The following is a 134,639-nucleotide window of genomic DNA, read 5'->3' on the forward strand; positions in this document are numbered from 1 at the left end:
AGGGTTATGAAATAAATTATAAGTTAAAAGAATGTAATTATCACATACGAAACTTTTGAAAACGATCACATTTCATTTCAAAAGTCATTAAAACTCATACTTTGAGTTAGAAATGCAAAGCTACTCGAAAATAATTATCAATAATACGGACGTTTCCAGGAACTGCTTCGCTACGAAATGGCACAAATTTCAAAACTATCAATTAACGTTCTCCTGTTTTATGTTCGTGGTGCAGATGGAGCATTTGGAAACCGAGATATTTGTTAAAGATGCCTTTTCATCATGAGACGCCAGTACCTACGCACTTCCGGTCATTTTCCAACCCCATAACCATGTCGGTTGCACCAAAATGTTTCCTCGTCACCCTCTCCTATTACCAGACCTTCTGCTGTAAAAGCAGTACTAAGAAACGATGCTTCCAAGAACACTTGATTCACCTCACTTTCCTTGCGTGACGGACGTAAGCGGTCGCAACAATATTCGTTAGTCCATAGCAGACGCGACCTTGATGGAAGCGGACCAGAAAAAACATTCTTCCATTTCATGACGTTGATTTACTATGAAACCTGATCGAATGATTGATAAGTCCTACGTGTTACATACAATGAACTCCATCTTCCACTTTCCCCTCAGACATTCGCGACATGAGTATGGGCCTGGGCCAGGCGACTTCCAAGACGATGTCATTTCCACAGTCAGTACTATTATAAACAAAGTAGTTGAGATATGTAAAAGGAAAAAAAAAAAAAAAAAAAAAAAAAAACGCGACGCTTTTGTCCTCTTCAAATGCTGAGTTTTCATCCACTTCCTCTTCCGTGGCCAAGTGGCACAATGCAGGCTTTTATGGCGTTGCCACAGTGGAGTTCCCCATCAGTTTTTTTCTATTGGTATATATAATTCTTACACGTTTTTCCTCATCTGTAGGCCTTTCCCCTTCAATGGATGACTCCCGGTGTCAACCCTCTTGTTTACTAAAGTTATTTTAAAATGATGTTGCTTGTGCAAACCAATTTACTGCCGTACCAATATCTATCGCAATCAGGGATACGGCTGCCGTACCAATATCCAGTTTGTTACTTTTCCCTATTGCTCCTCGAAACCACGAGGTCCTAGTGTGACGATACAACACTTTTGCTCGCGAGCATTAGCTGGATGCTGGCCAAAACCGCAAGCAAGCAAGAAATGACTAGTGTGATACCAGCTTCAGTCGTGGCTAGAAGTCATTGTTTACGATTTTTGTGAAGAAAGTGCCCCAGCGTCTGTCTATGGGTACAAGAGGTGTGTGGATTTAACACAAGGAATGGGAAGTTTATTGACACGAGCGACTCCGCAAACATCGAGATGGCGTCAATCTTCTAAATATTTGGAGTTGTAAATAAAAAGTCCGAAAACGTCATGGAGTTAAGCGTGCACTGCGTAGAGCCAGACTTTAATTAACCTCTGTTCAATCTTAAAATACTATGACCTTCATTTCTAACTTTGAAGAAAATACTTACTTTGAAAGGAGAGTAGAGGTCTCTAGCTCCTGCTCTCACCACCAACAACTCGTGACTGAGGTACTAGTACTGGACCCTGGGGGTTAATTACAGTCGTCCGAATAAATATTACTTAAAATTCTGGTAGATCTAGTGTACCTATCCGCGGCGGCCCAGAGTATGGCAGTTGCGGTTTGTCTATGCAGTTTTACCTCCTGAACAAGAATTTAAAGTAATATTTATTCGGACGACACTAATTTACCTTTGAACTCTATCCTACGGTAAAGGGGACCCCCATTGGGAACCGGGGTTTTGGGTGGGACAAGACCCCAACTCTATCCTACAGTAAGGGGGACCCCCAGTGGGAACTGGGGTTTTGGGTGGGGAGTTTTTGCCGTGTTATTGTGGTATTTCCCACATTTATCACTTTTAAAAACACGAAATACAGGCGGAAACAAGAGATAACAAAACTGGTGATAGTGGAGCCGTTCCACATCCATATTCATCTACTATTACTACTACTACTACTACCACGACACTGAATCCTACTACGCATGCACTAATGCTACTGCGCATGCGCTAACTGTAAGGGAGCTTTTGGCCTAAACTCAGACTTCTTAGTGAGGAAAAAAATGGGGGTTTACGGGAGGGATACATGTATTTAGCCAAACACGTTACAGTATGACCCCTACGTTGCTACCGGACTGAGTGAAGGATTGGCTGGTCTGGTAACCATACGTTGAGTTACATAAAAGCATTTACCTAATTTGTTTATTAAACATGTTATGTGAATTCTAGTGTTTATTCCTTTTCCTTTTTCCATAGTATTTATATAATAACTGTTTTGAAATATCCCCACCTAATAATTTCACCATATATAATTTGAAATATTATGTTATAATTGAGGACAGACACCTAAAAATGCCTACGTGTTGATACTAGAACTAGGTTTTAGGACGTTTCGATACCTACCTACCTACCTGTTATGTGAAATTGCACATTGCGTTGCATATTACATACACACACTCTATATGATTTATACACAACTCAATCCCTCCCCTTTCCAGTATTCACAACTGGCTCTTTACGTTACACCATTTATAATGCATTTCTCACCCATACCAATACCTAGATTAAAGTTTGCTATTATTATTATAAAACCTACATTTAAATATAGTTTGCCTTTATTATTATTATAAAACCTACATTTAAAATATTCCATTATACCGTTTTACAGACATTACAATTTACACCTCCCTTCCAGTTTCCTTACTATTATGTAGTTATGTATGGTTACTTTTAACATTTTACAACACTTCCACACCCTTCAAAGGTAGGTTTATATGTCATTTTACCTACTGGGGGGGGGCGAATCCCCTCCGGTTAGGCAACATACCCTACTAGGTTTAGTTTGTTATATGTTGGTTTATCTACTAGTTTTATTTCCTTGAAGGGGGGGTACCCGGTTAGGCTAAGTTGGTTAGTTCTTCAAGGGTGGGTACGGAGGGCTCTGGCCTCCCGGTCAGGCAACATTCCCTACTAGGTTAGGTTGGTTAGGTTACATTCCCTACTAGGTTACCTACTAGGTTAGGTTTGGTTAGGTTGCATTCCTTACTAGGTTAGGTTAGGTTAGGCCTTTAAGGGGGGGTACGGTTAGGTTAGGTTGGTTAGGTTACATTCCTTACTAGGTTAGGTTAGGTCTTCAAGGGGGGTATGGGGGGTGAAGCCCCCAGGTCAGGCAACATCCCTAGGTTAGGTTAGGTTAGGCTGGTTAGGGTACATTCCTTACTAGGCTAGGTTAGACCTTTAAGGGGGGGTACAGGGGGGCAAAGCCCCCCGGTCAGGCAACAACCCTTCTAGGTTAAGTTCCCTACTAAGTTAGGTTAGGTTGGTTAGGTTACATTCCTTACTAGGTTAGGTTAGGCCCTTAAAGGGGGGTACGGGGGGTGAAGCCCCCTGGTCAGGCAACATTCCCTACTAGGTTAAGTTCCCTACTAGGTTAGGTTGGTTAGGTTACATTCCCTACTAGGTTACCTACTATACTCTGTTTTTTTCCATCTGTCCATCAGCCTGTGGTGTTTTTGTATGGTAACACTGCATCCCGGGCTTTAAATAGTTGTGGTATGTGCAAGGTTTAGGTAAATAAAAGGATATCCGGGTGTACATTTGCAACTGAAAAGAGTTTTAATAATTTACTGCATGCGAAGTACTGTCGGCCAAAAACTCTTGGCAGAGTTTCATAATTTTTCGTTCACCTGCCTGACGCACGATTCATGCCTTATTTATCCATTTTTCTTTTCAAAGATGGAAGAAATCATATGTAATGACGTTAAAAACTGTCACTGATATCTTTAGAACATTATGTTATGTTATTGTGTAAAACTATTTTCCATATAGCAAAATTGACGTGAACAAAACGAAGTGACAAAAAAATGTCATATCACAACCATAGATATACATTACCAAATAGATAGGAGACGCCTATCACTAGTAGTATCGCATAAACATAGTCCTTAAATTATCATTTCAATATTAAGTTGAAGGTAGTTGAACTATTCCATGTGTTAAATTTTACAGAAAACATTGGAATCTCACAAAATGCTATCAAATTTAAAAGCAAAAAGAAAAAAAAGATATCCTAACAGTGTGAACCAGGCGACCTCACTCTATTGCTTTTGATGTTATGTGCACGGGAATCTAATGTCAATGGGTCATTTATCGGTCTAAGAAACATCCCTCGATGAGCGAGAGACAATTATTGCATTGCATTCGGTGCAAGTTCCTGTTGGAGAGATATCAAGAAAGCTTAATAAACCGGAGAGAATCATACATAGAAAAATCAAATTGTTTAAAGAACCGCAAAATTTAGAACATGGGCCTAAAGGTAGAACACCTCGAAGCACCACAAGAAAGGAAGACAATACAGTAGTGTAAATGTTGCTGAGCAACATTCATTTGTGAATTTTGAATTCTAGTGCCTCGTCACGACATTGCTGAACCAGGAATCATGACTAGCTCTCTACACTTATGACTGGTGTCTGATGAATATTTTAGATGGAGAGGAAGAGATTTTTAAATCTACACTTGAAATCTTTGATAGGTGTCTAATGAATAAGTCTAATGAATAAGCAAACTTATCTTTGATGGATGAGAGATTCAGTTATGCTTACTCTTTTTGTTTTGTTTTTTATCGGTGGCCAGTGAATACCACGGATAGGGAGGGAAACAGTTTCAATGATGCATGCATTTTTTTTTTCTTCAAAACCCAAAGAATAAATTTTATTGGGAGATACTTTATTAACATCGATCTAATCCTTCACTCACTCCTATACTCCACCTCCGTTCTCTTCTCCATCCCAGGTTACTCGATCCGACGAAGTCGTATCGCGTGAAAGCATCACTAATGATAACGGTTATTTTAAAATTCCCCGCACCGACAACGGAGGGGCGCCTTAAAATGGATGTATAAAATATTTTTCTGTTCAAAGAAAACTTTATCTTTCATTCCCCAAAATATGTGCATACACTCGTGTTACACACTGTAGCCGTCAAAGAGCAACCCTTGATTAAAGCAGTAGGTTTTTCTTGAAGAAAAAAAAAAAAAAAACATGAAATCAACTTAAACGAGAACGTCACCTTTCATATTTCTTATCCTTTCAGCTACTATAATGGCTTATGGTAGTACGTAGGTCTAGGTATACATGTGAAACTAATTTGAATTAATTTCTATTTAGAAGAAATAAATAACCACAGAAAGATCAACCTAAGAAAGCTTTAATGAAAGGTAAGCCTTTTCTTGATGTATTCGTCAAAGAAAGCTTTAATGAAAGTAAGCCTTCTTGATGTATTCGTCAGTTTTGACTCCCACAGCTTTCCAACGTGTCCAAATGAAACACGATGATATGCAAGGAATTCGATAAAAAAAAATAAGACTGAATAATGTCTGAGTTAATTATGTTAAGCAATTATGAAAAGGATAAGAAGAAAGGCGAACATGGCTAATAAAACAAGAATAACAGGAATAATCAAACAAAGCAGATTAATTATATGTATGTATGTGTGTGTATATATATATATATATATATATATATATATATATTATATATATATATATAAAGATAATTGCCACGAAGGAAAAATAAACGAAGGAGTCTGCAAGATCTTTCGACTAAAGTCCTTTACTGAGCAGTAAAGGACTTTTAAGTCGAAAGATCTTGCAGGACTCCTTCGTTTATTTTTGTTTTCCTTCGTGGCAATTATCTTTATTTATGGATTTATCACATTCCTAACTTTCGTGATTCAGTTATAACATACATATATATATATATATATATATATATCTATATATATCTATATCTATAGATATATATCTATATCTATATATATCTATCTATATATATATATATATATATATAGAATATATATATATATATAGTATATATATGTCTATATATATATATATCTATATATCTTATATATCTATCATATATATATATATATATATATCTATATATATATATATCTATATATATATACCTATATATCTAGATATATATACCATATTATATATATCGATAATATATATATATATATGATTATATATGATAGATATATTTTTTATAAATATATATATATATATATATATATCTATATATCTATATCTATATATCTATATCTATATCTATATCTATCTGATATATATATCTATCTATATATCTATCTATCTATATATATCTATCTAGATATATATATATATATATATAATTATAGTATTATATATATTAGATATATATATCTCTTCTATATATATAGTATATATATATATAATATAGATATATATATATATATATATAAATATAAATTATATATGTTTTATATAGGGTTTATGTATCATATATTTATATATTTATATATTCATGTATTTTATATATATTTATATATTCATATGATTATATATATATGAGAGATATAGAGTTTATATATATATAAGATAAAATCTATAAATATATATAAATATATGAATATATAAATATATATAAATATATGAATGATATAAATAAATATATATATATAAATATATAAATATATAAATATATATAAAATGGAATATATAAATATATATATATATATAGTATATGATGTATATATAAATATATATATATATATATATATATATATAGTATAGGTATATATATACAATATACATATAATATATATAGGACATAAACATATATAATATATATATTATATATATATAATATATATAATATATATATATATATATATATAATATATATATATATATATATATATATATATATAATCTATTTTAATATACAGTAGTACCTCGAGATACGAAATTAATCCGTTCGTGAGGCGGCCTTCGTATCATGAAGTTTTCGTATCTTGGACCACATTTTTTACATGTAAAATGGCTAATCCGTTCCAGCCCTCCAAAATCACCCCAGTAAATATATTTCCAGGTCCTAAAACACATGTTCTAGGGTTACGACGCCGATCCGACGGAAGAAATATGGACTACAAAAAGGTAAAATATCGTACATACTTGAGAAATATTCAACTGCAGGTAATGTTCAACCCCATTTTTACTGCATATATTAGGACGTTAGCATATGTCCCTAGCAATAAGCCTAGCCTATGTTAGCGGTTGCTACTGCAGCCTAGTCTATGATTCTGACATCTAAACCTAAGAAGCTAAAAGCTTAGAATATGCCAATAAAATGTATAAATAATCAGTATGTACTCATTTCAAATAATTATTAATTAATCATTAACTATAATACAAAAAAAACTTCCAATCGATTGTTTGCATTCAGCTCTTACCCATCTTACGAGTATCGAACGAACGCCAAGCAATCATTTCTCCTAGCACACAGTAAGCCATAAATTTTCATTAGTATCTCTCTTCAACTAATGAAACTACCAAACAGTATAATAACCATTCATTTATATTCTTTATTCTATCTTTACCTAATGGAGATAGCGAGTTACTGACAGCTATAATGAAACATACGTACACGTAACGTAATAATAAAACAGAAGAAGAATCTAAAAAAATACGTATTGTTGGCAGTCTGATTTATTTATATTTTATGATATCTAATTCACAATTTTTTTATTAAATGTATTGCATGTACTCATTTCAAATAATTATTAAGTAACCAGTAACTATAATAAACAAACAAAAAAAGAGCTTCCAAACTTCTGTTTACATCCAGCACTTACAAGTATCGAACGATCGCCAAGCAATCACTTTGCACAGTAAGCCATAAATTTTCATTATCTCTCTTCAACTACTGAAACTACCAAATAATATAATAACCATTCATTTCTATTCTTTATTCTATCTTTACCTAATGTTTTTTTTATATTAAATGTATTGCATGAATAAGTTTTTCAATTTACAGCATTCTTTTACCAATAGAATACTTAAAGCACTAGGGGTAGATGCTGACCAATAGGAGAGCAGGACCTTATGGGGTGACTAGCATCAGGAACCAATGGAAGAGCGGGAGGATGGTGGCGAGTTTACTCAGTTGGCAGCGCGGGAGTTTTAAAATTGTTCTCGGTGGTCCGGGCGAATCTCGGGACTTTACAGCAACAACCTTTCATATCTTGAAAACTTTACGTATGTAGAGCTGTAAAATTTTTCATATTTTCTTTCATATCTTGAGTTTTTCGTAAGTTGAGCCTTTCGTATGTCGAGGTACCACTGTATATACATACATATATATATATATATATATATAATATATATATATATATATATATATATATATATATATATACGTATTTGTGTGTATATATATATATATATATATATATATATATATATATATATATATACAGGTAGTCGTCTACTTACGACCTATTCAACTTATGACAGACCGACTTTACGACAGCTACGACAATATAATAATATATAATAATATTTAATTTTATATTTGGCTAAAATACGTCGAGCGCGCGTACGATAGTTTTTCCCGCTACCGGCAGCGCGCTCATCTCCGAGAGATGCTCAGCTTTCGGCAGTGTTTCTGTGTGTTTGAGTCCTTGTACGTGTTACTGGTTAGCGTATTTTGTACATGTTTCTTTGCTCCAAACCCCAATCAAAGATGTCTTCAAAAAGAAATTCTTGCTCAGTTTCCAAGCCTGCTAAGAAAGCAAGAAAAGCTATTGATCTAGACATGAAAATGAAAGTGATAAAGCAGTCTGAAGGGGGGAAGAAAGTGAGTGTAATAGCCCGCGATCTTCACCTACCGCATTCTACTGTGTCAACAATTTTAAAAGATAAGGAACGTATTCGTGAAGCAGTAAAGGGTTCAGCACCTATGAGATCAACTGTGATAACAAAACAACGAAGTGGACCCATACACGAAATGGAAAAACTATTAAATGTGTGGATTGAAAGCCAACTCCAAAAACGTGTCCCATTAAGCCTTCACATACTGCAAACGAAAGCTTTAAGTATTTTTAAGACGTTGAAGGAGCGTGCTGGAGCAGATTATACCCAAGAATTTTCAGCAAGTACAGGATGGTTCAAACGATTTAAGAAAAGATTTCAATTGCATAATGTCCGAATCACTGGGGAAGCAGCGAGTGCAGATGAGGAAGGTGCGAAAAAGTTCATTGAAAGTTTGGATGAAGTCATTGTAGAAGAAGTCCTATTTACCAGAACAAATTTTCAATGTTGATGAGAGCGGGTTATTCTGGGAAACGAATGCCGGAACGCTCCTTCATTTACCAAGAGGAAAAAAGCCATGCCTGGATTTAAGGCATCTAAAGATAGGCTGACTTTGTTGCTTGGCGGTAATATCGCCGGGTTTAAGCTGAAGCCACTTTTGATTTATCATTCCGAAAACCCGCGAGCTCTTAAAAATGTGAATAGGCATACGCTACCAGTCTACTATCGTTCCAACAAAAAGGGCATGGATGACTCAAGCACTTTCGAAGACTGGTCATAAACTGCTTTATTCCCCAGGTTCGTGAATATTGTTTCGAAAACACTATTCCATTCAAGGTGTTGTTAGTTACTTTTGGACAACGCACCCGGCCATCCACCTCATCTAGCCGATCTCCATCCCACAAGTGAAAGTGACATTTTTACCACCCAATACAATCCCCTCATCCAACCTATGGACCAAGGAGCTATTGCTGCCTTTAAGGCAAATTATCTAAAAAACCACCTTTTCCCAAGCTATATCTGCTACAGATGATGATCCTGACTTATCTTTACGTGATTTTTGGAAAAAATACAATATTCTTAAATGCATCAAGAATATCTCTGCAGCATGGGAAACTGTGACAAAGAAATGCATGAACGGCATTTGGAAGAATTGCGCTAACGCTATGTGAATACTTTTGATGGGTTTGATAATGAGAATGAACTAATAATGATACGTGAAAAAATTGTGACATTAGCCAAAGGTCTATCGTTAGAATGTGAAATGGAAGAAATCGAGGAATTGCTTGACAAAGAGTCGGAAGAACTAACAACTGAAGATCTGATTGCGCTGGAAGAGGAAAAAGTTGCTGAAGAAGAAAGGAGAGAAGCAGCAGCAGAAAAGGCGGATGAGGGGGAGGAGGAGCCACAAAGAATGTTCACGACTAAAGGCTTAGCAGAAGGTTTATCACAGTTAAATAAACTTCTAGCTCATTTTGAAGGAATGGATCCAAATACTGAAAGATTTTCAAGAATTGAACGCATGTTTCTTGATGCTGTTTGCCCATACCGGGGAAATTTATGAGAGAAGAAAAAACGGACCATTCAAACAAAACTAAGCATGTTTTATGTTTAAACCAACATCTCGGCTCTACCCCTGTCCCCACTACCAGTAGTACTACCACGGATGAGGATGACCCGGATGATCCCCAGCCATCCACCAGCAGACAATAATTTCTTTTTTTTTTTCAAATTTCAAATGTTTCGTAATTTTTATTTTTTCTGTATATTCCTGTTTTTTGTTTCTGTACTGTAAATCATTCATCTCTGCATACTGTAGTTTGCCTGAAATTTTATAAAGTAAAAATAATTACATACTGTTAAAATAAAACTTTGTGGATTACTACGTACGTACATAGACGTGTTGGCAACAGTACAAACGGTCGCTGAGATAACAGCAGACGATGTTTTGTTTTGTTTATTTTGTTTTCAGAAGTAAAATTTTGTTCGAAAATGGTAAGATTCAGTATTTTTGTAATTCATTTTGTATTTCTGTTTTGCAAATAAATAAAATATAATAACAAATTAGGTATTTAATTTCAAACCTATAAATAAATAAAAGTATATAATACGTGTAGCCGATGTCATGCAAATGGCGATAAGAAAATGTAAACAGACCAGACAGATGGTCTGAATGCCTACAATAAAAAATGTTAAAATACAGTAATAAAAGTAAGTATTAATCAAGGAGTTCGAGCATGATAAGATTTCATATGCTAAACGTAATAATAGGTACTATACATGCACATATTTTGGGATGATATAAAATGTATATGTAGGGCTACTAAGTTGTCAATGAAAAATGCAAACGAACAATAACGTATATGTAACACGCATGTGTTTGAATATGGTAAAAAGGATAAAAAGGACGAAGCACAACATGATTCAATTTATTCAATATGCTGAAAGAAAGACAGTATACATTGCATACTTGGATATAATATGATAGATAGTAGGCGGGGTAGGTACAGGAATACATGTACATAGGCTGTGGTTCGTAGGTATAGAATAATGTACATAGGCTTATGGGGTTCGTCGACTTAATGACAAAGATCAATTTACGACAGCTCTGCCAGAACCTAATGCCGTCGTAAGTAGACGACTACTTATGTATATATATATATATATATATATATATATATATATATATATATATATATATATATATATATATCTATATTATATATATATAATATACATGTATATATATATATATAGTATATATATATTATATATTATATATATATATATATACCATATATATATATATATATATATATATATATATATATATATATATTATATATATATATATAATATATATATATATATATATATATATATATGCATATACATTCATATATATACTACACACACACACACACATATATATATATATATATATATATATATTATATATATATATAGAAATTGTGGACAAATCGGTATATATTTCCTTACTTTGCAAAATAATTATCTTTAACACGTTGAATAAGTCTACTCAATTCTAACGTAATATATTTCAAGTATATATAGCACCTTTGAAAGGAAATGTTATCTATTGTTGAGTAAATAATCTGGCACCTGCATATGGCAATATTTTCATAATGAACAATGAATTAAGAAACCACGCCAATTCTTCGTTGGCTGTCTGTATGTCGTTAATATTCGAAATGGGATATTATTATTATTGTTGAATGTAAGCTGAATGTAACTATCTAATGCCCGGGACGCAGTGTTACCATACAGAAACACCACAGGCGGATGGACAGATGGAAAAAAACAGAGTAGTATAGGTTAGGTTTGGTTAGGTTACATTCCTTACTAGGTTAGGTTAGGCCTTTAAGGGGGGGTCCCAGTCAGACAATATTCCCTATTAGGTTAGGTTCCCTACTAGGTTAGGTTAGGTTAGGTTGGTTAGATTACATTCCTTACTAGCTTAGGTTAAGTCTTCAAGGGGGGTATGGGGGGTGAAGCCCCCCCAGTCAGGCAACATCCCTACTAGGTTAAGTTAGGTTGGTTAGGGTACATTCCTTACTAGGCAACAACCCTTCTAGGTTAAGTTCCCTACTAGGTTAGGTTAGGTTAGGTTAGGTTGGTCAGGTTACATTCCTTACTAGGTTAGGTTAGGTCTTCAAGGGGGGGTATGGGGGGGCGAAGCACCCTGGTCAGGCAACATTCCTTACTAGGTTAAGTTCCCTACTAGGTTAGGTTAGGTTAGTTAGGTTATATTCCCTACTAGGTTAGGTTACATTCCTTACTAGGTTAAGTTAGGCCTTTAAAGGGGGGTACGCCCCCGGTCAGGCAACATTCCCAACAAGGTTAAGTTCCCTACTAGGTTAGGTTAGGTTAGGTTGGTTACGTTACATTCTATACTAGGTTGGTTAGGTTACATTCCTTACTAGGTTAGGTTAGGCCTTTAAGGGGGTGTACCGGGGGGGGGGGCAAAGCCCCCAGACAGGCAACATTACCTACTAGGTTAAGTTCCCTACTAGGTTAGGTTAGGTTGATTAGGTTACATTCCCTACTAGGTTAGGTTAGGCCTTTAAGGGGGAGTATGGGGGGGGGGGCAAAGCCCCCAGACAGGCAACATTCCCTACTAGGTTAAGTTCCCTACTAGGTTAGGTTAGGTTGGTTAGGTTACATTCCTTACTAGGTTAGGTTAGGCCTTTAAGGGGGGGTACGGGGAGGGCAAAGCCCCCAGACAGGCAACATTCCCTACTAGGTTAAGTTCCCTACTAGGTTAGGTTAGGTTAGGTTGGTTAGGTTACATTCCCTACTAGGTTAGGTTACATTCCCTACTAGGTTAGGTTACATTCCTTACTAGGTTAGGTTAGGCCTTTAAGGGGGGGTACAGGGGGGCAAAGCCCCCCCCAGTCAGGCAATATTCCCTACTAGGTTAACTTCCCTACTAGGTTAGGTTAGGTTCGTTAGGTTACATTACTTACTAGGTTAGGCAACATCTCCTCTAGGTTAAGTTCCCTACTAGGTTAGGTTAGGTTAGGTTACATTCCTTATTAGGTTAGATTAGGTTAAGTTCCCTACTAGGTTAGGTTACATCCCCTGCTAGGTTAGGTTATGTTAGGTTGGTTTGGTTCTTTAAGGGGGGGTACAGCAGGGCCAACACCCCCAGGTCAGGCAACATCCCCTACAAGTTAAATTAGTTTTGTTATATGGTAACCTATGTTTAATTTGGTATTTAGTATTTATTAAAACAACTTTAGGCCCTATTACACATTTACCACCCAGGACTTAAATCCCACCCACTCCTGGGCCCGTTATATATGTATTTGTATTAATTCATATTTTGAACCCATCCCACAATTTACATTTAGTTCCTTAACTACCCATTTCCTTTGTATTACCCTAAAATTATTAAAATTGCCCACTTATTTGTTAAGTGCTTGTACATTACCTCAGCCCCACCTGCCTCAACCAATAGCATCAAAGCATTTTTACTACTCCACCCACCTCCCCTACCCTGTTTTGGGTACGGTCCGGCCTCCTACCACCACCTAACCGTACAACTCAACACTGTTGAAATCTGCCGCCATGACTTCGACTGGTGCATCAACTTCAACGCTCGCCCCAGGCCCACCTCACCAAGAACTCTTTGCCAACTTTATGTAACAATTGTTACATGAGTTTTACAAAGATTTCTCTGCTATTACTCAGGTAAATTATGAACAACTAATCAGTTTATGCCAGGACCACGGCCTCCTTGGGGGAAAGCAGGTCTTTTGCCCCATGAGTTACAAAGATTTCTCTGCTATTACTCAGGTAATTATGAACGGCTGATATGTTTATGCCAGGACCATGCCTCCTAAGGAAGCAGGTATTTTGCTCCCATTGTGGGGAATGAGTGCCCCGCCCTAGTTTTGCAAAAGAAGTGCTTCAGGTAAATACCTTAGAGTAGTTTGTTGTTCTACATGTAACCGTGATATGACCCGGCCCTAGATTAATGGCAATATTATATTACACCTTATACCAATTTATGACCTACTCCATATTTTCATGTTTTGAGGTTTATAATTGGTATTTTTCCCTCCATGTTTACCTTTAGGTGTGACCGGTCTTATCGACCGCATAGTAAGCAAAGAAACGCTGGTTTCTTACTACTTTTCCTGTTTAAGGGTACTTCTCTGGGTCCCACCTTGATGTTGAGACAGTTCTGTTCTTCGCATACCTGTATGTGAGCGCCCCCCCCCCCCCCATTTTTTTTCTTACAAGGTTGCGAGAAAACAAAGAACTTGTACTCGGACTCAACAATAATGATTAGGCAGCTTCTCCCAGGAAATAAGTATTTTGCTTAACCCTCACCCTTTTCCATTCCTACCCCCTCCTTCTGCCCTCACTCTCTCCCCCCCCCTCCCCCCCCCTCCCTCTCTCTATACACAAACCTGCTTTGTATTATTTATGAAATGTTTACCCTACTACCTCCCCTAACACTGACTTCTATTTCAGGGTCATAGTTAAATTGGTGCTCAACAGAAGAAGCAAATTGGTGGGTCCCGGGCCCGGCACAATTGTTGAAATCGTGAGGCGAAGTTGGGAGAAGAAAATACAACGTAGGGTCGCCTCATCGAAGGGCAGTGGGGTGTTCGGTGGTATCTGCAGGCAGACCGGGAGTTTTTTTTCGTTGTTCCCGTACCGACAGGACGAGTGGGACTCTGCTTCCAGTTATCAAAGAATACATTGTGCCGGGTACCACTATTATTTCTGACTGTTGGAGGGCTTATGACTGCCTGGGAGATGAAGGTTATGTCCACTTGACAGTCAACCACTCGATGAACTTTGTGGACCCAGAAACCTGTGCCCATACTAATACAATCGAGAGGAGGTGGAGGGAACTCTGGCAGTTGACTCCAAGATACGGGAGGAGAATATACAACTTCGTCGGGTACTTGGCTGTTGCTTATTTCAAGCTGCATTTTGAGGAACCTAAGACCCGCCTCCACGCATTCTTAAAGGCAGCTGCTGCTTTCTACCCTCCACCCCTTTAAGGTAAGGTCCAAACATTATTCTTAATTATTATTTGTTAGGAAAGTGAGTGTTAGGCTTTTGCCGAAAGTTACGTCAAGGTCTCTGTTACTATTCAGTGGGGGGCTGCTAAGACAACTCGTACCTTCCACCTTACCCCGCCCACCCCCTGTGCGTTGGCCCCCCCTTAGTGAAAACATGGCTCCGTGGTGGTTGGGGAGTTCAAACATGGCGGCTGTGTTCACATTTCCCTCACCATAACGAATACTTGGTACCGTCATATAGGACCGTTCTTCGGTGACTTAGACTATGGCAATTGACATTTTCTATGTTATTTTAGTTGATTTACAAGGGTTGTAAGGAATACGGTAAAAAACAGCATGGTACAGGGGTGGACCATGTACGATCAATGTGTACAACCCCCAAAAAAGTACATTATAATGCATCCTGACATCGGAGATGGGCATCAGACGCGACTTGTTGTTGGTGAGAAACGGAGCTAAAGACCTCTACTCCGGTGTCAGGACGCGTTATAATGTACTTTTCTTGGGGTTGTACACATTGATCGTACATGGTCCACCCCTGTACCATGCGGTTTTTTACCCTACTTTTTCGTTTGTTTGGAACTAAACTTTAATTTACCTTTTGAGTTTGGTACGCTATTATGTAACTTTCAAAGGTAAATTACTGCTTAGTTACAGCCGCCCGAATTGCTTCTGTAGAAATACCAAAATTCTTGTTCAGTAGCTAAAACTGCATATTAAAAACCGCAACTGCCATAGTCTTGGCCGCCGCGGATGGGTACCCTAGATCTACCTTGATCCGTTAGTCGAGTCAGTTGTTTCCGCTAATTATAGGCCTAGCTAGGCTAGCTACTAGCCTATTCTTTAAAAGCTTGATTCTAAAGTCAATGGCCCCTGTGAGCTAAAGGCTTGGTCCAAATGAATAGGTTTTATCTACTGAATACTAATATACCTAACTGAAATAGCAAAACAATAACAGGTACTATCCTAGGCTATGAGTCTATGGGCCTAAGCCTTAAGCTACCAACCTGAATGACTTTCTAGTCCTGGGAGGTTTTGATGATCTCGCTGTAAATGTTTGTTGATGAGCTCTGTCTTGATATAATACACTCAGTAGCTCATAGGCTAGTCAGTCGCCTTTAAGTGACATAAGCAAACTTCTCGTCTTTTTAGTTCTATTTGATCGAACCCGTGGTGAACATGTACGGATACGCTAAGCATAGGCTAGTCGTTGTTTGCACAAAAATAGACACGAATCCACAGTTTATGCGTCTCTTTCGTTACTCGAAACGTGTAGAAATTTTAATTTGTCTTATCCTACTTCGGCTACGGCTATTGCAACACAACCGTCCATATTTTCAAAGCTCAGAATTATCCCACACCATTAAAGATCCCTTTAAATCTGAAACACTCAATTAACAATTTAACACTTTGCTTACTAAGTAAGACACCTGTCACGGACCGGTATGTCGACTGATGCATTGTGGGTAAAATAAGCGCCTATCGTAAATAATTTATCTCATTATCTTTCTGATCTCTTGGGTAGAATGGCTCCTATATGGTGGGACTTCCTCCTCCTATCAGAAGGGCAGGGGATCATATGGAAAAAAATGACATTCCCTTAATTTTTTAAATTGAAATCTGCCATGTTCCATATGCTAAAATATAAATGTTGAAGGGATATTATGAGTCTTGAAATCCATTAAATTCAATACATGTATATTACAATCGCATTAAATCGTTATTTCTGAGAAACAGGACATCGTAGCTATGTAAAGAAAAACGGCAAGGGGTCCAGCCCCTCGAGCCACTCCCTTGTGCACCCCTCTACTCTTTACAGAAAGAGAATGAGGGAGCGACAGAGAAAGGAGAAAAAAATAGAATGAGAAAGAGAGGAAAAGAGGCTAAGGACAGCAAGGGAGGGGTGGGAACTCCTTTCCTGTCCTGTGCCTCTTCTCCTCCTTTCTCTCTTCGGTGTATGTGTGTGTGTGTGTGAGAGAGAGAAAGAGAGAGAGAGAGAGAGAGAGAGAGGCTAAGTACTGAAAGGGAGATGTAGAACCTCCCCTCCAGCCCTGTGGCTCTTCTTCTCTTCCTATCTCACTTCACAGAGAAGAGAGAGAGAGGCCAAGTACTGGGAGGGAGGGGTGTGACCTCCCTTCCTCCCCTGAGCCTCTTCTCCTCGTCATTTCTCTCTTCACAGAGAGAAATGAAGAGAGTTACAAGCATTAAGCTGTCTCAAAGACTTATTAGTCCATCCGAGGAGAGATCCCGCGCTCACTTATCTCTGGAGCAGGTTTTAATGTTCATTCACGGTGTCCTAATGATTTTGTCTAGCTTTCTTTTAAACTCTTCCACACTACTGCTGTCTACAACTTCTGGTGGCAGTCTATTCCATGTGTCACGTATCTTGTATGTAAAGAAGTTCCCACAATGGGATGTGTTGTATCTCTTCAGTTCTAGTTTCCATCCATTATTTCTTGTCTGGTTTTCGTTCAACATAAATCTTCCATTAGTTGTCCAGGCAATCTTCATGTTTCTAAAGGCCCGTCCACACTAAGAAACATTATTTGCCAACAAAGTTTGCAAAAAGTTTCCAAACAAAGTTTCTTGTCCAGACCTCAGTTGTCGTCAGGATGCCTGTTGGTGCAATACCCTCTGTGTTCTACTTGGCAGTTTTAATGCACTTGGGGAGGGATAAGAGAAAGAAAAAGAGATGGGTGAGGAAGTTTTTAGAAAAAGGAGTGTCACATGCACATGTGTACCTATACATAGAGACATATGTACATCTACATATATAAATATGTACATTTACATATGTAAATATGAATATGTATATACACATGCCGCTGTGTAATTGTATAAGTACACACACACACACACACACACACACACACACATATATATATATATATATATATATATATATATATATATATATGATATAATATATATATATGTCAAAGTGTATATACCTGTATGCATTTAAAATATATGTATTTGTAATTATAAAAAATAAAAAACATACATACATACATATATATATATAATATATATATATATTACATTTATACACGTATAATATACTACATATATACTATGTATATATATAAACATATACATACATTATACATGTTGAAGCATCCATTATATTAACCACAAAATAAAGAGACTGAACAGCCATAACCAGTCATTTCCTTGACAAAACTTTTATTAATAACGGTAATTTATGTTATATAATTATCCTTCATTCTCAAAAGGCCATGCCTTTAGATTTTTTCGTGTATCTATTTTATTATCTAGAGCTCATCAATATGTATTATATCCTCTTACTCGTTTAAGAGCCATACTGCTCTTCACCTATCAGTCCTTCTGCCACCTCTCTTACTGTTTGGTTTACCGAATGATGATACTACATAAACCTCACAGTTGCCATAATCCTTCCATCGGCGGTACACAGTGCAGAAATATGGATCTGCACATAGGCAATGCGCTCGTATGTGCGTTCGCGCGCATGGGAACTCTTTGCGGGAGGTCTTCCAATTATTCAACCGCCTTCCCACCTCCATCAATCACACCTAAAATGCCGGTGTGGTGTGCCTCAAGACAGCAACTTTAAAAGCAGGCTCTATGGTAGGATGTCGGGGTCTTTCGTATAGGTAATATGTATATTAAACATGGGAGGCTGTCGAAACTTTCCTCACAAAGGTTTACCCACGGTCTAGATACAGTTTACCCTTGATTGAGCTGTGGCTGAATCTTTGAACCGTGCACGATTAAGGTACCATATTATTGGTTACGGGAAGTGTACAAGCGTTATGAATACTGACGCTTTTTTTTTTTCACCAAATGAATTGGGTTACTTATTACCTTAGGTTCTAAAAGTTATCGATAAGGTTTGAGTTACTAGCTGGTATTAACAGAAATCTGTCGAGCTCCACCAAACAACTAAGTTGCTATGAAACACTTTATCTCAAAATGTTTCATTAGTATGTAATTGCATTGTGAGACCTTGAGAAAATATTGGCACACTTCAATATGTGTAATAGTAATAAATTTCATTTTGATTTTGTTTGGGTAGTTGTGGTAAAAAGATTAGGGAATTATTTTCTTTTAGTGACAAGGTTTCTAGAACACCTCTCAAGTTCTGATGACTGTCTTTAAGTATGCATGAAGTGAGAACACCGCAGAAAGCCTTCGCTCTGAAGTCTAAATACTGAATAGGAAGATTTTGTCCCATGCGAAGAAGCACAGCACTTTGAGGAAATGAAATAAAGTTTTGTGCTCTAAATCTCCTCTGGCATTCCTTAAAAGGATTGTTGTGCAAAGTTTGCAATGGTATTCGAGTTATTCCGGTGGATATCAAAATACCATGCAACCGAATCATTGTCGTGTATTAGTTCATCGTCGGGTGAATCTGCGATGTCATGGTCTTCCTGTCCTCGTCGGTATGTAAGAAGGGATGCATCACACTCAGAACACAGTCTATTGCAATATTCTATTCGACTCACATCAGTCAGCCGTTTTTCTGTATCAGGACAAGTAGCGACTAACAGTAAGAATATTGCCAGTTCTTTCCCTGGGAGTGGATGTCGCCAAACTCTGTTGACACTCCGGATTTCATTCAGTATTTGTAGTGCGACGTTGCTGCCCCCTGTTGACAGTCTGGCTTCCAAATACTCAGACCCAGAATGGTTTAACTTCCATGATAGATCAACTGTCAGTGTATATATATATATATATATATATATATATATATAGATATATAGATATATATATAGATATATATATACTTAAAATCACAGTAGATGCACGGTTGGACTCCATTACATAAGCGAGTACCACAAAAAAAATGACAAGCAGAAAGTCAGTACCAAGCGCTTTCGTCTTTATTCAGGTATTTGCTGCCAAGGATAATGGATGAAGCGCTTGGTACTGATTTTCTGCCTATCATTTTCCTGTTGTATTCGGTTTTATAATGAAGTCACGTGCATCTACTGTGATTTTTTAAGCATATATATATATATATATATATATATATATATATATATTATATATACGTACATACGGATACACCATATAATATGCACATAAGGATATTACAGTAGATGGAGACTGGGAGGCTGAATATTATCTATATATATATATATATAATAATTATATTAGTTATTAATCTTATATATATAATATATATATATAATATTATTCATCCTCCCATCTCCACCTAAAGGCCTGTCCACACGGTCGACTTTGTTCGACGAACTCTGCTCGATGTGGCGCCAGAAGCGGAGAGACAGCAGATAAGGTTCTGTTTAACTGCTTCTGACTTTAACTGCTTCTGACATCACATTGAACCAAGGTCGCCGGGCAAAGGTCGACCGTGTGGATGGGGCTTAATGTGCTAATATCACCATGTGGATATTCTGTTCTCATCATTGTAAAGTTTTCATGTTTCTGAGTTTTTTTTTTTTATTCTAAGACCCATCGCTCTATACATGCGTGTGAGACATTCTATTAAACAAGCTTTGTACATGTGGTGGTTCGCTGGATGAAACAGTATCATCTGTAGATTTTAGGTCTGTTAAGTTTCTGTCGTTGTTCGACCACTTTTTTTTTTTTGACAAAATCTAGGACACGAGAAGGGCAAGCATCAAGGGTGAAATAACATTCTCTTGTAGCACCTTACTATTCACTGCAAAGGAGTTTTGACAAGACGTCATCGTCATTAATTTTACCCTTGGGGGTAGTGCACCTTGCGCGGTGCACTATAGGCGTTATTTAAGGTTCTTTGCAGAGTGCCTTCGGCCCGTAGCTGCAACCCCTTTCGTTTCTTTTACTGAACCTCCTTTCGTATCCTCTTTCACTTTCCACCCTCTCCTACCAACTGATTCATAGCGCAACCTCGAAAGTTTTCCTCCTGTTAACATTTTTCAAACCTTATACTGTCCATTACCGTTTCAGCAATGAATGACCTCACTGGTCCCAGTGCTTGGCCTTTGGCCTAGATTCTATATTCAATCTTATCCAGTCATTAATTTTGCAACCGTTTCACTCTTGGATAACTTCGGTTACCTTTAACGGAAATGCCACAGTGAATGAAGACGAAATGTTTTTTTCGCAATCAACGATAGTCGTTAGAAGGGGAGTTTTCAAATCCGCACATTGAAGCGCGATATGTTTGAACGCAATAAAGTATTTGATCTGCGGAACTCTTGCCTTTTTATAAAAGCAGCTTGTTCATTTCTGAACGTTTTGTAAATTTCTTTCTCTGCAGTTACCAGTTATAGCACTTTGCTTCCTAATTCCACATTCAGCAAAACATGATGGTTATGACTCGTTGGGTCATTTCATTTTCAGCTCAAATCATCTCTGAAGTTTCTTTACTATTTAATTTCAGTCCAAAAACTGTATTTCATTCGTGAGAACGTTCAGGCCTACGTCAGTTTCTGGTGTGTCACTCGAATTATCCTCCTAATATCTTTTTTTTTTACGAGTCATACAAATGACCCTCCCGGCGTTATATTTCTTCTTCTTCTTCTTCTTCTTCTTTTTTTGACCCATCACTCCAAGTACCAAGGCTTCCTCACTCATTACATCCTTCAGGCCGCTGTTGTTCTCATAAATTTGTGTTCGTATCACTGACAATAATTATCACATTTCTTGCTCTACTGCTCCGTGCTCTTCATTCAGCCATTGTCTTCTAGATCTGGAGTTTAGATCATGCCTACTCCATCTCTACCAATTCCATCTGTCCTTCCCGTATAAAATATGTATATTATCCTTATCCGATATCCCTATGCTTTTTCCAATCCTTTGCTCTTTAGTTGATTCACAAACAGCGAAGATTCATTTTCTACCTATTCTATCTTATAAATTTAATTAAATGTTCCTACGTTCTATATTCCTAATTCCAGACTATACTTAGTATTTATGAACCAGGAAATATTTAGCAACCCCAATATTCCCAAACCTTGGGACTATTTCATAATTAGGCTTATCTATTGTTGTGGCAGAAGGCACCTGGGATTCATTGGTTAAATACATCAAAGGATATTCAGACCCTATTTCACGTATTCTGGAACTCACACACACACACACACACAATATATATATATATATATATATATATATATATATATATATATATATATATATTGTACATATGCACCTATGTCGTTACTCCTAAAACAAGTTCCACAATGATAATAAAGAACGTGAGTTATAAGATGTTTATATATCTCATATTTTATTATAGTAAGCGCTGGTAAAGCTTTCGACTATTTCTGTGACTTTATAACTAAGGTAAAGTATTTAGTATATGTAAATAAATTATTTCAGCACTTTAGTCACCTGCTGAAGGAAAGGAGCCATACATAAAAGTACAGATACAGTCATAACAGTAAGTAAAGTAAAGCAATGTTTATACTCATTATAACAATGTTTCACTTAGCTGTACCTTTGTTTTTCCCCCAAAATTATTGAGGATCTTCTGTTTTATTATATATATATATATATATATATATATATATATATATTATATATATGTGTGTGTGTGTGTGTGTGTGTGTGTATGTATGTTATCTATGTACGTATGTATGCATGTATAAAGGCAAAATCTACGAAGGAAAATGAAACAGTGGAGTAACCGCTGCGAGGCATTTCTACTCTCGTCTGTTTAGTAAAGGAAGAAAATCGAAAGGCCTCGAGCGGTCACTCCACTGTTTCATTTACCTTAATGGGGATGTTGCCTTATTAATATATTCATCACGTTCCACATTTTCGTGATTCAGTTATACATATACCGATACGTATTGTATGTATATATATATATATATATATATATATATATATATATATATATATATAATGTGTGTGTGTGTGTGTGTGTGTACATATACTGTACGCTATACATTTATATAATCCAAAATCATCCTTCAGCATTCCGATACCAAAATAACTACCAATGGTCTTTTATTTCATCTTTCATGATGCGGATACCCACCAAGGCTATTTTAATCTCTGGGCACAACTTTCAGATGATGGAAATAAATTCCCGAGCACTGTGCCGGACGGTCGTGTTGGCGATGATCGCCTTATTCCACCTCGCCGAGCCCTTCAGCAGGAATGACCTGACTCCAGCCTGTGATTCCATGATGCCTGGGCATGGATTCCAACCGCAGAGCAGCCTTCCACCATTCCAGTTGGTCGCTAACCGTGACGCTGACGGCAAATATACAGGCAAGTAAAATGACGATGGAAACGTCTCCTGTTGATTAAACCCTCCCCTCATTTTTTATTTTCTTTATAAGAGTTCTTGATATGGTGAGTTGGAAACACATCTCTCAATTTTCTCTTTACCTGTCCCTAATGCATTTTTTTTTATTTGTGAACTTCTTTTATTAAAAGTGATTGCTGCCTCAGCTGCATTAATTTTATAAAGGTTCTTCTCTATTTTTCTAATTATTGTTTTCTTACTGTTGCTTAAACTGGTGAGCAACGCACCGAAGGTTGACATATCTCAATTATGTAATAGTCAAAGTCGATTGGATTTTTATTGGTAAAAAATTCCCGTGGTGGTAGTAAAAAAGAATAGAAAGGAATAGAATTTAATTTCAATTCTACCCGCAATAAAGTCTACGGGATATACCCAAAAGTTATACTACTACCACTGGAATTTTTTACCAATAAAAATCCAATCGCTTTTGACTATAACATAATTGAGATATGTCAACCTTCGGTGCGTTGCTCACCAGTTTAAGCAACAATGAGAAAGCAATAATTAGAAAAATGGAGAAGAGCAGTTATAAAATTAACGCAGCTGAGGCAGCAATCACTTTTAATAAAACATGTTTAAAAGAGGGTTTACTTCTAGCATATTATTATTATTATTATTATTATTATTATTATTATTATTATTATTATTATTATTATTATTATTATTATTATTATTATTATTAATTCCCTATGTGTATATATTCCTATGGAACAAGCCAAAAGGCCATTCATTATCTTTTCTAGCAAGCACCCACAGGACAGATGCCTTTTGTGGAAAGTCAAGGAAACATTTCGAGAGAAAATATATACCAAAAAAAGATGAAAAAAGAGAATGTCAGTTCAAAATTCCTCGTGTAAAAACAGTATATGAGGAATTCGGAAGAGGGAGGCCAATTGCAACTGAGACTTTCAACCAGTATCATGGCCTCTCCGGAAGGTGGCGAGTTTAGCGTCCATAGCACTGCTAAAGATACTGTTCTGCGGGTTTGCAGTGAAAGGATTGGAAGAAATCATCTATAAGGCAGTGTAACATAGGGGCACTTTGTGAAAGGAGTGCTCGGACGTTGCCCATTTAAATGGACATCATGAATACTAGCCAAACAACAATTTATCTAACACATTCAATCTAATACATCAAAAACATTCTCAAAAAAAGCAAACCGCCATTTAGAGGAATTTTGTCCAGTAGGTACACAAAGATGCCGGAGGCTACGGATGACTGAACATGAAAACAAACGGTCTGACACATGTGACAATATTAATACCCTGCCCTTTCCAGTAACTTTGCTTCCTTAAACATTAGCATGACCATTATCAACCTCTCATCTTCCCTAACAGTGACCTTAAGCACGTTAGACGGCACAAAATTCGAAGGATTCTTCATCCAAGCTCGAAACCAAAACAACGCTCAGGTTGGAGCCTTTCAGGATGTTGGCCCCTCGGCCAGAATCATCGGATGCCCTCCGGGGGTAAGTTTTTTTTTAGATGCATCTGAGAGTAGCTTTTTTGTAGTTTTTTCAGATATTTTCTTTCATCATATTTGCCACGTGATCACTAGGGGATCCAGGGGAGGGACCACCTGCGCACGTGCCCCCCCCCCCCCCATGAAATATGACAACATGATAATATTGAAGGTTTAATTATAACATAAATGAGAGATATAAAAATGGGGGAAAAATCTATTATAGAAATAATAATAAAATAAGAAAAAATAATATTAACGACAGTAATAGATTCGGTATTTCCTAATAGAATAGGCGATTGCTATCCATTTCCTAACTTCTACTTAAATGGGGTGTGTGTGTGTGTGTGCGTGTGGTGTGTGTTATGAAAATTGGTGGCCCCCTTGAAACTTTTCTGGACCCACTAGTGTGCATGGTATGACGTGTTGAGGAAAAGGCAGACTTACAAATATAAAAACCTCCATAAGTAAAGATGTCTTGATACAAATGGCTGGTAATTAAAGAGGGTAATAAATATGAAAAAGGGGAAAAGAATATCATCTGAATAAAGGCCTTGTTTAAAGAAGAAGATCTGCTTTAAAACAATCATAATATCATCTTAAGAAGTAAGTAAGATTTACTGAACCCAGAAACTGAGTGACGCTTTTGCCTTTTCGAACGGAGATTTTACACCGGTGCAGCATCTAGAGAAATATCCTGCAAGCTACAATAAAAGAGATTTGCATTGTCAACCTTCCATCACTAACTGACATCTGCATGCAACGAAGGTAACCTCACAGACACTTTTTGCTCACTCGGGGAGTAAGCCTACAAACTACTTTGTTGTTCTTGTTGGGGGGGTAGGAAAGCCCTAAGGGAAACCCTAAAAAGGTCTGAAAAAGGTGTTTCGCGTTGAGTTAAAGGTACGGGGATTTTAGGATAGGACATCTATGATTTGTTTATTCGAATAAAAGAGTAAGAAATAAATAACGTACATGTTAAAGATCACAGAAAATATTTAAATACAATAAAGTACATTTATTTTAATTTTCGTTGGTGAAACAATGCTCTATTTGACCATAGAATTTAGCACATGCCTCACGTAAGCTGGAGGTCGGATCAATCCTTATTCTTTGAGTATTGTGTAACATTCAGGTTGCATAGGTGTGTTCAGAATCCCATTGGGCATAATTTGTGTGTACACACACACACACACACACACACACACACACATATATATATATATATATATATATATATATATATATATATATATAATATATATACCTTCCTAATATTTTCTAATATTTTTTTTTTCCAGTCCGCTGTCCAACACGACGGAAAAAGGAAGAAGACGCAGGTGTCTGCTCGGTGGGATCCACAGACTTATCACGGACCTGTACAGTTTAGGTAGGTGACAAAATAATCTCGATAAATTGCTCAGAATATTAGAAAAGTGCTATAATGATCATAATAATTGTTCCGGTCATATATATCTCAGTAACACATTAAATCTAAAGAAGTAATCAATTCCAATTCTCCTTTTAGGGCCACTGTGGTAAAGAGCTATAAAACTTTCTGGATAAATTTGAACAATGACCAGGTCGTGCCCTAGACGTCTGTCTCTTGGCTTGAATACCCACCCTACCCTGATGACCGTCTTCAAAGATATGAATCTGATAATTCACTGTTTTGCTTCATTAAAAGATGTCTTATTTGTTTTGCAGCCATTTGAATAATCAATGGTGGATTTAAAAAAAAAAAGGTAGAAATGTTGAAGAAATAATCTTATGTCATTTGCTTAAATATTAAGAAAGTTTTCTGAGAAAGAACAAATAAGTACTTTATAACTGCTGTTTCTGAAAGGCTGCTTATCAGTGCAGCAACAATTATATCTAATTTCTGCTTTAAAATTAAGTCGTCTTCACTTACTCCCATTTACGTAGTAACTTGTAGAATCTGATTACCATAACCATGACAGCCCAGTAACCTGTAAAATGAGTTTCATAAACGGATACCAAATGGCATTGAAAGTCCATCTTTTGAATAGTAACTATATATGCTAACTGAAATCCAGTGATTTCACAAGAGGGGTTGGTATTCTACTCGGCCTAAATTGTATTCCATTGGTCAAAATGAATCTTAAAGATGACGATGGATGCAAGAAATCTCTTTTTCTCAGCAACGTCTGAAGGAAGCTTGTGTGGCGCGGTTACATCCCCTATGCATAGGTACTCCGTTTGCGAAAATCACATTTCCTGTCTTTTCTTTTGCCTCTCAATTTCTATTCTGGCCTTTACTTTGAGCTCATGTAATTTGGAAAGCTGTCAACATTATAATCCCTAATTAAACAGAAAATGGTTTTCCGCATTTTATTACCCTGAAGGGTTAGTAGAGGAAAAGACCCCATATAGACTCCACTTTTCTAGCCCCGCCCCCCGCCCCCCACCCCCCAACGGGGCGTGGCTACCCCCCTCCCCCCTCCTGATTGGCTCATGTACGTACGTGAGGCCTAAAAAGGGGCGGGACAACCCCCAAAACCCCCAAAAGGGGTGTGGCCACCCTGACCCCATATAGACTCACTTGTCGGGGGGGTGTGGCCACCCTGACCCCATATAGACTTCAATTCTGGGGGGCGTGGCCACCCCTGACCCCAAATTGACTCCATTTGTATTATAAGCTCATGTACGTACATGAGCTCATAATTGACTCCATATGTATGATAAGTTCATGTACGTACATGAGCTCATAATGACTCCATTTGTCTTACAAGCTCATGTACGTACATGAGCTCATATTAGGGGGTGTGGCCTCCCCTAACCCAAATCGACTCCACTTTTCTACCCCTGTGACGTCACATAACTATAAGGGAATAAAAACCATCTTTTCAACCCTCCACTATTCTGGGGGGCGTGGCCAACCCCTGACCCCAAATTGACTCCATTTGTAATTATAAGCTCATGTACGTACATGAGCTTCATTAATTGGACTCCATATGTATGATAAGTTCCTGTACGTACATGAGCTTATAATTGACTTCCATTTGTCTTACAAGCTCATGTACGTACATGAGCTCATATTAGGGGGGCGTGGCCTCCCCTAACCCCAAATTGACTCCACTTTTCTACCCTGTGACGTCACATAACTATAAGGGAATAAAAACCCATCCCCCTCTTTTTTCAACCCTCCCACTATTTCTGGGGGGCGTGGCCACCCCTGACCCAAATTGACTCCATTGTCTTACAGCTCAATGTACGTACATGAGCTCATATTAGGGGGGCTGGCCTCCCCACCCCTAAACCCCAAATCGACTCCACTTTTCTACCCCTGTGACGTCACATAACTATAAGGGAATAAAAACCACATTTCAAGCCCTCACCCCAAATTGACTCCACTATTTCTACCCTGTGACGTCACGTAACTCTCTGGGAATAAAACCATTCTTTTAACCCCTGACCCCAAATTGACTCCACCTTGCCTACCCCTGTGACGTCACGTAACTCTCTGGGAATAAAACCATTCTTTCAACCCTGACCCCAAATTGACTCCACCTTTCCTACCCCTGTGACGTCACGTAACTCTCCGGTAATAAAAACCAACATTTCAACCCCTTACCCCAAATTGACTCCACATTCTACCACTGTGACGTCACGTAACTCTCTGGGAATAAAACCATTCTTTCAACCCCGACCCCAAATTGACTCCACCTTTCCTACCCCTGTGACGTCACGTAACTCTCCGGTAATAAAAACCAACATTTCAACCCCTCACCCCAAATTGAATCCACTATTCTACCCCTGTGACGTCACATAACTCTCTGGGAATAAAACCATTATTTTCTTTCCAACCCCTGACCCCAAATTGACTCCACCTTTCCTACCCCACCTGTGACGTCACATAACTCTCAGGAATAAAAACCAACATTTCAACCCCCACCCCAAATTGACTCCACTTTTCTACCCCTGTGATGTCACGTAACTCTACGGAATAAAACTTGACCCCACCCTGACCCCAAATAGGACTCAGTTCACTGTTTTTTGCGACTCATGTCCCCTTTAATTGTTTTCAAAGTAACCGGGAACGTTTACCTCATCCTCCTCCTATAAAATCTCTAAATTTTATATATGCATATTGCGAATATACTCTCTCTCCCTCCCTCCCTCCCTCCCTCCTCCTTCCCTCCCTCCCTCCCTCTCTCTCTCTCAGCCGTTACAATCTATTTTGTTTTATATATATACACACAGCTGCTTAGATATTCAGAGTATCATGATAAAAGGATATTTGGCGACTGACTTCATCCACATGTGATATCTCCCCCACCCAATAACCATATCAGAGTCAATGTTATCTGATGATGAATCACGCACACACACACACATATGAAGAAACGAGACCTTATCGCCATATTTGCCCAGCTGACTTCACGCCAACGTGAAATTTTATTTTTCATAGAATTTGAGTCATAATCTAGGTGGCGAACACAAGGACAAAGGTACACATTTCAATTTTGTTTATTTATTATACAGAGTTTGAAAGAGGTTGAAAAATCAAATTACAGACGGAATTGTTATTTATATTTGTAACCAATCCTAAATACAGAAGAATTAATATTCCATACAAATACATACATTAGAAAAAAAACCTGTACAAAACACGAACGCGATAATAGCGCATTCGCTTTTCAAAAACAATACTTCAACGAAACATACTACGGCTACTATATATTTTCTAACCTGTTCCTTGACATCACAACCCTTAGTATATACCACAAACATCTTCTCCAGCACTTTCCCGACTGTGTATCGAAGACGACGACGTTTCATCTAACCCACAAACTTTTAAATTTAGCTAACAAGTTTTTCGCTAACTTGTGCGAAGAGGTTGATGAAGCCATGGCGAGAGTTCACGTCTTGATGTGACAAATCCTTCAAGTCATCCACGCATGACTCATTTTATCAAAATCAGTATCACGTGACTAAACAGCTCCGATATCATTATTCCTAAAATGTTAATAAGCCACCCACACACCTCCGCCATCTTGTTTTTGTTTCGCATGTCCCGCCCTACCTTCCACCCCTCCTCCTACCTCCTCCTCTTCCCCCTCCTCCTCCCTTTTAATCAGTATCACGTGACTAAACAGCTCCGATATATTATTCCTAAAATGTTAATAAGCCACCCACACACTCGCCATCTTGTTTTCGCATGTCCCGCCCTCACCTTCCCACCCCCTCTCCTCCTCCTCCTCCTCTTCCCCCTCCTCCTCCCTTTTCCCCATATTTCGCCACGTTTCGATTTGCTTTTAATGGCTATATCCTTAACATCCAATCTTTAACCCCCGCCCATTTCAATGAAGTAGCGATAATTTGAAATATTATCAACGTGGGTTTTTTTTATTCCTTGAAATTCTCGAGCTATATCTAAAATATTATAACCTGCGAGCGGATGAGTTAAATCTCCTTCTTCATTCCATTCAACCGTGTTAGAATCTTGTAAGTGCTTAACAAAAGCCGTAACGTATGACTTTGGGTTCTTTAAAAAATATCGGAATAATACCTGTTAAATCGGGATTGCTCTTTTTGCGAGTCATGTCCCCTTTAATTGTTTTCAATGTAATGGGGGCGTTTACCACTCCTCCCCTCCAGTCACTGCACCTACATTTCTATAGGAGGGGGAGGAGGAGGAGGAGGAGGGAGGTCCCGTGAGCGATATAGCGGCATAGGTGGTTTTTGGATATTAAGGAGACGTGTCCACTACTACTAAAACAGCTGCCGTATCCAACTTGCCAGTACCCTCTAGGTTATTAATATCACCATCACAAAACTCTTTTCTATCATTAACCTCTCATAGGTAATGGCAGGGATAACGTAAAACTCCTTCATTTTCAATTAAAAAGACTCCCTACCAAAACTCGCAGCAATAGGCAATAAAACCGATAGAATAGTCCCCCTTTACGACTTTCAGTATATTGCTTCTTAGATATGGACGTTGTTTTCAAGGACACAAGATGAATTTCTCGTCTACAATTTCTTCTTTTAAGGTTTGTTTTAATAACTTCTTATCTTGAGTTAGATTACCACAAAGAAAATTTCTAAAAATTTCCGAGAGAGTAGACACCAAACCACCGTTTAAGATGGGAATAACTTTACTTCTTTCACTGGGGTGATAAACCAGAGATGAATAAAAATAAAGTTTTATTTTACGTATTAAAGGTTGCTTACGGTTCATATCCGTACAATTGAGACTCATCAACCCAGGAATTGAATTGACTCGGATAACCCTTTCCAATGAACGTAATATGAGTTTTATTATCTTTCCTCCAAACCTCCTTCCCAGAATAGTGATATCATACGTTTCTGGTAGATTTGTGCGAATTAATTCTTCACGATAAAATACGCCCTTTATTTCTTCACCGCCTAAATCTTCCAAGAAGTATACGACCGGATTTTGCCTTGTATCCACTTTTCGGATTTTAAAAATTTCCAGAGTATTTTGAATTGTATATCCCCTCCTAAAAATTGCGTTGCGACCGCTCATCGGCAATACGTACACGTCTCCAACATTCAAGAGCGAAATGGCGGGAGGATTAACGAGAACAGCCTTTTATACATGCTCGAGAATTGTGACGTTCAATGTCATCTCTATCCGTTAATGCGTGAACCTCTTGCGGGGTGCGGACCAAACTTCTATGGGGGGGTATGATTATAACTCTGAACAATTGTCGCGCAAGACGTTAATGTATTTTAAGGTATTCTTATGTGTGAGATATCTATATATACGACCCTTAATAGTCCTTATGACTCTTTCAGCTATAGAGGATTTATTTTCTCTCGAATAAACGCTATATAATTTTATATTTTTTACTATCTAGATATTCCCTGACGTGTTTGTTATAATATTCCCTACCCTCATCGCTATTCAAACGTGAAATTGAAATTCCCAAAATTCGGTTAGATTCGATAACCTTCTTCAAAGCGCGACGACATAGTAACACCATCCTCTTTTCAAGGGAAACAATTTGTAGATATCTGAAAAACACGTCAATAAAGACTAGCAAATATTTAAAACCCATTATTATACGAGCTAATTTGGACAATATCAGCTAAATCGGTGCTCGCTATTACTCTCGGTTTGTGATATGATTTTTCTTCTGGGGAATTTTTTTTCGAGTGACTTTATGCAGTGTGTAAGACTTTTGCCCACGTAAGAATTCTTTAACATTTTCACGAGTAATTGGCTATTCAGATTTTTCGCTACTCTGAATAAAGAGTCCACCCCGCTGAAACTACCCACACCCGTGCATCTCCGTACAAAGTTTTTAGCAGTTTATCCGTTCTTTATCCATATTGGTAAGCTATTTGAATTCCGTTTCACCCAGAATATTAGTTCGGAGCTTGTAACAGTTCAGGTGTTGACGGAGCGAAGTCTACTAACAAATAACCGTAGCGGTTACGTGATAGGGCCTTTTTATATATGTCTGAAAAGGCTGAATTTCTTTTTGACGGCCGAATAAACTGCCGACCTAAAGTTTCAATTTGACTAAAATCACGATTTTTCATTAGAATATAATGTGAGCAATTCAAGCTTATTACTTCTACTAAACTTCTGCCGAATGAAACATATTCTGCGTTATGAATATACTGAAATAGATGAATGACGTCCCGCTGTGAAGGCGTTGGTGACAAATTTATTATCACTGGCCTCAAGGAAGCAATCATCGAGTATGAATAATAGACCTTTATTAACCCCCGTCTGCCCCTTTTCAGTGTAATCAAAGGGATTTAAAATTTCTTTGGATACTTTAAATTTGGGACCTATTGAGGGATGCGTTTCGAGGGGGTGTTCAGATACCCCGCAATATAAAATGTATTGGAAATGCGTTTCATAGAGTTCAATGATTTTGTTTTTTGACATAGGACTGACTTGCCACTGTTACTAAACCCGCGATGATTAATACGAGCGGGATTAGCGAACGGGTCTAACAACTGCCCAGGGAAGGGACCTGTCGCGGCCATGATGTTAGCGCGTTTAAGACTATAGTTGCGTACTTACGCGCTCTTTTTATATACAAGCCTTAATAATAATTAGGGTGAATGGAAGTTGACGGCAATAATATTTGTTTAATTTCCATAATGAAATACATACAGGGTTTTTCCTACAATATAAAAATAGAACGTAAAGTAAAAATGCAAAACTATAAAAAAAATAAAAAATTAAAATATATAATTCAAAAATATAAAAAACTAAGTGTGGTATAGATTATATAATAAAAATAACATTATATACAATATAAACATATTAAAATATATGAATATAAGATAAAATATATAGTTAAAAATATACAAACTATGACACCGGTCAAGGTGTGAATACGCCCCGTTTAACTGGAGGAAGAGGGTGACATTTCCCGGCGTTGGAAAGAAGGCCATTTAACGTCGAAGAGAGAGAGGAATTAACATGTATATTTTACTATTCTCTCTTCGACGTTTTGAACATCCTTTCACCCGTGGGAAATGACGTGATGGATGTAGGGTCGGAGGAATAGGAGGAGTAGGAATTCTCGAGGTGCTAGGAGCGGGAATATTTAAAATTGGAGAGATTGCCGCAACTACCGGCGCCACCACTACCCTCTCTAGATCCTCCTCCTCCTCCTCCCCCTCCCCCTCCCCCTCCCCCTCCTCCTCCGCTATACCCTCTTCCACCCCAATGTCTGGATGTCCATACGCCAACGATTTATAAGGTGTCACATAATATCTCTTGTCCTCTAAAGGACAGAGAGATACCTTTCGCTGGCTCGTATGACACATCGTGCCTCCTACTCTTTGCAAATTGTGCACACGAGATAAGTAATCTCATTCTTTCGATTACAGCTCGATACTGGTCATGTGGAATGGTCTTTTGCCGGCATCTTTGTACACCTTTCAAGTGTTACTACGACTAGTTTCCGTCAGATACGAATAAACTTTAGGTTTAACGCCGATAAATTCCCTCATGAGTTCAGCCCCCGTTTCAACCTTCACTAACCCGAGTTCCCCCTTACGTGACTCATCATACAATTCGTGAGTTTTGGGGAAATTACTCAAATCCATGTAGGGTTTGAGCACACCCGATTGAGGTTATCAGTCACCAGGGAAAAGATCAAGCTGTCAGTGTCGGTATAAAGGAGCTGAACTCGGTGTCCATACTGCTTTCGAAGAACGTCGTAATAGAACCCGATACATCATATCCTTCGCCATGTCTAGTATACTGAAACCGATATAAATCGGGGATTCAGCCATAACAGACTCTTTGCAATGGTTTACAATGTACCGTCGTTACCAGTTTTTTCCAAAGACTGTACGTGTGTTTGGACACATTCCTGAGAAGAGAGGCTTCACCGGTGGTGACGACAGTTCGGGTAGAATAATTCAATGAATTTTTAATAGTGACACCGAAAAGACCATTCATTATGATTTTGATGGTGTCCTCTTGTCCGGATCGGTCTCTTTAGCACGCCTTTCGGCATTCTCCAGAATATATTCCCTCAAATAAAAATCCTGTTTGAATTTGTACACTTTCCTTATTACATCAACTTCGAGACCGAGCCTTATCAACGTTTGTAATAACGGAAGACAGATCAAGTGATTACGCATGGGTAAATGCGTACCCGTCAACTTAACATTTTTCTTGGGTAGCTTCACCTTGAACTTATTCATTAGGTTTTTACTATAGGGCGATAGATCCTGTGAGTCACATTCATGTGATGAATGGCGAGAGGGAGATCGTCCGTCTGTAGAGCAACATCCCGTCTAACTGGTTTGGTATCGAGCAGTATAAAATAACCGTATTCACCCTGTGAATCAATGGCGGTAATATCGCTAGCGACAAAACTTTCTAATTCGACAGGGGAAAGTTCAGTTATTTCACAAGGGCATTTTGTATTTACTCATGACTGTGGGATACAAACTGGTGAAGTCAACGTATAATATGTACGATTGAGGATCACCCACCCTAAAACTGGGATTTAACTCTGGATTATTAGCTACGCATCGCCTTCGAACTAGACTACAAAAACCGCCGCGGATGTTTTTACAAATTAATTGATAGAGTTCACCATTCGAAATGAGGGGGAGACAAATTTTAGAGGAATATAGGAAAGCATCGAGTGAGAGAGAGGTAGAAGTCAGGTAACGGGCAGGGTCTAGTCCGAATTGCACCATGGCAGCCTTCCTCCAAGCTAAATAAACGTCCGCTAATAATCCCACATCCATTAACAAAATACAAAACGGGTATAATCTAGAAGATTGGTGCAATTAGCGGCGTTCCAAACCTTGACCACGTGTGCATAGCCCCCGCTGGAAAGGGTTTCTCCCGTAAGTTCCGAATCGAAACACTCTCGAGAAGGGATGCCGGGCTTTCGCAGGATATTGAAGCCCGTCACATAATCATAAGGGTAGTACTGTTTACCCGTACCCAAAACTAAATCGAGACAATCCCGAGAATACTGGGTTAACAACTGACGTGCGATTTCGAGGGAACCTTTCTGTTTGATATGACTCGAGGCGAGACTAGAAAGGGTCCCCCTAATCACGTTGTTGCTATCCACGAATCTCAGATTGCCCGATCTGGCCGAGTAAAATTTACTACCCTCGCGTTTCAGAATTTCAAAATCATGCTGAGCCCCCGCCTCTTTCAAGACCAGGGCGATGTCATATGACAAATTGTGTACGAACACTGTTAAAGTTGGCTCCTTAAATTGCATATTCAAATTACACTGTTGACACAGTGTACACACAAAGTTGTCCCGTGCCACAAATGAGCGTGATGTCGCATTTTCGTGACTCCAGCCTTGAATTCGACGTTACATCCTCCGCAATGAGTGCTCGCTTCAAACTTACGGGCGGATTCAGGACTCATATGTAAAGGATACGCACGCATTTGTTCACGCAATAACGCCCAGTCCCGGTTCATGTTCTGCAAACAATCATCAACGCATTTCTCTCCGTGACTTAGTCTATGGGTACAATATTCCCCCGTTCTACCGTCAACGATCACGTAAGCAGTAAGCGAAAGCTTTCTGTCGAGATACTATTCTCGGATCGTCTTCTCCGGTCTTCGGTTGAATATTATACGCCTCAAAATCCAGGAAAGCCATGTGCGAGATTGGCAGCAGAGCTTTAACTTTAGTAAACTGTTTAAATTGGCCGGGTTCTGGGTATTCGACAGTGGTTCGAGCAGTACAGGCCTGTGTGTGCGCCTCACGGATGGTGGAACTATTAAACAAAGTCAAACAATTGTAACACATACCACCCGCGTGCTCAATCCCCCGCCCCTGCTTGAATCCTGTCCGTGGCGGAACTTCTTCACGAATGCCAACATATCTTTAATCAATGCGACGTGGTCGTCAGTGATTAATAACAACGTGACCAAATGAGGGACTTTGGGGGTTACCACCTTTCCTCGCTAGATGTACCGTCCAATGTTTTTTCCGCTGTTTCCCCATGAATAATTCACTAATTTATACAGATATATGTTGAGGTTATTCCCCTTTTCTAATGTTTTTTGAAAGAGTCATGGGTCAACGGCATATCTGGCGAGTGTTTGATATTAAATTGTCCCCTCCCCATCCTCCTCATTAAGACACGAGGGAGGTTGTTAAACGTGTGGGAGGGTTATCTCGCAGTACAAGTACGCTTCTAACGCTGTAACGACACAGTTGTACCCGACTGAATATTGATAACCTGATCACTACCGCGGACTCCCTTGGGATACACCTGGAAGTTATTAATATTCACTAACTCACGCCGCGTGATATGAAGTTCAACCCTATCTAGCGAGGTCATACACCAACCCGAACCCTCAGTACGGTGAGTCTTTCTTCCAAGTTATTAGCTATAAACTCAATGGCCTCCTCCAGGGAGTCATAGATCGAGTCAATCGTAGTGAGGGTGGGTGGAGTACATACATAGAAAGCACCTTTTTTCATTCATGTCGCCTAGCATCCTCACGCTGGTGATAATAACGCACAAGTATAGCATAGCCGATCGAATACCTCTTTCGAGGAAGTTACTGTGCACTCTTCGCGTAATCGGGTTATGCTACTACTTAACTTCATTGCCACGTCAATGTGTGACCCTACTGCGGCCGCATAATGAATGGTACTCACTACCTTATTACCCTCCGTTCTTTCCCTCGTGAGTGAAGATCCCCTTCTGGTCCTACACCTCCACCAAACGCGCGATGCTTCATTATTATTATTACTCCCATCAAATCTTCATCTAATGGGAAGTCTTCAGCGAAGGGATCTGTAAAGATAATTTTAAATAAGCACCGGAGTGAACGTGATTATAATAATAATAATAATAATAACTGCAAAAACTGCAATAATAGTAATAATAATAATAATAATAATAATAATAATAATAATAATAATAATAATAATAATAATAATAATAATAATAATATTTTACCTGGATCGGAGGGTGGTGAGGATGATTCATCATGGCGGTTAGAGGCTTGGACATTTCTTGAATGACGTGACAATCTGTGTGATAACAAATTCATGAATAAGGTGTGACATAAACATGAACGTGGAGGTTTTATGTACAATATTATAACCCGATGCCCATTGTTAGTCATACAGTCTACATTCAACATGTGTGGCGATCACATCATATACGTGAATAGCAATGCCTGTATAGGTACATTTCCAGAAAATCGGGCGTGTAAATTTATAAGGAGGTTAGCCGTCCCTATATCATTACCGAAAGGAGTGGAATATGAAGTGGGGCTAGTAGAGTCATTCTCCCGAAATTATATTTTACGCCTATTAAACCAGGAGACGTTGATTTTACTATTCAATTTAACGCGATCTATAATGAGTCAGATGGGAAACGCATTACAGTATATTTATAAGTCCATTTCGGGTTTGTTGGGTGGTGATATGAATGTCATGACTAGAGCGTTTAATACGGAAATTATTGAACAATTATCTGAATTTTACGGAGAACATATTCGCGGAGCTATCCGCAGGGACGGTTTATTCTCATGGAACGATGACACGAAGAGAATGAGCATTCCACATATCGATGCAGGAGCAGCCAAAGTTGATATGATTGATTCAATTACGATTAAACTCAGTGCTAAAGCAGCTAATATGTTTGGTTTCAATGAAAAAGTCAGGTATTTAATATACAGTTCGGGTGCGTTGAGACCTCATCACAGTAGAAATATATTCCAGCAGGGCGTTGAATACGTTTACCTGTATTCGGGTATCGTTCAACCTACCATCTTGGGTGATAAAATGGTTAATCTCTTAGACTGCTTCACGTTAGGATGTGCATGTGGTAAAGGTCCGCATAATGCCATTTATAAACCTTTAAATACCATTGACGTATTGGATTACATTACTATCGATGTCTCAGATCAGAACGGTGAAGAAATAATGTTTACTTGAAATGGGGTTCTATCGTGCAGTCGCATATAAGACCTAGATTAAAACGCTATCGAACTTTCTTATAAATACCATACGTGACATATACCCGTCGTAGTAGTTAACGACATGGCTGGTGAACACACTATATATTTGAAGCAGTCTCGGCTGTTAGGACACGTATACCAAAAAATACACCTTCGAAATTGCCAATAGATTACCTACACCTATATTATTACCTAATGGGTGAAATATGAAGTAGGTTTAGCTTCGATCATGCCCTCCCGGGAGTTATTACGCTATATTATCAAAGATTGATTTATTCACTCTCGAATTTATTACAGAGCGTCATAAACGTGATAGGCATACATATTTGTATAGACCGAGAATAGCAATGTTAGCGGGGGATATGAAGAGACTCGTGAGAGCTCTTAATAAGGACGTGTTATGATACTTAAAAGTTTATACGGTGATAATTTTCATAAAATTATTTTAATAGTAACGGTATATTTCATTGGGATGAGATTTAAGAAGAATTACTATACCACGTATCAAGAGAGAGAAATTGAGAACGGGGGACGTTAAAAGTATATACGTCAAATTTAGCGGAAAAAGCCGCGAAATTTTATTCGGTTTTCATATTAATACCGGTTATGAAATATATGGCGGGCGTGAACTGAATGAAACCACCGTTTCCCTTGATTCTCTACCTGATAATTGTGGGTAGATATATATAGTGTATACGGATATAGTTTCAAACCGACGATTTTTGGCGGGAGACTAGTAAATATAAATTGGACTGTTTTACTTTAGCAAGTGGTAGAGGAAAAGGAATACATAATACAGTCTACAATTGTTTGAACACGAACACTCTTGATCAGATTTCTATTCTATCACGGATCAAAATGGTCACCTTTTACATTTCACTAAAGACTCGAGTGTTACTTGCCTGCTCCGTATAAACCTAGAGGAAAATTAGATGAATAGGTGAGGATATATTCGATGTTCACCCTTGGCCTTCCTTATTCGTGATCGTAACACCCTCGAGTCAACTAGAACTTGCGAATCAAGCTCAACTTAAATTGTTTGGGAATAGTATAAACAGTAAAATGAGAGTGTTATTCGCGCCTCCTTCAGAGGCGGAATTTAAAAAACTATTTTTATCAGACCCTTTATTAAGGAGAGGAGCGGGATTTGAGGATATTTCCGTTTTCTATCCCGGCCGCAGAAGGGGAAGCGGTTTTTTTTCGGCCATAAGTGGTATTGCACGGAAAGTGCTTCCTTTTCTATTTAACGCCGCGAAACCTTCAGTTAATGAATTCGGTAGATCTGTGTTATCTGATATGGTAAACAGCGGTTTACCTTTAAAAGAATCCATAAAACGAAATGGTATAAGGGCCCTCAAAACTACCGGACAACGAATTTAAGCGGTACTGGAAGGAGAAGGAGAACGAGACGGAAGAAAACAGTGAAACGTTTAGTTAGACGGTCGAGTGTGGGAGGAAAGAAAAAACGGAGGAAGAGGAAGGGCACACGAGTTAAATCTAGGAGTAAATATAATAGGACGTGTACGATCTTTTGTAACTCATTCATCAATTGACATTCGGCGGGTACGCACTCGTTCTACCCTTCATCTAAAATTATATAAACACAAAAATATGGCTAGCGTAGTTCCTAACATACCGGAACTGGTAATCAAGTTCCTGTTTCATCGTATATTGGCGGGTATATCAGAATTGTTCCCGAATGTTAATAGACGGAGAATTATTGAAACTTCAATTAATTCAAAGGAAAGACTGGATTTTACACCTTGTAATATTTCCATAAATCAAGTTCTATCTGATAAAATATATAGAATTTCGCATTAAATGGGGTGGCAGGTTCTTTCTTAGATTTGTCAAGTATAGCTTTAGAATTATATATCTCAATTGATAGGGGACGGTGCGCATTAGCGGATGATTTTGTTCACGTGGCCGTCGTTAATGGTATTAGTAATACATTATTTAAATCCGCTTCCGTTTTCTTGAATGAAAAGTTGGTGGAATCCTGTCCTGTATTTAACTAATCAATCATATATCAAAAATGTTGAAAATGATAAAAACTCGGCATTACCTACCACCGGTCGGGCGGGATTTTTATACGATGACTATCATGTAACACACGGGGTAACTCGGCAATTTACAGCCGGTACCTTCGGTCAAACCGGCAGGTGGGAGACGAAAGTTATGGGTGACATTAAAACGAGGGGCGTGCATACATATTTTCCACTTCTTTTGGATATAGCGACTATAGACATGTATTTACTGGATTCAGTTGATTTGAGACTTAGGCTCGAATTAGCGAATAATAGCTGGTTTATGGGCGCCCACACAGACGGACATTTAAATGTGTTCAATGTAGAAAAGGCTAAATTATGGATCGATAGAGTTACCCCACATTATAACGCAATGTCGGCTTTAAATGAGGCGATAGCAGTTAATCCTATACAATATATATTTGATAAGACTTTATACAAGACATACGTTATTGGGCAAAATGAAAATTCGATTTTAATTGATCAGCCTTTTAACAGTTGTATACCTGAAAAAATCACATTGGCCATGATTGATATGGAAATATTTTCAGGTAATACGCGACCAATAGTCTATATTTTCAATCTTCGATTTAAATAATATACATATTACCGTTAATGGGAATACGGTATATAATATTCAATGTAGTTTCCCTAATACCATCATGCAATTATATCACGAGACGCAGAAAAAGTATAGGGGTGGCGGTGATAATCTGATCACTTATGATAGTTTTAAAATGGTAGAGCTATTTACTGCTTTAATTAAATTTGTGGTGGAAGATGTTGAAGATTCCATGCCAGTGGAAAATTTCGGCAAAACCTGCGAATATCGATCAGGCTGGGTACGGCTACGCCTAGCCCTTGCATTATTTTACTTTTTGGGGATACCAAGGGTAATTTTAACGGTGGATGCGGATAGGGTTATTCAGTGTGATGTTAGGGGTTAAATGGAACTGGATACAAAAGAAATTGAAATAAGTTTAAAAGGTTCACTCGGTGACCGGGTTAAATATTTAGGTGTGTTCGCTCGGATGAAGTAGGATTATTGACATTGCCAGAAAGTAGAATTAAACCTTTAGTTTTTATATCTAATACATTATCTTCGTCTACTGATATTAATACTGTTGGTCATTGGTATGTTTTTACGTGGAAAAATCACCTAGAAATATAATCTTCTTTTTTGATAGTTACGGTATAAATCCAAAAGTTTATTCGAATGACTTCTCTAAATTTATATATGCGCATCCCGAATATAACCTCTATCGCCTAATAAAACAAATACAACCTGATAAATCGTACAAGTGCGGTCTTTACGTAGTTTTTTTGTTCATTGCGTGAGTCACCGTGGTGTGAAAGCAGTATTATCCTTAATACAAAATGTATTCTCATTCACTCGTTTGGAGGTAATGAATAAATGGTAACGGATATTATTTTAAAATATTTGAAAAAAGTTTAAATGTTCACATTGGAGGTCGGGGGGTCAAACGTGCTATTACGTACAAGGAATGTCTCCGCATCTTGAACAACTAAGGTAAATGCATATTTTTTCTTTGATTTTTATATTACTCCATTTACATTCTATTAAGGATATATTCTATATATGTATCATACACCTTCAATCACATAACTTTTTTTAGTTATTTCAGGATGAGCTGTGAGGATCATTCGCCCATGAACGTCGGTGTTAATCTGCTAAGACGTCTTAGTCGTTTCCTCTTAAACGTTTTTCGGCATATTCAGGTTAAAATAAGGATAAATACACGTGGAAGTTATATTGGGATGCGGCTGAGACGGTCTGACAGCGATTAGTGTATTGAATTTGTAAACTCTTTATTGTGGTCAATAAATCCTTATGAAGAATATATAGGTGTTTTTTTTACTATGCCCATAATGCATTTGAACGGAAAAAAACGGGAAACGGAGAAAAGAGTGCGTGTTTCTATGGAATCAGGAACTATTATTAAATAAATATATAACACATCGGTTTTTACATACCTTCACCGGGTTGCTCGTTTCCTTGTAGTGGGTGGTGGCGAAGTTGATCGGGGGTTGCACTGTTGTGGGCTGCCAGTGGTAGTTGTTGCATCTCCGCTACTTCTTCTTCTTCTTCTCCTGCTTCATGGCATGACCCGTTTTCACCTTCCTAATAAATGAGTTTGGGGCGTCCAACACCATAATAGTAATGGTGTCTGACTTGAGTGGCTACTTCGTCGGCTGACAGTTCACTACTAGAGTTATTTCCCATATCTGAAAGGGAGGAATAATGACTGTTTTATATATTCGCTTCTTTCAACGGGTACATTATTTTATAAGAATATCTATTCCATATACAGATGAATCTTATTGCTGTTTTTAATATTTACTATACTCTATGTTCAAGTAAATGGAAAGTGTTTTATATGCTACTTACTGAATAGTGAACGGGAGGGAAATGACGTTTCGGTCAATAGAAACAATTACTTGTAGGGACGGAGGGTTTGGTGTGTTGCACTTACTCTATACACTTTGGGTAAGGAATAAGCATCAATTTTCCCTTTGCGGGTTCGTATTTATGGTGTTACGTGTTTTTTTTTTTAGGGAAGTAATAAATCAGGTTTGTGACATATGATGTTTCGATGAAGTATTGTATTCCAAAGATGAAGTTCACGCCTTGTAGCGATAGAATTTATCCCCATTGGAGGAAAGATGTGTGGAAGTTTTATATATGAGTCATATGTGTGTGTGTGTGTGTGTGTGTGTGTGTGTGTGTGTGTGTGTGTGTGACGGCCTTTGTTGTGAGGAAATGATAAGGCTTGTTTATTCGTGTCTGCGAGAAACATGTCTGGAGTGATACTGATTTTGATAAATGAGTCATGTGTGGATGACCTTTGGGTGTGAGGGAATGAATAGGACTTGTTGTTTATTCATGTTAGTCTGAATCATTGCTGGGAGAGGCTTGATGCTTCGTCACAACAGGTTTGTAATCAGTGATTGTGATAAAGGGGTCTTGGGAATAGCGGGGCTTTCGTAGTTCATTATCTCTTGAAGGATTGTCACATCAAGACGTGAACTCTCGCCATGGCTTCATCAGCCTCCTCTTGTAAGTTAGTTTTCGGGAACTTGTCCGAAAATAAGTTCAGGAAGAGGAATATGTGTCTAGTAGTGGCCACTAAAACTGTGTGACATGCAGGAATTACGGTGTTGTGGCGGACGTCATTCGAGCTTATCCATATGCCGAATTGGCAGGTTTTCGATATTCTCGCAACTGGGAGCATGCATCAATGCCTTGTCTTCGTGATAGGGGTATTGAAGGGTCCGCCATTGTGAAAAGACCTGAAAATATCACATCTTGGGAATGCGACGAAGAAGTTGATCTACCCACCATAGCTACCTTATTAACACAATACGGTATTGGTGCCCCCATTGAAGATAATGAATACGCGCAAAAAGAGCGTGGCTTATTCCAAAGATGAAGATCACGCCGATCGTTGGGCAGAGATACCAAACAGATGAGGTTCAATCACTTTTTTTCTTTCGGTCAAGAAATTGAAGGAAGAATTATTTAAATCATCGTTATGACTATGCCAAATATGTTATCTTTCCCGCTGGCATCGGTCAGAGCGGACTGGTTAATACGACTTGGTTGAATCAATATTTACCTGTTGTTAGCTACATTCAGTGATGAAATGAGCAAAATTGGTAAAATATGCTGCGTGGCTATAATGAAAAAGAATTTATCCCTGTTGGAGGAGAGGTGTGTGGAAGATTTATATATGAAAAACTTGTTAGCTAAATTTAAAAGCTTTGTTGTGTTAGATGAAACGTCGTCGTCTCGATACACGGTCGGGAAAGTGCTGGAGAAGATGTTTGTGGTATATACTAAGGGGTGTGATGTCAAGGAACAGGTTAGAAAATATATAGTAGCCGTAGTATGTTTCGTTGAAGTATTGTTTTTGAAAAAGCGAATGCGCATATTATCGCGTTCGTGTTTGTACAGTTTTTTTTTCTAATGTATGTATTTGTATGGAATATATTAATTCATTCCCCTGTATTTAGGATTGGTTATAAATATAAAATAACAATTCCGTCTGTAATTTGTTTTAATTTTCAAACCTCTTTCAAAACTCTGTATAATAAATAAACAAAATTGAAATGTGTACCTTTGTCCTTGTGTTCGCCACCTAGATTATGACTCAAATTCTATGAAAATAAAATTTCACGTTGGCGTGAAGTCAGCTGGGCAAATATGGCGATAAGGTCTCGTTTCTTCATATGTGTGTGTGTGTGCGTGATTCATCATCAGATAACATTGACTCTGATATGTTATTGGGGGAGATATCACATGTGGATGAAGTCAGTCGCCAAATATCCTTTTATCATGATACTCTGAATATCTAAGCAGCTGTGTGTATATATATAAAACAAAATGTAACGGCTGAGAGAGAGAGGGAGAGGAGGGAGGGAAGGAGGGAGGGAGGGATGGGAGGGAGGGAGAGAGAGAGTATATTCGCAATATGCATATTATAAATTTAGAGATTTTATAGGATCGGATGAGGTAAACGTCCCGGTTACTTTGAAAACAATTAAAGGGGACATGAGTCGCAAAAAACAGTGAACTGAGTCTATTTGGGGTCAGGGTGGGGTCAAGTTTTATTCCCGTAGAGTTACGTCGACATCACAGGGGTAGAAAAGTGGAGTCAATTTGGGGTGGGGGTTGAAATGTTGGTTTTTTATTCCCAGAGAGTTATGTGACGTCACAGGGGTAGAATAGTGGAGTCAATTTGGGGTGAGGGGTTGAAATGTTGGTTTTTATTACCGGAGAGTTACGTGACGTCACAGGGGGTAGGAAAGGTGGAGTCAATTTGGGGTCGGGGGTTGAAAGAATGGTTTTATTCCCAGAGAGTTACGTGACGTCACAGTGGTAGAATAGTGGAGTCAATTTGGGGTGAGGGTTGAAATGTTGGGTTTTTATTACCGGAGAGTTACGTGACGTCACAGGGGGTAGGAAAGGTGGAGTCAATTTGGGGTGGGGTCAGGGGTTGAAAGAATGGTTTTATTCCCAGAGAGTTACGTGACGTCACAGGGGGTAGGAAAGGTGGAGTCAATTTGGGGTCAGGGGTTGAAAGAATGGTTTTATTCCCAGAGAGTTACGTGACGTCACAGGGTAGAATAGTGGAGTCAATTTGGGGTGAGGGCGTTGAAAATGTTGGTTTTTTATTCCCTTATAGTTATGTGACGTCACAGGGGTAGAAAAGTGGAGTCGATTTGGGGTTAGGGGAGGCCACGCCCCCCTAATATGAGCTCATGTACGTACATGAGCTTGTAAGACAAATGGAGTCAATTTGGGGTCAGGGGTGGCCACGCCCCCCAGAATAGTGGAGGGTTGAAAGGATGGTTTTATTCCCTTATAGTTATGTGACGTCCACAGGGGTTAGAAAAGTGGAGTCAATTTGGGGTTAGGGAGGCCACGCCCCCCTAATATGAGCTCATGTACGTACATGAGCTTGTAAGACAAATGGAGTCAATTATGAGCTCATGTACGTACAGGAACTTATCATACATATGGAGTCAATTATGAGCTCATGTACGTACATGAGCTTATAATACAAATGGAGTCAATTTGGGGTCAGGGGTGGCCACGCCCCCCAGAATAGTGGAGGGTTGAAAAGATGGTTTTATTCCCTTATAGTTATGTGACGTCACAGGGGTAGAAAAGTGGAGTCGATTTGGGGTTAGGGGAGGCCACACCCCCCTAATATGAGCTCATGTACGTACATGAGCTTGTAAGACAAATGGAGTCAATTATGAGATCATGTACCGATACATGAAAACTTATCATACATATGGAAGGTCAATTATGAGCTCATGGTACGGTACATGAGCTTATAATACAAATGGAGTCAATTTGGGGTCAGGGGTGGCCGCCCGCCCCCAGAAGAATGTAGTCTATCTGGGGTCAGGGTGGCCACACCCCCCCAGACAAGTGGAGTCTATATGGGGTCAGGGTGGCCACACCCCTTTTGGGGGTTTTGGGGGTTGTCCCGCCCCTTTTTAGGCCTCACGTACGTACATGAGCCAATCAGGAGGGGGGAGGGGGGTAGCCACGCCCCTTGGGGGGGTGGGGGGCGGGGGGGCGGGGCTAGAAAAGTGGAGTCTATAATTTATGGGGTCTTTTCCTCTACTAGGGTTCTCAATCTTTTTCGTGTTTACCGCTCATGAAATATTTAATCCCTTTTATATTTTCAAAATCCTTTCAGCTCTGGTAGTGTAAGAGACACACCTGTCATTAGTCAGGGAGAAGCCTTTCATCTCTAGAAGTCATCTTAACTTCCCATTCAGTGAGAAGTTTTGTTTATTGTGCCCGTTGATTTTGTGTCCGTCAGTTTTTGACCTTCAATAATTTCGGCCACTTTAAATTGCTTTGATAATAGTGTTTAAAATTGAGAATGCAACAGGACTTCAGTGGGTGACCTTACAATAAAGCTTCTTAAAAGATGAAAATCGAGAGTCTCTGCAAGTGGATGTCGAAATAGATTTGCAGTCACCATATCTGAAGAGTAAGATACAATCAATAAGGTATGGTTTAGTATCAGGAATGTAAATCAGTCTGCTAGGAAAAAAAAAAGTCCTGGGATATTTGGTTAATGGAGGGAGACCTTGCATATCAGATGAGACCTAAGATACAATAAAGAATAGACAAAAGCATAAGGCACATGCAGGCAAATTCAAGAATGGAATGAATAAGGCACAATAGAATATGGTAAGTACTCAAGTTTGAATGGTGAAGTTAAATAAAGCGATTTTTTTGTTTGTTTGTAAAAAGACATTATGCTGACAAAGCTATGTATTCATGGAGTGGCACAGGTGTTCTTCTACCCTAAAGTAAGAAATATTCACGGGTGAAAGGGAAAAGGGAATGATGGGAGGGATGGGGGATGGGGGGTGGGGGATGTCGGGACTTTTTTGTGAGGTCATGAAAAAGAGATATGAAAGGGAAAATCCAACTGATATACAAGAAACTGAAAAAAAAAAAAAACACCTGGGTGTAGCTACATATTTAGTCCGGGGGCTCCACCCAACACCTAACCCCTCCCCTCGGTGAAGGACACTCCATTTTTAATCAAAAGCTCCCTTAGGTATAACACTGCGCATGCATGATAGCATTCCAGGATTGCCAATATACAAAAGCATCAGTTATGAATTTCATTACAGGTTCATTTCAGTCGACCACCGAAAAATAACAGCAAATTCTTGATAAGCAACCAAAATACGATAGAAAAAACTTAATTTCCAAGGTAATAAGCCATACGGAGTTAGTTATACCATAATTCTACCATAATAATAACACTACCTCAGCCCCATACTTGGATAAGCACAGAGATAACTTCATCTCTGATCAGCGTGAATAGGTTTTTTTTATGGTCTACAAGTAAACCTGAAATGGCAAAACATTACGTATGAGACAGCAGGGGCGTCATATCAGATTTTTTGTTGTGGGGGGCGGGGAGGCAAAGACTTCGGCGAGCGAAGCGAGCCTAATCAGCTTTTTTTTTTTTTTTTTTTTTTTTTTTTTGTAATTTGAGTTATTTTATGTGCTTTTTGAAGCCACATGAACAAAATATTTCGGGATAAATTATGTACTCCCACTACTGTTTGTTATCTTGTAAGGACTGAGTAAGACGAGGAGAGTGAGCGAACTAACTTTATTCCGTTGTTGTTTGAAGCTTTATTCCGTTTGTTGTTTGAGATTAAGCTGGCCTTGTGCCAGCACGGGCTCTTGCTCCTAGAGCAGCCCGTAGCGCAGCTTTATTCCGTTGAGACTATACATAAGGCGGTATGCGGACGGAAACGTAGGGTTTCTTCACAGACGAAAATGCATGAATAATATTACATAGAGAGAACGGTTTCCCGATATATATATATATATATATATATATATATATATATTATATATATATATATATATATTAAAAGAAAGGGCATAAAATGCTCTACATTTTAGTTCCTGGAAGAAAAAAAGAGGACATATGGGCATAGAGATTTCTACAACGGAAGGGCAAACATTCGCCCGAATGTCGTCCTTCCAATCTCATCATAACTGGTAGGTAGGATTTTTATGATTGCTCATTTAAAAAGAAACATGCTGTTACTTCTTGGGGCTTGGGGGGTGAGGGGGGACAAGCTGAGGCTTTGGGGCCAGTTGCCCTCCCCTCCAAATGACGTCCCCCGCCCCCGTGTGACAGGCTAATATAGTAAAAATCATTAACTTATGGGCCCAAGCCGAAGGTACAGTTGCCTCAAACTATTCCTTTATCCCCTCCCCTTCTGTTTCATGATAGTGGTCTGGTAACATATCAGTGAAGCCTGTTTGTCTTACAACGACAGACGTGAATGGTCGAACTACTGATGCCAATGCTCATATTTTCTAATCACTACTGTAGACAATATGTTAATGGTATACGAATAATATAGTTCACATCACCACTGAAATGAGTTTTTATTAAATAAATAGAAAAATAGTATAGTAACAGAGTAAAATAAATAGCAATGGTGAAAATCTTATTCAGTCCTTATTAATCATAATCGTCCACCTTCGTTCCATTCAGGTGTGGCTGCTGCTGCCCCAGGCATTTGCTGGAATCCAACTTTTGTTCATGGTAGATCATTATTAGGTGCCAACTTCAGAACATAATTATTTGAGCTGGTCCTTGATCATAATCACTGGTAAAAAGTAAAACACCCAAGCTTTTTGTAACTATATAAATATGAGTTTTCTTTATTAAAATCAGCTGGATTCATCAATGAATAGATAACAAATATCTGAAACTATGTAGTACTACACATTTGTGATGTTCATTGTTTATTCACAGTCATAATCTCGTATTAGCCCTTGTTTTAGGACTCAAGCGATACAGATTGATTGAAGCTATTTGTCTTTTTATTTATTCATCTATTATTTATTTTTTTGTCCATTTTCCATTCTCATAACATTCCTTAATTGAAAAAAGAAACCCACAAGATTACTGATTATAACTTGTCTACGTGTGAGTATTAATATAGTATTTTACTTAAAACTCGAGTACTTTCAGGCCCTAACAGTGGCCCTTTCTCAAGAGATGCGAAGGTTGTCAGACTGGGTCCAGACCGCTTGCCGGAAGAGTTAATCCCATTGACTATCAGATCAGGATATCAGAACGACGACAGGAGGGGATTAACAACACTCAAAAGAATGGAAACCAGGACAGCCATCACATAAATGTCAACTCAACAAGAAGTTAGGGCCTGAAAGTACTCGAGTTTTAAGAAAAACACTATGCGAGAACTTAAAAGTAAAAAAGTTATGCTCAGTAATCTTGTGGGCTTCTTTTTCCATCTTCAGAAGAAAACTGAAAGAAGTTTTTGTTTGGTTTATTCCTTACATTTATGGTCAAGATTTAGTGAAATCACTATGGAAATAAGTCTTTTTATTTCTATTTATACAGTGTTGAAATGTAAAAAAGAAAATAAGTAAACCAAGATCGCATTTGAATCATTAATATTTTGCACCCAGCTGCTGACGATGTTCCCCCAGACATTTTCGATCGGATTCAAGTCGCATGCTTTGCTCGGCCAAGGAAGGAGAACAATGTCACGCTGTTCAGCAAACCATGCTCAGACAATCCTTGCAGTATGGATGGAACAGTTATCGTAAAAGAAATAATATAATTTATTAACAATATAGTCAGAACAATGTGGAAGAAGAAAAATTTATGCTTTCAATATAAATGACAAAATAATGAGGTTTAGTCCAGCAAAAGGAGTCACAATAATAATAAATAAAAGGGCTTGAGTAGTAAAGAAGGAGGAGACTTGGGAGATGTGTTTATAAGAATAGTTGGTCTACTTTCCATGAAGTGGCAAGAGAGACATTACAATAATTTCACTGGCTTTATTTGGCCGCTTTAGATTCAGCAGGCAATGCAGATCAATGATGTTGATGCAAGATTCGTTTGCAGTTATAAAACCAATAATTCCAAGTATTAAGTAATTTGAAACTACTTTATGACCAATATCAGCAATGAGTTGATACCATATCAGTTCTCAAGGAAGGACATTCGGTTCTCAAGGAAGGACATTCATATATAAAATGCTAAAAATGAAAATAAAAAAAATGCACATACCTGCATGAAAATGATCTACTCAGGATAGGGATGATCATAAGCGTGAAAAAAGGAACCACTACCGCCTCCAAAATTTCGAGATACTACTCAGCACTGAACCTACCACTGGTCTCAGCCAATTCACCAACGCCACGCAGGTATATCCCTCCCCAATCATTACAGGTGATATGGCCGCTTCTGGCCACTTGATAAATATTTTGGCTGTCGTATCTAGTATCATCACGCTTCCAGCAATGCAGGAAACCATGCGCGTTAAAAGCGAAGGTCTTTTCCTCACTGAAAATGACTCTGCCCCAGAAGTCTAATTCCTCTTGCAAATAACGTTGAGCAAATTCCAACCGTGCCGCTTCATGACGATCCTCGATCTTTTCTTCACTGCCAGAGTCCTCCTCTCATCCTATGGTGGAGACCGTCTGCGTGGATCCTATTTCTTATAGTTCCAGCCGAAACACGCAAGTTCAGTGTGTCCCTTATGACGACTGCATTTGTAAGTGGGCTATGAGTGGCTACTTCCATAGTCACCCTATCTTTTTCTGGAGTCGTTTTTCTTGTCCCACCAGCTCTTGTCCTGTCACTGAGGCTTCCAGATTCTTCCCATTTTCGACACGAAAGTCAAACTGTTAGCAATGAAATTCCCAAATGCTCTTCCAGTACGCTTGTAAGATATGCCAGTCACTCTCATACCTAAAATTTGCTCCTAATGCTGATTCTTTGTTGATTACAATCCATTGTCAATTCCACTCACTAAACCGCAACCAAAGAGAATGATTCATTGGAATAACATTGGTCACGACATCACTTACTAGCTCTGTCTCTCGCTCTCTCTTCAAGTTATACAATTTTAAGTGAGTCTCTGTTCTCATTCTCAAGGCATTATAAAAGGTCTATATAGAATTGTCTAATAATACCAATGAAATTGACAGAAAATAAACCCAACCATAGTTTAGTCTCTCGCTCATCATATCTAAGTACTGAATTTATCGGTGTGCAACCATATCTACCCCTGATATAAAGACCATCAAGGTGGTTAAGGGATGTTGTTACTCAGATGACTTGAGAAATTTCCATCAATGGTAGGCTATTCTAGTGAGACGTAGCTCGAATAAAAAAAATATGAGTGGTATATCAGATATATTGGTTCCTTTATACATCTGGTTGTCTGTTAATTTTCCCTAAAGCCTTCCGTCCCATAGCCTGTCAATGGCAATCACAGTTACCTTTATGAAATTATATTTATAGGTCTTGGTATTTGCAGTTTATTATCTCATTACTTTATAAATAGATGGATTGTGTAAATCCAAAGCATATTTCCCTTCAAATGATTATGCTCTGAAATTGACACCAAATAATGATCTACTATGAACAAAAGTTGGATTCCAGCAAACTCCTGAGAAAGCTGCAGCCACACCTAAATGGAACGAAGGTTGACGATTATGGTTAATGAGGACTGAATATGATTTTTACCATTGCTATTTTTATTACTCTATTGCTATACTATTTTTCTATTTGTTTAACAACTCATTTCACCTTGTAATGTGAACTCTTATTTGTATATCATTAACATATTGTCTACAGTAGTGATTAAAAAATATGAGCATTGGCATCCAGTACCTTGAGCATTCATGTCTATCGTTACAAGACAAACAAGCTTCATTGCTGTGTTACCAGATCATTTTCATGAAACATATGGGATAAAGGAATATAGATAACTACCTACAGGAAAGCAGCATTGAGGTCTCTAGAAAAATGGATAACTACTTATTGGAGAGTAGCATTGAAGTCTCCATGAATATACGTAGCTATCTACTTACTGGAGAGCGGCATTAAAGTCTCCAGAAATATGGATAACTACTTATTGGTGAGTAGCATTGAAGTCTCCATGAATATAGATAACTACTTACTGGAGAGCAGCATTGAAGTCTCCATGAATATAGATAACTACTTACTGGAGATCAGCATTGAAGTCTCCATGAATGTAGATAACTACTTACTGGAGAACAGCATTGAAATCTCCATGAATATAGATAACTACTTACTGGAGAGCAGCATTGAAATCTCCATGAACATAGATAACTACTTAATGGAGATCAGCATTGAAGTCTCCATGTATATAGATAACTATTTACTGGAGAGCAGCATAGAAATCTCCATGAATATAGATAACTACTTACTGGAGATCAGCATTGAAGTCTCCATGTATATAGATAACTACTTACTGGAGAGCAGCATTGAAATCTCCAAAAATATAGATAACTACTTACTGGAGAGCAGCATTGAAATCTCCATGAATATAGATAACTACTTACTGGAGATCACCATTCAAGTCTCCATGAATATAGATAAATAGATAAATACTTACTGGAGAGCAACATTGAAGTCTCCATGAATATAGATAACTATTTAATGAGATTAGCATTAAAGTCTCCAAGAATATAGATAACTACTTACTGGAAAGCAGCATTGAAGTCTCCATGAATATAAATGACTACTTATTGGAGAGCAACATTGAAATCTCCATAAATATAGATAACTACTTACTGGAGAGCAGCATTGAAATCTCCATGAATATAGATAACTACTTATACTGGAGAGCAGCATTGAAATCTCCATGAATATAGATAACTACTTACTGGAGATCAGCATTGAAATCTCCATGAATATAGATAACTACTTACTGGAAAGCAGCATTGAAATCTCCATGAATATAGATAACTACTTACTGGAAAGCAGCATTGAAATCTCCATGAATATAGATAACTACTTACTGGAAAGCAGCATTGAAATCTCCATGAATATAGATAACTACTTACTGGAGAGCAGCATTGAAATCTCCATGAATATAGATAACTACTTATTGGAGATTAGCATTGAAGTCTCCATGTATAAAGATAGCTACTTACTGGAGAGCAGCATTGAAATCTCCATAAATATAGATAACTACTTACTGGAGAGCAACATTGAAGTCGCCATGAATATAGATAACTATTCAATGGAGATTGGCATTAAAGTCTCCAAGAATATAGATAACTACTTACTCGAGATCAGCATTGAAATCTCTATGAATATAGATAACTACTTACTGGAGAGTAGCATTTAAGTCTCCAGAAAAATGAATAATTACTAACAAAGTTGTGTGGCCAAGGCCAGCTGTGTACAGGGATATCTGTCAAGCCTGTGCAGGATATGTATTCAATCATTATGGCAAAAGTGCAACAGTTGTGTTTGATGGTTACCCAGCAACACCAACTTCCAAATCTCGGGAACAATATAGCAGGACATCCAAACATTGCTCTATAGAAGTTGCAGTGGAAGAAGAATTTTACACAACCTTACAACAGGCAGATTTCCTGTGTGATAAGCATAACAAGACACAGCTGATCAATAAGCTGAAGAATACCACCAGTCTGCTGGTATTAAGGTTATAGTTGCCAATGAATGCAGATATGACCATTGCCCAAACTGCTTGGTCATTAGAAGATACTGGACATAATGTTGCAGTAGTGGGTGACGACAAAGACTTGCTTGTACTTCTTGTATCACTTTCTAAGTTACACACGAAAATACTTTTCATTAAACCAAGTAAAGCTCATTATCCCAACAAGACATATGATATTAGCAAACCTCAAGCTAATCTTGGACATCTTCGGCAACATCTGCTGTTCCTCCACACAGTTACAGGCTGCGACACAACATCAGCTATATAAGGGAAAGTGAAAAATGGGTCTTTTGATATCCTGAAGAATAGCCAAGACATGTGCGACATAGTGTCTGTATTTGCTAATCCAGCAGTATCTGAAGATGAAGTGGCCAAAGCTCGTGAAGTTTTCCCCCTTTCTGTGCATGGAGCTGACAAAACTCAAACCTTGGATAGGTAGTATCGCTTTTATGCATACAAGAGAACAGTAGCAAAGGTGTCACTCAAGTCTGACTTTCTGACATCGCCACCAACAGGTATTGCAGCTCGTCTGCATTCGTTTAGGGTGTTCTTGCAAGTGCACAGTGGGCCAGGAGGTGGACAAAAACCCCAAAAAATATTGTTTAGTTTCATGAAAATTATATTAAAAACGTAAATTAGAATAGTTTTCAGAAAGAGAACCGTATATTATATTATTATTTAAGGAGTAGGGCTTAGACTGGCGCTATGGTATTTAGACGCAGTCGGCTAAGTACATTCTCTCCCAGTATGCTAGTGATTAGTTTATATCAGAATTGTGTGCATGTATCATCTGTGATATTAAGTCTGTGTTTCATTAGTTTATAAGAGATTTTCAACAAGTTTACTACTTGTTATTTCTGTGACTAAACATTTACAATATTGTGCGTAACATGCAATTAATCCATGTTATATAGACATATACAAAAGTACTTAAATATTTGTTATTTAACAGAAACAAGTATGCGGAAATTTTTCCGCTTGCATTTGCTTCGTATCTCTAATGGATTTTATTATACTAGAACTAGTGTAGAAAGTGAAAATATTTGTTTTCTTTGCACCAATTTGCACTTCGAGCTTTTGTGGGCAATAATAACTGAAGCACGCCATTCAACCGGGGAGTCTGAGCAACCAAACGGCATTAGGTGATCAGAGCTGCCAACGAGTAGGTACTTCATCATCTTAATACTACATGGTGTTTTCAAAGGGTTTGTGGCAAATCCCAGCCTAAAAAGTTGGAAGGGGTTGGGTTGCTAGTAGTTTTGGATTTTAAGGTTGTTCAAAGGATTAGCTTGGTTTAGGGCAGGAAAATATCTAGAACCTGTAAATTAGGAAAGTCATGAAGCCATTGCGTAAGGAAAACATTACTGTTTATACCATACTAATTTGCAACAGAGATCATCAGTGGGTCAATGGCAAAGCACTTAAAAACCAACCCTGTGATTCTGAGATCGATCCCAGCTGGTTCCACTGAAGAGTTAGAGAATGCGGAACCGGACTGAAACAAATTCCTTCAATCAAGCTTCCAGCTCCAATTGAAATGTTATATTTAGTGAGCTGTAACTGTCGCAAAGGTTGCCGTCATCAATGCGTATGTAAGAGGTCTGGTTTAGCGTGCTCATCCATGTGTGGCCAGTGCCGTGGGGCTGGATGTGAAATTTCACTACCATTTCAAGAGGAGTATGCTGAAGAAAACAATGAGTTGATAGAAATTTGATTTTGAAGCACGTGTGTTTGCTCAGGGTATGGGATGTTCAGTTCTAATTCAAACCTTAATTACTTTCTCTGTATGACATTGATTGCATAGATATTTAAAGCAAGCATGCTGCCATTTTTCTTGTGTTTATGTGAACATGTTTATATTAATGAACAAATAATATTTGTCATTTCAATTGAGAGGTTTTTTCTTTGAAGTTTGTTGATATAATATATATATATCATATAGGATAGATATATAATATATAATATATATATATATATATATATAGATCTATATATATATCTAATATTATATTACTTATATTGATATATTGTTTAAAATATATCAAAATACGGTATGTATCATAATTTCTACCCAAAAGATTTGTCCGGCGTGGTTCATTATTATAAAGATCATGTTTTTCAGGCACCCTATTTGATTCTGAAAAAAAGGGTAATATGCATAAGTTCCTTTCACTGTAATTTCCAATATCATTATTAAGAAGAACATAATGATGTATATAAAAATATTCTTGTTCAGTAATTAAGCAGAATGTTTGTAATTTAAGCCTATTATTGATTAGAAAAAAAAAATACTGTGGATGTTGTATGTGTGACCCTTTGGGTTCCTGCTAATTTTCCCCTCATAACTTCCTTATTTATTAAATATGCATAAACTCATATATATGATTATATATATATATATATATATATATATATATATATATATATATGATGATATAATATATATATATATATATATATATATATCCATAGGAGAAAGTTTCTTCTACAACTTTTGTTTTGCAACATTTTTTCATACAGGTCACCATTTCTGTGGAAATGGTCTTTGAAAATAGTTATTACTTGCATTTTAGTATTTATGCTTTTTTCCTACATAAATTTACATATTTTTGTAAAATGACCTAGCCAGTATTATAAAACTACAAGTTCTGAATTACTTTTATTGAGTAGTATTTTTTTTATAAAGCTATTATTCTACGAGATATTTGAATATTAAGAGAATTCCAATATGGCGGCTAACGCAAGCGGGGGAAGACATAGGACTTTTGATATGTTGTTCAAGTCACAAATCTCTACATGTGTGCCAAGTTTCAGCTTATATCTAATTTTTTCACCTCAAAACCCTAAAGTTCCTGGGCTAAATGTGGCTGGCTTAATCTTTCTGTTGTTGCTGCTGCTAGAATGTGAATTCCAAGAGGAGCCATAATAAAGACAAAGCTCCCAGCAAACTACTACTACTGGTCCACGCTCCTTTTGAACGCGAAAACAACAATCATTGGATCACGTTTCATCGTTGCTTTAACCTCAAAAGAATAATGAGATACGAAACAAACCAACACTTTCCAATCATTCTAATTGAACTGTTACTTTCCACCGTTGTGAAACTACCTCACAAGGATTTATCCTTGATTGAGCCGTGGCCGAATCTTTAGACCATGCACGATTATTATACCATGCTAATGAAACAAGGAAATCGATTTTCTGTTTAATCAGGGATTATAATGTTAATTAACAACTTTCCAAATTACATGAGGTCAAAGTAAAGACCATAATAGAAATGAGAGACAAAAGAGGTGCAGAAAATGTCATTTTCAAAACGGAGTACCTATCTGTGCATAGGGGATGTAACCGCGCCACACAAGCTTCCTCCAGACGTTGCTGAGATAGATATTTCTTGCATCCATCGTCATCCGTTAGGTTCATTCCGACCAAAGGAACACAATTTCACCTGAGTAGAATACCAGTCCCTCTTGTGAAATCACTGGATTGCAGTAGCATATAGTTACTATTCAAAAGATGGATTTTCAATGCCATTTGGCATCCGTTTATGATACTATAATTTTGCAGGTTACTAGGCTGTCATGGTTATGGTAATCAGATTCTACAAGTTACTACAGTTTGATTTATGTAAAAGTAAATAAGCGAAGACGACTAACTTTTACAGCAGAAATTAGATGTACTCGTTGCTGTATTGATAAACAACCTTTCAGAAGCAGTAATTATTAGATACTTACTTGTTCTTTCTCAAACAACTTTCGTAGTATTGAAGCAAATGACAAAATGATTTCTTCAACATTTCTCCATTTTTTAGTCATCATTGATTATTTAAATGTTTGCATAACAAAGTCATACATATCTTTTAATGAAGCAAAACAGTGAATTATCAGATGCATGTCTTTGAAGACTGTCATCTGAGAACGGTTATCAAGCCAAGATATAGACATCTAGGGCACGAACTGGTCATTCCTCAAATTTATCCAGTAAGTTTTAAAGCCCTGCACCACAGTGGCCCTGAAAGGAGAATTGGAATCGATTACTTCTTAAGATTTAATGTCTTACTGAGAAATATGTGAAATCATTATAGCACTTTTCCAATATTCTTAGCAATTTATCGAGATTATTTTGTCACTTACCTAAATTGCACGGGTCCGCGGTAAGTCAGTGGATCCCACCGAGCAGATACCTGCGTCCTCTTTTGTTCTCCGTCATGTTGGACAGCGCACTGAAAAAAGAATTATAAGGAATAATATATATATTATATTTAATTTTTTTTTAATTATTATATATAGTATATATATATATACTATATATCTGGAGATATCTTATGTATAATATATATATGTATATATAGATATATATATATATATTATAATATATAATAATGTATATATATATATGTATATATATATATGTATTATATATATATTATATCTATCTATATATATGGTATATATAGGTATATATATATATATTATATATAGGGTAATTCTTATTTACTTACTTCCTAAGCTGATATTGTAATCATTTTAAAGCCATCACTTAATCACTTGTATGAAGGCTGTCATCTTCTGATAGCAGATCTTTAAACAGAGCCTTTATTCAGATGTTAACTTTTTCGCCATCATTATATTTAATACCGTCTTTAATTAACAGCCATTTGTATCAAGACAGCCTTACTTACTGAGGTTTTAATCTTTACAATCTGCCTTATCCTCAATATGTCCTATCATGTATACTAGTGGGTCCAGAAATATTTAATGGGGGCCACCAATTTTCATAACACACACACATACTATCTACATACATACACACACACACACACACACACACACACACACACACATATATATATATATATATATATATATATATATATATATATATATATATATATATATAATTTAAGTAAAATTAATGTAACGGACAGCAATCGCCTGTTCTACATGAAATACCGAATCCATCAGTATAATCGTTAACATTGTTGTTATTATTATTTTTTCTTAAGATTTTATAGTTAATTATATATTATTTTTATCGCATTTTTATATCTCACTTATTTTATTACCCAAATTTTATTATTATTATTTATTATTATTATTATTATTATTATTATTATTATTATTATTATTATTATTATTATTATTATTATTTATTATTATTATTATTATTATTATTCTGTCATTATATTTCATTAGGGGGTAGTACCTGCCATGGATCCGCTAGTGATCACAGCAAATACGATGAAAGAAAACATCTGATAAAACAAACATACCCCTGGAGGACATTCGATGATCCTGGCCGTGGGGTCAGCATCGTGAAAGGCGCCAACCTGAACGTCGTTTTGGTTTCGAGCTTGGATGAAGAATCCTTCGAATTGTGTGCCGTCTAAGGTGCTTAAGGTCACTGTTAGGAGAGATGAGAGGTTGATAAAGGAATCATGCTATTGTTTAAGGAAGCGAATTTACTGGAGTAAGGGAATAACGTTGATGACGAGGAGAGATTAGAACGTGAAGTGTCGTTTACTGAAGAGTGAGACGATTCTAATGTTGATGAAAGGTTAGTTTCTGAAAATCTCGGTAAAAGTATTGCAAACAAACTTCCTTCTGCAGGAAGAGGCAGCGATCCTAATATTCTTACATTTCAGGGGAAGGTGATGGAATGCACTTCACTTGGTTAACTACAGAAGTCTTACCTATAAACTATCATTTGGGGACTAAAGGTTGAGTACTTGATCTGAGGCTAGGTTTCTGTAATCAACAGACATTTATCGTTGATGGTAATTCCAGTGGTCCTAGACCTATACGTAAGCTTAGTGTTCATGGGATCTCTTGGAAGTTTAGAACAGTTTCCAGTAGTTCGTGCAGGTTTTTATTTCTCCCATGAAGAGAAACATAAATGTTTGGTGATTCTGATATTTTCCGGCAACATTTGATAGCAATATCGATGCCAGCTTTCCAGTTTTAATTGAACGTATAGTTTATCTGGCAGGGTAATATTACTGTCACAGGTGTCAGATCGTTTGTTTTCATGTTCAGTCATCCGTAGCCTCCGACATCTTTGTGTACCTACTGGACAAGATTCCTCTAAATGGCGGTTTCCTTTTTTTGAGAATGTTTTTGATGTATTAGATTGAATGTGCTAGATAAATTGTTGTTTGGCTAGTATTCATGATATCCATTTAAATGGGCAACGTCCGAGCACTCCTTTCACAAAGTGACCCAATGTTACACTGCCTTATAGATGATTTCTTCCAATCCTTTCACTGCGAAACCGTAGAGGAGTAAAGACTTTAGCAGTGTTATGGACGCTAAACTCGCCACCTTCCGGAGAGGCCATGATACTGGTTGAAAGTGTAGTTGCAATTGCCCTCCATCCTCCGAATTCCTCATATACTGTTTTTACACGAGGAATTTTTAACTGAGATTCTCTTTTTTCATCTTTTTTTGGTATATTTTTTCTCGAAATGTTTCCTTGACTTTCCACAAAAGGCATCTGTTCTGTGGATGCTTGCTGGATAAGATAATGAATGGCCTTTTGGCTTGTTCCATAGGAATATATACACATATGGAATTAATAATGATATATCAGTTCGCAAATCAAAAAAAAGTTATGCGCTAGGGACAGGTAAAGAGAAAATTGAGAGAGATTTGTCCAACGCATCATATCAGGAATTTTATAAGAAAGAAATAATAATGAAATTGGCGAGGAGGGTTTAATAAGCAGGGGACGCTTTCATCGTCAGTTTACTTGCCCGTAAATTTGCCGTCTCCGTCACGGTTAGCGACCAGCTGGAACGGCGGAGGACTGCTTTGAGGTTGGAATCCATGCCCAGGCGTCATGGAATTGCAAGCTGGAGTCAGGTCCATCTTGCTGAAGGGCTCGGCGAGGTGGAATAAGGAGATCATCGCCAGCACTACCGTCCGGCACAGTGCTCGGGAATTTATTTCCATCATCTGAAAGTTGTGCCCAGAGATTAAAATAGCCTTGGTGGGTATCCGCATCATGATAGAAGAAATAAAAGGCCATTGGTAGTTAATTTGGTATCAGAATGCTGAAGGATAAATTTAGAATATATATACATACATACATACATACATAATATAAATACCTACATACACTACATCATTACATAACATACACACACACACACACACACACACACACACACACACACACACACATATATATATATATATATATATATATATTATATATATATATATATATATAACGTGTGTTTGTATGTGGATGTGTGAGTTCCAGAATACTTGAAATAGGAACTATTTTCTGCCACAACAAAAGATAAGCACAATTTAGAAATGATCCCAAGTGTTGGTGATATGGAGGTTGCTAAATATCTCCTGGTTCATAAATACTAAGAACGGGTTAAATTTAGGAATATGGAACGTAAGAGCATTAAATAAGATTTAAAAGATAGAATAGGTAGAAAATGAATCTTCGCTGTCTGTGAATCAACTATACAAAGCAAAGGAGTGGGAAAAGCAAAAGGGACATCGGATAAGGATAATATACATATTTTTATACGGGAAGGACAGATGGAACTGGTAGAGATGGAGTAGGCATGATCTAAACTAAATGCAGAAGACAATAGCTGAATGAAGAACGCGGAGCAGTAGAGCAAGAAATGTGATAATTATTGTCAGTGATACGAACACAAAGTTATGGGAACAACAACGGCATGAAGGATGTAATGGGTGAGGGAGCCTCCGAACTTGGAGTGATGGGTCAAAAATTGCACAAGAGGAAGAAATATAACGCTGGGAGGGTCATTTGTATGACTCGCTAATAAGAGCTATGAAGAGGACAATTTGAGTGATGTACCAGAAACTGACGAAGACCTAAATGTACTCCTGAAAGAATTTACAGTTTTTGGAGTGAATCCAAATTGTAAATGATCTTCGGAAATTATTTGAGCTGAACAGGACACCTCGAGTTGGAATTGGGAGGCAAAGTACTGCAAATTGACTATGGTAACTACTATAAAGGCGTTGCTCTGACGTTGGTTATAATGTTTATGCTTAGTATGCTTAACCCAATTAGCTGAAGAAAGAAATGTTCAGAAATGAACAAGCTGCTTTTATAAAAGGTAAGAGTCGTGCAGATCAAATATTTTTGCTATGATACATTGTGTATGAGCGTACGGATTTGAAAACTCCCCTTCTGATGACTATCGTTAATTACGAAAGAAATTTGACAGCTCCCACATACCAATATCGTAGAAGGTCTTACGTTACAATGGTATTTCCGTTAAAGCTAACTAAACTTATTCAAGAATGAATTTGATGCAAAATTAATGCTAAGTTAAACAATTCTGGGTCTGGCCGGTATTTGGAAGCCAGAATCTATCAACACACAAGCATGTGAAAATCCATGGTACAAGGTGCGGGGTTAGCAACGTCACACCGTAAATGCGTGATGAAATCCGGAAGGGTAACACAGTTTGGAGACATACACTCTCAGGGAAAAAGACCTGGTAATATTCTTACTTTTACTTCGTACTTTTGCCCTGGTACAGACAAACGGCTGACTGATGTGAGACGAATAGAATATTGCAATAGACTCTGTAGTGAGTGTGACGCCTCCCTTCTTTATATACTGACAGGGACAGGAGGACCATGACGTCGCAAAATCATCCGACGATGAACTTATGCAAGATATGGATTCGGTTGCATGACATTTTGATATCCACTGGGAGAGATCGAACTCGAATAGCATTGCAAATTTTGCCAAACAATTCTTCTAGAGAATTAGAGCACCAGGTTTTGTTTAATTTCCTCAAAGGTATGTATGTGCTTCCTCCCATTAGGCATGGGGAAAATCTTCCTTTTCTGTATTTAGGGAGAAGGCTGTGTGCGGTGTTCTCACTTTCATGCATACTTAAAGACAGACATCAGAACTTGAGAGGCGTTCTAGAAACCTTGTCACTAACAGAAAATAATTCACTGATCTTTATAATCACAACCACCTGAACAGCAACAAAATGAAATATATTACAATTAGACATACTGAAGTAACCAATGTTAACCGTTCATTTCGATCCCTGCAGAATATCCTTACCCATCCTTTTTTTCTAAGTGTTCGTATGACACACACACACACACACACACACACACACACACACACACACACACACATATATATATTATATATATATAATATATATATATATATATATATATATATAAATGTGTGTGTATGCATGTATGTATGTATGTATTACACGTATGTAATTGTAATAGCTATGATGCCCTCTTAACCACTCAAATGCTTCACACTTTTTGGACACGGTAGTCAAAACAAAGGTCTAGATCTAAATGCAAGATAATAAAGTAATTCTGATGACAGTAGCTATTCGAACCCTCGTTCTGCTACGGACATCAGAATTTCATCATTATCCTGTAATTGGATCTTAGGCTTTGTGGTGATAAGCATACCCAGAAAGTGTGAAGAATTCGAGCAGCCAAGAGGGCATTATGGGTATGACAATTACACACATACAGATATATATATATATATATATATATATATATATATATATATATATATATATTATATATATATATATATATATATATATATATAACTGAATCACGAAAATATGGAACGTTGTGAATTTATAAATAAAGACAAATTCCAAGAAGGAAAGAGCTGAAGGAGTACTGCAAGGTCTGCCGACTTCTTGTCCTTGTAAAGGCTTGTCCTTGTAAAGGACAAGAAGTCGAGAGGCCTTGCAGTACTCCTTTGCTTATCTTTTCTCGTGGAATCTGTCTTTATTTATATATTGCATATATATATATATATATATATATATTTATATACACAGGTATATTAAACTATAAGACCCTTATCTGCGTACGCTTCCGTCTCCCTAAACAATAGTGAATGGATCGCATCACTAACTATGTAGAACGTGATACGCATATACTACTGCATCCATACAGCGTGGTGAACAACTTACCCAACCAAACTTCATTCGTTTATTTGTTTGGTTTTATGTAGTACAGGCTGAGGCCTCTGGTGGGCCTCTGTACGTTTCCCAAGTAAGTTGCTTCTTATATTTTATAATTGTCTTTTAGTGTTTTCTCATCAGTGTCGTAACTCCTGCAGAATAGAAGAGTCTGTAGTTCTTTTTAAAATTTGCTTTCTTCTTGTATGATCTTCACTTCAGACGTCATTTTGTTGTATAGTCTTGGTGCGCAATGTTCAAATGCTCTCTCACCTGACTTGCAATTTGCTCGGGGTTCAAATAGCATATATGCTTCATTTGTATGTCTGATCCCAATATTCGTTTCAGGTCTAACGAAACTTAAGCAGTTTCGTAGATGTGTTGGTTCCCCATATTATAGTGTTTTAAAGACTTACAGTAAGAAGTATTTTGTATTCTGTTCTTGCTTTTACTGGGAGTCAATGTAGCTCGATTGGTGCCGGGGTTATTCTGTCACAGTAACGTAATCTTTCTATTAATCTGGTGGCTCTATTTTGTACTCCTTGCAATTTTCTTAGTAGGTAGTTAGGAAGACAGTAGTATATAACATTGCAGTAGTCAAGCCTCGGAAGTATTTGGTTATAAATTGTTGTTTTCAGAGTATCTTCGTTTAAATATTTTCTTGTAAATGGAATGTTTCTAATATGAGAGTTGCAGGTTTTTCCAATATGCAATATACGATTTTTCATCGACATTTTATTATCAATAGATAATCCTAAGTTCCTCGCTGCCGCTACAATGTTGATGGATGACAAGCCAACAGTTATTCTTTCGAAGTGTTCACATTTTCGTAGTGCATTATCAGATCCAAATAACATACACTTAGTTTTGTCTTTATTGAGTTTTAGTTTCTTCGCCGACATCCACTTTTTTTATATCTTTCATTATTGCATCTAATGGCATCTTCTACCGTTTCAAAAGGAAAATAGAACTGAGTATTATCAGCATACAATCTATGACTAACCTTGTGTTTGTTTAGGATTCTAAATCATTCAATTGTGTAATTGCCAAATAGTAGTGGACTCAGGACACTGCCTTGGAGTACTCCTCTAGTTAGGCCTTTCTGTTCTGATTTCACATTTGATAAAACCACTGTAACCTTCCTCTTTTCTAAGGAGCCTTTGTACCATTTGAATACACCATCTTCAATGGATACTGCTCTCGGGTTTCTTCAAGCAGCAGATTATGGTCAACTGTGTCAAATGCTGCTCTTAGGTCGAGCATAACCAGGATGCAAAACACCCATGTCATGTCGTTAGCCTCCAACCTCTTGCACTGTCTTGAACTTTGGAACGACGTCGATGATACTGAAATAGTGCGGAAAATGTCAGTGAAATCCAGAGGGAGACTTAGAATGTAACTAACACGGAAATTTGATGAGAACCATTCCAAAACTCGTAATAGTAATGGCAATGATACTGCGAGATACTACTGGACTCGATGACGAATGTAATGTTATTAACTTCGTAAGGCTAACTGTGGAAGTAATAAGACATGACTTATTTAAATACTGAAAGCAGAAAATATTTAAAAGCACCCAGTCATCACAAGATGTAGTGGCTGAAAAATGTGTGAGGACCAGAGATTAAGACAGGTAGCTGGGTACTAATGATTTATTTATGTTGTTGTTTTTGATTAAGCTGACCTTGTGTCAGCACGGGCTCTTGCAGATTTATTTACAGACAAACTGGGTTGGCATAGACAGGTGCGGACGGATAAGTAGTACAGTCTCACACCGCGAACAGAAATACTCTGAGACAGTAGATTTGTGTTTCCTTACAGACATACATTTAGATATATTAAGGCGTACAAATAATGGAATTGCATGTGTTATACATCGGCGGAAAGGCAGCGGAACTCTCTATCGGATGGAAGTAAGAACAACGCGACTTGATGATTGGATACAATGAAAATAGGGAAAAAGCGTTGTCCTTACAAATGTAATATTTCTGAAATGCATAAACATAAAAAGGAGAAAAAATAAATGTAACAAATACAGTTAGCAAATACATACTTATATCCATACAAATGTATGTATGTATGTATTTAACGCTCGAGGTGGTACACAACGAGATACATGGAAAACATAAAAGGACAAGAAGCCAGGATGGAGGAGAGAGAGAGAGAGAGAGAGAGAGAGAGAGAGAGAGAGAGAGAGAGAGAGAGTTGCTTAAAACGGAGATATTGCACTTTATTATACTCAAGTGAGCAAGACCTGTCAAAACTGGAAAGCAATTTAGACTAACACGATACATCTGAAATAGAACCCCTCTCAACGGCTATCACCGACTATTTTGACTATAGTATGGTTTATTACCGTTTTGCTAGGATAATAACATCGAGTTAGAAAGAGTATGTCAGCTAAATGTTGGGTCCATGACTGGGAGAGGTAGAGAATTGGCTGACTTGATGAGAGAAAAGAAAGTAGATGTTGTGTGTGTGCAAGAAACGCGGTGGAAAGGAAATAAAGCTAAAGAGTTGGGAGATGGATATAAGCTATATTATAGTGGAGCAAATAAACAAGGTAGAAATGGAGTTGGCATAGTACTGTCTAGTGAACTAAAGAACTCGGTAATAGAAGTGCATAGAAAGAATGACCGTATCATCAGATTGAAGATCTGTTATGGAGGAGAGATTCTGAATATTATAAGCGCATATGCACCACAAGTTGGTTGCACAGAAGAAGAGAAGGGAAATTTCTGGAGAGACATGGATGGAATAATGCAAGAACTGGAAGAGCATGAGAGGGTGATAGTTGGGGCAGATTTGAATGGCCATGTCGGAAGTGAAAATGAGGCGATTGGGCGGGTGCATGGGGGCCATGGAATTGGGGAGAGAAACCCAGAAGGAGAGAGTGTAGTGGACTTTGCTGTGTCATTCGACATGGCAATAGTAAACACATTTTTTGAGAAGAAAAGGGAACACCTAATAACATATAGGAGTGGGGGAAGATTCTCCCAGATAGACTATTTCTTGTATAAAAGGATAAATCTGGTGGAGGTCAAGAACTGCAAAGTTATTCCAGGCGACCATGTAGCCCCCCAACACAGGCTGCTATGTATGGACTTGAAGTTGAAAAGGGAAAGAAAAACCAAAGCTAAAGGGATAAGGAAAATTAAATGGTACGAATTACAGAAGGAAGGGGATAAGAAGAGAGAGTTTAAGAGGAGGGTTTTGGAGGATATTGATATAGGGATTGAAGATGTTCAAGAATGGTGGGCACGAAATGCAGCAGTAATAAGAAGGCATGGAAAGGAGCTGCTAGGAGAGACATCTGGTATCATATGGGAAGAAAAGGATAGTTGGTGGTGGGATGAAGACATTGAGAAAGTAGTAAAAGATAAGAAGGAGGCAAAGAAAAGATGGGAAGAGTCACAGTCAGTGGAAGACAGAAATAGGTACAGAGAGAAAAACAAGGTGGTGAAAAAGGTGGTAGCCCAAGCTAAAGCAAAGTCCGTATGATGATGTGTATAATGAGCTGGGGACAAAGGAAGGATTAAAGAAGATGATGAAGCTATCAAAGGCTAGAAATAAGAGCACCAAAGATATAACACACATCAAACAAATAAAGAATCAAGAGGGTGTAGTGCTTAGAAAGGAGGAAGACATTGTGAAGAGATGGAAAGAATATTTTCGAACAGTTGTTAAATGAAGAAAATAATAGACTAATAAGAGAGGATGGGTGCAAGTGAACATTGGCATGGTAATGAGGTTTTCTAGGCAAGAGGTACTAAATGCACTGAAGAAGATGAAGAATGGGAAGGCAACCGGACCAGACATGATCCCGGTGGAGGCATGGAAAGCATTAGGAGATGAAGGAGTGGATATACTGTACGATCTTATGATAAAGATCCTTGAACAGGAAAAGATACCAAATGAGTGGCGTGGGAGTATATTGATCCCAATTTTTAAAGGGAAAGGCGATGTCCAAGAGTGTGGTAATTATAGGGGCATTAAATTGATGTCCCACACTTTGAAGATACTGGAAAGGATGATGAGATGCTAGACTGAGAGAAGAAGTACAAATAGGTAAAGAGCAGATGGGATTTATGAAGGGGGAAGGGAACAACAGATGGTATATTTTGTCTGAGGCAAATAATGGAGAAATTCGGGGAAAGACAAAGGGACCTACATATGGTATCATTGACCTTGAAAAGGCTTATGACAGAGTCCCGAGACAAGAGGTATGGAGGAGCCTGAGGGAGAAGATGGTGCCAGAGAAGTATGTGCGATTGATACAAGAGATGTACCGGAATGTATTTACCAGAGTGAGGAGCAGTGTTGGGGAGACAGAAGGTTTGAGGTGAGAGTAGGATTACACCAGGGGTCGGCTCTGAGCCCATTTATCTTTAACATAGTGATGGATGTTATAATAGAGGAAGTAAGGGAGACAGTACCATGGAACATATTGTATGCGGATGATATTGTTCTGTGTGCAGAGAGCAGGGAAGATCTGGAAGTGAAATTGGAAAGATGGAGACAAGTACTGGAGGACAGAGGAATGAGAATAAGTAGATCCAAGACAGAATATATGTGTACCACCACTGAGGGGGATGATAGAGAAAGTATTCAGCTTGGTGGAGAGCAAATAAGGAGAGTTTGATAAGTTTAAAGGGTTAATTTTTTTTTGTTTTTGGGATCTTTTGTTAACGCTGGAGGAAGTATGGAAGAAGAAGTAAAACATCGGGTACAGGCAGGCTGGAACAACTGGAGAGCGGCCTCGGGAGTTCTTTGTGACAAAAGAGTGCCGCTTAGGTTAAAAGGAAAATTTCACAAGACGGTGGTAAGAACAGCAATGCTGTATGGTACGGAAACAGCAAGCATGAGAAAAGCAGAGCAGAAGAAGATGGATGTGGCAGAAATGAGAATGCTTAGGTGGATGTCTGGGGTAACAAGAGTGGATAGGATCAGAAATGACTACTAAGGGGGGTCAAACTAAGGTGGTGGAAGTATCAAAGAAAGTGCAGGAGGGGAGGCTGAGATGGTATGGACACCTGTTGAGGAGAGATGAGGACCACGCTGGGAGACATACTATGGGAGTGGAGGTGCAAGGAAGAAGAAAGAGAGGGAGACCAAGAAAGAGATGGAAGGACTGTGTGAGAGGAGATTTACATGAGAAGGGAATTGATGAGGCAGAAGTGCAAGATAGAAATAGATGGAAACGGCTCATCCGAAACGGCGACCCCATATAAAAATGGGAAAAAGCTGGGAAGAAGAAGAAGAGAATGGATATAAATGCTATTTTGATACTCTCACAAACTTATCCACTTGCATTACCCGAAAAAGAAAGGGGGTTACCAAGTCTTTGCGCAACTTCATCGCTAAATTTGAGACTTGCTGGAGTATAGAAATATACATGTCTATTACTATTCATTTTTACTTAAAATTATACCTGAAATTTATAAATTTAATGTTTATCTGTTTCATACATGATGTCCGGTATAGTTTTTATCACTTTGTAGACTTTCTTGCGCTCTATACTGTGCAATCCTACATAACGAACAGTGAAGTAGAAGTCCAAAATAAACTTTCATCTGGCAACTTCCATCTCTAGGGCCAAAGCCAAAGCAATGATGTAGTCATGGCCACGGTTAGGAATATATATTTTTTGCCAAAAGTGCTGTGTTTAAAGTGCGAGCTATTAATTTGCCTAGGAGAACTTTGAGCCAGTTGACGCATAAACAGTTTAAAAGTGCTCTAGGTTGTGGAAGTGTAACTAAATTCGTAGGGTTATATAATTATTCGACGGGTAAACGTCCCTCTTCAGTTGGCCTTGCAGACGAACTTTTGGCCGCTAAAGTTCAACCAGACCCCAAAGACAAATCAAAAGGTGCAGAAGATGCCGAACCAGATAGTGAAAAGGACAAAGAAGAAAAAGAAAAAGTTAAGCGAACATTAAAGTGGACGTTTATAAGTTTCGGTGTAATGATCACTGGCATGGGAAGCTTCTTGTTATGGTCATGTGGTAAGTACCCAACTACCTACCTAGGAGGCTAGGCTGGCCTTCCCAGCATGGATGCCGGTATTCGGCAACCCAGAAGTGTCCTGTCAATATTGTAGGCTGGACCAGTAAATACTAAACTCGGTTAGTCTTCCTTTTTTATAGGTAGTAGGAGTACCTAGGTTAGTAGGTAGGCTAATTTCGAGATGGGCAATGGCAATGGTGTGATAGGCTAAATGCCCCTCAAACTCAAGAACCTTAGGTTGAGCTACCATCTTAGGTTACCTACCTAGTAGTTCTGAATACTACTAAGTTATACATCGTTTGTGTCATTTGTCATTTTTTCCTCAAGGGGTACCTACCTAGTACCTATTGCTTGTGCTAACTGCTAGTACTATGTACTATAGCTAGCTTATTCTTTGTTTTCTTTGTAGCTAGGTATTTCATTTTACAAACTGGATATTGGTACGGCAGCCGTATCCTGATTACGATAGATATTGGTACGGCAGTGAATTGCGCATGCGCGAACCCTTGTTTACTGCCACAGGCATACCTATCAATGATCGCAAGAAAATGAAACTGAGCAACGTGAACCATGTAATAGGTAGTACATCAGTTTTCGCCGAAAAACGGATGTTTTCAGGTTTCAGTGAGCTGAAGAGGGCAATAGATGTCTATGAGGAGTCAAACTTCCATAAATTGTATGTCCGTAGGTCATGAACGATTGAATCGGCCCAGATAAGAGATCCGAAGAGGAGATTCAAAGATTTGAGGTCTACCTACCTAGTAAAGTAGTACAGCAGTCAGTAGTGCGTCCAATATGAGAAACATGCTGTTAATATAGACCTGATTTGGATGATAACTTACGATTGATTAGGCCGTTAACCAGAGGATCGACTTTTGTAGTTTTCCTTACCACCATGGATGTAGTAGAGCACGATTTCAATCTTCTTTGAATCTTCTCTTCAGACTTCTTTTCAGGGCTGATTCAATTGTTCGTGACCTACGGATATACAATTTCTGGAAGTTTGACTCTTCGTAGACGTCTAGCCTATTGCCTTTTTCAGCTCATTGAAACCTGAAAACATAACTTTTTCGGCGAAAACTGGTGTATTATTAAACGATTCAGAAGAGATTCAAAGAAGATTTGAAGTACACAGACTAGTTTAATTTTATTTTTCATGTATATAGTCAAAATTTAAGTATGTTTAAGTATTAGTATTGTGATTTTTTTATATTTTAATTTACTGTCAAAATGTTTGGGTGCTTTGGTGATGACAGTATGGTGCTTCACTTTGATATTTTGAATTGAACATGTTCAACAAAACAATTTAGTTCGACTATTATTACTACTGTTGCTGATCTTCTAATGCCATACCTATAGCTCTTAGCAACAGTGTACAGCAACTGCTGCATGATTAGCAAACTGGTAAATGGATATGGCTAAGTGCCGTAACTACAGCAAGTCTACAGTGCAATACGGCACCACTGACAGAATCTGACGTACCCCCACCACACTATGTTATTTGTATGGCAGGAAGTCTGAAATTGACACATGCACAATTCACAGCCGTACCAATATCTATCGCGATCAGTATACGGCTGCCGTACCAATATCCTGTGCCTTCATTTTATCCAACCCTTTTCATTGGGTAAACTAATAATAGGAAAAGCTGCTGATTTGAAGTGTATGATTTGTTTTTTAGTACAGAACACTACCTATAGCCTATTGTTTGTTAAACATGAAATAAATTACAATACCTAAGTACGTATCTTATCATTGAAAAATTCCCCTTCAAAATTGACTGCCTATTGGGTACTAGGTAGCATATACCTATGGTTTGAAAAAGCTTACAAGGCTAAAGTGAGCTCAGTAGCCTTGGAAGCAGTTCCAAGTATCATGTGACTCATCACCCCTCAGCAAGGCTGCTCCAGCTCAAGATACCCTTTTCTTAAAACTCAACTTATACTTTATAATTGAAGATGGTAATTCTCCATTATTTTTAATACTATATTGTTCGAGTTTATATGTGAAACAATAAAATTTTGGCAGATTTCTCTGTGACTGTTGAAATTAAAACTAATCAATTTGCTTTTGTAAGTAAATGGTATTTATTCATTCATGTAGAGTAATTGATGCTGTATATGGGAATAGATTTATCAAAGGGCTAAACATGAAAGGTCACAGAAATTGGTACCTACTTGGAACTAGAATTAATGTCTATGATGTCCAGTGTTCCTGGTATAAATAATGTAGCCATATAGGTTTCATTATTAGACCTGACTGGCCCTATTAATGTAATTATACTATTTGTGCATTTTCACATATTTTACCTTTCAAAAGATCCTTATACTAGTACTTATGTAAATACTTTGGTACTAAACTGTACCTTTGAAATAAAATGCTGTATTTAAACCTTATAATGAATAGCAGACCCTTATAGACCATAATGAGCATAATGTACATCATACAGAGTACCTAAGTAGAGGCATGTAATAATTAATATTTTGTTCATGAAACTTACCTGACAGATATATATATAGCTGTATTCTCCGAAGTCCGACAGAATTTCAAAACTCGCGGCACACGCAGTGGGCGGCCAGGTGGTAGTACCCATTCCCGCCGCTGGGAGGCAGATATCAGGAACCATTCCCATTTTCTATTCATATTTTTTCTGTCGCCGGTCGGTAAACATCTGTTTACAGACCTCCGCCTAGGATTTTTGGATTTGACTCGTTCTAAGTATCTGGATTGACTTTTGGTTATTGACTCTGGATTGTTGGATTGGCATACGCGATAGTGGACTGTTTTTTTATTTTGGATTGGCTTTTCTGTGAACGTGATGTCTGGATCAAGTTCAGTGAGCTTCAGAGTGTGTGTGAAGAGTGATTGCAAGGTGAGGCTACCAAAATCATCGGTAGATCCCCACACAGTATGTATGGGGTGTAGGGGGCATGTTTGTTTGTTGGATGATCGATGCATTGAATGCAAAAGTTTGACTGATGATGGATGGAAGGTGTATGAGTCCTATCGGCGTAAGTTGGAACGCGATAGGATCAGGAGGGCTTCCTCCAAGAGCGGTTCTACGAAAGGTAAGGGAAGTAACATTTCACCTATATTAATACCAGTAGAATTTGCTTCACCTAATCCTGTGTTGTTGCCTGAGGGCCCTGATTCTGTGTCTGGAGAAGGTAATGCCCTTTCTCTGATTCTAGAGTCGTTACGCACTCTAGAGTCCAAAGTGTTGGCCCTAGAAAACGGCTCAAGTAAAGTGTGTGATCGTGCCCCTAGTGTTGTGGAGGGGGCGTCAGATCGGCCCCATAATGCCTCTAGGCCTAGACCTCTATCGGACTCCCAGGACTCAGGGAGTGGGTATGTCGAAAGCCGCAAGAGGGTTACGGGGGCTCCCCACCGATATCTGGCGTCCCTTCGGCAGGACCTGTCGTTAGTTCCCAGGCTGCCAAGGAGCGTGCTCAGGCTCGCATCCTTAAGGACTGTTTTTCGTCCTCCGAGGCGCCTTCCCCGCGCAAGGGGTGGAGCGCTCGGAGAGACTCGCGTCCGTTGAAAAGGACTTTTCCGAGGGAGGACGCTTCACGTCCCCTCTCTCCGTTATTGTTGCGGTCTTCTCCTGCGTCGTATGACGTGTTTCCTCCACAGAAGAGAGGTAGGACGTCGTCTGAGGACGACGCTGAGAAGCGCTTCTCTCGCGCTTCGGAGAGGCAGGTTGCTGTACCTGTGAGAAGGAAGGAGGTGTCCCCTCGCCCCTCGTCTTCTCGCAGGTTCAGCCCTTCACCTCCTCTTGTTTCTTCACCAACGAAGAATATTCTTGTGTCTCTTCAAGACCAATTGTCAGCTTTAATGGCTCAGAAGACTCGCCCAGCAGCAGTCGAGCCTAAGCGTAGGAAGGACGCCAGACTGCCTGTCAAGAGGACGAGGCAGTCCCCTTCTCCGTCTCCTCGTTCGTCTCTGTCTCCGCTTGCTTCTCCTTCGGAGCTTCCTCGTTCTCGTTCTACGGGTAGGAAGTCTCGTGGACAGGACGCTTTTCTTCCCTCTCGACGTCCTGATCAGCCCGCGCGTCAGGACGCCTTGGAGGACGCTTTTGAGGACGCTCGTCGGGACGTTTTGCTAGACGCTTTGCCTATTGAGAAGGCTTTCGAGAGCGCCCAGAAGGACGCTTTGAAAGCGAAAGCTAGACGCTTTAGCGGAAAGCGTAAGGACGCTCCTCTAGAGCGAGTAAGAGTAGCCTCTCTTGACGCTCAGCGCGGTCAAGACGCTCTTCGTTCTTCGAGCTCTAAGGATCGACAGAAGGTCGGTCGCTTTGAAGAAGCTGCTACACGTAATCCTCGAAAGCCTTTGTTGAAGGCTAGACCCGTTGGGCGCACGCCCTCTCCAGAGGTGCAATCTCCTTTGCCTCTTAGGGAGGAAGGAGAGCTTAGTAGTCCGGCGGACTCAGTTGAGGAGGAACAGCCTTCGGTTTCGTCTGTGTCTGATTACAAAGTGCTGGTTCGACTGTTACGCTCTTCTTTTGGAGAGAAGTTCCAGCCTGCAGCTCCCAAGTCTCCACCCTCTCAGTTTTCGTCATCTAAGTCTTGCAAGGTTCCGGAGTTTGTGGAAATGAAAACTTCTTTGTCCACTAAGAGGGCGTTTAAGAAGTTGCAAGATTGGATGGAACGTCGGAAGGATCAGGGCAAGTCGACTTTCGCCCTTCCTCCTTCAAGACTCAGTGGGAAAGGCGGCATCTGGTACGAGACCAAAGGAGAAGTAGGAGTTAAGATCCCGTCGTCTTCCCAAGGGGACTTTGCTAGTCTGGTCGATGCTCAGAAGAGGTCCCTTTTATCGACTGCTAAGATTTCGTGGACGCCAACGGAGATTGATCATCACATGAAAGGTCTGTTAAGGACTCTTGAGGTCTTTAACTTTCTAGACTGGTGCTTGGGAGTCCTGGATCTTCAATCTAGGATGGGCCTGGACTCGTTACTCGTTAAAAGTCTGGGGGAGCTGTCCAATGTGTTATCCTGCATGGACAAGGCCGTCAGGGATGGTTCGGAAGAGTTAGTGTCTCATTTCGGCACTGCTTTTCTCAAGAAGAGAGCGCTTTTCTGCAACTTTACGGCTAGGTCTGTTTCTACAACGCAGAAGCGGAGCTTCTCTTTGCGCCTCTTTCGAGCCATCTCACCCCCAGGCTATGGTAAAGGACCTGGCAGTGAGCCTACAGGAGAAGGCTACCCAGGACCTCTTGGCCCAATCTTCAAGACGTCCCGCAGTCCTACCACGTCGTCTTTTGGACGACCACCTAGGAAGGTTAAACCCTTTCGTGGCGCTCCTCCCTCGAGAGCTGCTCCTCGAGGGAGAGGGCTTGCAAGAGGAAGAGGTTCCTTCAAGCCTAAATCCTCTAAGTGAGAATCAAGTCCTTCAGATGCCGGTCGGAGCCAGGCTAAAGTTCTTTGCGGGGGCATGGAGAGAGAGAGATACAGATGCGTGGTCCCTCAAGATAGTGGAACAGGGTTACAAGATCCCCTTTTTGGACCCTCCTCCTCTATCCACAACTCCCAGAGATCTTTCCCCTTCATATCAAGGGGAGAAACGTCAGATTCTTTTCGATCTTTTAGATCAAATGATCAAGAAAAGAGCGGTGGAACAGGTCTTAGACCTGGGGTCACCAGGATATTACAACAGACTTTTCCTGGTACCAAAGCAGTCGTCGGGGTGGCGTCCAGTCTTGGACGTAAGCAGGCTGAATCTTTTCATAGAAAGAAAAAATTCTAGATGGAAACGGCCTCAGTCGGTTCTAGGAGCCTTAAGACCGGGCGACTGGGATGGTGTCCTTGGACCTACAGGACGCATACTTTCACGTTCCTATCCACCCTCTTTCAAGAAAGTTTCTGAGGTTTGTGTTAAAGGACAAAGTTTGGCAATTCCGAGCCCTTTGTTTCGGATTAAGCACGGCTCCGATGGTATTTACCATGCTCATGAAGAACGTAGCGAGATGGTTACATTCTGCAGGGATAAGAGTGTCCCTGTATCTCGACGATTGGCTTATCAGAGCATCGTCAGAAGAGAGGTGTCTGAAGGACCTTCACTTCACGTTAGCCTTGGCGAGGTCCCTGGGACTTCTGGTCAACCTCGAAAAATGTCGGATCATTTGACCCCAACACAGTCCATCGTGTATCTGGGGATTCAGATGGATTCAGTGGCTTTTCGAGCGTTTCCGTCCCAGGAACGACAGCTGCAAGGCTTAGAGAGAGTTTGCGGCCTTCCTGGGGAAGGAAGCTTGCTCGGCGAGGGAGTGGATGAGTCTGCTGGGGATCCATTTCCTCGCTGGAAAAGTTTGTTTTTTCCCTGGGAAGACTACACCTCAGGCCTCTCCAGTTTTTCTTGGCAGAAGAATGGAGAGTCAAAGAAGATCTGGATGCGACCTTTATGATCACCAAATCGGTGAAGAACCATCTAAGATGGTGGTTAGATCCTCGGAAGTTTCGAGAGGGGTTGTCCCTAAAGCTTCTGAGCCCCGACCTAGTGTTGTTTTCCGACGCCTCGGTGTCGGGATGCGGAGCAACACTAGGAGGGGAAGAAGTGTCAGGCGCCTGGAGGGAGGAACAGGTGTCCTGGCACATCAATGTGAAGGAACTAGCGGCGGTTTTCCTGGCGCTACAGTTCTTCCAGCAAAAGGTTGCAGAAAAAGTTGTCCAAGTCAACTCGGACAACACCACGGCCCTTGCGTACCTAAAGAATCAGGGAGGTACACACTCCCGTCTTCTATTTTACTTAGCGAGGGAGATTCTGCTGTGGGCAGATGCGAGGCGAATCAGGATCCTGACGAGATTTATCGCAGGAGTCCCAGAACGTCAGAGCAGACCATTCTCAGCCGACAGATCAGATCCTGCCGACGGAATGGACGCTGCACCAGGACGTCTGTCGAGAACTATGGAGACTGTGGGGACGTCCTTTAGTCGACCTATTTGCGACGTCGAGGACGAAGAGGTTGCCTCTTTATTGCTCCCCTGTGTTGAATCCGGGAGCAGTCGCTATAGACGCTCTGCTCTGGGACTGGACGAACCTGGACCTGTATGCCTTCCCGCCATTCAAGATCATGGGGGAAGTAGTAAGGAAGTTCGCGGCATCGGAGGGGACGAGGTTGACCCTGATCGCCCCGATGTGGCCCGCGAAGGAATGGTTCACGGAGGTAATGTCCTTCCTCATAGACTTTCCGAGGACGTTGCCCTGGAGGAAAGATCTACTCAGACAGCCCCACTTCGCAAGATATCACCGAAACCTCTCCGCTCTGGGTCTGACTGCGTTTAGACTATCGAAAAGTTGGCCAGAGCGAGAGGTTTTTCTAAAGCAGCTGCGAAAGTGATCGCCAACGCAAGGAGGACTTCCTCGAGAGCTGTTTACCAGTCGAAGTGGGCTTCCTTCAGGGCATGGTGTAGAAAGGAGGGAATTTCCTCTTCCACTACCTCTGTGAGCCAGATAGCCGATTTCCTGCTATTTTTAAGGAATGTGCAGAAGCTGGCAGTCCCGACCATCAAGGGATATAAGAGTATGCTGTCAGCAGTCTTCCGACACAGAGGCCTAGACCTTACTGACAACAGAGATCTTCACGATCTCTTGAGATCGTTTGAGACTACCAAGATACCTCAGGCGAGGCCTCCTTCTTGGAACTTAGATTTAGTCCTTAGACTGTTGATGTCGAGTCCTTTCGAGCCTCTCCATGCAGCGTCTCTTAGGAACTTGACGAAGAAGGCTCTTTTCCTAACTGCTCTGGCGACGGCGAAGAGAGTTAGCGAAATTCAAGCCATTTGTAAGCGGGTGGGCTTCAAAGGTGACAATGCTGTCTGCTCTTTGAGTCCCACTTTCTTAGCAAAAAATGAAAACCCGTCTAACCCTTGGCCAAGGAGCTTTGAAATTAAGGGTATGACAAGCCTTGTGGGCCAAGAACCTGAGAGAGCCCTGTGCCCTGTCAGGGCTCTAAAGTTTTATGTTCACAAGACAAAGGAGGTACGAGGTCCCTCAGATAATCTGTGGTGTTCGGTTAAACGACCCGATATACCATTATCCAAGAATGCTTTGGCGTTCTTTCTGAGGGACGTGATTAAAGAGGCTCATTCGTCTTACCAGAAGACCGATTTGAGCCTCTTGCGAGTGAAAGCTCACGAGGTCAGAGCTGTCGCAACCTCGCTTGCCTTCCAAAGGAACATGTCGATCAAGGACATCCTTGACGCCACCTTTTGGAGGAGCAATTCAGTATTCGCCTCACACTACTTGAGAGATGTGAGAACGATATACGAGGACTGTTGTTCTCTTGGGCCATACGTTTCTGCAGACACAGTCTTGGGGGCTGAAGGTAGCTCTCTCCCTATCCCTTAGTTAGGTTTAGGTTAGTTTTTAGTTGTTGTGTTTTTTGGTTGTGGTGAGTCTTTGGTGAAGACCTCCCATCTCTTAGCTTAGTGTTCAGGGGGTCTTGGATAGTTGGTCAGGTGGTGGTCAGTTGCTTCGTTGCCCTCATATGTATGGCTCGATGTTCTTGTCACGTTGAGGTCACGTCCCCGTTGACAGAGCATCCAGAGCGCACCAGCACTACAGGTCTCCACCTGGCTGGCAACTCTGATTAAGCACAAGCAGGCTTAAGTGACAGTAATCACAGAGTCTACTTTGCTAACAGGTGAGGAACCAAGGTGTACATCATCTACTTAATTTAAGTTTCCTACAAATCCTATTCTGTCTCTTCCCACCATCCGAAGGTGGGATTCAGCTATATATATATCTGTCAGGTAAGTTTCATGAACAAAATGTTATTGTTATAATACAATTAAGTTTGTTCATACTTACCTGGCCGATATATATAATTAAGTGCCCACCCACCTCCCCTCAGGAGACAGTGGCACTGATAAAATATGAATAGAAAATGGGAATGGTTCCTGATATCCGCCTCCCAGTGGCGGGAATGGGTACTACCACCTGGCCGCCCACTGCGTGTGCCGCGAGTTTTGAAATTCTGTCGGACTTCGGAGAATACAGCTATATATATATCTGCCAGGTAAGTATGAACAAACTTAATTGTATTATAACAATAACATGTTTTAGAATATAGGAATGTAGATATCTTAAGAATTTAATTAGATGCCTTCTGAAGAATATATAAGCATACTACTATACACTTTTAAATGAATATATAACCCAGCTGTTAAGCATATAACTGGTAATGAACCTTATCACTCAAATTGATCAGTACTTGGATTGCAAATATATATGTTTAATAACTACTAGTATGATTTGGAGAATGAACAATACAAAATCCATTACATTTTGCCCAGTACAGTTGACTCCCACTGTTCGCAGAATCATGTATTTGAAAATTTCTCAATGGACCTTATGTACCCAATATTCCCAGGAAATTAGCGCATTTGCTGTATTTTTCTTTGAGAAATATATATCCAAAAATTACTGAATTTTCTTATCAATTTCATGATTAAAAGCACTTTTTGTGGTAAAAAAATATTGAAATAACCAGGTACTATAAGCCTTTTTAGTAGGGTTTTCTTGAGTTTGAACTAACAAAATACGTAGACAGTTTTAACCAATTTGAGAGGGGTTCTAAGTATGGCCAGATTCTAGCTATTCACCGGTTGGGGGGGAGGGGTTGTGGGGCTCTCTTACACATTCCCCATGAAGACGGCGGGTTCACTGTAGTGCCGAACCCTTTTAACTAACAGTTGCGTGAATAAGATAATATTGGCATTGGAGTATTTGAACAACAGTTTGAGGAATAACCAGTGCTGTAAATGTGATGGTTAATGGAATAACACAACTTTTGTGTGTAGGTTATAACACATGTTATCAATCTTATTCTTTTAGTGGGTGGGTGTACACCCTACTTATTTCTTTAACTGTAATTTTCTATGTTTCAGATTGTACAATATTGACCTTTTTCACAGAGGAGGTGGGGAAATAAGATTACTATAAGCCTTAATTGGCCAATGATTGGTGAGGGAGTAACACATAATGTCTCATTTTATCTCACGATTGCAGAAATAACACACCATCTTAGTCCCCTGGCAGTTGGGAAGTAACAGTGTAAATCTTGTCCCCATCAATTGGGGGAGATGTGCAATATGAATCTCTTTCTTACTGGTTCAAGGAATAACTTGTATGTAATAGTAAATAATTTTCCATGGATAGTTTGGAAAATATCACAAACTGGAAATATTTTTTTTACTATTCATGAGGTGCACTGTAGACATTACTTAAGGTTCTTAGCAGCATCCCTTCGGCCCCTAGGTGCACCCCCCCCTCTTTACATTCCTTTTTCTGTCGGTACCTCTGTTCATATTCTCTTTCTTCCATCTTCCTTTCCACCCTCTCCTAGCACTTGAGTCGTAGTGCAACTGCGAAGTTTTCCTCCTGTTACACCTTTCAAACCTTTTTACTGCGAATTTCCATTTCAGCGCTGAATGACCTCATAGGTCCCAGCACTTGGTGTTTGGTCCAAATCCTATATTTTTTGTGTAAAATGAGTTAAGGGAATAACATAAAATCATATTACTTTAACTATTTAAAGAATAATTTACATTATAAATACTATTCCTGACCAATTGTGGGATTAACATATTGACAAAACTATTTCCCACTGGTTAGCTAAAAGAAACTTTTCCCAGTGGTTGGGCAAGTAGTTCATTGTAAATCTTATACCCAATGATTTGCAACTGTTGTTATCATTGGCGACTGTTGTTTCTTAGTGGTTAGGTAAATTGCACACTCAAAATTTTTCTCCCCAAAGGCTGGGTAACAACACAAACTACATATAATTCTTATGCTGCCACTTCTTTGGATGTACCTGGAACTCTTAGGTACACCATTGTCCTAGCCTCTATCTCTTTGGATAGTGTTGTGGAGATTTCATTTGCTTTGACAGCATTGCAAGCTACCTCTGTATGTATGAAAGCTTCTAATAAGACTAGTAACACTAAGAGATGACATTTCTGTGGGAGTCTAGTAACACTAAGAGGTGACACTGCACTGTGGGAGTCATGCACAAGACCACCCTTCGGTAGGATAATAATGACTCAACTGCTGTTAAGAAGACTGTTGATCATACAATTCCTTGTAATGCGAGAAAAGAAAGGAGGAATATATAAGTAGATTGGCAGTGTGACTGTGAGATATAAGGTCAAGCTATGATTGGAGGAGTGATTAAAGTGTGTCATTTAACATTATCAGAAGTTAATGTCTTGTTTATATCGTACTGTAGATCTTCATCATTCACTAATTGGGATATATGAAAATTACTAGTATTTGTGTAGTCTTGAAAAGGATAGACAACTTTGGGCTAAATAAATGTCAATGAGCTCTTAAATATTATATGTATTGGTTTCTGTTACTGTTTGTAGTGTTTGTAAAGTGATGTTAGTACTTTGTTTTTATACTGCTGGATTGTACTGCTTTATGTATGGCTAACATAAATTATTATGTCCTTGAATTTTATAGATGGAAAGTGAAAAATTATTTGTTCATAACCACTTTCAATATACAGTACATACTATTTTGTTCATGAAACTTACCTGACAGATATATATATAGCTGTATTCTCTGAAGTCTGACAGAATTTCAAAATTCGCGGGGCACGCAGTGGGCGGCCAGGTGGTAGTACCCATTCCCGCCGCTGGGAGGCGGATATCAGGAACCATTCCCATTTTCTATTCATATTTTTTCTGTCGCCGGTCGGTAAACAACTGTTTACAGACCTCCTCCTAGGATTTTGAAACCTTCTAACCTCCTGTAGGATTTATTTTGCCTAACCCTGTGGTATGGCTTTCGGGCCTAGAAGAAGTGTCTGCTAGAGGATTACATCAAGTATCTTAGAGAAAAGTGCTCGCTCTCCAATCAGTGTTGTGAAGTGTAGTGCCCCTTGTGTTGTGGAGGGGGCGTCAGATCGGCCCCATAATGCCTCTAGGCCTGGACCTTTGTCGGACTCCCAGGACTCAGGGAGAGGGCATGTCGAAAGCTGCAAGAGGGTTACGGGGGCTCCCCACCGATCTGGCGTCCCTTCGGCAGGACCTGTTGACGCTTCCCAGGCTGCTAAAGATCGTGCATGTGCACGAATCTTGAAGGATTGCTTCTCGTCCTCCGAGGCGTCCTCCCCGCGCAAGGGTTGGAGCACTCGGAAGGACTCGCGCCCTCTAAGAAGCTATAGAGAAGAGGACGCTTCACGTCCTCTCTCTCGTCAGGATGGGAACGTCAGATCGGCCCCCATAACGCCTCTAGCCTAGACCTCTGTCGGACTCCCAGCCAGGAAACCAGGGAGAGGGCATGTCAAAAGCCGAAGGAGGGTTACGGGTTTTTCATGCTGATCTGGCTTCCTTTCGGCAGGTCCTGTTGTCGCTTCCCAGGCTGCCGAAGATCGAGCACGTGCACGAATCTTGAAGGTTTGCTTCTCGTCCTCCGAGGCGTCCTCCCCACACAGGGATTGGAGCTCTCGGAAGGACTCGCGCCCTCTTAAGAAGCTTTAGAGAAGAGGACGCTTCACGTCCTCTCTCTCGTCACGAGAGGATGAAAGAGTCCTGTGCCCTGTCAGGGCTCTCAAATTTTATTTACATAAACGAAGGAAGTAAGAGGTCCTTCGGGTAATTTATGGTGCTCAGGAAGAGACCACATCTACCCTTTTCGAAGAATGCACTGGCTCTTTTCCTAAGGGACATTATTAAGGAGGCTCATTCATCTTGCCAGAAGAGTGATTTGAGCCTCCTGCGAGTGAACGCTCATGAAGTTAGACCTGTTTCAACCTCGCTAGCATTCCAAAAGAATATGGTAATCAAGGACATTCTTGATTCCACCTTTTGGAGGAGCAACTCAGTATTCGTCTCCTCTCCTCATGGCGCTCCGTATATGTTATGTAACGTTCGCTTTACTTCGAAAAAGGATGTTGTTCAAGCTGATAAGTTTGACGTCCGGCAAGCTGCTTTGCACAGTCAAACAACTTATGTCTCTGGTTCGGCATAAGAAGGGCAATTTAGACGTGAGGAAGCTTTTGGAGGTGCTCGACGTCCTACAAGTAGAGACGTTCTCCAGGACGCTCGGCAAGCACCTGGCGAGGGTGTCTTTCGGACGCTCGGCGTTCCTTTGCTGAGTGCGTTTCTGGAGATGTTCTTTTGCATTACTAAGACGCAAGTTGTCGCACAGGCGGCCACTGTCTTTGTAAGAAGGTATGAAGGTCGTTAAGGCCCGTCTTGAAGACGAAAGCCGTACGTCTTCCTTTAGTGTTCACACACTTCAGGAGCAGCGTGCGGCTATCCATGGAGACTCGCATGAGGACGTCCCTTGAAAATATTCAACGTCCTACGCAAAACGCGGTACGTCATAACATTGAGATGTTGGCAAGGGCGCTCGCCAGGACGCCTCTTGGCGGGCCTTGCATGCATCAGGGCGCTCAACGAGATCCTCTCTGAAATGTCGTTCAGAACACTTGGTGTTCTCTGCACAGACACGCTCGCAGCTAAGCAGGACGTTTTTTGAGGACGCTCAGCAGGACGCTTATGAGGACTCGGCAGAAGCGTATGAGGACGCTTTTGTGGACATTCGCCAGGACGCTTCGGTGGAAGCTCGGCAGGACGCTTTGCGAGAGAAAAAGACTTGTAGACGGCGTCTTATTGCTGTTCAGGACGTTTCTTGGGACGCTTGACGCTTTCTAAACGCTCGTCAAGAGGAGGTTTTTCAGGACTCTCCACAGGACATTCCTTTACAGAAATTTTTAAAAAAGGATTCGGAGTTAGTGGAGAGACACACCCGAATTTTTTCTTCGATCCCTCCTGCCTCTTCATCGATTTCTCTGAGAATCGGGAAGATTATATACTTGGATTCCTGGGTGACTTTTGGTCATGTTAAAGGGTTTTCCCCTATTAGCAAAGTGCTAATTGTTTTGTCTAGTAAGGACGTTTTCCCCATTGTCAAGATACTTAACGTTTTGTCTTTTAAGTGGGGGACCCTCTATAAATGGGTAGTTCTCATTGACATAGATTTTAACGTTTTTATCTTTAAGCGGATAAACTCTCATTAACAAATTTCGGAAGAGCTCTCATTCATTTTCAGAGGCTCATCCGGGGAGTAAGAAAAAGACTTGTAGACTAGATCCAGGAAGTCTTATGTCCAATATCATAAGAACATTGAACGGTCCTTTTCGATCCTCGGTTCTCACTTGATGGTCTCTATTCGAATATTACTCCCTTCTCTTGGCAAAGAGTCTTGGCAAAGAGTCAAGGAGTTCTTTTAAAAAGTCTCATTCATTAGAACGTGGACAGTCGTTTTCCTTTCTTTCTCTTTTTCTCGTCGAGGAAAGATGTAGTAGAGAATTTGATGTTCAAATTACTACAATACTTACGTAGTTTATCTTTGCGTCATTTTGCTAACGCATGGGTCAAGTCATATACGCATATCGTATTTACCTCTACGGATAGAAGCCGAAAGAACTGTTGTTCTAATGTATTTAATTGACACTCCCTTCAACCTTCCAAGAGTTTTCGGAGTAAGAACAACTCTTAAGGTATTGTTACGACAACACCAACTCAGCTTCTGTATTTAGCGAATTCTGTTTCGTTTAAATATGCCTGCTTGAGAGTTTCCTTTTGCTCGACAAAATTATACCTATTCCTTCGTAAAGGGAGTAGCTGGCAACTCAGGCAGATAGTGCGAGACGATGAATGAACAAGGCTGCTGTTACTGTGATCTACGCAGTACCGGCTAGCTCTGTGACATGCGCGGGGTTGGTTACGTCTCTCTCCCCTGTGGGATGCTGACTAGCCGTCTCTCTGCCCTACAATCATGGATTTTAGCCTCGGGTTGAGGAAATTTCTAGTAATCATGAATGAGCATGCCTTCCGTTTATTTAGAAAATTTCAACAAGATATCTCTTATACCTGTTCGGTGCGGTTTTACCGCACTGTAACAGAATTCTGTACGAGTCTACCGCGGCATAGCACTATAATAATGCTCTCCTGCTTATGCAAAGCGCAGCCTTATTTAGGGAAGGAAGCAGGCTGAGTGAGGGAATGGATGAGTTTGCTGGGGACCATTTCCTCGCTGGAGAAGCTTGTTTTCCCTGAATAAACAGCAATTCAGACCTCTACAGTTTTTCCTCACGGAGAAATTGGAATAACATCAAAGATCTAGTAATAATTCTAATTTTCTCTCAACGGCTTGAGGATCACCTCAGGTGATAGCGAGAGGGTACCAGACATCCGAACAGAGGAACAGATGTCCGAGCACATTGTCTGAAAGAATTGGAAGCCAATTTGGTCGGCTCTCCAGTTCCTCGAAGAGTGAGTTTTGATCGAGTGGTCCAAATCATCTCGGATAATTTCTCAGCTCTCTCATAGCTCAAGAAGAGAGAGTTGGTTATGGGCTTCGGCACGGAACGTAACGATCCTCAAGAGGTTCGTTAAACTAGTGCACGTCCGTGTGGGTCTTCTCGGTCGAAGGCAGCAACTACTGACGTCTGAGTAATCCTCACTTAGAAGTATGTCGTAAGTTGAGGAGAGACTGAGGGCATCCTTTCGTTAAGTTTTCGTAATATTGAAGACGAAGGAGTTTCCTCTTAAGTTGTTCCCTTATTCATGATCCTAGAGGATTAGCATTAGTCGCCACCATGTTGGCCTTTAAGAGGTTGGATTCACAGAGGTCATGTAATTCAGAGAGAATTGTCCAAAGACCCTTCCCGAGAGAATCGGTGTAATCTAACATCGTCACTTAGTGAAGTATCTAATATCTCTCCTCTCTGAGTCTGAAGGCGTTCAGACTATCGAGAAGCGATAAGATCTTCAAGATTAATGGCAGTCTCTTGGCCAAGGCAAAGCAGTGCTGCCTATTTTCAGTGTTCAATCGGAGGGGGCCGTTTCTGGAGATAGTGAAGGGAAAATGACTGTTCCTCCACCTCGACCTCTGTGAATTTCTTTATGGTTCTATCTTTCCGTCTGAAGTATGAGATAAGCTAGAAGTCCTAACAATTGTTGAATATGCAAATATGTTGTTGACGGCCTCTAGGCTCAGAGATTCGGTTCTGTCAAACAACAAAGCTTCACGATCTTTGAGGTCTGTGGAGATTTTGAAATTCTCTGGATCGAAGGTTCCGGCATGGAACTTAGACGTAGTCTGAGTTTCTGATGCCAAGAGCATTTCGAACCTATCCTTTCTGCGAACTTAATACACGTGACCAGAAAGGCTAACATTCTAACCGCTCTAGCCACGGCAAAGAGGGTTAGTGAGGTTTTAAGCCATCATCAGAGGTTTTGGCTTTAAAGGACATAATGCGGTCTGTCCTCTAAGCCTTCCGTTCTTGGTAAGAACGAAAACCTGTCTAACCCTTGACCCGAAGGCTTGGAGACCAAGGGTATGGCACAAATTATTGGGCAAGGGCATTAGAGAGTCCTGTGCCCTGTCGGGTCTCTCAAGTTTTATCTTGATAAAACTATAGAAAGTCGAGGTCAACGGACAATCTGTGGTGTTCCGTAAAAAGACCAGACTGGTTCATGTCCAAGAACACCCTGGGATTATAGTCAAGGAGTTCTTTTAAGAAAGTCTCATTCATTATGTTTGCATAAAGATTTGAGATTTTTTCTTAATATGAATGCTCAAGAGGTGAGGGCGCGGCCTCGGAAGCATTTCAACAGAGCATGACACTCAGTAACATCCTGAGTGCCACGCTTTAGCGAAGCAACTCTGTGTTTGCTTCACACTCCCAACGGGATGTGAAGACGACATTTGAGATCTGTAAGTCGCTAGGACCATACATATCCGTAGATATATTTTTGGGGGCAGGAAGCAACACGAATCCTATCCTATAGAAAAAGGATAGGTGTGCTTTTAACTTTGAAGGGTTGGTCGCTTGAGGCGCGTTCCTTTTCTTTAGCCTAGAAGTTATGGAACTAACTTTGATAGGTTAGGTCAGGTGGTGGTTTTAGCTTCGTTGCCCTCAGAAGTATGGTCATATGGTCTAGTCACATTGTGGTCACGCCCCCGTTGACAGATCATCTAGAGCGCACCAGCATTACAGGTCTCTACCTCGCTGGCAACTCTAGTAAAGCAGAAGCAGACTTTGGTGACAGTAATCACGAAGTCGGCTATGCTAACAGGTGAGGAACCAAGATGTATATCATCTACTTAATTTAGTTTCCTAAAAATCCTATTCTGTCCTTCACCCACCATCCGAAGGTGGGATTCAGCTATATATATCTGTCAGGTAAGTTTCATGAACAAAATGTTATTGTTATAATACAATTAAGTTTGTTCATACTTACCTGGCAGATATATATAATTAAAGTGCCCACCCACCTCCCCTCAGGAGACAGTGGCACTGATAAAATATGAATAGAAAATGGGAATGGTTCCTGATATCCGCCTCCCAGCGGCGGGAATGGGTACTACCACCTGGCCGCCCACTGCGTGTGCCGCGAATTTTGAAATTCTGTCGGACTTCAGAGAATACAGCTATATATATATCTGCCAGGTAAGTATGAACAAACTTAATTGTATTATAACAATAACATATTTTGCACATTTCTTTTCTTTAGGGTCACCTGAAGTTGGTCCTGATGGAAAGCCAATAGTTGATGAGTTTTCAGAAATGCCAGTTATACAACAGTACCTCTTGCGTACTTGGAAAGGAATGAATGACATGAACAGGATGATTCAAGAACCATCACGTGATAAATTGCTTCCAGATCCTGTTAAACCCCCCTACATCCAACCTCCGTACACTTTGGTTCTTGAATTAAGGGATGTTTTGGTTCACCCTGAATGGACTGTAAGTAGATTTTAAAGTTTATCTGACTTAAGTAGTTTCCATAGTATTCTTGTTGGTTTACAGATTGAGATGAGACCTATAATTGCTGGATTAAATTCAAGAATGGTTATTTTGGTTATAGAAAAATGTGTACTGTACTGTGCATATCAGAAAGTGTTCATGGTAATTGCAAACCTGTTGTTACATATAACTAGGCATTTTATGTAGGAAGGTCAAACGTAAATCTAAAATAAGTAAAAAAAAATTTCCCAATCTCATCTGTCAAATGTTGGTTTTTTTTGCTTTGACTCCATACAAAATATGAATATGCTTTGTAGACTTTGCTTTTACCATTTTCATCTTGTAAAGAGTTCCCTTATTCATAATGTCATTAATACATAGTGGTTTGAGTTATTCACTGTTTACCAAGGTCCAGAGGGAAAGAGTTGAAGTAGAAAATTCTAGGAATTGATGGTCCATATTTTTTACTGCCTTATTTACAGTAATAATGCCCCAAATTGTAAGAGTAGCAATGCTAATAGTCCTGTTAAGCCCAAGACAGAACATTTCATGAGTAGATTTCCAGAGTGCTCAGCAAGAATGAATCTTTGATTAATGAAGTGAAGTAGAAGATAGATTTCATGGTACTAATTTTGTTTAACCTCAGGCTGCAAACATTAACTCTACTTTGCATCATCAGCAGAGGTTTTTTTTTTTTTATCAAGATGGATTATGTGAGGTACTCTGTAAGTCTTAGTTTTTAGTATTTGCAGTGGAAGAAAATTATGGTGGTTCCATAGAACACTAGTGAATATGTATAGGAGAACTAATATTGTTTGTGGAAGAAATATTAAGAAGGAAAGCTCGTGTTTTTTGGATTATGCATTCCTAGGGTGAATGAGTCTGGAAGAATCATTCACTTCTTTTGGTGTATGATATAAATAGAGCATGGATACCAGTTAATGACATTGTGTCATGACAAGAGACTGTAAGCATTAATTAGGAATTTCTAGTAAAAGCAAAGTGGAAAGGGAAACAAAACCGTTCAGAGATACCAAAATTCTGAACAGGGTACATATGCTAACAAAACCGTTCAGACATACCAAAATTCTGAACAGGGTACATATGCTAACAAAGAATCTGCTACTACATCTCTGGCTATCAAGATATCTTAAGCAAATTTTTAATTGTGACAAAAGAGGACTGTTTGATAAGAAGTTACTTAACAGGAACAAAGTTTTAAAGCATTGAAGGATAGACTAACATTGGTACTATACAACAATGTGGATGTGCTTACGATAAAGCCTGTCACTTACCAACTGATGAATTCATGTTCTTTCAAAAACAACCAACCACTACACAAAATCTCTGTTATTCCATGAATGGTTACACCAAGCTGCATTTTCAAAATGAAAAATTATTTGGAGAAGGATGGGTTCCTTTTAAGGTTTAATTAACAACTGACAGTGCACTTGGCCATCCTTCCTCATGCGACCATCATCATATTTATGTGCCTTGCTTTTTCCATCTTTCAAGATTGTGATACTTATGATCCTCGTGGTATTTTATCACATTACTCCATTGACACCATGGTGGTTATGGTCAGTTCACCATTTTACTTATGAAGTTTTAAGGGTAATTTTTATTCTTCTTAGGACTCTTAATATGGGGAAATGCTGGACTACTGACCTGGCCTAAGGTAGGGCTTCACTTTATTGGAATAGTTTATATTTTGTTCATGAAACTTACCTGACAGATATATATATAGCTGTATTTCTGACGTCCGACAGAATTTCAAAATTCGCGGCACACGTAGTGGGGCGGTCAGGTGGTAGTACCCATTCCCGCCGCTGGGCGGCGGATATCAGGAACCATTCCCATTTTCTATTCATATTTTTTCTGTCGCCGGTGCTGCAAACATCTGTTTACAGTACCTCCGTCTAGGATTTTTTCATATATCTCGCATAATATTATCTGGATTGACTTTTGGTATCGACTTCTGGATTGTTGGATTGGCACGCGTAATAGTGGATTGGTTTTTGATTTTGGATTGGCTTTTCTGGATTCAGTATGTCTGGATCAAGTTCGGGAAGTCTACCAACAGAATGGACCTTGCACCAGGAAGTCTGTCAAAAGTTATGGAAATTGTGGGGACGTCCTCTAGTAGACCTGTTCGCTACATCAAGGACGAAGAGGCTTCCTCTGTATTGCTCCCCGGTTATGGACCCAGGGGCAATTGCAGTGGACGCGTTGCTCTGGGACTGGACAGACCTGGATCTTTACGCCTTTCCCCATTCAAGATCATGGGGGACGTAATGAGAAAGTTCGCAGCGTCAGAAGGGACAAGGTTGACTCTGATTGCCCCAATGTGGCCAGCAAGAGAGTGGTTCACAGAGGTCATGACGTTCCTTGTGGACTTCCCAAGAACGTTGCCCTGGAGGAGAGATCTACTCAGACAGCCTCACTTCAAAAGGTTTCACCAAAACCTCTCCGCTCTGGCCCTGACTGCGTTCAGACTATCGAAAAGCTGGCCAGAGCGAGAGGCTTTTCAAAGGCAGCTGCGAGAGCAATCGCTAATGCTCGAAGAGCCTCTTCAAGAGCTGTCTACCAGTCTAAGTGGTCCTCCTTCAGGGCATGGTGCAAGAAGGAAGGAATTTCCTCTTCCACGACCTCTGTGAATCAGATAGCAGATTTCTTACTCTATCTAAGAAATGTGCAAAAATTGGCAGTTCCTACGATCAAGGGTTATAGGAGTATGTTGTCTGCCGTTTTTCGCCACAGAGGAATGGACCTCTCCGACAATAAGGATCTGCACGATCTCTTAAGGTCGTTTGAAACCACCAAAATTCCACAAGCAAGACCGCCCTCATGGAATTTAGATGTGGTGTTGAAACATCTGATGCTAAGTCCCTTTGAGCCTCTCCATGAAGCTTCTCTAAGGGACTTAACGAGGAAAACGCTTTTCCTAGCTTCTCTGGCGACGGCGAAGAGAGTTAGTGAAATCCAAGCGTTCAGTAGCCTAGTGGGTTTCAAGGGAGACAGCGCTGTCTGCTCGTTGAACCCTTCTTTCTTGGCTAAGAACGAGAACCCGTCTAATCCTTGGCCAAAGAGCTTTGAAATCAAAGGAATATCGAGTCTCGTGGGTCAAGAACCAGAGAGAGCCCTGTGCCCTGTCAGGGCTCTCAAGTTCTATGTGAATAGGACTAGAGAGATAAGAGGTCCCTCAGGTAATCTCTGGTGCTCGGTGAAGAGACCGGATTTGCCGTTGTCGAAGAATGCTGTTGCTTTCTTCTTGAGGGACGTCATTAAAGAGGCTCATTCATCTTGCCAGAAGACTGATATGAGCCTCTTTAAAGTGAAAAGCTCACGAGGTCAGAGCCGTAGCTACCTCTCTTGCCTTCCAAAGGAACATGTCTATCAGAGATATTCTTGATAGCACCTTCTGGAGGAGCAATTCCGTATTCGCCTCACATTACCTCCGGGATGTGAGAACGATTTACGAGAACTGTAGTTCTTTGGGACCTTACATTTCGGCAGACACAGTTTTGGGGGCTGAAGGTAGCTCTCTCCCTATCCCTTAGCTTAGTTAGGTTAGTTTATTGTGTTTTTGGTTGATGGTGAGATCTTCTGTGAAAATCTCCCATTCCATAGTGTTAATATCAGGGGTTTTTTGCGTTAGTTGGTCAGGTGGTGGTCGGTTGCTGTGTTACTGCCATATGTTTGCCTAGATGGTCTTGTCGCATTGTGGTCACGTCCCCGTTGACAGAGCATCCAGAGAGCACCAGCACTACAGGTCAAAACCTGGCTGGCAACTCTGATAAAGCATAAGCAGGCTTTAGCTGACAGTAATCACATAGTCTACTTTGCTATCAGGTAAGGAACCAATAAGTTAATCTTTTATTTTAATTTAAATTTCCTAAAAAATCCTAGTCTGTCTCTACCCACCATCCGAAGGTGTGATTCAGCTATATATATATCTGTCAGGTAAGTTTCATGAACAAAATGTTATTGTTATAATACAATTAAGTTTGTTCATACTTACCTGGCAGATATATATACTTAGAGTGCCCACCCTCCTCCCCTCAGGAGACAAGGGCCATGAATAAATATGAATAGAAAATGGGAATGGTTCCTGATATCCGCCGCCCAGCGGCGGGAATGGGTACTACCACCTGACCACCCCACTACGTGTGCCGCGAATTTTGAAATTCTGTCGGACGTCAGAAATACAGCTATATATATATCTGCCAGGTAAGTATGAACAAACTTAATTGTATTATAACAATAACATTTTCCACCTTGTTTTCTAGTGGGTGCTTTTATCCTATTTCCTTCTGTAGGATTTTATGCATTCTGTATCTTCAGCTAGGTGAGGCTTCAAATGAACCTGATGACTTAGTAGGGCAACTTATCTTGGTGAGAAGAATACAAACTTATCAAAGAGAGTGACCCATGCATCTTGTCTTTTGTCTTAAAAATAAGCAGTCACATTGTTAACTAGTGTTCACCAGGTGGTTAGCAAAAGTAAAACAATAGTTTTGTACTATTAAATATGAATACAGTAATTTCAAATTACCATTTGTACAATTTGAGATATGAACAATTATTTTCATAATTTTTATTGTTCTCTGAGAAAATTACAGCCAACATGTCTTTCCTTGACATGTAAGGTGATGGATGTGTAAGACTTACTAAGTTATACTGGATGAAAAGCCAAGTAATTTTTGTATTACATTGTGTACAGTATAAGAGTAGTTCTAGTTTCTTTATGCAGAAAGCACACATTACATCTATTCATGTGCTGACGGGAGCTGGATTTTTGTAGTTTATAAACATCCTGATTGTTGTACCTTTAAGATACAAGGTAAATATTTTTTATATTGACATCATTCCTTATATCACAGATTTGATAAACTATTTGATTGAATACACAGTACATCTTCCATATACTTTAACATGAAGTGATATTTTCTTTCGTGAGTCCCCAATATTGCTGATTGATTCATTTTCTTTAAAATGTACAATGGGGACAGCAGAGGAAGACATCACTTCAGATTTCTTGTTAAATATGGGAGAGAAATATTGAGGAATATGTCTGTCACAACAGTTCATATTATTTGAGGTGAATCTTACCTACTGTTAAAGGCCCCATACACTTAACGATTGTCTGAACAACTCTCTGTGTCGTTCGTAAAAACATTGTGTATGGGCTTTTCTGAATGCAAAAGTGGGCGGAGCTTCGTGTCTGAACAATCTCAGTGTCTTATGTCTGTTATACACAGGTCGTTCAATGTATGCCTTTGTCTGCCGATATAAAGCTATGGCGCACGTCTGTTCTAGAGAGGATGCCACGTCTTCCTGAGACAAAATATTTGTTCAGACTGAAATCGGTGCAGAGATCGTTCATACTGTGAATAGTGTGTGCGTTTGTCGATAACGACAATCGTTCATACAATCATTCAGTGTATGGGGGCCTTTAGAGTTTAGCTTGTATCTCCGCACTGATTAGGGGAGTTGGCATTCAGGCAAAAAATAAAATGGCTGCCTGGATGACTGTCTAGTTCACCTGTTCTCCACCAGGTGTGTTTCAAATGTTGTAGCTCTTAGTAGAATTCTCCTTGCCGCCATTGCTCTTAGGCAGTTTTTGGCACTCTATGAACTTTGGCTGTTTTGCATCTGTTTATGGTATTTTAATTTCATTTTCCTAGGATGTCTTCTACCAGAAGCAAAACCAAAAATATCAGACTATGTACATAGGAATGATTTTGGTGTAAGCAGGATGTTGGAATTTGAAGTAGGTCAACATTCTGCTTTCTGCACTCCATTCGGTTCAGGAAAAGCATATGGAGAAGTTAGAACATGAAATTAAACTTATTTTAAGTTCTGATACAAGTTAAACCGATTTCGTTACGGGAAAGTTCCGAATCCCTCCATGGTGAGTGCTCTTTTTCGTGTTCCCCTGTTAGAAGGAAGGTGTTGGTATAGTCAGTTTTGTGGAGAAAATAATGTGTCTAGCAATTTTTACTTATTTTGATATTTACATCAATTCATTCGACAGTTTAACCAATCTCTCATGTTTTCCTTATTCTAAATTTTTGTCTGCTAGCTTATTCTGCTTTCTTCATCAAAATGCACTTGTTCATTCTTTGCATGCTTTTTCTTCGGCTATCAGCAAATTTTTTACTACTGCCTCGATAAATGTTTCTCTTTTCAATCTACAATGTTTATAGTATCTTCAGTCGTTTCCAAGCTAGATATTATTCTAGCTCCTTAGCTTTCTAATGATGTGTTGATTGGAATGCATTTAAGTACTATGTTGATTTGCTCTTGGACGAGGTGGGAGAGTCTGTAACTCCTCTCCCCTCCACCTTCCAGACTTTACTATTTTCTCTTGCACCTCATTTTCATAACTTCAGTTGACTTATGTGGACGCAACTGAGTTTGTGAATCGCATAAGGCTGTCTCCCTTTCATCGAGTCGTGGATGCGATACAGTACTTGGCTCCTCGCTGCTGTTGCCTTTTATCGCCAAGTGTCACGTCCTGTTGCCACTCACCAGGCGTTCCTGTCGTCACCCTCTGGTAAAAGAAGAGTTTGAATTGGAGAAACTCCTTTGGTTTGATCAGTGTTTTTTGCAACGTTATGCTTCACTGTATCATTATTTAGTTGAGGAAAGAGGCCTCATAGAGAATATGTCTCGCTTGTCTTAACATATTTTGGCACGTTTTAAATATTTGAATGCTGACTTGCCTAATAGACACTGGGATACAGGTAATCTAACCTTAACAGTAGGTAAGTATCCAAATGATTAATTTTATTATGAAAATTTATATTTTTACATGAGTGGGTTTATTTTACCATTAATTGTAGATGATTTTAATTTTCCATGGAATGCAAACTCTAGATTCCATCTGATGTACATTTATCTGAAGTTGGAAGGGAGTGAAGTGTTAGTGAATATTTTAAGGATTAGTCTTCTGTAAGTTCATTCCTTACCTAATGGCAGTTGTAATTAATTCATCACTGAATACTGATATTGAGAATCAATAATTACTGTGCTGTGAAACACTGAAAGGATTAAAGAATTTTCTCTGAAATTAAGCAGCAGATATTGATTTAACGTTTTCTTGATTCCAGTATGAAACAGGATGGCGGTTCAAGAAACGGCCTGGTGTTGACTTTCTGTTGCATCATTGTGGACCACCGCTTTTTGAAGTTGTGATATATACTAATGAACAAGGATTTGTAAGTATACAATTATCTTTTAATATTGATAAATACTTTTGAATATGTTATATTTACAATTTCAATGAACCATATGTATTAATAGCAGATGCCTGTGTGTATTTAATCATAAGTAAAAGTAAAGTTTATGATGTATCTATATTTTATGGCAATTAGAAAACGGTTTCTCATATTCCCTTGAAACTGAACTTAGAATTCCATTTGTTTTTATGACATCAGAATTTCATAGGAGAATGAAACGATCAAATACATATATTATAGGCTGTATGTAGAAAACACTTATGTAATAATGAAAAATATCTGCACATTAGTGTCCAGTAATTAGCATTACCCATTTCCATCATTATATAGTTTGTGTTTACCATTCTTTAACTAAAAATGTTTTCATGCCAGTAGCATGTTTATTGTAAAATAGCAGTCTGTTTGGCAAGCATAATCTAGTATATCTACCTAACACGAAAAGAAAATAATTTTGGGTACACTTATTCTGTGATGTGTGATGTGTGTAGATGTTATCTTCTTCATTAGAAATAAGTAACTTTACATGCAATCAGACAAAAACATAAAAGTACTCATGCAAAAAATGACGCAATAAAAGTGATCTAGAAATAAGTAACTTTACATGCAATCAGACAAAAACATAAAAGTACTCATGCAAAAAATGACGCAATAAAAGTGATCTAGAAATTAAAATTACTAGAATAAAAATATGTTAGAAAAACAGAAGATTACTGCACACACAATACTTGAACACATTAACTAAAAAACCAAATCGTGTACACAAATAGGAGATTATGTAATGAGCAGAATGAAAAAAAAAGGAGAGAGAGAGAGAGAGAGACGAGAGAGAGAGAGAGAGAGAGAGAGAATTTTAAGTTACAGTAGTGCCTCAGGATATGAAATTAATCCGTTCCAAAGCGACCTTCGTAACCTGAATTTCGTAACTCGAACTAAGTTTTACATGTAAATTGCCTAATTTGTTCCAAGCCCTACAAAAACACCACAGTAAATTTTATAATAAAGCTAAATTGACCAATAAACAATGAAATACATACAACAATTTGGACCATTCATTACCTAACAACCTTTATTGTAGTACGTACCTGTAAATAATGTGTATTAGTGTACATGGTACAAGAAATACTGTACGTACATTTACGTATACGTATATGTAGTAAAATGTGGAACCTTACCTTTTGAGTGAGGCGAACTCTGAAAGTGGCGACAGAGGAGGAGGACAAATGGCAGAAAACATGAAATCTTAACTTTATGAATCAATAAAAAATTGCAGAATACATTAACACTAAACTTTATGAAACACATTAACAAATGGCAGAAAACATTATCACTTCTTGATTATCTCCATCTTCGTTCTCCATAGAAAACATCCTCTTCTTTCCGTGAACTTCAGCAACATTCTTGGGACCCATGACTAATAACGTAAGTAATTAAGTTCACGCACAACACGGTAAAGTAACTTACAGTACAACAAAAGCGAAATCACTAACGTGAATTTACGTTAACAAACGAAATATATGTGAACGAACGAATTCCAGTGTTTACGATAACGCTGCCGCAAAAAATGGTCAAGGAACGCCATTACATAAAGGCATGATGTGACAGATGCTGACCAATAGGAGAGCAGGATGGTGGCGAGTCTACTCAGTTGGCGGGGTGTGAGTTTTAAAATTGTTCTCGGCGGTCCGGGAGAATCTCGGACTTTACCCTTTCATTACCCTGAATTAATTTCATATACAGAAGCAAAAAATCTTCGTCTTTGCTTTCGTAACTTGGATTTTTTGTAAGTAGGGACTTTCGTATGTTGAGGTTCCACTGTATTTAACAATATGCCAATGTTTACCTAAGAAAATTTATATTGTATCTGCATACCTATTTATTATTGTTATGGAAAAGTGTGAAAAGATGCATTGTTAGAGTATGCTAGCCAGAAAGCATTGTGTTTTTTTTTAATACACATACAAATAACATTAAATGCATTTTCATAAATTTTGAATATTGGAATGTATGAACATAACCTTAATCTCCAGATATACTCCTGGAAAAAGGAATGCATAACAGATTCACCAAGCAAGAAGAATTGTTTTCTACTTGGAGAGTGGTCATTAGCAGCAGAGATTATTGCCAGACAAGACAAACGCTCTACAGCAAGCATTTTCAAGGCCAAAGGTGGAATTTTTGGTAGCTGCTGTTAACAAGGTCTGGATCCCCTCAGAGTCTTCATTCCTTTAGTGGCAGTTTTTGTATGTTCTTTGAGGCATTTGAGGTTGTAGAGCTGTGTCAGTCACAGGACTGTCTTATCCCAGGAATTGGCATGCATTTCTCAAGAGAACTTCAGATATTTGTCAAAGCTTGAAGGGAGCTTCATTCTAGACATCTAGAGCTTGCATGGTGGAATTTAACTAGTACTTAGTACTCCAGCATTTGAACCTTCAGTTAAAATACCATAAGGGGCTTAACTGCAAGGATGGTATTCCTGCTATGAGTGGCCTTGGCAAAACTGTTTAATGAGTTTATACTGTTACTAGTGCCATGGCACACCTAGAATTATGAGTCTAGTTTTATCTTAAACCCCAGGGTTTACTTGCTTAGACATAACTTCCTTCAAGGCTCAAGCTTTGGCACTTTTGTCTTCCTGCGTTGCCAGTTGTTGTGGGAAAGAGAACCATGCTCTGTGCCCTTTCAGGACTTTGTGAGGATAAAGTGTAATTGTAGAGGTTCAGGCTTCCCCTTTTTTTTAAATTATTATTTAAACTAGGAAGCCTGAAGTCAGAAAGAACACTCCCTGTCTTTTGTCTGAGAATTGATAATGAAGGCTTGCAAAAACACTTCTATGGCACAAGCATCAGAAGTGAGATTGAAAGATCACCCCAAACTATGCTTCATGGGATTCACCCTCTACTTTTGTGAGGGTTGATTTGGGAACTTGATACTTAACTTCTTTGATGTTTATTCATAAGAGGCCAGAGGGTAGTATCCCTCCTATATCTTCACCCTCATCTTCATAATTTGTTCCTTTTCACAGTGAATCAGTGTATTTGGATTTTGATAGATTTTAAAAAACTATTTCTGCTCTGTGTATATTTAGATTAGGTAAGTAGGTAGGCAGAAATGAATGAAGTCCTTTGAAAATTTGATTCAGTGTTCCATGTTTTGTTTAGTTTTTCTTAAATATCTCTATATGGTAACTTGCCTGTGTACTGTACTACTCTTCAGTTTTTTATTCTGTAATTTATTCTCTATTCCAGACTGCTTTCCCAATCATTGATCATCTCGATCCCAATGGCCTCATTTGGTATCGACTTTACAAGGATACAACTAGATACGTAAATGGCAAGCATGTTAAAGATCTTAGCTGCCTCAATCGTGATCTTGAAAAGGTAGGTCTGTTTTCCAAAATTTCACTGCTATTCAAAGCATAAAGTACTTCATTTGGTAGAACTGGTTAAGAATCAAATTCAGTATTTGTATAGCTATGTGCAAAATTGTACTTTCAGACCAGTTTTGTTTATAATTGCATAAGATGTCATAGCAGGTTCAGAAATTAAAATTTTCTACTAATCAAACTTACTCTATGATGTAGGTTTTAGAAATCTAATAGAACTTTATTTTTCCTATACATGTTCAATTCTATGGGTACCTCATTTTCTTGAAAAGATACAAATTCGTATAGATATCATGATGCATATGGTGAGGCAAAGCTTCATGTTTATGCATAATTCTCTAAATAAAAAAAAATTGATTGCAGTTTCTTCTGTTTTATTCTTTCATGCTTTTTTTATTGAGACTAATTTGGTGTTGTCATATGTGTTGTTATTATTTAATTATACTCAATAATTTGCCTAAAAGTTGTCTGAAATGTTTTATTAAAAGAAAAAGAAAAATAGAAAGCAGAAGCATGAATAAATTATTTTGATTAATGAAAATGTTTTACTAAAACTCATTCAAAACAGGTAATATGTATTGACTGGGATGCAGATGCAGTTTCAAGTCCTCGTAACCATTTGAAACTGAAGAGATGGGATGGCAATATGAATGACCAGTCTCTTGTTGAACTTGGATTAATGCTTAGAAGTAAGTAGTATATTGTACATTTTATTTTGTATAATGGTGTCTTTAGTAATGGATCATCTGATTCAGGAACCACTAGTTTGGGATGATTTTTTTTTATTTGATAAATTTATGACTTTCTGTGGTAACATTTTCCTTGAGTCCAGGAGCTCACATGGTTCCAGAGCCCTTAATTAAAGTCATTTCCAGGGCAAAAAATCTTCCTCATCTAGAGAGTTAGCCAGGCTGTCATGAAGTAATGAGTTAGTGTTGAAACAAAAGTAATTGAAAATATACATGTACAAACCCATTAATTAATGGATATTGTCCTTGTTTTTTATCCCCTTATATAGTAGCTTCTGCTGATAGCTTAAAGAATAACTAGCTCCACTACTAGAATCACCTAGGAACCTAGATGCACATCCAGACAAGTGGGACAGGAATTGACTTATATATATCAAAATAATTCTGTCTCTTCTTTAAATACATTATACTTTAAGTACAGACCAACCCCAACATTCGCAGGTCTGTGGTCATGCAGAACACAGTATAGACCAACCCCAACATTCACAGGTCTGTGGTCATGCAGAATACAGTACAGACCAACCCCATCATTCACAGGTCTATGGTCATGCAGAACGCAGTATCGATAGACATCAGAGTTGATCGATGTGTAAGGAACGCTTGAGATGACAAAGCAATTTCCACTAAAGAATAAGCATTAAAATGCCAACTTAATGAATCTGGACTTGAGGTCAGTAGGAAAGTGGGTAGCTGTAGCCTGAATGAAATAGAGAGATAGCTAGACTATTATATTAGTATATGAAAAAAAATCCCATTATGTAGTAGAAAGAGCTAAGATAAAGATGGGTATGTGAAGCCCACACTACACTGCGGTGACAGTAGACACTGACAAGGAAAACAGATTTTGAAAAGGTGTCTAAAGAGTGGCAAGACTCATGGCCAGAGTACATTGTGAGATATGTTTAAGTCAGTGGTCTAAAATAGACAGATCTCAAAGACTGAGAGGTTTGGGCATGTGATGAGAAAAGGTGAGGATTAGTTTGTAGGGAAAGCAGTAATGCAGAATTAGTAAGATGAGGACCTGGAGCAAGGACTAGATAGTTATGGAAAAGGTGATATGTGGAGCAGAAAATGCACAGGAGAGAGGAGAATGCAGAGAATCATTTTATGTCTTGACTCCACAAAAGAAATGCTGATGTTAAAAAAGCTTAGGTTAAAAAAACATATGACAATGATACAAGGCAGTTTATGATAGTGATGGAGTGCAGTACTGTCTTTTGCTGCTCTACAATACATTTTACAAAAAAAATAACGTGTAAAATAAAATAGTAAAATAACATGTAACATGGTATATTTAAAAGTACGTAATCTTGTCTTGATAATAATAGTGTACTGAATAACAATGTATTAGTAGTACTGAACTACATGTATGCTTTTATTGTGTATGCAATAAAGTATGCACTCTGCTTACTTAATTAAATTCCTACCATTCTTGCTATCAGAACAGTTTAAGTAAGATAATTAATGTACATTTTCATGTATGACACTTACCTGGCAGGTATATATATAGCTATATCCTCTGTCGCACTGGCAGAATTTTCAAAACTCGCGGCAACCGCTAGATCACTGGTAGTTCAGGTGATCGCCACCCCGTTCCTGTGGCGCTGGCGCTCAGAACCATTCCCATTTTCGTCAGATTTTCTCTGCCAGCCGAACCGTCAACATCGTTGAGGGTTCCCTGCTTGAATTTCGAGCTCGTTAGCTGACTTTTTGCTGTACTTGGATGGATTCTTTTGGTATCGTATTGGAAGGTTGGATTGGCAATCGCGTTTGGATTTTCTTACAATGTCTGATTCTGGTATTGTCTTTAGAGTGTGTGTGAAAGAAGGGTGTAAGGTGAGACTACCGAAAGCCTTGGTAGACCCTCACACAGTGTGTAAGAAGTGTAGAGAGGGTGTGTGTACTTGGGATAATAGGTGTAATGAGTGTGAAAGTTTGAATGAGAAAGAGTGGAAGACTTTCACTAAATATGTGGAGAGATTGGAGAAAGATAGAGTGAGGAGATCGGTGTCTTGGAGTGAGAGGTCAGGCTCTTCTAGTAAGGCCTTGAATGCTTTAGTTATTTCTCCACCTCCTTCCCAAGTAGAAGTTGTAGAACCTTCACCTCAGGTTTCTCCTGCAACTGCTGCTGTTTCTGAGGATCCAAATTATGTTAAAAGTGTTTGCCGCCCTTGCATCAATGGGCGATCAGATTCAGCGTCTTATGGACAAAGTGGGTGCTTTTGATTGTGACAGTGTAGTGGAGGGGGCGGCTGATCGTCTCTCTCGTGCTCCTAGACCTAGACCGCTGCCAAGCTCCCAGACCCAAGGGAGAAGGCATGTCGACAGTCGAAGGGAGGCGAGAGGGGTCCCCATACGATCAGTCGTCCCTTCAGGCAGTCCTGTTGCGTCCCAGGCTGCAGCAGTGCGCCATAGAAAAGGCGACACTGGGAAGTGTTTTTCTTCAACCGATAGCTCTGCGTCAGGCAGGTATCGGCGCTATGTGGAGGAATTGCGTCCCCTGCACAGACCTGCTTCATCTCAGGATGAACTCGGCTACGCGCAAGAGAGGTGGAGTAGCCCCAAGATTTTCTCATCTAGTGAGGATGAGGACGTTGTTCCTGTCAAAAGGAGGAGAACGTTTCGTTCAACGGAGGACGCAAGACGTTCTATGGCCGGCGGTTCACCTGATTAGGGCTCTCCTTCTGCGTCCTGGGTGCTCTCTCCTGTGTCTTCTCCATCTCGCAGACCTCAAGTCTTTGCTTCTAGTCGTATCAGTGCTTCTCACCTTCGATCCCCGCCTTCGTATGGATCCTGTCAGGAAACGGAAACTAAAGACTTTCTAAGAGAGATGCAAGGGAAATTAGCCGACCTAGTTAAGTCTTGGGAAGCAACGGAGCAGCCTTCTTCAAGACGTAAGGACACGTCTCTCCCCGTCAAGTCCTCCAAGAGGACGCATCATGAGAGTTTGCCTCCTCCTCCTCGCACTTCGGTTTCTCGAGTAGGACGCACGGTGCCGGCTAAGACGGACGAGCGCTCCGTCATGCAGGACGCAGGACGCAATAACAAATTGGATACTCGTATGATGGACGTAGCTCAAGCGAGGGACGCAGGACGCAGGCAGCAGGACGTTAACCCGTCTTCCTCCCGATGTGTTCGAGAAGATTTTTGTCGACAAGACTTTGGATTACAAGATGTGTCTTCAGCAGAAGAGGAGGTGGAAGACTTAGCGTCTGAAGAAGAGAGAGATGGCGAAGCACCTTCTTCAGATTATAAAAAGTTAACTGATTGCCTCCTGTCAATCTTCGAAGGGGAGTTTCAACCCTCAGCTCTGTTGTCCCCCCTTTCTCAGTTCTCGAGGAACAAAACGCCTAAGAAGTCATCGTTTTTGAAAATGAAGCTATCTATTACAGCAAAGAAAGCTCTTCAAAGGATTAATACGTGGTTGAAGGAAAAGAGGGAAGCGGGTAAGACTTCTTTCCCCTTCCCTCCAGCCAAATTAGCCTCGAAGTCTGGAATCTGGTATACAACGGGGGAAAGTCTTGGCCTGGGAGTACCTGCCTCCTCCCAGGGGGACTTTTCCAACATTGTAGACAGCTCCCGCAGACATGCTCTGAATGCGGCCAAAATTTGGTGGACGTCTTTAGAGTTGGATCATCTCTTGAAAGGCATTTTCCAAACATTTGAGGTGTTTAATTTTCTTGACTGGTCCTTGGGGGCTCTGGCTCGAACCTTGGAAGATAAGGAATCATCTACATCTCAGCTTCCAAGCAGTATTATGTCCTGCATGGACAAAGCCCTGAGAGATGGGGCGAACGAGTTGGCATCGCTTTTTGCTGCAGGAGTATTGAAGAAAAGGTCCCTCCTGTGCTCTTTTGCTGCAAAGGGCGTTTCTAACGCTCAGAAATCAGAGTTGGTTTTTTCCCCACTCTCAGATCAGCTGTTTCCTTCAGATCTAATCAAGGATATATCGCTATCTCTGACTCAGAAAGCGACCCAGGATCTCTTGACGTCTTCGGTAAGGAAATATTTGCCCCCCAAAGTTGTTAGGAAGACACCTAAGGAGTCAAGACAGGCTAATCAGCCCTTTCGAGGCAAGACTTTCTCTTGCCCGCCCTTCAGAGGAAAAAGAGCTCCTCCCAAGAGAGGTTCGAAGCCCAGTAATAAACAATGAAGAACAAGTCCTTCAGACATCAGTTGGGGCCAGACTCCAGAAGTCTGGCACGAAAAGGGAGCAGACCCTTGGGTCGTCACGGTAGCCAGGGAAGGTTACAAGATCCTCTTCCTGAAGAAACCACCTCTTTCGACATCACCGAGGGATCTCGGAGCTCACTACAACGATCCAGTGAAAGAAGAGGCACTACAAGAGCAAGTCCTTTCTATGCTCAGGAAAGGAGCAATAGAACCTGTTCTGGACCACTCATCCCCAGGATTCTACAACCGGCTTTTCCTAGTAGCGAAATCCTTGTGGGGATGGAGACCAGTACTGGATGTAAGTCATCTCAACTTGTTTGTGGAGAAGACAAAATTTACTATGGAGACAAACGAGTCAGTACTGGCAGCAGTGCGTCCAGGGGACTGGATGGTTACCCTGGACCTTCAAGACGCGTACTTTCATATCCCCATTCATCTGGGATCCAGGAAGTACTTAAGGTTTGTGATCCAGAACAGGGTCTTTCAGTTCAAAGCCCTCTGCTTCGGACTTTGCACAGCTCCGCAGGTGTTTACAAGAGTGATGTCAAGCGTGGCGAAGTGGCTGCATCTACTAGGGATAAGAGTCTCTCTATATCTAGACGATTGGCTTATAAGAGCCCAATCAAGACAACAATGTCTGGAGGACTTAGAAATGACATTGGCGTTAACAAACGAATTGGGTCTGATGGTTAACTTAGAAAAGTCGAATCTGATCCCCAAACAGGAGCTAGTCTATTTGGGGATTCTGATTTCCTCAGCGACTTTTCGGGCTTTTCCATCTCCCGACAGGCAAGTTCAATGCATTCGGAAAGTGCAAGCCTTTCTAGAGAAAGACCAATGCTTGGCATGAGAGTGGATGAGCCTACTGGGGACTCTCGTCGCTGGAGCGGTTCGTTTCTCTAGGAAGGCTTCACATGAGACCCTTACAAATATTCCTGAACCAAGTCTGGCCAAGAAAATCGCAACCGGATTCCTTCCTGTTTCGAATTCCTTACAAGATCAAGGAGAATTACTATGATGCTAACTCCAGGAAAGTTAGCGGAGGGTGCGTCGCTCCAACAGAAGAACCCAGATCTTGTATTATTTTCAGACGCTTCGGACGCAGGCTGGGGAGCGACTCTCGGCCCTCGAGAAGTGTCAGGTCGTTGGAACAAGGAGGAAATGGCATGGCATATAAACAGGAAGGAACTGAAGGCGATTTTCTTGGCTTTGAAAGCGTTCAAGGCGGTGATCCGCAGCAAGGTGGTGCAGGTCAACGCAGACAATACCACAGCTCTGACGTACATCTGCAAGCAAGGGGGAACTCATTCAGTATCGCTATGCAAGTTGGCGGAAGAGATCCTTCTATGGGCAGAGAAGGACAACGTTACCCTGCTCACCAGGTTCATTCAAGGGGAGAAGAATGTGAGAGCGGACCTGTTGAGCAGGGAAGGTCAACTTCTGTCTACAGAGTGGACCCTACATCTAGAAGTATGCCAGAGCCTGTGGAATTTATGGGGTCGTCCAGTGGTGGACTTATTTGCGACCGCAATGACAAAGAGATTACTGACATACTGCTCTCCAGTTCCAGACCGTCAAGCAGTCGCAGTAGATGCCTTCCTTCTGGATTGGACGGGACTAGACGCTTACGCCTTTCCCCCGTTCAAGATTTTAGGAAAGGCTTTGAAGAAATTCAGGGAGAGTCAAGGGACGAAACTGACTCTCATAGCCCCTTACTGGCCGGCCCAAGATTGGTTCACAGAGGTACTGGAATGGACAGTAGATGTACCAAGAACACTTCCAGCAAGAGTAGATCTACTCAAACAGCCTCACTTCAACAGGTATCACAAGAACACCCTCGCTCTGGGTCTGACTGCGTTCAGACTATCGAAAGACTTGTCAGAGCGAGGGGGTTTTCTAAAGAAGCGGCTAGAGCTGTGGCTGGATCAAGAAGAACCTCAACTATCAAGGTGTACCAGGCGAAGTGGGAGATCTTTCGTAAGTGGTGCAAGAGTCGGAAGGTTTCTTCATCCAGTACCTCTGTGACCCAAATTGCGGACTTCCTTCTGTATTTAAAGAAGGAAGTAGGCTTGTCAACTCAGACAATTAAAGGATATCGAAGTATGTGAGCCTCAGTATTTAGACACAGAGGTTTAGATATTACCAATAATCTCGATCTGAGAGACCTCATAAGGTCCTTTGAAACAAGGAAGGAACACCGTTACAGAACGCCTTCTTGGAATCTCGATATAGTCCTGAAATTTCTAGGAACTAATAAGTTCGAACCGATGGATCAAGCTTCGTTAAGAGTTATCTCGAAAAAGACGATCTTTTTGGTGGTCTTGGCCACAGCTAAAAGAATTAGTGAGCTGCAAGCCATTAGCAAACTTATTGGCTGGAAACATGACAGGGCAGTATGCTCTTTTCAGGAGGACTTTTTGGCCAAGAACGAAAATCCTTCTCATCTCTGGCCAAGGTCTTTTGAGATTATGGGTCTTTCAGATCTTGTAGGACAGGAACAAGAAAGAAGAAAGAGTTCTGTGTCCAGTAAGGGCTTTGCGCTATTATCTAGAGAGAACTAAAAATATTAGAGGGACTTCAGAATCACTGTGATGCTCTGTGAAGGACCCCAGCAGAGCAATGACCAAAAATGCTATTGCTTTCTTCCTCAGGGAACTGATTAAGGAATCACATGTTATGCCAAGAAGAAAACGTCGGTCTTCTTAAGGTTAAGGTGCACGAAGTGAGAGCAGTAGCTACGTCCTTGGCATTTAAAAGAAATATGGCCCTCAAAGATATCATTGAGACGACGTTTTGGAGGACTAATTCAGATTTTGCTTCTCGTTACCTTAGAAACGTCAAAACAACTTTTGACAACTGTCAAACGTTGGGTCCTTACGTATCCTCAGGAGCAGTATTGAGCAAAGGAGTTTCCACCCCATAATTACTAACATGCTAGGTTATTTTAATTAGTTGTAGTGTTTTTATGGTTGTTTGAGAGGGTTTATTCCCTCTTCAGTCTATGAAGTGTAGTGTGTTAGGGGTTAGGTGTGTGTGTGGTTCAGGTGGTCTAACTTGTCCTAGCATGAATGCCCGTGGTAAGAGAGGGCTAGGGTTTCCTGTCAACAAATTGGTCCCGTCCAGTTGTCAGACCAGTTTCATAGCTTCATCAACTGTCAGGTCACGTCCTAGTTGGGAGCTACTAAGGTTTAGCAGGCTAAGAGGCAGGATCTATGAAGTCAGCTACCTTAGCAGGTAAGGAACCAAGGAGTATTTTAAAATTTAATTTGAGTTTTAAACTCTTACGATGTTGCTGTCTTTGACCCACCCCCAAATGTGTCAGTCAGCTATATACATACCTGCCAGGTAAGTGTCATACATGAAAATGACGTTATTATGATATAACAAAGTTTCATGTATACTTACCTGGCAGGTATATATAATTAAATTCCCACCCACCTCCCCTCAGGAGACAGGGTTCAGAGAAAATCTGACGAAAATGGGAATGGTTCCGAGCGCCAGCGCCACGGGAACGGGGTGGTGATCACCTGAACTACCAGTGATCTAGCGGTTGCCGCGAGTTTTGAAAATTCTGCCAGTGCGACAGAGGATATAGCTATATATACCTGCCAGGTAAGTATACATGAAACTTTGTTATATCATAATAACGTCATTAATGTTAGTTGGGCCCAGGAAAGGTGAATATATGCATGGCTGAACATCATCAACATCAAAATCACTTCTCATAGACCAAGATGTTGCTTCTGACACTTGACAGTTGTGGCAGCAAAGACCCTAATGGGATCTCTCCCATCTTTGAAAAAAGAGGAAAAATTTAATTGCTCCTTAGATTAGTGCTGTGATTTTCAGAAAGTTAGCTGGATTTGCAAGTTTTTCTTTCTCTTATCCCTGTTTTATCTAAAGTTTGTGAAAGGCTGCTGTGTAAACGTTTTTTTTTTTTTTTTTTTTAGGTTTTTGAAAAATTTTGTTCAGATGGTTTTGTTATTGGTTTTGTTAGGTTCCTTTTAGGTTTATTGCATTCTTGCCAGTATGTACCTTGATGAGGGTCCAGAGGTGCAAATGGTTGGTTTAGATTTTAGTGTAACCTGTGACGTTGTGAATCATAAAATTATATTGGGAATTGGTGAACTTTTTTTTAATGTTCTAAATGAATTTTTAATAGGCAGAACCCCAAGTGTATAGTAACTTTAGCAATGTCATTTCTGGTGTACCTTAAGGTATTGTTCTTGGAACTTTGCTCTGATTACCTATATGTACTAGTGATATGTAGCAATTGTCTGGTGAACAAACTGGTTGTATATGCTGATGATGGTACTCTTCTAGCTATGTCCCTTCTCCTTGCCTTTGGGTGGTTGCAGAAACCTTAAATAAGAGATTTGCCATGTATTCATGAGTGGCACAGGCTTTTGGGGCATGAAGCTTAACTCTGCTAAAACTCAGAGTATGATAGTTGATCCAAGATACTTTTGCTTTTGCATCATGATTTACAATTACAGTCAAAGCTTGGTTTTCGTATGCCTCCCTTTTCAAACTTTTTGGTTTTCATTCACTTGGAAATACTCCACCCGGGGCCCAGCGCATGATCGGTCCCCCGTATCGAATGCCAAAACAAAGCATCTTTTCTTCTTATCTGCCTCATTCTGTTTTTGTGTTCATTGCTTTTGTGGTTTTTTATTTGAGTGCAACTGCTAAATAAGCCATCAAGGGGCCAAGGAAAGTTCCAAGAAACACTATAGAATTTAAGAAAGAACTCTTAGCAATGTGTTGGAATAAGTTGCATGCTGATCCCAGCGAGAAAATGTCTACAAGTGCTGCTGTTGAATTTAAGGCCAGCAGAGGCTGTTGTGAAAAATTCTGAAAACGAATGGGCATACATGATGTGCCTACTTCAGTTATTAAGGACATGCTTGCAAAGTGGAATGATATAAAAAATTTTGTTGAGAATTATCATCCCAACAAAGAAGTTGTAATCCATGTCTCCAAGATGTATAATGACAATGTCATTTTCATACAATCAACTTACCTGTCAGATATATACATAGCTAAGACTCCGTCGTCCCCGACAGAAATTCAAATTTCGCGCCACTCGCTACAGGTAGGTCAGGTGATCTACCGGCCTGCCCTGGGCGGCAGGACTAGGAACCATTCCGTTTTCTATCATATATTTTCTGTCGCCGGTGGTATCAACATCGTTGCTGCCACCTCCTGACTGGAATTCGCTTTTCTAGACAATTGATCATCTTTTTGTGGACTTTTGGTGACGTACCTGGATCGTTGTTTTGGCATTCGCTACTGTGGACTGGATTTGGACTTGCTTTTAATTTTTCTTCAAGAATGTCTGATTCAAGTGGTTGTGTGAGAGTGTGTGTGAATGTAGGCTGCAAGGTGAGGATACCGAAGGCTTTGGTTGATCCTCACACTGTATGCCGCAAATGTAGAGGTTTTGACTGTTCTATTTCTAACACCTGTCATGAATGTGAGAGGTTGAATGTTGAGGAATGGAAGACTCTAACTTCTTACTTGAAGAAGTTAGAGAGGGATAGAGTCAGAAGGGCGGCATCTAAGGGTGCGGGTAGTAGTACAAGGCCTATTGAGCCTTTTAACCCCTTCGCCACTGGCCTGCTGCATTGCTGCTAATGCTTGCATACCGCATGAGACCCCCTTTCGACCGCGAGTATCAATCATTACTTGCTCCCACTAAATTTTATGTTATTCATATTTTTCCTTCATATTCTTATGTGAAAACATTGTGTGTATGGATATCAAAGAATATTTTTTACCCCATTGTCAAAAAATTACAAAAAATATAGTAAGAATATCGGAAAAAATAGGAATATTTAGTAGAAAAAGTAATTGCAGAAGTAGGAACTGTTATAAAGTAGTAGAAATAGCAGTAAAGTAATAGAAATAAAGTAGCAGAAAAAGTAGTAAAGTAGTAGTAAAATAGTAGTAGTGGTAAATAGCAAGTACTAGTTTTTCTTTACTGAAACAGTTATTCCTAGGTTTCATACAGAAACAGCATATACATCAGTGAATGTTTTAGGCAGCTTGGTAATAATAATAATAAAACAGTAATAATAGTAATAATAATAATAATGATAATAAAAGCAACAGCATCTCATGACCAATACGTATATACATATGGGGCAGTTTATTCACCCCCATTATCATCAGCAAGCTATAAAAAACACATCTCATCACAAGTAACAGGCCTCCATAGAAGTCCTTTCACCTTACGCTTTCCTGTTGAATGAAAGTACTACTCTGCCCGAGCATTCATCCATTCACACAATTTGTCAATTACATCACAACAAAAAAGGAAAAAAAATGCATCACGTAAGCAGATGAAATCTGGTGTGTAAGCAGGAATCCCATTGCCACCCTCCGTGAATCAGGGGGGGGGTGGGTCTGGGCGCAAGTCACAAGATGGATCAGTTATGAACTGCCAGCCTTCATCGACAAGAGGTTCAATGTCTTCCAAACACTCGTTGTCACTGTCAACCTCTAAAAAATTATCACTGTAATCATCATCTGATAGATTTGGCAGGTACTCAGACCCTGACTGAAACACTTATCATCTGACATGATACTGAAAAAAAAAAAAAACATAAAATAACTGCAATCAAAAGGGAAAAAGATTTGGAATTCAAATCTACATGGTTTACGGACAAAATCGTAATCATCCTTCTCAGATAATAGCCTGAGGCGCACTGGTATATGCCAGTACCCCTCCTAATATCCCACTATTGAAAATGACGTCACAGACAGTCCATCGGACCGCTCCATTGTTTAGAATGAATTGTGGGTGGAGCTTCAGCACCTCTCTCGTACACAATACTGTGTCTGGAAACCATCCAAGCTAAAGAAAACGCTTTGCTTTTCGAGGAGGGATGAAAGACGTACACGCGTACGTCCCTGTCTTTTATTACTGTACCGTAAAAGACGTACATGTGTACGTCCCAGTGCTGAAGGGGTTAATGATTCTAACTCTTCTCTTAACTATGCATTTGATTCTAATTCTGTATCAGGGCCCTCACTGGCTTTACATTCAGATTCGGCCTCGGAAATTGCTGAACTGAAAGCTACTCTTCACAGGATGAAATCCAAAATGGCTGCCATGAAAGGTAAGGATTGTGAAAGTGACTATTTTAGTGAAGTGAGTGTCCCCAGTGTTGTGGAGGGGGCGTCTGACCGTCTCTGCGACGCTCCCAGGCCTAGACCTCTTCCAAGCTCCCAAGCCCAGAGGAGAAGGAAAGTCGAAAGCCGTACGGAGGTTGTGGAGAATTCCCCCCGGTCAGGCGTCCCTTCAGCAGGCTCTGTAATTAGACAGACTGCTCAGGACCGCTATAGGAAAAGCGTCCTCAGAGAGTGCTTCTCTTCGTCCGCCTCTCCCTCTCCTAAACGAGGGTGGAAGGATTCGGACCTTTCCAGGCCCCTGAAAAGGCACTGGAAAGATCCTATTTTGGATTCAAGCCCCGAACACTTTTCGGAAGAAGCGCCTCCCTCGATCAAGAAGGCTAAGAGGGTTTTGACGTCCCCTGGCTTGGACAAAACTCCTTCGAGGTCTCCCTCTCCCGTTCAAGAAGACGCCGGAGAAGCTTCCAAGAGGATCATTTTGGCTGTGCAAGAACAGTTATCCGCCTTGGTAGGAGTCCTTTCGAAGGATCCCCCTCGTAGAAAAGACGTGAGGCTTCCTGTCAAGAAGTCTCGTCTTCCTTCTCCCGCCAGGAGTGAGGCTCCTGTGGGACGTGAGGCGTTTGAGATCTCTTCTGATAGAGACTCATTCGACGATTTTGAAGCGCCAGACAAGCGCGAGGCGCCAGTCAAGCGCGAGGTTTCCTCCAGACGAGAAGCGTCTTATAGGATTCAAGCGCCAGATAAGCGCGAAACACTTTACAGGCGCGAGGATGTAACCAGACGTGATACGTCTGCCAAGCCAGCAGCGTCAGCCGAGCGCGAGGATGCAGCCAGGCGCGAGGATTCAGCCAGGCGCGAGGCGCCAGACAAGCGTCATCCATACAAGGATATAGCACCAGAAAGGCGCGAGGCGCCAGCCAGGCGCGAGGCGTCAGCCAGGCGCGAGATGTTAGAGAGGCACGAGGCATCAGTCAGGCGCGAGGCGCCAGCCAAGCGCGAGGAGTCAGCCAGGCACGAGGCGCCAGCCAGGCGCGAGGCGCCAGCCAAGCGCGAGGAGCTAACCAGGCGCGAGACGTCTGAATTATTGCAGAGGAGCTCTGTACATGCTCTTAGCCCCTCTCCTATTAGGAGTTTGTCTCCCGCAGAGAGGGTTATTGGGCAGGAAGACCCAGAACGAGAATTGATTTCTCCTTCTGATCCTATATTGGAAGAGGACTCAGAAGACGAGACTCACGGCAGAGAAGGGCTGTCTAACTATAAAGTTTTGACAGCTCTCCTTCTTCAGGAATACGGAGATGCCTTGATCCCTGCCGCTCCTCCTTCTCCTCGTTCACTTTTTTCATGCTCCAAGACGCCGAAGTCGTCGGCTTTTCTGAAGATGAGGCCGACGATTTCTATGAAGAGAGCTCTTCAGTCGCTGGATAGCTGGATGCTAACCAAAAAGGAGCTAGTCAGAACGGTGTTCTGCATGCCTCCCGCTAGACTTACGGGCAAGAGAGGTATTTGGTACCAGACTGGGGAGAATATGGGGCTCACTCTCCCAGCTTCGGCTGAAGCTGACTTTTCCAGTCTGGTAGACGCATCCAGGAGACATAGCCTTCATACGGCTAAAATAACTTGGGGTCTTTCGGAGTTGGATCATCTCCTCAAGGGACTTTTTCACATTTTGGAAGTCTTCAACTTCCTAGATTGGTCCCTTGGGGTGATGTCCAAGAAGGCCCATGCCTCGGAAGGACTCGATCCTGACGTACTCCTTGCAATATTGTCGTGCATTGACAAGGCGGTACAGGACGGCTCAGGGGAAGTCTCTTCCTTATTTGGAGCCGGTCTCTTGAAGAAGAGATCTGTTTTTAGCGCTTTTTTGACAAAAGCAGTTTCTCATTCGCAAAGGGCAGCCTTGTTATTCGCTCCCAGGTCTGACTTTCTGTTCCCTTCGCAGTTGGTGAGGGACATTTCCCGTTCTCTGACGGAGAAAGCGACACAGGATCTTCTCCTTCAATCATCCAGGAAGAAGAGACCAGTGATGGTGGGAGACAAGAAAGGTGTTTCTACGCCTCTTCAGCCCTTTCGAGGAGGTCCTCCCTCTAGAGCTCCCGCTAAAAGGAAAGCGACTGAGAAGAGAGGTAGAGCCTCTTTCCGTCCCTTTAAAAGGGGAAAGTGAAGTGACGCTCCTCCAAACACCAGTAGGTGCCAGGCTCCGGGGATTTGCGGAAGCCTGGACTCTCATAGATACAGACGCTTGTCAATGTCTGTTCTACAGAAGGATACCTCATTCCTTTCCTGGACAATCCTCCCCTGACGTCAACTCCACGGGAATTGTCCGCCAATTACAAGGACCCTGTGTTGAAAGATACTCTTCAACAAATGGTGGATCAAATGTGGGACAAGAGAGCAATAGAGCTAGTGCTGGATCAAAGCTCCCCAGGGTTTTACAATCGTCTTTTCTTGGTTGCGAAAGCCTCGGGGGCTGGAGACCAGTTCTAGATGTCAGCGCTCTGAACAAGTTTGTTCAGAAACAGAAGTTCTCCATGGAGACTTCTGCATCAGTCCTTGCGGCTCTTCGCCAAGGGGATTGGATGGTGTCTCTGGATTTCCAGGATGCCTATTTTCACGTCCCGATCCATCCTGCGTCGAAGAAGTACCTCCGTTTCATGACGGGGGGAAGGATCTTCCAATTCAGAGCCTTGTGTTTCGGCCTTTCTACGGCTCCTCAGGTCTTCACGAGCCTTATGAAAAATGTGGCGAGATGGCTTCACCTGAAAGGAATCAGTATATCTCTGTACCTAGACGACTGGCTCATCAGAGCAAAGTCAGAGAAACAGTGTTTGGAGGACCTTGCTGTGACACTAAACCTGATAAAGACCTTAGGATTGCTCGTGAACCTCGAGAAGTCCCAACTGATCCCCAGCCAGAACTTGGTCTATCTGGGGATTCGGATGGATTCTCGGGGTTTTCGAGTATTTCCTTCTCAAGAGAGACTAACGAGAGGCTTAGAGAAAGTCTCTCTCTTCTTAGGGAAGGAACGTACTTCGGCGAGGGAATGGTTGAGCCTATTAGGGACTCTTTCCTCGCTCTAACAGTTCTTTCCTCTAGGAAGACTTCATCTCCGTCCGCTTCAGTTCTTCCTCAGAAGATCGTGGAACATGAAGACAGGACTTCTCTCGGACAGTTTTCCCATTCCAGTTCTGATGAAGCGCCACTTAGAATGGTGGCTACTCCCACTGAAGGAAAACAAGGGTACTTCCCTAGAAACGCAGAACCCAAACCTTGTATTGTTTTCCGACGCGTCGGAAAAAGGTTGGGGAGCAACCTTGGGAAAGAGAGAGGTGTCAGGCACTTGGAATGCTCTTCAAGTGTCCTGGCACATAAACTGCAAAGAGCTGTTTGCCGTACACCTGGCCCTAAAGAGCTTCGAACCTTTAGTGAGGAACAAAGATAGTCCAAGTGAATGCGGACAATACAACCGCCCTTGCATACATTCGAAAGCAAGGAGGTACACACTCGTATGCCCTATACGAGCTCGCAAGAGACCTGCTGTTGTGGACATCTCAAAGGAACATCTCTCTTTTGACGAGGTTTGTTCAAGGAGTAAGGAACGTGAGAGCAGACAGGCTGAGCAGGAGGAACCAGGTCCTTCATACCGAATGGACCCTCCACTCAGAAGTTTGTCGGAATCTCTGATCTCTTTTGGGGGACTCCTCATGTCGACCTCTTTGCCACGTTCCTCTCAAAAAGGCTGGAAGTCTTTTGCTCAGTAGTAGAAGACCCCAGAGCTCTAACAGTAGACGCCTTCCTGCTAGATTGGTCTCATGTAGACGTTTACGCATTTCCCCCATTCAAGATTCTGGGGCAAGTGCTCAGGAAGTTTGTGACATCAAAGGGGATGAAAATGACCCTGATAGCCCCCTTTTGGCCAGCTCAAGAGTGGTTCACGGAGGTGCTGGAGTGGATGGTAGACTTCCCCAGATCCCTCCCACAAAGGAAGGATCTTCTCAGACAACCACACTTCGAGAGGTTTCATCAAAACCTCCCCGCTCTCGCTCTGACTGCCTTTCGACTATCAAAAGACTTGTCAGAGCGAGAGGCTTTTCTAGCAAAGCAGCAAGCTCGATCGCTAGAGCCCGGAGAACTTCCACTATCCGAGTTTACCAATCGAAGTGGGAAGTTTTTAGAAGGTGGTGCAAGTCGAAGAAGTTGTCCTCCTCCAGTACCTCTGTAACAGAAATCGCTGATTTTCTGTTATTTTTGAGAGAGGAATCTCGTCTCTCCGTAGCCACGATAAAGGGCTATAGGAGTATGCTTTCGGCTGTCTTTAGGAATAGAGGCCTAGATTTGGGAAATGATAGAGATCTACATGATCTGATTAGATCTTTTGAGACCAGGAAGTCTAAGATTACTTCTCCCCCTAACTGGAATCTCGACGTGGTACTGAAGTTCTTGTCCTCAGCGAGATTTGAACCCCTGCATTTGGCCTCGTTTCGTGACCTAACGAGAAAATGTTTGTTTCTTTTGTCACTGGCGACGGCTAAAAGAGTTAGTGAGCTGCACGCCCTTAGTGATAAAGTGGGTTTCAATCTAGATTCAGCCATCTGTTCATTCAAAGAATTATTCTTGGCGAAGAATGAAAATCCTTCGAATCCCTGGCCGAGAAACTTTGAAGTAAAAGGCTTATCGGGTCTCGTCGGCAGGGAATCGGAGAGGTCTCTTTGCCCAGTAAGGGCTTTAAAGTTTTACATGCAGAAAAAGAAACAGTTGGGAGGTTCTAGACAAGGTCTCTGGTGCTTGGTGAAGGATCCATCAAGACCTATGTCTAAGAATGCTTTAGCCTTTTTTGTCAGGAACGTCATTACGGACACTCATAAGGCTTGCACGGATGATTCTTTCAAACTCCTGAGAGTAAGAGCTCATGAAGTGAGAGCAGTGGCTACGTCTCTCTCTTTTCAGAGAAACATGTCACTAAAGAATATCTTGGAAGCGACATATTGGAGATGTAATTCAGTGTTTGCTTCTCACTATTTGAAGGACATTCGTGTGACATACAAAAAATGTTTTTCTTTAGGTCTTTAGGTCCTTTCTTGTCTGCGGGCACAATCCTGGGTACAGGAGCTAACACCAATCCTTAATTAATACATAAGTCTATAGATATGTTCTAGACTTTCTGCTGAACAAGTGCAGGTGCCGCACAGGCGGCCAGTCACTTTCGTTCAGTAAGGAACTCTTGTGATATCTTTTATTAGATGAGTATCATAAAATTTTTTTTTTTTTTTTTGAAAATTATTGTGTGCGTGTGCAATTTGGTTTGAGTTATGGTTGTTGTGAAGAGTTTGGGGATAACTCGGAGCAATTTTTAATACTAACATGGTGGTTAGGATCAGGTGGTCGGGATTGGTTGTGTGCTCCTTAATAAGGTGTGTTGTCATATAAGTGGATCAGCACCCATTGACAAAGTCCTTTCAGGCTCTGCCGAGTAAGTGGATAAGACCCCTTCGGCAGACCCACAAGAATTCTTGGCCATAGATCACATATCTCGCTAAAGTTTCTTGAGGTGATGCAGACTACGGGGCAAACACCCACGAAGTCTACCACCTATCAGGTAGGAACCAAGGTTTTATTTATACCTACAACATATGTTGTTTACCTGTCTATTCCGGAAGTAGCTGTCTCTTACCCTCCACCGAAGGGTGCCAATCAGCTATGTATATATCTGACAGGTAAGTTGATTGTATGAAAATGATATTGTTATGATACAATAAAGTTTCATACATACTTACCTGGCAGATATATACGATTAGGGCCCACCCAGCCTCCCTGCAAGGAGACAGGCGGAAGAGAAAATATATGATAGAAAACGGGAATGGTTCCTAGTCCTGCCGCCCAGGGCAGGCCGGTAGATCACCTGACCTACCTGTAGCGAGTGGCGCGAAATTTGAATTTCTGTCGGGGACGACGGAGTCTTAGCTATGTATATATCTGCCAGGTAAGTATGTATGAAACTTTATTGTATCATAACAATATCATGTTTAACTGTAAGCAAATTTTAAGAAATGCCAGTAACAAATGTCTCTGGATAGTTTTGTTGTGCGACAGGGGTCTGTCCAGTAACACTAAAGCTGGTCCTAATGCCAGTAGAAAATGAAGTGGGGAAGTAACCTCAGATAGTGCCAGTAAAAAACAGAGAAGTAACCGCAGATAGGTCCTTGGTACCTAAAGTCCTTCTGGAGGGAGATTCCCCTTCCAAACAATAACCTCTCCTCCATCTCCCCTCCTCTCCGTTTTCCATACATACGTTGACAGGTGTTTTCCATACATACGTTGACAGGTGTTTTCCATAAAGTTAAGAGTGATGTTAAATGTTCATTTATTCATTTTATTAGTCATTTATATTTATTTTTCTTTGTTTTCTTTATGTAAAACTGTGTTTATTCCCTATAAAATGTGTTTCTTGTTAATATTTTTGTGGGTCTTGAATGCATTAATTGGAATGGATTATGCACAGAAACCGAGTTTCCACTGAATAGTACGGTTTAAAATTTAGTCTTCTGATTTTAGGTTTAACTTTTGATAAGAAATTGACTTTGAGAATCATATGCAGTATGAAATATTACTTCCTTTGTTTCTCAAAAAGTTGATATCTTGCACAAATGTTTTAGAATATTTTCTTCATCCTTGTTTGGAGCTCTTGTTCTCCAGTGTGGGTTATTTAGTTATTTATCACCTTTTTCTATGACTTTTCTCTCACTGCAGACAAAAGCATAACCCCATCAATGCTTTGTGCCTGTGCATTGTCTTCTCTTTCAGAGAAATTTATGTCCTTGATGGCCTTTCATGGTAAAACAGCCCTTTTTCGTTGATGTAGAAAGTTCCTTCTGTTTAGGGAATTTGCATTTGCATTTTGTTTGACATCAAGTTGGTTGAAAATTTTCTCTATCTCAAGTGTTGTACTTTCATGTTTCTTTATCATTATTGTTGTCTTTATGTCATTTCATTTTGTGTTCTATTATCCTGGCAGCAGTTGAAGTTGGCCTCTCTCTCTCTCTCTCTCTCTCTCTCTCTCTCTCTCTCTCTCTCTCTCTCTCTCTCTCTCTCTCTCTCTCTCTCTCTCTCTCAGGAGCAGTATGATTTTGAGAGGTGTAGGCTAGTACATCAGTCTTTGGGGTAGTAAATTAAACCATTGCTTTTTAACAGTACATCCAGGTTGATAACCTCTAACCCCTGAAACAGCACTCTTATCTAACCAGCAATTAAGCTCCTAAATACCCAAACTAATCAATAAATGATTCCAGTCTTTTCCTTTTATTTTGTTTTACTCACATAGCAAATAATCTATGAACCTTTACTAGGTCCAGCACACAAATGCTAGAATAAAAGAAAGTTGCACAGACACCTCCACTACAATCACTCAATTGTTAGCTATGGTTATCATGAAAGCTCCACTTATCAGATTTTGTTGTTAGGGCGCTAGACCCGCAAATCATCTGACAACTTGGGGGGGTACTGTTGAAATTTTATGAAAATGTTCAGAGGATGTTTTAAATTTTTCAGTGCAATGTGAAAACTGATACTGGCAGACAAAATGTTCTGACTCATGTTGCTATACATTACAAAGTTGTTTTTGTGCAGTTTAAATTATTCTTTGCTTTGGCCTCACACTGCGTATAGCATTTATAGATGTATGTGAATTTCAGAATTTTTCTGATTGCACTTTTCAGTGCTCTTTTGTTTATAGATGTTTTTAGCTCCTTTTCATAGTACTTGCGATTTTGTTTCATACTGTAATTAGTTTTAAATGTAGTTCACATTTTCTTTTCTATATTTTGACTGATTTTTAATCTTTTGTTTTTGTCATGTTTTTCATCTTACTGAGTATTAAAATATGAGTTTTTCTTTGCAGCAATTGCAGAATCTGAAGTGAGTGATGTCAGAGAGGTAATTGATTATTACCGCACATTTGATGACCCCTTAGCTGCATTCCGGGAAAACCAGCGTCTTGCACAAGAACAAGAACTAGCAGTTAAACAAAGGGTTGAAGAAGAACATCAGCAGAAAAAATTCACTAGCTCTATCATTTCATCATTTTTCCGAAGAAGCTAAAGCCATTTCAGTGTCTCACATGTCAAAAACAGGATGTCTTGTAATTCTGTATAATGTTTGTTGTGGCAGCTTGCTAAGCTTGGTCTAAGTTTGAAAGGAACTTACTAGAAGTTTTATGTAATTTTTTCTTATTCAGGTCATTGATCATCTTTTCCTGTTTTTGGAATTAATCTTGCAGAACTTTTTCTAGGTATACATATACCATAATGCATCTTGCTTGTTACTTGCCATATTATGGTACAGTATTATTAGGCCCATTTCAGAAAAGCTTTAAAAAAATTCAGGAGCTTACTTAACGTTAAATTATTCACTGTAGCCAGAAAACATTTATGGTCTTGGTTGTTCGTTGTAAATTGCAGAAAGTAAAAATCTATAGTAATATCCATTAGCATCTGTCCTACATAACTGTTGTGGTTGTTTGAGAGCAATAAATATCAGCTACATCAGCTACCCTGTGTCAAAGAAAACCTTTTACCATGGTGATTGCTTATGGAAAAAAAAGGAGTTGAAATTGGGATGAAAATTTTGTAAATAAAATTTTTTTTTTTTGTATATACGTTACCCTATAGAGTCTGTTGGATCACAAGTTGTTTTGCATTGTGACAGATTTTATAGTTGTAACCTATTGGTTAGATATTTATTTTTATTAGTGCATAGGATTTCACCTGCGAATGCTATGATGACTAGGCCCAACCCTCTTTCAATGTGACTTTCTGTTCTTTTTTCATTACTATACAGTTCTTATTCATCACCATCCTGGGAGCTGAATAAACAGATTATTTACAACAGATTTTTTTTACATATTTTCTAAGGTCAATGTGGAGGAATTAGGCACAGATATTTTCTCCATGTGTCCCTCTATATTTTCCTTGCAAGTTTTTCACTCTTTGTAAATAAATTGTTATTTAGTTACTTTGCTTTAGTTAACCTTTCTTTCTTTGTGGAAATGAAAACAGAGTTGAATGCACAAAATTGGACCTATTCACTCGAAAACATTCTTTAATGTCAAAATATATTCCTTTCTAAGAATCTAAAACATTTAGTGAATTTTTATACAGAGTTCAGGATTTCAGGTCCAAGCAGGGGAAACTTATAACATTGTGAACCAAGATTTTTGACAATGGATCTATTTATGCATTGGTATAAATATTTTTATTGCATTTATTTATGGTTTTATTACTATAGACCCCCCCCTCGCCCCCACATTGTCCAACACATTGGTGGAGTTGGGCTTGTGTGGTGATTGTGGGCTAGATTGCATATTCAACCGTGCCATACCATACTGTTGAACTCGGATGGAGGCAACCTCTTTTGATCTTACAGGGAACTTAATGGATAACATTATTTTTTAGTCTTCCGAATCCATTGTTATTGATTTTCTGCGAAATGAGCATAATTTATTTTTATATAAAACGGCAGAAAGATTAATCCCCTGTGCCATGCTCACAAAGAAAATAGGTTCAGATGAATTTTTGAAGTTGGGGCAGCTTAATACTTGCATTGCGATCGACTTCACTGAGCTAGGTTTTGCAGTACTACATTGGAAAAGGAGACTATTAAAAACAATGCAAACCACCAGTTGAGGCTGCCATCTGTTGGCGGTTTTGTGTAATACTACGTACTGCTTAACCCTTAAACGCCGGAGCGGTAAATAAAAAAATGACTCCCGTGTGCCGGAGGGGTTTGAGAGTGAGCGCGTAAGCGGAAAAAATATTTTTTTCAAAAAATCACAGCGCGCTTAGTTTTCAAGATTAAGAGTTCATTTTTGGCTCCTTTTTTTCTCATTGCTTGAAGTTTAGTATGCAACCGTCAGAAATGAAAAAAATTATCATTATCATATATAAATAATGCGATATATGATAGCGCAAAAACGAAATTTCATATATAATTGTATTCAAATCGTGCTGTGCGCAAAACGGTTGAAGGTAACAAGTTACTTTTTTTTTCGTTGTAATGTACACTAAATTTCAATCATTTTGGTATATAACAAATTGTAAAACGATAAAAGCAACACAGAGAAAATATTATCACAAAATAATGCATGAATTCGTAACGCGCTTACGTAAACATATTTTTTTTCAAAAATTCACCATAAATCTAAATAATGTCCTAGAGACTTCCAATATGTTTCAGAATGAAGACAAATGATTGAATATTACTATACTGTAAGAATATTAGCTTACAAATGCAGTTTTCGACCATATCTGACGAGCTAAAGTTGACCGAATGTCGAATTTTTTATATATATATTTTTTTATATGCAATTATTTCGGAAATAAGAAAAGCTACAACTTTCAAATATTTTTCGTTTTATTCTACATGAAATTGCGCACATTTTCATATATAAAACTCTATGAAATGCCTAATATGAAACAGCAAATATTCCGAGAATGGGCTTACGCATTTCGGAGATTTGTGGCGGAGAATCCGCGCGCGGAGGGAAGGAAAGTTTTTTTAAAAATTCACCATAAATTTAAATATTGTGCTAGAGACTTCGAATTTGTTTCACGATGAAGATAAATGACTGAATATTACTAGACTGTAAGAGTTTTATCTTACAATTGCGTTTTTCGACCATTTCGGTAGAGTCAAATTTGACCGAACGTGGTTTTTTTTTCTATTTATCGTGATTTATATGCAAATATTTCGAAAATGAGAATAGCTACAACCTTCAACTATTTATTGTTGTATTATACATGAAATTGCGCACATTTTCATATATAAAACGTTATGTAACGGCTAATTTTAAATGGTGCAAACATTACCACAATCGCACATGATTTTTTCGGAAGAGTTACCGCGCGGACGTAAAGAAAATGTTATTTTTTTTCATAAATTCACCATAAATCGAAATATTGTGCTAGAGACTTCCAATTTGTTGCAAAATGAAGGTAAATGCTTGAATATTACTAGAATATAAGCGTTTTAGGTTACAATTGCGTTTTTCGACCATTTCGGTAGAGTCAAAATTGACCGAAGGTTGAAAATTTGTCACTTATCATTTTTTATATGAAAATATTTCAAAATTGATAAAAGCTACAACCATGGGTTGTTTTTAGTTGTATTGTGCATGAAATTGCGCATATTTTCATATATAAAACTATGTAACGGCTAATTTAAAATGGTGCAAACATTACCACAATCGCATGTATGATTATTTTCGGAAGAGTTACCGCGCGGACGTAAGGAAAAAGTTTTTTCATAAATTCACCATAAATCGAAATATTGTGCTAGAGACTTCCAATTAGTTGCAAAATTAAGTTAAATGATTGAATATTACTAAAATATAAGAGTTTTAGCTTACAATTGCGTTTTTTTACCATTTCGGTAGAGTCAAAGTTGACCGAAGGTTGAAATTTTGGCACATCGTTATTTATATGAAAATATCTTAAAACTGATAAAAGCTACAATCATGAGTATTTTTTTTGTTGTATTCTACATAAAAATGCGCACATTTTCATATATAATACTCTATGTAACGGCTAATTTAAAATGGTAAAAAAATTATGTCAAAGTGACGAAATAATTTCAGAGATGTGTCACAGATACTTTTTAGTGCAGCAAGAAAGAAATTCGCGCTTGCGCGCCTGCGTAACGATTGTAAACAAAACAACACCTTGATCCGTGAACTCCCAGCATCCCCCAAGGCGCGTGATTCAAGAGTTTTCGGCTGGTAGGCCTAAAAGTATTTTTCCGCGAATTTTTAAAAAAACTTTTGTATGTCGACGTAAAATACGTCCAGTCGGCACCCGAGAGACAAAAAATGTCGACGTAAAATACGTCCAGTCGGCGTTTAAGGGTTAAAGTGCACATTTGAAAACTTAACACAGCAACAACAGAAATTGATATGTTTGCAGTATTTTGATGATATATTGAGCCATATATAATTAAAATCAATTTTTAAAACGGCAAGACACGTGTTCGTCATAGGCTATGGCATATATCTTGTAGGATTAACACAATTCTCGTCAAGGAAGCATCGTTGTCGAGGAGGGTTTGTTAACTGTGATTACAATGTTATTATAATACATATTGTGTCTTACAAAATAATATATGATGTGGATCAGCATGTAACTACATGGGTATTGCGCTTACTAAGTCTCCGTGTTTGTTTACATTCATCAGCTGATGTAATCTGGTGGGGAGTGACTTGATGATGATTTTACTTGAAATTGGGTAAAATTGTTACACTGTAGTGCCTAAATTATGTTAAATCAGGTTTGATTACACTGGGAAACTTGTAAATTTTTCATGTGAAATGTGCCCTTAGCTTGAAAAGATGGGCACAAACATTCTGCAGCGAAAGGGTTAGGCTATTGCTCACAACCATGGGTTAAAACAGACCCATTTTTTTCCACTCCAAACCCGACACTTAAAATTGGCCATAACTTTTGGTGTTTGCAAATCGAAGTAACTGTATTACAGCCATGAAAAATCACTGGGGACAGGATTTCGGATTTGTATAAACAACTACTAAGTGATATTTTAATTTTTAAAATGACTTTCATTTAAAATAATATCATTTACCGAAGGGTATCATTTTAGTTCCAAAAGCCTAGCCTGTTGCCTACATCCTGTGGGAGAGATTAAATATAGGCTATGTGGAGAATTCTGAACTCTGACCTGTCTCAAGGCTGCCCAGTCAGAAAATAACTCTCAGTAGAATTCGTATCCATAGACGGCAACATCACAATAACAAGGAATGTAGTTTATATATAGTGAATTAAATTAAATGTTAGTTATCTTCCTAGATGTTTTTGAACTCATGTGGGCAAGACCGTCTGGAAGTTTTGGCATTAGTGCAGTTGGGAGGTCTGCTTCTGTAGATAGTGAAGAGCTTCAAAACGAGTTTTTCAAATCTGTTTTCCATTAAAGTGACAAGATGCTTAGGTTGACATAGTAGGTTTATGGCGGTTGGAATTACCCTGGAAATAATTCTTATACATCAAAAGAAGTGCGTGCATTGGTTTGTATGCGAAACTTTGTTTATGGCGATGTTTAAAACTAAATGTTCACACAAGTAATGCGTAAATAAGAAATAAGACATTGTAACAGAGCAAATTCGTTTAAATCAGTTTATTTAACTATAATTCACAACTACGTATTGTATTAACTTCCAAATTATGCACGTCATTGCTGACATTTATTCTTCACTTGAAAGCTTACTAGGAAAATACAGTCTATATCTGAATTATGTCTTTTACTTTATTATTTATTAACATAATACAACCACTGGAAAGTGACAGCGGAACAGGCCTAATAAAATGTAAAAATTAAATTAACAAAATTTTGTGGGTGAGCTTTGCCGGGTATGCAATTCTACCCTACCTGTTAAGTTAAAAATAGTAGGGCTTCTCAACATTGTGTTGCACAAGAAAGATAAGTGGGCCATACCCCGGCTAATCAGACTCGGTAGCCCCGGCATTCTCGTGTGGTTCACCTGTTAACACTGCACAACAATTTGGCATGAAAGATAAGGAAAAACATAACATCGTAATTTCTAATCAGTACTTACGTAATTAAATTAGATCAAGGGATGGAAAAATATTTTTTTTGTAGCAGATTATACCTATTAATTGACGCTTTTGAGCCGTACAGTACCACCTGGAAGGTTGGTGATTGGTTTGAATCAGAGAGGCCTCCAGCATGGGCAGTGCTTGCTTTTAGGTGAAAAGACGGTAAATGGAGTAGGTGTGCCTGGTGTGGACCTCCCCGTTCTAACCCTAAAACAGAGACAACCAATTGTAAGATTAAGATTATGGCAAATTGAGAATTATTTAAAATATTTTTTTTCTTTTTGTATTTTAGTCACCATTCTCCCATACACCCGCGTCGTTATCACTTACATAGGAACATTTCTGTTTGCTCGTCACACACGTGACAACTCCTTAGTGGAAAATGAAAATGTAGGAGAGACCATCATCATCACCTTAACAAATAATCTACGTTATAATAATTTGGCCATCGTGTAACTGAATGTGACTTTAGGAGAGGTTTAAACATAGATAGAATCATAAATGACTCTAAAGGTAAGTACAAATTAAAGATATCCTCTTCTAAATTAAAATGCAAAAATGTTACATTTATAACATGTCCGTTTATATAGTGAAAAAGATCATTTTTCATTAAAGCTGAAAGTTGGCCATTTACATTTTGAAAGTTTACCTTAAAAAATAAAGTATGAAATTAATATACTAAATGACTTAGCTTTAATAAATGGCTCTGTAACAGTGCACCTTCCAAAGGTTATCTACATAATTATTTGGTTAAACTTACATATATGCAATTTCCTGTGAGGATGTAGCCAAGAACTGTTTGGTCTAATAACTCTCGTGTCCTATGGGAATTGCCTTTGTAATCCAGCTATGAAATTTATTCTGTAATGCTCACTGAAGTATTTGGTTGGCAATATTAAGTCTGTGGTTTAATTTTTTTTAAATACTTTTTAGCTAAGTAAAAAAGCGCCCGGGTTTGCACAGCACATTTCTTTGCAGAACTCTTGTTTTCAGTGGCTTTATTCTAAAAAAAAACTTATATAACATTACCTCGAACAAGATTATGTTCCATGTAGGCAAACAATTCTAATAGATGTATTCGTTGCAACCTTATTCACCTTCTTACTTAAATGGCATCATTTCCATAATTTCGCTAAACTAATTCAATGCTTAATATTTTGTTATCAGGTGAATAGACAACTTTCCTGAGTCACCTTTCAAATGCGTAAAAATATACTAGGAAGAAGAGGTCGTTAGGCACATGCACTACCCAACCATGGGTACGATTCACCGCTGTCGATTGTGATATTTACCCGGTATTGTTCATGTCCGTAAGAGGTCGGTGAATTCCACGAAACTGGGCTTAACCATATATTTTCATATAGACATGGTCAATATTGAAGATAAACAAGTTGGCAAAAACACTTTACTCGATAGTTTAATGTTAGATTTTATACCAAGCAGGGATCAAATAGGAGTTGATAAGAATAATATATATATATATATATATATATATATATATCTATCATATATCTATATATATATAATATTATATATATATATATATATATATATAATATATATATATATAAGAGGTATCACGAGTGGGAGCACTTTCCACATCCAGTTGGGTGGAATCTGGAAAACGTCAACTTCTGGTTCTGATTTGCACTTCGATAGTTGACTTGACTATTTGGTTGCACAGTGTGCATTCAAATAACATTTCCAAGTAACCATGGCCGCTAATTTCAAGGTTTTGACGGAAGACCACCAATTTCAGGCGGAATTAACTCAAGCTGGGGCTAAATTGGTTGTTGCTGACTTCACCTCGGCAAGGTATGGAGAGGGTGACCCGGGTCTCGGCCTTATTTAGAAGTTGTGGAAAGACCCTGGCTCCTGGTTTAGGTAGTCGGCTGAGCCAATTTTCTTTCCCCGTTATTACGTTTAATGTAGCATAGACTTACAATATTTAGTAGGTGCGGTAATAATGTAATTAAGAGTTTGGCCGATTTGCCACTTGTCATGGGAAAGAGGAAACACAGGCCCAGGGTAAACAACCGAGTGGACTACCTGGGCCAGTCTTGCCCGCTCGTTGACCCACCTTCCAGAAAAAGTACTTTAACACGTCCTGACACCGGAGATAGACACCAGTGATGAGTCATTGATCGTGGAAGCAACACCTTGAGACTTCTACTTTCCTCGGAATAGGGTAAAACACCGAATGGCCTGCAGCAGGCCAATGACGATCAATGCATGCCAACCTCCGAAAAAGTACATTAGGGTAAAAAACCGCATGGTACAGGGATGGACCATGTACAATCAGTGTGTACAACCCCCAAAAAAGTACATTATATCGCGTCCTGACATCGGAGATGGGCATCAGACGCGTCTTGTTGTTGGTGAGAAACAAAGCTAAAGACCTCTAGGGGGAAAAACCAGAGACTAGCAACCCTTATCACGGTTTTCAGGTCTTATTCATTCTATATTTAAATGGTGAAACATGAATACAATTACAACTCCAAGCATACCTACCATTCAAAAGATTGAAGTTTTGTCAACATAATGTGATATATGAAAGCCCCTTACGAACTAAAATAAGCATGTGACGCTCTTTGTAAAATATGTTTTCAAGGCAGTTTTGAAATTCAATATGGCGGCTACCGTAGGATGTACAGGTTTTGATCAGTGACGAAAATCATCTTTCCCAGCCTTCCCAGCAATCATTTGAACAATGTTAGCGTATGTATGTAACGTTTATTGATCTTACTCAAGATTGCAGTTGTAATGAGCACAATAAAACAACATTTTGTTGCCTATATTACTGAAAGTATGAAACTTTTTGTTCCCGGGGTCATGGTTTGAACTGAATTCATTTTTACCTTGTAATCGGTGGTTTTTATCCTTACTGCCATCACAACTGAAACTCCACAGTGCTTAATTGATTGTTATTATACACATTTTGGTCTCAGTTCACTACACATTGCACTTCAAACCAGTTGCTGTTCCTGGTTCCTAAGCGCGCGCCACAAACACAGTTACGAACAGCAAACGACGAAACTGCAAAGTTTTATTCCCTAAATTGTTCACTTTACTTGTTATTTAGTTCAAATTTACTTTATTTAAAAATTTTAATTTAATTCGTGTATATTATCCCTTTTTTGCAACCAAATTACCCCGAAAAATTACAGATATTTCTAAAGTAGATACAATCCAATGTTTCTAACGTTTTCGTACATCTGGCTGCCGAAAACCATAGAGGAACGACTGCGGATAAGTGAATTATATACATATTTTTTTCTTTTTGCTTTTTTGTTTTTGCTAGCACTTTTCATTGATTTCAGTCTATGTTAGTATTTTGAATTTCTTTAATAACCGTATGTCAGAAATAAATGTAACCTTTAATGTTTGCATGCTAAGAATGGCAAAATCATTGTTGCCACATTAGTGGAGGCTTTACACATTCGCCGTTTCATTATTATAAACTGTTTCTATGAATTCTAGTTGTCATAGTAATGCAATAATGATAAAATTGCTTTAATATTTATGTATATATACTTCCAATACATAGCCTAATTTCACCAATTTCAACGTTTTGTGTGTACAGTAGTCTTATACCCAGTTTGGAGGGTGAACACATACCGAATGGCAACAGAGAGAGAGAGAGAGAGAGAAAGGAAGGCGAAGGAATGAAGAAGGAAAGGGGTGGCGGTAGAGGGGGGGGAGAGGGTAGGTGGAGCTTTTTACGCGTGTTCGTATCCATTTCTGCATAATGGAGTTTTTGTCTCTTGGTACAAGGACAAGTGTCGTTATTCTTTACGATTAGTGATTCACGATACCCTTATAAATTACTGCACTGGGTGTAATGCACTGTAGCAAAATCTCGTTCTGATACGAGTGTTCGTTACTGAAATAGGTATTGCCCAAAAACATGCTTGCACTGTCGCTGAAACCCATAGTAGGTATGCTGCTTAGTTGTCAGTCAAGTTTTTTGTAATAAAGTATTTGTTCCGATACGTAATACAAACCCTCGGTCCTTTAACAATAGGAAGGTAACTAGCGGCAGCTGGGACGGTCGTAAGCTTCGAACAAGGGGAGAACGGTAGTTAACTGCTTGTCCGATCGTGCGCGCGGCGTGAAGAATCACTTTTGCTTTCGGCCGTGGTGTGACAGGACGTGTTCGTCATCGCTCTGCCCGCTATTTCGTCGTGTGCTTTGGATGTTTACAATTTCTTCTGACTGGTTTGTTTGTGGTCTTGAATGAAATTGTAAGTACTCTTTTTTCATTTTTCATTGTGAAGTGAATTGAATTAATTATGGATCAAGAAGAGCTTTCGCCGCGCCCACCAGCTGCCCGTAGAGTGTGTTCCCCGGGCGTGGAGGGGCGTTAAATGCGGCGGATTCCGCTCTTATCCTGACATTGATCCACATGAATTATGTTATCGGTGTCGGGGGCGAGAATGCTCCCGAGCCGAACCATGTAATGTGTGTGTAAATTGGTCGAGGGCGCAGTGGGTGCTGTACGAGGGTAGGAAGAGGCGTAGGTCGACCAAGGAGTCGTCGGAAAGCTCTCCAGCGACTCCTTTGGTTACGGATACCTCGTCATCCCTTCCTGCTCCAGCTCAGCCCCACGATTTGCGTCTTCCCCTGCGGGGGGGGGTTTCGGAGTCCTTCTCCTCACTCGATCCGTCGAGTGTGGAGGAGGGTGCCCGATACCCGGATGTTCAATTGTACTCGGGTCTTCCGTCCGCTCTGGGTGGGGTTCGTCCTCCCCCAAAGCGTGAAGGGTGCCCCTCTTTAATACTTTGAACCCCTCCGACTGTTCCTACCCTCAGGTGTACCTTCTGTGAGTGACGACCTTGGACAGGTGTGGGCGTCGTTGGGACTGCAGGGCGCCCCCAGTATCCAGGGCTTGATTCAACGTCTAGCGGGGTCGGCAGTTGTAACTCATGGTGTAGTCAACAACGACTAATACTGTGTCCACACCAGCGTACGCCGCCCCTCCTCATGTGGTGTACGCAACACATTGCGTCGGTGACTCCAACGGCATCAATCCAAAAGCCGATTGCTGCCGTAACCTAAGAGGGGCGTGCCGCCGCCACCTGGTTTCTATGTGCTGCCGACTCCCGACTTTCGCTGTCCCAAAAGTTCGCCCCTGGATCTGCCGCCCGTCCCCATGATGAGTTTGGCTGAATTGGAGAGGTCTGTGACGCCGGACTATGCTGCCGTACCTGCCGTACCTGCAGCGAGTGTTGCTGGCCCAGCCGCTCGCGCCGCTCCTACGAAGCGCGCGGTGCGGGACGCTCATGCTGATGTTGCTGCTGGTGCTCCGGTCCTCGCTGTGGTGCTGGTCCTGTTGGTGCTGGTCCTGCTTGGCTGCTGGTCCTGCTGGTGCTGGTCCTGATGGTGCTGGTCCTGCTGTTGATGTCCCTGCCGCTCATGCCGTGCCTGCCCTCCGCCCACGTCGCGTCTCGTCATGGAGGTGCTGCACCGGTCTCAGGTCTTTCCGGACAGGATCAGTCGGGCGTGTTGCTTCGGCAATTGCCCGACTTTTTCCGTGGATGGAAGACCTGACGTCCGTCTGAGAGAGCTGACAAGAAGAAGGAAGAAGAAGAGGAAGGTGTCGTCGTCGTCTTCATCGTCTTCTTCGTCGTCTGTTGCCGCCTCTCCCCCTTCGACTTCTAAGGCTTCCAAGCCGAAGAGAAGAAGGCTGCCTCCTCCCCCCCTAAGAAGGCTCCTGCGGGACCTTTGAAGGGCCCGTCTCGCTCTGGCGTGACGGGGGGTGCTTCTGCTGGTCCTCCTGTTCCCTCGGGAACAGGGCCCGTTTCCTCTTCTGAGAAGAAGAAGAAGACGGGGACCAAGGATGTGCTGGCTACTGCTGTACATCCGCGCCTGGTCTTGGTAGCACTGCTGCTAAGCCAGGTACCGGCTCGACTTCTCGTTCGCGAGAAGGTCCGAGTGTACGGTCTCCTTCGGGTGCGCACCGTGCAGCTAAAGTCAAGACGCCTGAGCTTGCCTCACCTGTCATGACAGAGGCACGGAGCAGAAGACTGGTCTAGAGTCGCGCAAGTGACTCTCGCCAGGCCAGCGGCGCTCTCGTAGCGACCAGCCGGTACCTCGGTTGACGTGACGGTCTCTGACCGGCACGGGTTGAGGCTGGGAAGAGGTCCCCTCGACCAACGGCACCAGCTTCGGCTGGTACCAGCGGTTTGACGTGCCGTGAGGACGCTCACCGGTCTCACCGCGAAAGCGAGCTCTGTAGATCACCTGACCGCCGCTCCCACAGGGACCGGACGGAGACGGTGGCCAGCAGCAGCTCGTCTGACGCACGGGACCAGGGTCGACGTGCTCAGTCGAGCCGCTCGCCACAGGTGAGCGGCACGGCCAGGCCTGCAGATCGATCCCCACCGCGGGTTTGTGTGATCGGCCTGCAGCCCCCCACGTACGCTGGTCCTGCCAGCGAGCGGGGGGGTTGAGCGTCAGGTCTGTCTCTCCTATACCTTCAACTTCCTCGGGCTACACCGGGAAGAGCGAGGTACCTAGGAGTGATCGTGAGAGGTGCCGCCGCTCACGATCCACGTCACGATGCCGCACGCACCAGGCATGGTCTTAGGACCAGCCAGGTCGTACGCGCAAGTGGTTGGAGGCGACCGTCAGGGGTCTGTTGCTGTTCCTCCTTCTGAAGGAGGAGGGTCTCGAGAGCTGCTCCTGTTGGAGGGACTGGACGGTCCTACTCCTCAGGACGCTGTGACTCCTGAGATCCAGAGGAACTTTGCCCAGGTTATTGCGCTGATTCGTCAGCACAACGACCTGGGGGAAGGATCGCCGCTACCACCATCTGAGCCCACGTCCCGGCTCGAGTCATTTTGGGGCCCGAAGAGGGAACCCAAATTGACGGTTGGGACTGCCGCGATCTGAGCTTGCAGACTCAGTCCTTGACCAGGTGGAGAATTTCGTCTCAGGACGAGAGGACTCACTTAAGTCAGGACGGTCTTCCAAGCTACTTCCTCCTCCTCTGCAGCGACAGCGGAAGTTCTACGTGCCATCAGTGGATCCAATACCGCCCAAACAGGTTAACGTGGAGCTAGCTAGGCTAACTCCAGGTGTGTCCCTGCAGCAGCTCCTGTCGGAGAACTTGTGGTTCTCGCAGCAGGAGGCACTGGGCCTGGAAGCTACCGCTATGGCGGCTTTCCAGGCAGTCTCTTGGTTGGATCTGTGGTCCCTCACAGTATCCAAGGTCGCGGCCGACTCCGGGGGCGCTGCCCTCGAAGACGACCCCGACTTCAGGAGACTGTGCCAGTCTGGAGGTAGGGCCATCTCCTCCTCACCCATCAGACGGCAAACCTGGTGGGCCAACTTGGTTCTCCGTCGTAAGGGAACGCTGTCCTTCAACGAGTAAAGCCAACGGGGGCCGGGCGTTGGGGAGGCGGTAAACTGGACTCCTGTAACGGACCAATGAAGAGTTCCTCCGCTCCTCTTTCCCTGGAGAGATGGTAGGACGCTGCGGTGGAAAGACGGCGCACTGATGACAGTGACCGTCTGGTTCACCAGGCAGTTACGAAGGTTTCTGGGCAACCTCGTACAACTGCGGCTAAGCCTAGAGTTTAGCTAGCGCTTCCTCGGCTGCTAAGACGGCTGCTCCATCGAAGCCCCGAGGAAAGACTCTTCCTGCTTCAAACTTCTGGTAAAGGAGGCCGTAACCAGCCCTCCTCCCAGCCCTCCTTTCCCCGAGGAGGTGCGTGGGAAGAAGTCGAAGCGAGGTGGGAACGCTAGGGACGGAGTTCCCCCTCACCAGCTGCCGGAAGTGGGGGGGTGCCTAGCGAGCCATTGGGCAACTTGGCAGCGCTACGGTGCCGAGACCTGGATAGTAGACGTCCTTCGGAGGGATATACTACTACCCTTCGAATCTCGGCCACCCCTCACCTCCAACCCGGTCCATCTTCAGACATATGTTCTGGGATCCTCAAAGGACGACGCTCTTCGGCAGGAGATCAAGACCATGCTGACCAACGAGCTGTAGAAGTCGTAGTGGATCGGTCACCGGGCTTTCACAGCCGCCTCTTTTAGTGGAAAAAGGCATCGGGGGCTGGCGCCCGGTGATAGATCTCTCTCCCCTGAACCGATTTGTTCGCCATTCCAGAACTCGGTTCAAGATGGAGACAGCACGTTCCGTGTTGGACTCCATCAGGGAGACGACTTCATGCTTTCAGTGGACCTGAAGGATGCGTATTTTCAAATACCCATATCCATCAGTCCTCCAGAAAGTACCTCCGCTTCATCTTCGACGGGACGGTGTACCAATTCAGGGCACTTTGCTTCGGTCTCTCAACCGCCCCACAGGTGTTCACGAGAGTGTTCACGCTGGTGTCTGCTTGGGCTCATTCGCACGGGATACGTCTTCTGAGGGTATCTCGACGATTGGCTGGTCCTGGCGAGCTCCCGCTCGCAGTTGCTGCAGGACAGGGATCGACTTCTAAAGTTTTTGTCGCGATCTGGGGATCGTGATAAACTACGAGAAGTCCGATCTCGAACCCAAGCAGAAGATGAAGTACCTGGGTATGCTGATCGATACGGTAGCAGCTCAAGTCCGCCCCGCAGACTTGAGGATCAGCAAATTCAGGGAGGCAGCCGGCCGGTTCCTGTCTCGGCAGGAACAGGCAGCTCAGCAATGGCAAGTCAAGATCGGCCACCTGTCGTCACTCGAGAAGTTAGTTCCTCACGGACGTCTTCACCTGCGGTCTCTCAGTGGAGACTAAGGGAGAGTTGGTCACAGGTAAAGGATCCACCTTACTTCCCCGTGTCCATCACGGAGAAGGTGAGGCAGGACCTAGCCTGGTGGCTCGACGACAGGAACCTCTTAAGAGGGGTGTGCCTCTACGCACTCCCCCCCCGGAGATGCTGCTGTTCTCAGACGCATCGACCGAGGGATGGGGCGCACACCCTGGAGGAGTTGCTGGCTGCAGGTGTGTGGGACCATCACGACAAGCACCTTCACATCAATGTCCTAGAACTCAAGGCGGCGTTTTACGCTCTCCAAGAGTTCCAAGACCGCTTGATGGGACACTCGGCGTTTGGTGTTTGATGTGCGACAACACCACAGTAGTGGCATACGTCAACAAGCACGGGGGGCCTAGTGTCTCTCCCGCTACACCAGTTGACTGTGCAGGTGCACGAGTGGGCCACGGCTCACTCGATAGAGCTGTCCAGCACGCTACATTCCAGGCAAGAGGAATGTAGTAGCAGACAAGCTCAGCCGTCGGGATCAGGTAATAGGGACCGAGTGGTCCCTACACCCAGAAGTGGCGGAAAGGCTCTTCAACCTGTGGGGGGCGTCCGTCATAGACCTGTTCGCCACCCGGCACACAAAACTCTTCAAGTTTTTTGCTCAGCCGTGCCGGACCCATGGGCAGCTGCAGAGGACGCTACTTCAACACCCCTGGAACAACCTCTTCGTTCTACGCCTTTCCTCCCTTTTGTCTGATTCGGAAAGTGATCAGCCGAGCGCTGGTCACTTCCCAATCTCAGGATGATCCTGGTGGCTCCCAAACGACCTCAAGCCGTTTGGTATCCGGACCTGCTGGCTCTTCTTGCGGAAGAACCGAGAGAGATGCCCCACTGGCACAACCTTCTAGCCCAGCCACACGTAGAGCGGTACCACCGAGCAGTCCAGTCCCCTACAACTTCACGGCTGGCTGTTATCCACCATCTCTTGCGAACGAGAGGCTTTTCTCGCAGCGCAGCAACAGAGATGGCTGGACACGTCAGACAGTCCTCAGCAGCTGTGTACCAGGGGAAGTGGGCCGTCTTCTGTGGTTGGTGTCGTAGACGGGGTCTATCTCCTCTCAGAGCCACTCTTCAGCAGGTAGCGGATTTCCTCGTGTTTCTTCGCCGAGAGAAGCTCCTCTCAGTACCCACAGTTAAAGGATATAGAGCCGCCCTGGCGCTCGTCCTAAAACTGAGGGGACTGGACATCTCGAACTCGTTCGAGATCTCCTTGCTAATTGAGGACTTCGAAAGGTTCTTGCCCACCCAGGGAACTCAGGCCCCCTGATGTGGGATGATGACTCTCGTCCTTAGGAGTTTGACTCGAAGACCATTCGAGCCACTCCGAGAGTCGTCAGACAGGGATCTGACCCTCAAGACCCTTTTCTTGCTGGCCCTGGCATCGGCGAAGAGAGTAGGGGAACTTCATGGTCTGTCCTTCAAATGTTAAACATTCCAGGGGCTGGGGATCTGTGACGCTCGATTTCGTCCCGAATTTCGTAGCTAAGACTCAGAATCCGTCGATCCCTGACGACAGGTTCGAGTCTTTCACGATCCCCTCCCTAATGGATTTCACCGACAACGATACGGATGAGATGCTGCTTTGTCCTGTGAGGGCGCTACGGCGCTATCTGAAGAAAACTCGACACCTCAGGCCTGAGTGTCGACGCCTCTTCGTTAGCACTGGGGTGACCAAGAAAGAAGTATCCAAGAACACGCTTTCTTTCTGGCTGCGTGAGGTTGATCAGGAGAGCGTACGAGGCTGATGGTAGTGACGACATCCGTACGCTCCGACCGAGAGCCCACGAAGTCAGAGGTATTGGACCCTCTTTGGCGTTCCGTAAGACTTCTCCGTGGCGCAGGTCCTGAAGGCAGGTGTCT

General features: G+C 40.4%; 4 protein-coding genes across 5 annotated transcripts in view; 3 read left to right on the top strand and 1 right to left on the bottom strand.

The window, feature by feature from the left end:
• Positions 1-19,687: 19,687 nt before the first annotated feature.
• LOC135211729 (putative ferric-chelate reductase 1) lies at positions 19,688-27,296 on the top strand. Its single transcript, XM_064244974.1, has 5 exons — positions 19,688-19,773; positions 23,255-23,456; positions 24,831-24,961; positions 26,256-26,344; positions 26,483-27,296. Exons 2-5 carry the CDS (start codon positions 23,255-23,257, stop codon positions 26,547-26,549), a joined length of 489 nt encoding a protein of 162 aa, XP_064101044.1. The 5' UTR covers positions 19,688-19,773; the 3' UTR covers positions 26,550-27,296.
• A 29,893-nt stretch (positions 27,297-57,189) lies between these two features.
• On the bottom strand, positions 57,190-62,563 carry LOC135211730 (putative defense protein). Its single transcript, XM_064244975.1, has 5 exons — positions 62,499-62,563; positions 60,743-60,944; positions 59,264-59,394; positions 58,125-58,213; positions 57,190-58,002 (listed from the first exon to the last, which is right to left on the bottom strand). Exons 2-5 carry the CDS (start codon positions 60,942-60,944, stop codon positions 57,936-57,938), a joined length of 489 nt encoding a protein of 162 aa, XP_064101045.1. The 5' UTR covers positions 62,499-62,563; the 3' UTR covers positions 57,190-57,935.
• A 6,970-nt stretch (positions 62,564-69,533) lies between these two features.
• Positions 69,534-118,759, top strand: LOC135211166 (mitochondrial import inner membrane translocase subunit TIM50-C-like). Of its 2 annotated transcripts, none has more exons than XM_064244355.1 (6): positions 69,534-69,587; positions 87,495-87,727; positions 94,843-94,950; positions 98,217-98,348; positions 98,922-99,042; positions 118,304-118,759. In XM_064244355.1, the coding sequence occupies exons 2-6, from the start codon at positions 87,548-87,550 to the stop codon at positions 118,501-118,503; spliced, it is 741 nt and encodes a 246-aa protein (XP_064100425.1). In that variant the 5' UTR covers positions 69,534-69,587; positions 87,495-87,547; the 3' UTR covers positions 118,504-118,759. The 2 variants fall into 2 exon arrangements, with proteins under 2 accessions (XP_064100425.1, XP_064100424.1); XM_064244354.1 differs by having other exon boundaries at positions 69,560-69,962; positions 118,304-118,729.
• A 6,849-nt stretch (positions 118,760-125,608) lies between these two features.
• The window catches only part of LOC135211167 (thioredoxin-like protein 1), a gene marked incomplete in the record, with an annotated part of 62,930 nt that continues 53,899 nt past the window's right edge, over positions 125,609-134,639 (top strand). The window contains 1 exon segment of the mRNA XM_064244356.1: positions 125,609-125,834. Coding sequence (XP_064100426.1) covers positions 125,734-125,834 — 101 coding nt within the window.

This window comes from Macrobrachium nipponense, chromosome 4, assembly GCF_015104395.2.
Source record: "Macrobrachium nipponense isolate FS-2020 chromosome 4, ASM1510439v2, whole genome shotgun sequence".
Lineage (NCBI taxonomy): Eukaryota > Metazoa > Arthropoda > Malacostraca > Decapoda > Palaemonidae > Macrobrachium > Macrobrachium nipponense.

Coding starts and splice junctions, on each gene's coding strand:
- LOC135211729 (XM_064244974.1), top strand. CDS start 23,255: ATGATGGAAATAAATTCCCGAGCACTGTGCCGGACGGTCGTGTTGGCG. Junction 23,457..24,830: donor CGCTGACGGCAAATATACAG/GCAAGTAAAATG, acceptor CTTCCCTAACAG/TGACCTTAAGCACGTTAGAC. Junction 24,962..26,255: donor TCATCGGATGCCCTCCGGGG/GTAAGTTTTTTT, acceptor TTTTTTTTCCAG/TCCGCTGTCCAACACGACGG.
- LOC135211730 (XM_064244975.1), bottom strand. CDS start 60,944: ATGATGGAAATAAATTCCCGAGCACTGTGCCGGACGGTAGTGCTGGCG. Junction 59,395..60,742: donor CGGAGACGGCAAATTTACGG/GCAAGTAAACTG, acceptor CTCTCCTAACAG/TGACCTTAAGCACCTTAGAC. Junction 58,214..59,263: donor TCATCGAATGTCCTCCAGGG/GTATGTTTGTTT, acceptor TTCTTTTTTCAG/TGCGCTGTCCAACATGACGG.
- LOC135211166 (XM_064244354.1), top strand. CDS start 69,923: ATGATCACTGGCATGGGAAGCTTCTTGTTATGGTCATGTG. Junction 87,728..94,842: donor TGGTTCACCCTGAATGGACT/GTAAGTAGATTT, acceptor TCTTGATTCCAG/TATGAAACAGGATGGCGGTT. Junction 98,349..98,921: donor TCAATCGTGATCTTGAAAAG/GTAGGTCTGTTT, acceptor CATTCAAAACAG/GTAATATGTATTGACTGGGA.